We start from the raw sequence: 120710 nt of genomic DNA, 5'->3' as shown, positions 1-120710 counted from the left end.
AGTACACTACTTTAGACCAGAGACCATTCCCCCTATATAGTGAACTACTTTAGACCAGAGACCATTCACCCTATATAGTACACCACTTTAGACCAGAGACCATTCCCCCTATATTGTACACTACTTGACCATTCTTCTGGTCAAAGTGTGTGCACTATATGGGGAATAGGGTGCCATTTGGGACACTGGATTGGACAGTGGTATGTCTATTAGCTAACATAAGTAGCTAGGTCACTAATATTTAAATGACATGGCTAAATGTTGTTAGCCTGGGTGCAAGTCTGATTTAACTCCTTATGGAATTGTCATGCTGTTTGGCTTGACAATGGAGTAGGCAAAATAACAACAGATCTGGGACCAGGCTAATATTTATAGCAAAGGTACCAAAAACGAACTCAACGTGTCAGCTTTGTTGCTTTCGTCTGTGTTTCGACTTTTGAGAAATATGCAAGGTTGATGGTGAGTGTTTTACGAGCTGAAAGAGCTAATTGTTGCCCCCAAATGGGTATTGATGGTTACAAACGTCAATCAATAATGAAAGGTTGTTTCTGTAAGCACATTGGTCAACTTGACCATTCTTCAAACTCCGATTGGCTCTTCAAAAAGCGCCTACAGATGATTGGTCGAAGCTGAACTGTCAATCAAGAATCCCCCTGCCTTGGTCAATAGGACCTACGTTCGAGTCAGTAAACCAGTAAGATTTGTGTCTATATTCTTCACCGCCTCCTTCGCAATCACCGATTGGTTACTTTAGGAGGGAAGACTGCTAGAAGGTTTGATGCCCACCTTCTGCGCCCTCCCCGCATTTCGCCTTTCTCATCTTCCCGCTTCTGCGCAACTCTGCTCGGCCTAACTACCTGTCCAAACCCCCCGTGTGTGTCTGTGTATTTCCCCAAGAGAGCAAGCAGCATGTCGGACTACGGCTCACCCGGGGCCGGAGCGGGCGCTGGAGGCAAAAAAGATGCTTTCGCGGACGCCGTGCAGCGAGCCAGACAGGTAAGGTCGGAGTAAGGATCTAGCGAGACTGGGGCACTGAACCAAGCCAGTCTGTTGTGTGCGCTAGCTACGATGCTAGGCTAACTAGCTAGCTTGCAACGAGGCCGTCGATGGGTTACTCGAATCGATGGGACCGACCGGCTTGGTGTGTGGGTGAAATCAAAATGCGAAAAACCTAGAATTGAACATCATGTTGGTGTACGCATGTGTGGGTTTGTTTTTAATATTAGCTAACGTTAAACGTTCGCGTTCGGTACCACTACAAGGTTTACGCTAGCTAGAGTGCTACTGTTAGCTGGTTAGGCTAGCTAATAGTGTTCTCGGCGTGCGTGGCGATGCTTTCCTTGTTCTATCTAGCTACGCTAGCAGCTAGCCAACAAGCCTAAAACACCGATTTCTAGCGTAACGTAACTAGTTAGCAAACACTAACGTTACCGTTAGGTGCCTGGATAGCAAACTAACTAATGTTGGTGATCACAAAAAGCCCTCAATTTATATTCCGGTAGACCTACCATTTAGTGAGTAGTTAACTAGTTAGTTATCAATCATTTAACGTGGTTAGCGTTAGCCTTAAGTTTGGTAACTAGCTAGCGTCAGTAGACTATCACAAACTTAAGGTCGTAGCTAGCTAGTTCAATAACGTTAACTAATGATGTAGACGTTTCCACATGGAACCTGCGATGCAAACTTTTCCAAAACAGTCAAATTTTGTCGGCCAATGTTTCAGAATAGCTAACTTGCATAGCTAGTGGGACACAAACACGCTCTATCTAGTGTTAACGTTAACTACTGCCGACATGTCTGTGATACGAATTAGGCCAGTATCTCCAGACGAGATCCTCTTATCCCAGTCTGAACTAACCCCGGGCGTAGAAAATAACTACCTAGGGCTGCTTCTCAAATGGCACCACAGGGCTCTGGTCAAAAGGAGTCCATTATAGGGAGTATAGAGTGCTGTTTGGGATCCAACCCAGCTATTGTGTAATAAAGGGATGCGGGAGGGTACATGGTTTGTGTAGAGGTGATATACTTGGGCAGCTACAGATCTAGGATCAGGTTACCAGCTCCAGATTCAAACCCGGGGAAGATTATAAAAAACGTATCTTGGGCCAACTTCATTCTCCTTAGGAGCTCACACAATGCATTTGAATGGGATACTTGTTTTACCCAAGTCTTGGCCATATACCTCATGCTGTGTGTGTTCCCTAGATTGCAGCTAAGATCGGAGGAGATGCTGGACCTCCAAGTAACAATGGAGGAGGAGAGGGCTTCCCGTTCCAAACACTGAAACGCTCTCTGGAGGATGGAGGTAGGAGACCAGGGGAGGGCAACACATGGAGTAATACACACAGAGGAAACCCGAGACAGTGGGGAGCACATATACACTATGTACACACAGAGGATCATGTTTCTGGAGCCTTACTTCGGGTGGTATTGAGGTGGATGTTTTTCCTGTTTTATCAGACCAACCAGATGCCAAGAAGATGTCTTCCCAAGGGGACAGAGACTCAGCCACTGCTTTGTGTACGTATACCGAACAGACAATCTCTTGTCTCTGCCTATCCTCTCACATTCATCAGTTGCTTTCTATTGGTTGGTAATGCATTACTCTTCCCTGTAGCTATCGGAGCTCAGCTCGCTGCCCTGTCTCAGCAAAGGTATTAATAGAAGGCCATTTTTTTCCCTTTTTGTCTGTCTTGTATATTTTGCAGTGTTCGATTCCCAGGTGTTTTGGGCTTGTTATGAAGGTTAAGCATTCATTCCTCCTTTCTCTCCTTTCTCCCTCATTTCTCTTCAGTGTCAGACCCTCCACTATGACAGAGGAGTACAGAGTGCCAGACGGCATGGTCGGACTCAGTGAGTACACACATAGTATCGCTTGGGCTCACACAGAGAAGCTGTTCACACATACTCTGATGAGATGACCTCACGGCTTGTTTCTCCACAGTCATTGGTCGAGGGGGCGAGCAGATCAACAAGATCCAGCAGGACTCGGGCTGCAAGGTCCAGATCGCTCCAGGTGAGCAACTAGGTGCTCACATCTCTTTTTATATACTACCTCTACTATCTCAGCATGCAACCCAGATGGCACCCTATTCCCTATATAGTGCACTACTTTAGACCAGAGCCCTATTCCCTATATAGTGCACTACCTTTGACTGGAGCGACAGCCATTATTATGACAGATAAAATTGCACTGCGTTGGGTTTAGAGCTCAACAAAGGCATTTTGCTGTCCTTGTGCACGTGACATTAAAACGAGAAACTATACGGCACTGCTTTTGACCAGGACCTTGAGCAAATATAGTGCCCTACTTTGGACTAGAGCAATGACCTTTTAGGGATACTACTCTAGGCCAGTGCCCTGGTCAATAATAGAGCATTACATTTGACCGGAGCATATGCCTTTATAGTGCACTACTGTTAGTGCACTACTTTTGACCAGGGCCCATAGGGCTCTGTTAGTGCACTTTGTAACTAATAGGGTGCCAATTGGGATGCGTTTGTAGTGTGCCAGTGAGACAGATGTTTGTTGTTGATGTACTTGTTGATGTTTACTTGTTGTTTGTGTTTCAGACAGTGGTGGCATGCCAGAGAGGAGCGTCTCCCTCACAGGAAACCCTGACGCCATCGCGTAAGACATTTACACTAAGTCTGTGTCCCCATAGGGCTCTGGTCTAAAGTAGTGCACTACATAGGGAATAGGGCTCTGGTCTAATTTAGTGCACTATATAGGGAATAGAGCTCTGGTCTAAAGTTGTGCACTATATAGGGCCCTGGTCTAATTTAGTGCACTACATAGGGAATAGGGTGCCTTTTGGAAGTATCCCTTGTAGCTGTGTGGCACATTTAGGGTTCGATAGTTTTTCCTGGTCGTTTGATCTCAATTGGACAAACCTCTGGGCACTGGCATAGGGGCTATGTTAAGAAGTATATCTGATCATGACACATCTCTCTAACTACTTCCCTCCCCGTTGTTTCCTCCTCTTCAGGAAAGCCAAGATGTTTCTGGATGAGATTGTATCTCGGGGGCGGGGTGCTCCTTCCTCCTCTTTCCACGAGTCGACCAATGGGCAGAGTGGCTCCATGCAGGAGATGATGATCCCAGCTGGCAAGGCCGGCCTAATCATCGGCAAGGGAGGAGAGACCATCAAACAACTACAGGTTAGACCACACACAAGGGAATAGAGAGACCATCAAACAACTACAGCTACTAATATAATGGGAGGGAAGTACTAGGAAACCAACACTATACATAAGTCATGTCTGCTAGATGGAGATAGATGGATATATATATCTCTTCCCTGTAGGAGCGTGCTGGAGTAAAGATGATCCTCATCCAAGATGGTTCCCAGCCACCCAACATGGACAAACCCCTGCGCATCATCGGAGACCCCTACAAAGTACAGGTAAACTCCCCTGCTGCACGTACTGCGTACACCACACGCCCCTGCTGCACGTACTGCGTACACCACACACCCCTGCTGCACGTACTGCGTACACCACGCGCCCCTGCTGCACGTACTGCGTACACCACGCGCCCCTGCTGCACGTACTGCGTACACCACGCGCCCCTGCTGCACGTACTGCGTACACCACACGCCCCTGCTGCACGTACTGCGTACACCGCACGCCCCTGCTGCACGTACTGCGTACACTGCACGCCCCTGCTGCACGTACTGCGTACACCGCACGCCCCTGCTGCACGTACTGCGTACACCGCACGCCCCTGCTGCACGTACTGCGTACACCACACGCCCCTGCTGCACGTACTGCGTACACCACACGCCCCTGCTGCACGTACTGCGTACACCACTTGCCCCTGCTGCACGTACTGCGTACACCACTTGCCCCTGCTGCACGTACTGCGTACACCACTTGCCCCTGCTGCACGTACTGCGTACACCACACGCCCCTGCTGCACGTACTGCGTACACCACACGCCCCTGCTGCACGTACTGCGTACACCACACGCCCCTGCTGCACGTACTGCGTACCTGGATATGGGGCTGGTTTATGTCTGATATTGTCAGGTAGTCCTGGCTGACTTGATCAATATCTGTCTCTTTCCCTCTCTCTCTCTGCAGCAAGCCAAGGAGCTGGTGAATGAGATTCTGAGAGAGAGGGATCACGCTGGCTTTGGAGACAGAAACAATTTTGGCAACCAAATGGGGGGAGGAGGAGGAGGAGGAGGTGGCGGAGGAGGAGGCATGGATGTGAGTAGGATCTTTGTTTATGAGATGGATTGAACTTGATTCTAGTTGGAACTCTGGGTTTGACAGAGTTGTGGAGGTCAAACTCACCCAGGTGCTTCACTCTGTGTTCACTCCACCTGTTCCCTTCCCTAACACCATGGCACAGGGAAGGCAGCCCTGAGGGGTTCAACCCATAGAATTAGATGGACTAGAACGTTAAATAGAACGTCTGACAGTGGCGTCATTGACTTGATTTGAGAATGCTCGTTCTAAGTCTATGATTAAACGTTCTAGAGTTCCAGCCGGTAGAATGACTGTGGCGTTGCAGCTACGTTCAGTAACAACCCTCAAATAGAACTCTGTTGAAGGTCTTTGCATCATCAGTATCGTGTGTTTCAGTTTGGCCAGATGCCTTTTCCTCATTGTGGTGTCTCTTCATTGGCCAGGTGCCGGTGCCCCGCCACTCTGTGGGAGTTGTGATTGGTCGAAGTGGAGAGATGATCAAGAAGATCCAGGCAGACGCTGGAGTTAGGATACAGTTCAAACCAGGTGACGATCACTACTTCCTGCTACGGAAAACTACCATCTGTTCTTGTTCAGCTAGTCCCTGTATCTCCCCTTTAAACCCTGCTTCAGTTGTTATAATCACTATGGTAACTCTCTCCCTCTTTTTGTTCTCTCTCCCTCCCTCCCCCCCTCTCTCTGTCAGATGAAGGTACATGATGTATAAGACTCAAACCCACACCTACAACAGATTTAAAATATTTCTATCATAGGAAACATTGGTATTTTATCATGGAATGTTTTTACACGTGATCATAGGTCCAGGAAAAACACACTGAACTCAGACCTCCTGGCATGTGTTAGTACCACAACATTTAAATCAATCACTTGACTGTGGAGCGAACCTGGGGCATGTTCAGTATGGCCCCGCCGTAAGAAAACGGTTTGCAACTGGAAACTCCAGTCTGTTGTTATTGGACAAGTCCAGGTAGCGCCTTCCCGTTTTGACCCTGCTTCAGTTGAGTGTTATGATCCGTATGGTAACTCTCCCTCTTTGTCCCCTCCCCCCCTCTCTCTCTCCCTCGGTCAGATGAAGGTACAGGACTGTATATGAAACTCAGACACCACACACACACTTATACACAGCAGATTCAAGTGTTTCTATCGGGTCAGAAAGGGCATGTTAGTTAACCTCATCTTAGAGGTGCCAATCTGTTATGGGACAAGTCCAGGTAGCAACTTCCTGTCTTGACCCTGCTTCAGCTGAGTGTTGTGAACAGTATAGTAACGCTCTCCTTCTTTTTTTCCCCTCACTCCCTTCCCCCTCTCTCCCCCTCAATCCCTTCCCCCTCTGTCAGATGAAGGTACAGGACCGTATAAGAGAAACATTTTGACTGGAACCTTCTATTGGTTGAAACGATGATCATTATGATGACTCTCTTTCGCTCGATCTCTTTCTTTCGCGCGATCTGTGCTTCCCTCCATCTTTCTCTCGTTCTTTCGATCGCTCTCTCCCCTACCCCTGCTCTCCCTTCCCCCTCCTCCCCTCCTCTCTCTCTCTAGATGACGGTGCAGGTCCTGATAAGATAGCCCACATCATGGGCCCTCCGGACCGCTGTGAGCACGCTGCCTCCATCATCAACGAGCTGCTGCAGAGCATCAGAGTCAGGGAGGACGGAGGACAGGGGGTACGTACACTACCCACTGCAGGCTTACACATGGGAGGCTAGGGGTTCAAAGGGGTTACACATGGGAGGCTAGGGGTAGGGGTTCAGAGGGGTTACACATGGGAGGCTGCAAGGGGGTACATGTGGGGTGTGAAGGGAAGTGGTACTAGATGGCAGGGGGACACCGAGTTAAATATAAGATGGTGCAGGGGTATGGACAGGATATTTTCTGGTCTTGAGAAGGAGAGATGTCTTGAAGGACATAACTAAAATGTCTACAGTGCCTTGCAAAAGTATTCCCCCCCCCCCCCCCTGGCATTTTTCCTATTTTGTTGCATTACAACCTGGAATTTTATTTGTATTTCATGTAATGGACATACACAAAATAGTCCAAATTGTTGATTTGAAATTTAAAAAATAACTTATTAAAAACTGAAAAGTAGTGCGTGCATATGTATTCACCCCCTTTGCTATGAAGCCCCTAAATAAGATCTGGTGCAACTAATTACCTTCAGAAGTTACATAATTAAAGTTCACCGTTGTGCAATCTGAGTGTCGGATTCTTCCCATCCGAAGCCGCTCAGAACAGTTTGTGCAATATTCTGACATTTTGGGCGTTCGACATCACTTCCCTTCATTAGTCAACAGTAGAGATTCTTCACTTCCCTTCGTTAGTCAACAGTAGAGATTCTTCACTTCCCTTCGTTAGTCAACAGTAGAGATTCTTCACTTAAGTGTTGTCATTCAACGATAGACTACTCGTTTTCGTGCACATTTTTTTCACTTGCAAAATACACACCAAACATCTTAGTTGGATGCAACTCAGATCTGCTCTGCAAAAATGTCAATTTTAATGACACAATTTTTTGAGTTCTTAGATTTATAGCAGACTATTTTGAGGAAGTGTATAATAGCTACGGAGTTTCCAAATGGTCAAATAGTACTACTGGCCCTTTTTGTGGTTTTCAAGCGAAGGTCTTTAAAAGGTCCTATGCGAGCGCGGTCCTATGCGTGCGGATGTAACCAATGTGATATGGCTAGCTAGTTAGCGGTGGTGCGCGTTAATAGCAATTCCCCTTGCTCTGCCGCCGCGGCTTTTGTGGCGCGATGGCTAACGATGCTTCGAGGGTGGCTGTTGTCAATGTGTGCAGAGGGTCCCTGGTTCGAGCCCAGGTAGGGGCGAGGAGAGGGACGGAAGCTATACTGTTACACGGATGCCTTTAACTGTGTCTCCCTCTATCTTCTCCAGGGTCCTCCAGGTCCACCTGGCACGGGGGGGATGCCTCAGGGTGGCCATGGCAGGGGGCGAGGCCAGGGCAACTGGGGCGGTCCTCCGGGAGGTGAGGTTACCTTCTCTATCCCCGCCCACAAATGTGGCCTGGTGATTGGTCGCGGTGGCGAGAACGTCAAGGCCATCAACCAGCAGACGGGGGCTTTCGTGGAGATCTCGCGTCAGCCGCCGCCCAACGGTGACCCCAACTTCAAACTGTTCATCATCAGGGGGTCCCCTCAACAGATAGATCATGCCAAGCAGCTCATAGAGGACAAGATCGAGGTACGGGAGACACGTGTCAACACACCCAGTGTATAATTTAATAGTCCCACATAAAGTGTAAATGGAATGAATGGTTTCCCCTCTGCCCCTCTAGGCTCCTCTGTGTCCTCTAGGGGGTGGTCCTGGTGGACCTGGTCCTGCTGGTCCAATGGGCCCCTACAACCCCAACCCTTACAACCCAGGGCCTGGTGGCCCCGGAGGACCCCCGCAGTAAGTATGCACACCTACAACCCCCAACCTTGATAATGCAGGGTCCCCACACACACACACACACACACACAGTAGATAGAGCACCTACTGGACATGAAGGACCAGGTTCCCTGTCCCAGGCTAGTGCTACTGGACATGAAGGACCAGGTTCCCTGTCCCAGGCTAGTGCTACTGGACATGAAGGACCAGGTTCCCTGTCCCAGCCTAGTGCTATAGCACCTACTGGACATGAAGGACCAGGTTCCCTGTCCCAGGCTAGTGCTACTGGACATGAAGGACCAGGTTCCCTGTCCCAGGCTAGTGCTATAGCACCTACTGGACATGAAGGACCAGGTTCCCTGTCCCAGGCTAGTGCTACTGGACATGAAGGACCAGGTTCCCTGTCCCAGGCTAGTGCTACTGGACATGAAGGACCAGGTTCCCTGTCCCAGGCTAGTGCTACTGGACATGAAGGACCAGGTTCCCTGTCCCAGGCTAGTGCTACTGGACATGAAGCACCAGGTTCCCTGTCCCAGGCTAGTGCTATAGCACCTACTGGACATGAAGGACCAGTTTCCCTGTCCCAGGCTAGTGCTACTGGACATGAAGGACCAGGTTCCCTGTCCCAGGCTAGTGCTACTGAACATGAAGGACCAGGTTCCCTGTCCCAGGCTAGTGCTACTGAACATGAAGGACCAGTTTCCCTGTCCCAGGCTAGTGCTACTGGACATGAAGGACCAGGTTCCCTGTCCCAGGCTAGTGCTACTGAACATGAAGGACCAGGTTCCCTGTCCTAGGCTAGTTTGCATCGCTACAGTTTGTTATACATCTATGCACATAAAAGAAAGGGGTCTATTGTTAGTGCGGTGAGCAGCTCTGATCCCCCTTTGCTGTTGAGGGATTTTTATGGCTCAAAATGTTTGATTTGTAACACCGTTTGTCTCATGTGTACTTTGTATGTGATTCACATTTCTTCCTCTGAATAAAACAAGGCCACATGTTAGTTAAAGCCAATGGGTGTCCTGCGTTTTGGTGTGTTTGACTTAGATATGAAGTGTCTAATCGTTCTCCTCTCTCTCCAGTGGCGGCCCCCCAGGTGGTCATGGTTACGGGGCCCCTCAGGGCTGGGGCAACACCTTCCAGCAGTGGCAGGCCCCTGGAGGGCCACACGACCCCAGTGAGTAGACACGGCTTCATATACACTGGTCTGGAACTCCATCAGGCACTTTCCCTCCTCTGGTCAATCAATTTTTCCCTGTCAACACTCTTTCCTCTTTTTTACCTTCTCGTTTCCTCTTTTACCTTACCCTCTTCCTCCCTTTCAAACCTCTTTCTCTAATCTTTCCCCTCCCAGATAAGGCAGCGGCAGACCCCAATGCAGCGTGGGCAGCCTACTATGCGCAGTACTACCAGCAGCAGCCAGGGGGCGCCATGCCGGGACAGGCCCCCAACGCCCCAGCAGCCGCCCCAGTCCAGGCAGACCCCTCCCAGGCAGCCCAGACCCCTGGAGGCCAGCCAGACTACACCAAGGCCTGGGAGGAATATTACAAGAAGATGGGCATGGGTAAGATCATCGCCATGGTTATGATCATCGCCGTGGTTATATTGACTTTACAATGACATGTCCTATAGTGCAATAATCAATAACAATATATCACTAGAAACAAAACACACAAGAAATGATAGCGGATCCATTTAGTGAAAATAAACTACTGAATAATCACAGTTGGGTCGGCACTTGCAAAACGGCGGCCATCTTGATCCAGAAGACCTCCTGTAGTACTGTCCCGTCTCCAGACAGTTCAGGAGATCCTGTGTGTTACTAGAAAAGGACTGAAAGGCCTTCACACTGTATAGAGTCCTTATACATGCCACCTTTTTAATGGACACTTTTCATCCAGAAGATGTCAGATTTATTTCTATACAGCAGAATTGTGATAAACACTATTTTCTTGTCCAAGATGTTGATCTTAAAATCTGATCCACTTTCCCTCCGTCTCTCTCCTCAGCCCAGCCCGGTGGAGGTGCTGCAGCAGCGCCGGCTGCAGCTGTAGCCGGGGGAGGAGCCGGAGGACAGCAGGACTATAGTGCAGCCTGGGCTGAGTACTACAGGCAGCAGGCGGCCTTCTACGGCCCTGGAGGGGCTCCGGGACAGGCTGCCACCCCTCAGCAAGGACAACAGGTAAAACACACACCCACCCCTCAGCCAGGACAACAGGTAACACACACACACCCACCCCTCAGCCAGGACAACAGGTAACACACACACACCTACCCCTCAGCCAGGACAACAGGTAACACACACACACCTACCCCTCAGCCAGGACAACAGGTAACACACACACCCACCCCTCAGCCAGGACAACAGGTAACACACACACACCCACCCCTCAGCCAGGACAACACGTCACAGAAATCTGGGAACACTGGACAGTTACTTTAACTTCTCTCTACACTCTCATTCTCTCTATGCCAGGCCCAGTGAACCAAATCCAGCCAGTCTCCAGCCTGTCAGACGCATGGACCGGGAGGACTGTCTCTTCACTGCAGCAGCAGACACATCCCATCCAGCTCTCTGGACTTTTTAAATGTTTTCTTCTGGGTTTAAGTCGTAATTCAAAAAATGTCTAGTTTTGACGGAAGCAAAACCTTAATTCCCTCCCTCAAATACACTCCCAGTACCCCTCCCTCTTATCCCAGTACCCCTTCTTCCCTTCCCCTAAAATTCCCCTTGTTTTTCTTTTCTTTCTTTTTTACAAAAACTGAAAAATAACAAATTCTACGATTTTTGCTGATGAAATGATTGAACAACTTGGTAGGGTTGTTTTTCCTTTATGTTCCCCTGTCCTCACCCTGCACCCCTACAGTATCTGCCTGTCCTCACCCTGCACCCCAACCCCTACAGTGTCTGCCTGTCCTCACCCTGCATCCCAACCCCTAGTGTCTGAGGAGGTGAAGGGGAAGAAAGGAAGATAGTAAAGAGCTCCGGCTCATAGGCCTAGCTAATACCCATCTGTAAAATACATGGACTCGCACTTCTCTCATTTGTTTGTTTTCCTGAGGAATAAACTGTCGTCTAGCAGTACTTTGGAGTATAACTACTAATATTCAGCATCAGTTTGTAAAAACGAGTTGTTTTTTTGCAAGCAAAAGGATATTTTTTTGCTTTTTAGGCTTATTTTCATTTTTAATTAACGTCTAGTTCAGTTAAAACATTCCCTGTGTTGATGACGTAGCAGCATTTTTTCCCCCTCCCCCCCACCCACATAATTTTACTTAGTTCATATTTTTCAGTAACTAAAGGGTTGGCCTGGGTTTGTGTGTGACTGACTGTGTGTACAAGCGCCTGTTTCTAAGGATGCTTGCTACATTGTGTGCCTGCCTGTTATGTTGGTTATTTTGGCACAGTTTGTGTCCCCAAGGCCCCCGTCCCCTTGCTGACTTCAGATCAGATTGCTGCATCATCAGATGGGATGCCTTTTATTTTATTTTTCCTCATGTTCCAAGAAGTCGTGTTATATGTTGTATGCTGTTTTTTTTGTTTTTTTTTACTTTTTACTGCTTGTTTTTAAAAACTTCACAATAAAAATAAGTATTGAGATATTTGGTGGATTGTATGTTTTGTTGCACATAGTTTTAAATTGAAGTCAGAGGTATGACTAAAGTATTAGCTTCAGCAAGAACACTGCTATACTTATGTTCACTACAAACATAATTTGTGACAAAAACAATCATATTGTTCACCCTGTAACCAATCACATGCCGAGAGATTTGTTAAACGTTCATATATGCCAATCGGACTGCTCCCACGATGATCGAGAACCAATGGGAAAGCCATGGGTCGGAGATGGTAGGCAGGGCGTAGTGAACACTACGGCGGAAAATGGCGCCCAGCTCGAAAACCGAAAAGGACGGTAACAAACAAACGCAGAGAAAACACAAAGAACATGTCGTCAAGCTTCTAAACCGTGGAAAGGTATGCAACAAACTAGACAAGAGAATGGCACAAGCATGGCTTTTGCGAAGAATGTGAAGTCGCAGGTTCAATGTCTCGATAGTGCAAGACCCTGCGGATGCTAGCTAGTTAACGCGTTTCTAAGCACCAACTTGCTGTACGTTAGCTAGCAGGCTGACTCGTTAGCAAATCACCTTTGGCCAAAACCAAGCTACAATCCATGATAACTGAGTTAACAGGCTGGTTGCTGTATTGTGTGAGGGAATGTTGCTAGCTAGTTAACCGTCTATCCCAAGCCACTTGGCTAGCTAACGTTTGTTGAACCGAGCAGTAAGCCAGCTAGCGCACGTTAACTGTTTACTTCGCATTCACTAACGCAACAAGCCAATTGACTAGTTTTGCATTTGTAGTCGCCGCTGGCCATTTCAGATCACTATGCACGGCATGCCTCTGTTGCAATGTTTTTCAATTCTGGTCTTGGGGACTGCTGGCCTTTTGTTTCAGCTAACGTTAAAGGTGATGCTGATCAGCTAGTTAAATCAGGTGTTAATGTTGATTTAAAACAAAACCATGCAGTGTACACCCTAGAGACCTGGATGAAAGACCTGGTAGTAGAGTGGTCAAGACTGGTTTCCTGGACTCAGACCAAGCCTCGTCCGAGTGCTGTAGGTATCAAGCATCTCAGAGTAGGTGCTGATCTAGGATCTGAGGTACCTCCTGTCCAAGTAATCTTACTCGTAATCTGAAAGGCAAAACTGATCCTAAATCTGCTCAACTACTCTGAGATGGTTATACATACGACCCCCTGGACTAACAAGCTGTTTCAATGGAGGTTCTTTATTGGTTACTTTGACCACTTTTCACTAACCTTCCACGTCCTCTCTCCTATAGTTGTCTGGCCAGTATTCTCAGCGCTTGTTCAGGAAACTACCACCGCGTGTCTGTGTTCCCCTGAAGAACATAGTCAGCGAGGAGTTCCTCAGAGCAGGGTGAGTGTTTGTGAAAGAGTGAGTATGTCTTTCTACAATGTAGAAAATAGTGAACATGACAAAAACCCTTGAATGAGTAGGTGTGTCCTAACTTTTCACAGGTGCTGTGTATATACAGTTTTTATTTTTACTCTTTTCTACATTGAATAATAGTGAAGACATCAACACTATGACATAACATATGGAATCATGTAGTAACCAAAAATGTGAAAAACAAATATTTGAGATTATTCAAAGTAGCCAATGCTTTGCTTGGTGACAGCTTTGCACACTCTTGGCATTCTCTCAACCAGCTTCATGACGTAGTCGCCTGGAATGCTTTTCCAACAGTCTTGAAGGAGTTCCCACATATGTTTAGCACTTGTTGGATGCTTTTCCTTCGCTCTGCCATCCAACTCATCCCAAACCATCTCAATTGGGTTGAGGTTGGGTGATTGTGGAGGCCAGGTCATCTGATGCAGCACTCCATCATTTTCCTTCTTGGTCAAATAGCCCTTACACAGGCTGGAGGTGTGTTTTGGGTCATTGTCCTGTTGAAGAACAAATAATAGTCCCACTAAGTGCAAACCAGATGGGATAATGTATCTCTGCAGAATGCGGTGGTAGCCCTGCTAGTTAAGTGTGCCTTGAATTCTAAATAAATCACACCACCACCTCTATGTTTCACAGTGGGAACCACACATATGGAGAACATCCGTTCACCTCATCCGACACGGCGGTTGTAACCAAAAATCTCAAATTTAGACTCATCAGACCAAAGGACAGATTTCCACCAGTCTAATGTACATTACTCGTGTTTCTTGGCACAAGCAAGTCTCTTCTTCTTATTGGTGTCCTTTAGTAGTGTTTTCTTTGCAGCAATTCGACCATGAAGGCTTGATTCATGCAGTCTCCTCTGAACAGTTGATGTTGAGATGTGTCTGTTACTTGAACTCTGTGAAGCATTTATTTGGACTGCAATTTCTGAGGCTGGTAACTCTCTATTGAACTTATTCTCTGCATCAGAGGTAATTCTGGGTCTTCCATTCCTGTGGTGGTCCTCATGAGAGCCAGTTTCATCATAGAGCTTGATGGTTTTTGTGACTGCACTTGAAGAAATGTTCAAAGTTCTTATTTTTCTGGATTGACTGACCTTCATGTCTTAAAGTAATGAAGAACTGTTGTTTCTCTTTGCTTATTTGAGCTGTTCTTGCCATAATATGGACTTGTTATTTTACCAAATAGGGCTATCTTCTGTATACCTCCCATACCTTGTCACAACACAACTGATTGGCTCAAACGCATTAAGAAGGAAAGAAATTCCACAAAATAACTTTTAACAAGGTACATCTGTTAATTTTGGTTACTACATTATTCCATGTGTGTTATTTCATAGTTTTGATGTCTTCACTATTATTCTACAATGTAGAAAATAGTAAAAAATAAAGAAAAACCCTGGAATGAGTAGGTGTCCAAACTTTTGACTGTTACTGTGTGTGTATATGTATATACGCTACTGTTCAAAAGTTTGCGGTCACTTATGCATTTATGCCTATAAGGCCAGCATCCCGGAGTCGTCTCTTCACTGTTGACTTTGAGACTGGTGTTTTGCTGGTACTTTTAATGAAGCTGCCAGTTGAGGACTTGTGAGGCGTCTGTTTCTCAAACTAGACACTCTAATGTACTTGTCCTCTTGCTCAGTTGTGCACCGGGCCTCCCACTCCTCTTTCTATTCTGGTTAGAGCCAGTTTGCGCTGTTCTGTGAAGAGAGTAGTACACAGCATTGTACAAGATCTTCAGTTTCTTGGCAATTTCTCGCATCGAATAGCCTTAATTTCTCAGAATAAGAATAGACTGACGAGTTTCAGAAGAAAGTTCTTTGTTTCTAGCCATTTTGAGCCTGTAATCGAACCCACATTCTGATGCTCCAGATACTCAACTAGTCTAAAGAAGGCCAGTTTTATTGCTTCTTTAATCAGGACAACAGTTTTCAGCTGTGCTAACATAATTGCAAAAGGGTTTTCTAATGATCAATAAGCCTTTTAAAATTATAAACTTGGATTAGCTAACACAATGTGCCATTGGAACACAGGAGTGATGGTTGCTGATAATGGGTCTCTGTACGCCTATGTAGATATTCCATTAAAAAAATCTGCCGTTTCCAGCTACAACAGTCATTTACAACATTAACAATGTCTACACTGAATTTCTGATCAATATGATGTTATTTTAATGGACAAAACATTAGATTTTCTTTCAAAAAAGATGACCCCAAACTTTTGAATGGTAGTGTGTGTGTGTGTCATCAAAGTCAGAGCTAGTAAGGGGGGAAAACACACACTCCTCATCTCCACACACACACACCTCAGGTCCACACACACCAGGGATGCAAACTAGTCACCTTTCGGCGAAATTTGCCATTTTGAATCCAAAATAGGTGACCTATGTGATTCGTGTAGATCCGATGAGAAACATGAGGGGGGGGGGCTTTGGATCATTACTGGCTGTATGCAAGGCTCAGCCAATAGTTCACATAACAGAATGCAGCACGCGACTGAAGAGAGAAGAGACAACCAATTTGCTAGTTACAGCATCAGCGCGCGCTCTGGAAAGAGCGGAGAGTGGAATGGCAGTTTGCCAGTTAACTTACAGCAGCGCGTCCCTTGAACCATAACGAAGAGGTAACGTTAGGTGAGAAGCCTGGCCACAGAGACGGGGGTGAAGAGGTAACGTTAGGTGAGAGGCCTGGCCACAGAGACGGGGGTGAAGAGGTAACGTTAGGTGAGAAGCCTGGCCACAGATACGGGATGAAGTAACATTAGGTGAGAAGCCTGGCCACGGAGACGGGGGTGAAGAGGTAACGTTAGGTGAGAAGCCTGACCACAGAGACGGGGGTGAAGAGGTAACGTTAGGTGAGAAGCCTGGCCACAGAGACGGGGGTGAAGAGGTAACGTTAGGTGAGAGGCCTGACCACGGAGACGGGATGAAGTAACATTAGGTGAGAAGCCTGGCCACGGAGACGGGGGTGAAGAGGTAACGTTAGGTGAGAAGCCTGACCACAGAGACGGGGGTGAAGAGGTAACGTTAGGTGAGAAGCCTGGCCACAGAGACGGGGGTGAAGAGGTAACGTTAGGTGAGAGGCCTGACCACGGAGACGGGGGTGAAGAGGTAACGTTAGGTGAGAAGCCTGGCCACAGATACGGGATGAAGTAACATTAGGTGAGAAGCCTGGCCACGGAGACGGGGGTGAAGAGGTAACGTTAGGTGAGAAGCCTGACCACAGAGACGGGGGTGAAGAGGTAACGTTAGGTGAGAAGCCTGGCCACAGATACGGGATGAAGTAACATTAGGTGAGAAGCCTGGCCACGGAGACGGGGGTGAAGAGGTAACGTTAGGTGAGAAGCCTGACCACAGAGACGGGGGTGAAGAGGTAACGTTAGGTGAGAAGCCTGGCCACAGAGACGGGGGTGAAGAGGTAACGTTAGGTGAGAGGCCTGACCACGGAGACGGGGGTGAAGAGGTAACGTTAGGTGAGAAGCCTGGCCACAGATACGGGATGAAGTAACATTAGGTGAGAAGCCTGGCCACGGAGACGGGGGTGAAGAGGTAACGTTAGGTGAGAAGCCTGACCACAGAGACGGGGGTGAAGAGGTAACGTTAGGTGAGAAGCCTGGCCACAGATACGGGATGAAGTAACATTAGGTGAGAAGCCTGGCCACGGAGACGGGGGTGAAGAGGTAACGTTAGGTGAGAAGCCTGACCACAGAGACGGGGGTGAAGAGGTAACGTTAGGTGAGAAGCCTGGCCACAGAGACGGGGGTGAAGAGGTAACGTTAGGTGAGAAGCCTGGACCACAGGATGACGGGGATGAAGTAACATTAGGTGAGAAGCCTGGCCACGGAGACGGGGGTGAAGAGGTAACGTTAGGTGAGAAGCCTGACCACAGAGACGGGGGTGAAGAGGTAACGTTAGGTGAGAAGCCTGGCCACAGAGACGGGGGTGAAGAGGTAACGTTAGGTGAGAAGCCTGACCACGGAGACGGGGGTGAAGTAACGTTAGGTGAGAAGCCTGGCCACAGAGACGGGGGTGAAGTAACGTTAGGTGAGAAGCCTGGCCACAGAGACGGGGGTGAAGTAACGTTAGGTGAGAAGCCTGGCCACGGAGACGGGGGTGAAGAGGTAACGTTAGGTGAGAAGCCTGACCACAGAGACGGGGGTGAAGAGGTAACGTTAGGTGAGAAGCCTGGCCACAGAGACGGGGGTGAAGAGGTAACGTTAGGTGAGAGGCCTGACCACGGAGACGGGATGAAGTAACATTAGGTGAGAAGCCTGGCCACGGAGACGGGGGTGAAGAGGTAACGTTAGGTGAGAAGCCTGACCACAGAGACGGGGTTGAAGAGGTAACGTTAGGTGAGAAGCCTGGCCACAGAGACGGGGGTGAAGAGGTAACGTTAGGTGAGAGGCCTGACCACGGAGACGGGGGTGAAGAGGTAACGTTAGGTGAGAAGCCTGGCCACAGATACGGGATGAAGTAACATTAGGTGAGAAGCCTGGCCACGGAGACGGGGGTGAAGAGGTAACGTTAGGTGAGAAGCCTGACCACAGAGACGGGGGTGAAGAGGTAACGTTAGGTGAGAAGCCTGGCCACAGAGACGGGGGTGAAGAGGTAACGTTAGGTGAGAGGCCTGACCACGGAGACGGGATGAAGTAACATTAGGTGAGAAGCCTGGCCACGGAGACGGGGGTGAAGAGGTAACGTTAGGTGAGAAGCCTGACCACAGAGACGGGGGTGAAGAGGTAACGTTAGGTGAGAAGCCTGGCCACAGAGACGGGGGTGAAGAGGTAACGTTAGGTGAGAAGCCTGACCACGGAGACGGGGGTGAAGAGGTAACGTTAGGTGAGAAGCCTGGCCACAGATACGGGATGAAGTAACATTAGGTGAGAAGCCTGGCCACGGAGACGGGGGTGAAGAGGTAACGTTAGGTGAGAAGCCTGGCCACAGAGACTGGGGTGAAGAGGTAACGTTAGGTGAGAAGCCTGGCCACAGATACGGGATGAAGTAACATTAGGTGAGAAGCCTGGCCACGGAGACGGGGGTGAAGAGGTAACGTTAGGTGAGAAGCCTGACCACAGAGACGGGGGTGAAGAGGTAACGTTAGGTGAGAAGCCTGGCCACAGAGACAGGGGTGAAGAGGTAACGTTAGGTGAGAAGCCTGGCCACGGAGATGGGGGTGAAGTAACGTTAGGTGAGAAGACTGACCACAGAGACGGGGGTGAAGAGGTAACGTTAGGTGAGAAGCCTGGCCACGGAGATGGGGGTGAAGTAACGTTAGGTGAGAAGACTGACCACGGAGACGGGGGTGAAGAGGTAACGTTAGGTGAGAAGACTGACCACGGAGACGGGGGTGAAGATGTAACGTTATGTGAGAAGCCTGGCCACAGAGACAGGGGTGAAGAGGGAACGTTAGGTGAGAAGCCTGGCCACAGAGACGGGGGTGAAGAGGTAACATTAGGTGAGAAGCCTGACCACAGAGACGGGGGTGAAGTAACGTTAGGTGAGAAGCCTGGCCACAGAGACGGGGGTGAAGAGGTAACGTTAGGTGAGAAGCCTGGCCACAGAGACGGGGGTGAAGAGGTAACGTTAGGTGAGAAGCCTGGCCACGGAGACGGGGGTGAAGTAACGTTAGGTGAGAAGACTGACCACGGAGACGGGGGTGAGGAGGTAACGTTAGGTGAGAAGACTGACCACGGAGACGGGGGTGAAGAGGTAACGTTAGGTGAGAAGCCTGGCCCCAGAGACGGGGGTGAAGAGGTAACGTTAGGTGAGAAGCCTGGCCACAGAGACGGGGGTGAAGAGGTAACATTAGGTGAGAAGCCTGGCCACAGAGACGGGGGTGAAGAGGTAACGTTAGGTGAGAAGCCTGACCACAGAGACGGGGGTGAAGTAACGTTAAGTGAGAAGCCTGGCCACAGAGACGGGGGTGAAGAGGTAACGTTAGGTGAGAAGCCTGGCCACAGAGACGGGGGTGAAGAGGTAACGTTAGGTGAGAAGCCTGACCACGGAGACGGGAGTGAGAAGGTGATGAAGCGTACTTCATGAACTGTAACCAAAAAACAACTGGCATTTGGAAAGTTTGAGGTGAGGGAGAAAGTGTGGTGGAACAACTATTTTTAGAGTTAAGTATCTTGCCATCTGGATGGGATTCTCCATTAGCTAACCAGAGAAATGTTGAGCAACATTGAGCCAACTGAACTAGTCAATTAAATCCTCATCTCCACACACACCTTGTGTCCCCACTTTCACACCGCTCCCACTCTCACACCGCTCCCACTCTCACGCCCTCCCTCTCTCACACCCTCCCTCTCTCACACCCTCCCTCTCTCACACCGCTCCCTCTCTCACACCCCTACCTCTCTCTCACACACCTCCCTCTCTCTTGTTCCAGACACATCTTCCTGGGGTTCACTAAGTGTGGTCGTTACGTGCTGTCCTACACCAGTGACTGTGGAGAGGACGATGACTTCTCCTTCTACACCTATCACCTCTACTGGTGGGAGTTCAACCTACACAGCAGACTCAAACAGGTAGGTTGGACCGACTGGGAACCATCTCCAGTGCCGTCCGTATGGCCTAAAGAGATGTGGACCAGCAGAACAGACCTACTAGATACAGTACATGGACTCACCGTAGCCTAAACCAACCAGGAAGTGGTCTCCAGTGCCGTCCGTATGGCCTAAAGAGATGTGGACCAGCAGAACAGACCTACTAGATACAGTACATGGACTGACTGTATGTAGCCTAAACCAACCAGGAAGTGGTCTCCAGTGCTGTCCGTATAGCCTAAAGAGACGTGGACCAGCAGAACAGACCTACTACAGTACATGGACTGACTGTAGCCTAAACCAACCAGGAAGTGGTCTCCAGTGCCGTCCTTATAGCAGTAATGAGGTGGATGATGTGTTGCTGATTGGCCTGTCAACAGTTACACTAGCTACAATGGTGAGGAGATGGAGATGATTTCATCCCTCTCTTTCATCATTCTGTTGTCCCATTTTGCCTTTTTTTTTTTTTTTTTACTTATCATCTCTTCATCTCTCTTCTCTCTCTCCATCCCCCTCCTCTCTCCATCCTCCTCTCTACTCTCCATCCCCCTCTTCTCTCCTCGCCATTCTCCTCTCTCTCTCCTCTCCATCCCCCTCTCTCTCCATCTCCCTCAGGTGCACCATGTGCGTCTGTTTACAGGTGAGGACATCTACAGTGATCTCTACCTGACAGTGTGTGAGTGGCCCAACGACCACTCCAAGATCGTCATCTTTGGCTTCAAGTAAGACATCAAGCCAGCTTACATTTGGTCTTTGTAGAGATGTCTGTGATCAGATCAGTGACTGGACATTTCTTTATGTTCTCTCTTTCTCTCCCTCCCTCCTTTTTTCCCTCCCACACCCCTACACTCTACCCTCCCTTCCCCATACTCTCTCTCTTTCTCTCTGTCAGTACTCGTAGCTCCAGCTCAGTGTTGATGAATCTGATGATGAGTGATGAGAACAACAGAGATATCTACATCACCATCGCCTCCATGCCTCCTCCCAGACCCTGCTCTCAGTGCTGCCCTACAAACACCTCTACCATACGCACAGGTACACACACACACACACACACACACACACACACACACACACACACACACACACACACACACACACACACACACACACACACACACACACACTCAGACCCTGCTCACAGTGCTATCCTACAAACACCTCGACCATACGCACAGGTACACACACACACACACACACACACACACACACACACACACACACACACACACACACACACACACACACACACACACACACACACACACATACACACTCTCTCAGACCCTGCTCACAGTGCTGTCCCACACCTCTACCAAACCACAGGTACACACACACACACACTCTCAGACCCTGCTCACAGTGCTGTCCCACACCTCTACCATACCACAGGTACACACACACACTCTCAGACCCTGCTCACAGTGCTGTCCCACACCTCTACCAAACCATAGGTACACACACACACACTCTCAGACCCTGCTCACAGTGCTGACCCAACACCTCTACCATACCACAGGTACACACACGTTTCTCCTCTAGCTACCAAGCACACAGACAAACCTGATGGCGGAAACACTATTATACCGTTTTCTGTCCTCTTTAAAACATTTTCTCTCAAAACATTCGCAGTCTGGAACATGGTTATATGTTGAACAGTCTCTCTAGGTAGTGGAGAGTGTCTGGAACATGGCTATATGTTGAACAGTCTCTCTAGGTAGTGGAGAGTGTCTGGAACATGGTTATATGTTGAACAGTCTCTCTCTAGGTAGTGGAGAGTGTCTGGAACATGGTTATATGTTGAACAGTCTCTCTAGGTAGTGGAGAGTGTCTGGAACATGGCTATATGTTGAGCAGTCTCTCTCTAGGTAGTGGAGAGTGTCTGGAACATGGCTATATGTTGAACAGTCTCTCTCTAGGTAGTGGAGAGTGTGGAACATGGCTATATGTTGAACAGTCTCTCTCTTTCTCTCTCTAGATAGTGGAGAGTGTCTGGAACATGGCTATATGTTGAACAGTCTCTCTCTAGGTAGTGGAGAGTGTCTGGAACATGGCTATATGTTGAACAGTCTCTCTCTAGGTAGTGGAGAGTGTCTGGAACATGGCTATATGTTGAACAGTCTCTCTCTCTCTAGGTAGTGGAGAGTGTCTGGAACATGGCTATATGTTGAACAGTCTCTCTCTAGGTAGTGGAGAGTGTCTGGAACATGGCTATATGTTGAACAGTCTCTCTCTCTCTAGGTAGTGGAGAGTGTCTGGAACATGGCTATATGTTGAACAGTCTCTCTCTCTCTAGGTAGTGGAGAGTGTCTGGAACATGGCTATATGTTGAACAGTCTCTCTCTAGGTAGTGGAGAGTGTCTGGAACATGGCTATATGTTGAACAGTCTCTCTCTCTCTAGGTAGTGGAGAGTGTCTGGAACATGGCTATATGTTGAACAGTCTCTCTCTAGGTAGTGGAGAGTGTCTGGAACATGGTTATATGTTGAACAGTCTCTCTCTCTCTCTAGGTAGTGGAGAGTGTCTGGAACATGGTTATATGTTGAACAGTCTCTCTCTAGGTAGTGGAGAGTGTCTGGAACATGGCTATATGTTGAACAGTCTCTCTTTCTCTCTCTAGGTAGTGGAGAGTGTCTGGAACATGGTTATATGTTGAACAGTCTCTAGGTAGTGGAGAGTGTCTGGAACATGGTTATATGTTGAACAGTCTCTCTAGGTAGTGGAGAGTGTCTGGAACATGGCTATATGTTGAACAGTCTCTCTCTAGGTAGTGGAGAGTGTCTGGAACATGGCTATATGTTGAACAGTCTCTCTCTAGGTAGTGGAGAGTGTCTGGAACATGGCTATATGTTGAACAGTCTCTCTCTCTCTCTAGGTAGTGGAGAGTGTCTGGAACAGTCTCTCTCTAGGTAGTGGAGAGTATCTGGAACATGGTTATATGTTGAACAGTCTCTTTCTAGGTAGTGGAGAGTGTCTGGAACATGGTTATATGTTGAACAGTCTCTCTCTAGGTAGTGGAGAGTGTCTGGAACATGGTTATATGTTGAACAGTCTCTCTCTAGGTAGTGGAGAGTGTCTGGAACATGGTTATATGTTGAACAGTCTCTCTCTAGGTAGTGGAGAGTGCCTGGAACATGGTTATATGTTGAACAGTCTCTCTCTAGGTGGTGGAGAGTGTCTGGAACATGGTTATATGTTGAACAGTCTCTCTCTAGGTGATGGAGAGTGTCTGGAACATGGCTATATGTTGAACAGTCTCTCTCTCTCTAGGTAGTGGAGAGTGTCTGGAACATGGTTATATGTTGAACAGTCTCTCTCTAGGTAGTGGAGAGTGTCTGGAACATGGTTATATGTTGAACAGTCTCTCTCTAGGTAGAGAAGAGTGTCTGGAACATGGCTATATGTTGAACAGTCTCTCTCTAGGTAGTGGAGAGTGTCTGGAACATGGTTATATGTTGAACAGTCTCTCTCGTCTGGAACATGGTTATATGTTGAACAGTCTCTCTCTAGGTAGTGGAGAGTGTCTGGAACATGGTTATATGTTGAACAGTCTCTCTCTAGGTAGTGGAGAGTATCTGGAACATGGTTATATGTTGAACAGTCTCTCTCTAGGTAGTGGAGAGTGTCTGGAACATGGTTATATGTTGAACAGTCTCTCTCTCTAGGTAGTAGAGAGTGTCTGGAACATGGTTATATGTTGAACAGTCTCTCTCTCTCTAGGTAGTGGAGAGTGTCTGGAACATGGCTATATGTTGAACAGTCGGTACCAGGTGGTCTATCCCTTCCCTACCTTCCAGCCTGCCTTCCAGCTGAAGAAAGACCAGGTGATCTTCCTCAACACCTCCTATTCCCTGGTGGCCTGCTCTGTGTCCCTCTGTCCAGGTAGGAGACATCACAAACACACACTTCATCTTTCTGGTTCAGTTTAATTTCTCTCTACCCCTTCTCTCTTTCTTTCTCGTTCATTTACCCTCTCTTTCTTGTTTCTCCTTTGATGATATGACTATCTCCCGTCTCCTGTGGGATGTTACTAAGTCCCGTCTCCTGTGGGATGTTACTAAGTCCCGTCTCCTGTGGGATGTTACTAAGTCCCGTCCCCTGTGGGATGTTACTAAGTCCCGTCTCCTGTGGGATGTTACTAAGTCCCGTCCCCTGTGGGATGTTACTAAGTCCCGTCCCCTGTGGGATGTTACTAAGTCCCGTCCCCTGTGGGATGTTACTAAGTCCCGTCCCCTGTGGGATGTTACTAAGTCCCGTCCCCTGTGGGATGTTACTAAGTCCCGTCCCCTGTGGGATGTTACTAAGTCCCGTCCCCTGTGGGATGTTACTAAGTCCCGTCCCCTGTGGGATGTTACTAAGTCCCGTCCCCTGTGGGATGTTACTAAGTCCCGTCCCCTGTGGGATGTTACTAAGTCCCGTCCCCTGTGGGATGTTACTAAGTCCCGTCCCCTGTGGGATGTTACTAAGTCCCGTCCCCTGTGGGATGTTACTAAGTCCCGTCCCCTGTGGGATGTTACTAAGTCCCGTCCCCTGTGGGATGTTACTAAGTCCCGTCCCCTGTGGGATGTTACTAAGTCTCGTCTCCTGTGTTGTCAGCAGGTGAGCAGGGTCATTCCTCTCAGATCCTGTTCAGAAAGAGAGCCACAGCACCCACCTCAGAACATCAATCCACTCCATCGTCCTCTTCATCCTCTTCCTCTCACGGGTCTCCCGACAGCCGCCCGCTAACCGCCAAACCAAGCCCCGCCCCTCTTTCCCCTAGCCAATCACAAGCTGCCGCCCGGGCGCGAGAGTTCGCCGCCGACCTCTTCAGACGTGCCCAGGGAGGAGGGAGGGAAAACGAGGGAGGAGAGAGGAGAGGGAAAACGGAGGGAAGCGAAGTAGGAGAGGAGGTCGTCGTGACTGAGAGAGAAGGGGTGAGCGTGGAGAGGGATAGAGAACAGAGGGAAGACACACAAACGGATCAACTGACCAGCGCACCACAGACTTCCACTTCAGCTGGGAACCAAAGTTTGTTGCGACCTTTGCAGGAGGACTCTATTCAGTGTAGTGCGGTGATGTCTCCTGCCTCCTCCTCCTCCTCGTCCCCCCCCACTCCTCATTCTTCTCAGGAAGCAGGCTGCAGCGAGCCGGGATATGTCAATTACACCCGCTTGCAGTACCGCATGCCACAGCCGGGGGCGCCAGAGCAGGATGCAGGAGGTGAGACACAGACACACTGTAGAATAAATGTTTTCACATGTAACACACAATGTGCTTGGTCATGTAAATAGGAAGCTGAAACTCCTCCCTCTTTTTCTGTCTCGCCCTCTATTTCTGCTCACCCCTATCCCTCTCTCTATCCCTCCCTCCCTCTCTCTCTTCCCTCACCCCTCACTCTCTCTCCCTCTATCCCTCTCTCCCTCATCCCTCCCTCTATCCCTCTCTATCTCTCTTCCCTCACTCTATCCCTCCCTCTCTCGCTCCCCTCCCACTCTTTCTTCCCTCCATCTCTCTCTCTTCACCTCTATCCCTCCCTCCCTCTCTCTCTTCCCTCACCCCTCACTCTCTATCCCTCTCTCCCTCATCCCTCCCTCTATCCCTCTCTATCTCTCTTCCCTCACTCTATCCCTCCCTCTCTCGCTCCCCTCCCACTCTTTCTTCCCTCCATCTCTCTCTCTTCACCTCTATCCCTCCCTCCCTCTCTCTCTTCCCTCACCCCTCACTCTCTCTCCCTCTATCCCTCTCTCCCTCATCCCTCCCTCTATCCCTCTCTATCTCTCTTCCCTCACTCTATCCCTCCCTCTCTCTCTCGCTCCCCTCCCACTCTTTCTTCCCTCCATCTCTCTCTCTCTTCACCTCTATCCCTCCCTCTCTCGCTCCCCTCCCACTCTTTCTTCCCTCCATCTCTCTCTCTCTTCACCTCTATCCCTCCCTCCCTCTCTCTAGGTTATGAGGATGATAAGGTCCAGCTGCCCTTCACTGTGACTGACCTGAAGGGACGCAACCTACAGCTGGTCACTGGGCCCCACAACGGACAGGTGTGTGTGTGTGTGTGTGTGTGTGTGTGTGTGTGTGTGTGTGTGTGTGTGTGTGTGTGTGTGTGTGTGTGTGTGTGTGTGTGTGTGTGTGTGTGTGTGTGTGTGTGTGTGTGTGTGAGAATAAAATCCAGCCGTAGCAATGGAGATGACTAGATCAGCAGAAGGAGGGAAATAAGAGAGATTTGTCTGAGCCACAGGACCTGTGTGTTAGTGTTTAGGCCTGCAGTAAACCAGAACATGGACAAGTGTGTATCCTACAGAGTGTGTGTGTGTTAGTGTTTAGACCTGCAGTAAACCAGAACATGCTGAAGTGTGTGTGTTAGTGTTTAGACCTGCAGTAAACCAGAACATGCTAGTGGCTGTTCCACTGGATGTCATAAGGTGAATGCACCAATTTGTAAGTCGCTCTGGATAAGAGCGTCTGCTAAATGACTTAAATGTAAATGTAAATGCTGAAGTGTGTGTGTCCTACAGAGTGTGTGTGTGTGTGTGTGTGTGTGTGTGTTAGTGTTTAGACCTGCAGTAAACCAGAACATGCTGAAGTGTGTGTGTCCTACAGAGTGTGTGTGTGTGTGTGTGTGTTAGTGTTTAGACCTGCAGTAAACCAGAACATGCTAATGTGTGTGTGTCCTACAGAGTGTGTGTGTGTGTGTCCTACAGAGTGTGTGTGTGTGTTAGTGTTTAGACCTGCAGTAAACCAGAACATGCTGAAGTTTGTGTGTCCTACAGAGTGTGTGTGTGTGTGTGTTAGTGTTTAGACCTGCAGTAAACCAGAACATGCTAATGTGTGTGTGTCCTACAGAGTGTGTGTGTGTGTTAGTGTTTAGACCTGCAGTAAACCAGAACATGCTAATGTGTGTGTGTCCTACAGAGTGTGTGTGTGGAGCAGTTGACTCTGGACTTTGAGTACCTGATCAACGAGGTGATCCGGAGCGACGCCCGCTGGGCTCCTCAGTTCTGTTCCTTCAACGACTACGACGTTGTTATACTGGAGGTACTATACACTGTAGACCTGTATACACTATACACTGTAGACCTATATACACTATAGACCTATATACACTATACACTGTAGACCTATATACACTGTAGACCTATATACACTATACACTGTAGACCTATATACACTGTAGACCTATATACACTATACACTGTAGACCTCTATACACTGTAGACCTATATACACTATACACTGTAGACCTATATACACTATACACTGTAGACCTATATACACTGTAGACCTATATACACTATACACTGTAGACCTCTATACACTGTAGACCTATATACACTATACACTGTAGACCTATATACACTATACACTGTAGACCTATATACACTATACACTGTAGACCTATATACACTGTAGACCTGTATACACTGTAGACCTATATACACTGTAGACCTATATACACTATACACTGTAGACCTATATACACTATACACTGTAGACCTATATACACTGTAGACCTGTATACACTGTAGACCTATATACACTGTAGACCTATATACACTGTAGACCTATACACACTATACACTGTAGACCTATATACACTGTAGACCTATATACACTGTAGACCTATATACACTGTAGACCTATACACACTATACACTGTAGACCTATATACACTGTAGACCTATATACACTATACACTGTAGACCTATATACACTGTAGACCTATATACACTATAGACCTATATACACTATACACTGTAGACCTATATACACTGTAGACCTATATACACTGTAGACCTATATACACTGTAGACCTATACACACTATACACTGTAGACCTCTATACACTGTAGACCTATATACACTATACACTGTAGACCTATATACACTATACACTGTAGACCTATATACACTGTAGACCTATATACACTGTAGACCTGTATACACTGTAGACCTATATACACTGTAGACCTATATACACTGTAGACCTATACACACTATACACTGTAGACCTATATACACTGTAGACCTATATACACTGTAGACCTATATACACTGTAGACCTATACACACTATACACTGTAGACCTCTATACACTGTAGACCTATATACACTATACACTGTAGACCTATATACACTATACACTGTAGACCTCTATACACTATACACTGTAGACCTATATACACTATAGACCTATATACACTATACACTGTAGACCTATATACACTATACACTGTAGACCTATATACACTATACACTGTAGACCTATATACACTGTAGACCTATATACACTATACACTGTAGACCTATATACACTATACACTGTAGACCTATATACACTGTAGACCTATATACACTATACACTGTAGACCTATATACACTATACACTGTAGACCTATATACACTGTAGACCTGTATACACTGTAGACCTATATACACTATACACTGTAGACCTATATACACTGTAGACCTATATACACTATAGACCTATATACACTATACACTGTAGACCTATATACACTATACACTGTAGACCTATATACACTATACACTGTAGACCTATATACACTGTAGACCTATATACACTATACACTGTAGACCTATATACACTATAGACCTATATACACTATACACTGTAGACCTATATACACTGTAGACCTATATACACTATAGACCTATATACACTATACACTGTAGACCTATATACACTATACACTGTAGACCTATATACACTGTAGACCTATATACACTATACACTGTAGACCTATATACACTATACACTGTAGACCTATATACACTATACACTGTAGACCTATATACACTATACACTGTAGACCTATATACACTGTAGACCTATATACACTGTAGACCTATATACACTGTAGACCTATATACACTATACACTGTAGACCTATATACACTGTAGACCTATATACACTATACACTGTAGACCTATATACACTGTAGACCTATATACACTGTAGACCTATACACACTGTAGGCTGTAGACCTATATACACTATAGACCTATATACACTGTAGACCTATATACACTATACACTGTAGACCTATACACACTGTAGACCTATATACACTATACACTGTAGACCTATATACACTGTAGACCTATATACACTGTAGACCTCTATACACTGTAGACCTATACACACTGTAGGCTGTAGACCTATATACACTATAGACCTATATACACTGTAGACCTATATACACTATACACTGTAGACCTATATACACTGTAGACCTATATACACTATACACTGTAGACCTATATACACTATACACTGTAGACCTATATACACTGTAGACCTATATACACTATACACTGTAGACCTATATACACTATACACTGTAGACCTATATACACTATACACTGTAGACCTATATACACTGTAGACCTATATACACTGTAGACCTATATACACTGTAGACCTATACACTATACACTGTAGACCTATACACACTATACACTGTAGACCTATATACACTGTAGACCTATACACACACTATACACTGTGGACCTATATACACTGTAGACCTATATACACTTTAGACCTATATACACTGTAGACCTATACACACACTATACACTGTAGACCTATATACACTGTAGACCTATATACACTGTAGACCTATATACACTATACACTGTAGACCTGTATACACTGTAGACCTATATACACTGTAGACCTATATACACTATACACTGTAGACCTATATACACTATACACTGTATACCTATATACACTGTAGACCTATACACTGTAGACCTATATACACTATACACTGTAGACCTATATACACTGTAGACCTATACACTGTAGACCTATATACACTGTAGACCTATACACTGTAGACCTATATACACTATACACTGTAGACCTATATGCAAGTCGGTTAGGACATCTACTTCGTGCATGACACAAGTCCTTTTTCCAACAATTGTTTACAGACAGATTATTTCACTTATAATTCACTGTATCACAATTCCAGTGGGTCAGAAGTTTACATACACTAAGTTGACTGTGCCTTTAAACAGCTTGGAAAATTTCAGAAAATGATATCATGGCTTTAGAAGCTTCTGATAGGCTAATTGACATAATTTGAGTCAATTGGAGGTGTACCTGTGGATGTATTTCAAGGCCTACCTTCAAACTCAGTGCCTCTTTGCTTGACATCATGGGAAAATCTAAAGAAATCAGCCAAGAACTCAAACTAATTGTAGACCTCCACATGTCTGGTTCATCCTTGGGAGCAATTTCCAAATGCCTGAAGGTACCACGCTCATCTGTACAAACAATAGTATGCAAGTATAAACACCATGGGACCACGCAGCCGTCATACTGCTCAGGAAGGAGACGTGTTCTGTCTCCTAGAGATTAACGTACTTTGGTGCGAAAAGTGCAAATCAATCCCAGAACAACAGCAACGGACCTTGTGAAGATGCTGGATGAAGCAGGTACAAAAGTATCTATATCCACAGTAAAGCGAGTCCTATATCGACATACCCTGAAAGACCGCTCAGCAAGGAAGAAGCCACTGCTCCAAAACCGCCATAAAAAAAGCCAGACTATGGTTTGCAACTGCACATGGGGACAAAGATCGTACTTTTTGGAGAAATGTCCTCTGGTCTGATGAAACAAAAATATAACTGTTTGGCCATAATGACCATCGTTATGTTTGGAGGTAAAAGGGGGATGCTTGCAAGACGAAGAACACCATCCCAACCGTGAAGGACGGGGGTGGCAATATCATGTTGTGGGGGTGGTTTGCTGCAGGAGGGACTGGTGCACTTCACAAAATAGATGGCATCATGAGGATGGAAAATTATGTGGATGTATTGAAGCAACATCTCAAGACATCAGTCAGGAAGTGGGTCGTCCAAATGGACAATGACCCCAAGCATACTTCCAAAGTTGTGGAAAAATGGCTTAAGGACAACAAAGTCAAGGTATTGGAGTGGCCATCACAAAGACCTGACCTCAATCCTATGGAACATTTGTGGGAAAACTGAAAAAGCGTGCGCGAGCAAGGAGGCCTACAAACCTGACTCAGTTACACCAGCTCTGTCAGGAGGAATGGGCCAAAATTCACCCAACTTATTGTGGGACGCTTGTGGAAGGCTACCCGAAACGTTTGACCCAAGTTAAACAATTTAAAGGCAATGCTACCAAATACTAATTGAGTGTATGTAAACTTCTGACCCGCTAGGAATGTGATGAATGAAATAAAAGCTGAAATTAATTATTCTCTCTACTATTATTCTGACATTTCACATTCTTAAAATAAAGTGGTGATCCTAACTGACCTAAGACAGGGAATTTTTACTAGGATTAAATGTCAGGAATTGTGAAAAACTGAGTTTAAATGCATTTGGATAAGGTGTATGTAAACTTCCGACTTCAACTGTGTGTGTATGTATGTGTGTATATATATATATATACAGTGATCCCTCGCCACTTCGCGGTTCACTTATCGCGGATTCGCTATTTCGCGGATTTTCATAATGCATTTTTTTTTTTTTTTTGGTGCATTGTGCTCTGCATTCTGATTCGCTAAAAACTCACTCCCGCTTCTTGTATCAAAACATGCTACGAATTGTGCTATCATTTTGTCGTCTCGTGCAGTTATGTGTACGTACATAAAACAGCTTGGCAAATTTACATTAAGTTGGCCAGGAAGGAAGGAAGGACTAACGCTTGGTCGCTTAGCAACCATGGTGCGAATGGCCACTGAACTTAAGCGAGTAGCTGAGGAATGGGACCCTTTGATGAGCCGTTCATTACAGTTCTCCAACGTAATCGATGGTGGCATGTCGGTGTACAAGGATCTTTTTGCAAAGAAGAAAAAAGAGCGACAACAGCTGCCTATCACTATGTTCTTCTCCCGAACAAACACACCTGCACCGCGGGCTTCAGAAGAAGAGAACACTGCAGAGCGCAGTCAGGATGCAGCGGCCCAGTCTGAAGAGCAGTGAAACGGCCTACACGTGAGTCACTGTATTTGTATACATGTAATAGTTGCTAATTGTAAAAAAAAAAAAAGTTTTCTATTTCGCGGATTTCACTTATCGCGGGTCATTTTCGGAACGTAACCCCCGCGATAAACGAGGGATTACTGTATATGTGTGTGTGTATATAGGAGGGCTGTATATATATATATATATATATACACACACACGCACTATAGACATATACACATGACCCGTACGCATGTGTTCACATACACAGGAGCATCTACGGACACTTACACTCTACAAGCGTGCACACTTACACACTGTGTGTATGAATACACTCTACAAGCGTGCACACTTACACACTGTGTGTATGAATACATACTCTACAAGCGTGCACACTTACACACTGTGTGTATGAATACACACTACACGCACTCACACCGGGTCAGACAGTAATGGTGTGTATTGTGTGTGTGTGTTTTGTATTGTGTGTGTGTGTGTGTGTGTATCAGGTGTGTCCAGAGACTAACACAGTGGTGATCAACATTGGGCTGCTGCTGCTGGCATTCTCCAACCCTGAAGAGGAACACTGCAGGTAACTACACTACACTACACACACACACACACACATCTATTTTTTAGTAAAGGCATAGCCACGCTTCATCCCAGCTTGAACAAAAAATAAAATTGTGGCTCGTCACCTGGTGAGGTGTTCTGGGGTCTGGACGGCTGTTTTCCTGGCTCGTCACCTGGTGAGGTGTTCTGGGGTCTGGAGGGCTGTTTTCCTGGCTCGTCACCTGGTGAGGTGTTCTGGGGTCTGGAGGGCTGTTTTCCTGGCTAGTCACCTGGTGAGGTGTTCTGGAGGGCTGTTTTAATTGCCTCTATCTGTCACTCACACTAACCGATAGTTGTCTTCCAGGCCCAACACCTACCACTCCAGTCTGCAGGTGAGCTGGGACCTCAACACAGGAGTGTGTCACACCGTCGGGGTTGGTGACCTCACTGAGGTCAAGGGTCAGACCAGGTGAGATGATCTCTCTCTCTCTCTCTTCATAGCTATCGTTCTCCCTCTCTCTCATATCTATCGCTCTCCCTCTCTGTCTCTCATATCTATCGCTCTCCCTCTCATATCTATCGCTCTCCCTCTCTGTCTCTCATATCTATCGCTCTCCCTCTCTGTCTCTCATATCTATCGCTCTCCCTCTCTGTCTCTCATATCTATCGCTCTCCCTCTCTGTCTCTCATATCTATCGCTCTCTCTCTCTGTCTCTCATATCTATCGCTCTCCCTCTCTGTCTCATATCTATCGCTCTCCCTCTCTGTCTCTCATATCTATCGCTCTCCCTCTCTGTCTCTCATATCTATCGCTCTCCCTCTCTGTCTCTCATATCTATCGCTCTCCCTCTCTGTCTCTCATATCTATCGCTCTCCCTCTCTGTCTCTCATATCTATCGCTCTCCCTCTCTGTCTCTCATATCTATCGCTCTCCCTCTCTGTCTCTCATATCTATCGCTCTCTCTCTCTGTCTCTCATATCTATCGCTCTCCCTCTCTCTCTCATATCTATCGCTCTGTCTCTCATATCTATCGCTCTCCCTCTCTGTCTCTCATATCTATCGCTCTCTCTCTCTGTCTCTCATATCTATCGCTCTCCCTCTCTGTCTCTCATATCTATCGCTCTCCCTCTCTGTCTCTCATATCTATCGCTCTCCCTCTCTGTCTCTCATATCTATCGCTCTCCCTCTCTGTCTCTCATATCTATCGCTCTCCCTCTCTGTCTCTCATATCTATCGCTCTCCCTCTCTGTCTCTCATATCTATCGCTCTCTCTCTCTGTCTCTCATATCTATCGCTCTCCCTCTCTGTCTCTCATATCTATCGCTCTCCCTCTCTGTCTCTCATATCTATCGCTCTCCCTCTCTGTCTCACATATCTATCGCTCTCCCTCTCATATCTATCGCTCTCCCTCTCTGTCTCTCATATCTATCGCTCTCCCTCTCTGTCTCTCATATCTATCGCTCTCCCTCTCTGTCTCTCATATCTATCGCTCTCCCTCTCATATCTATCGCTCTCCCTCTCTGTCTCTCATATCTATCGCTCTCCCTCTCTGTCTCTCATATCTATCGCTCTCCCTCTCTGTCTCTCATATCTATCGCTCTCCCTCTCTGTCTCTCATATCTATCGCTCTCCCTCTCTGTCTCTCATATCTATCGCTCTCCCTCTCTGTCTCTCATATCTATCGCTCTCCCTCTCTGTCTCTCATATCTATCGCTCTCCCTCTCTGTCTCTCATATCTATCTCTCCCTCTCTGTCTCTCATATCTATCGCTCTCCCTCTCTGTCTCTCATATCTATCGCTCTCCCTCTCTGTCTCTCATATCTATCGCTCTCCCTCTCTGTCTCTCATATCTATCGCTCTCCCTCTCTGTCTCTCATATCTATCGCTCTCCCTCTCTCTCTGTCTCCCTCTCTGTCTCTCTCTCCCTCTCTCTCTCTCTTCATGTCTCCCGTCCTGTAGTGGCAGTGTATGGAGTTCCTACAGGAAGTCTTGTGTTAACACAGTAATGAAGTGGCTGGTTCCAGAGAGCAGCTCTCGTTACATCAACCGCATGACCAACGAGGCCCTGCACAAAGGTACACATGCACACATTATATATACACACTGAGTGGACAAAACATGAACACCTAATGTTCAGTTGCATCCCCTTTTGCCCTGAGAACAGCTTCAATTCGTGGGGGCATGGACTCTACAAGGTGTTGAAAGTGTTCCACAGGGATGCTGGCCCATGTTGACTCCAATGCTTCCCACAGTTGTCAAATCGGCAGGATGTCCTTTGGGTGGTGGACCATTCTTGATACACACGGGAAACTGTTAAGCGTGAAACCCAGCAGCGTTGCAATTCTTGACACAAACCGGTGCGCCCGGCACCTACTACCATACCTACTACCATACCCCATACCTACTACCAACTACCATACCCCAATACCCACTACCATACCCCAATACCCACTAACATACCCCAATATCCACTAACATACCCCAATATCCACTAACATGCCCCATACCTACTACCATAACCCATACCCACTACCATAACCCATACCTACTACCATACCCCATACCTACTTCCATACCCCATACCTACTGCCATACCTACTGCTATACCCCATACCCACTACCATACCTACTACCATACCCCATACCTACTTCCATACCCCATACCTACTGCCATACCTACTGCTATACCCCATACCCACTACCATACCCCATACCTACTTCCATACCCCATACCTACTGCCATACCTACTGCTATACCCCATACCCACTACCATACCTACTGCCATACCCCATACCTACTACCATACCCCATACCTACTGCCATACCTACTACCATACCCTTACCATACCCCATACCTACTGCCATACCCACTACCATACCCCATACCTACTGCCATACCTACTACCATACCCCATACCTACTACCATAACCCATACCCACTACCATACCTACTGCCATACCACATACCCACTACCATACCCCCTACATACCCCATACCCACTACCATACCTACTGCCATACCCCATACCTACTGCCATACCTACCATACCCCATACCCACTACCATACCCTTACCATACCTACTACCATACCCCATACCCACTACCATACCCCCTACATACCCCATACCTACTGCCATACCCCATACCTACTGCCATACCCTATACCACTACCATACCCTACTGCCATACCCTATACCACTACCATACCCCATACCCACTAACATACCCTACTACCATACCCCATAACCGTTACCATACCCACTACCATACCCCATAACCGTTACCATACCTACTACCCTACCCCAATACCCACTACCATACCCCAATACCCACTACCATACCCCAATATCCACTAACATACCCCCATAACCGTTACCATAACCCATACCACTACTATACCCCTTACCATACCTACTACCATACCCCAATACCCACTACCATACCCCAATACCCACTACCATACCCCAATATCCACTACCATACCCCCATAACCGTTACCATAACCCATACCACTACTATACCCCTTACCATACCTACTACCATACCCCATACCCACTACCATACCCCATACCCTTACCATAACCCATACCACTACTATACCCCTTACCATACCTACTACCATACCCCATACCCACTACCATACCCCATACCTACTGCCATGCCCCATACCTACTACCATACCCCAATACCCACTACCATACCCACTAACATACCCCATATCTACTACCATACCCCTTACCTACTGCCATACCCCTTACCATACCCGTTACCATACCCACTGCCATACCTACTGCCATACCCCTTACCGTACCCGTTACCATACCCACTGCCATACCTACTGCCATACCCCTTACCATACCCGTTACCATACCCCATACCTACTACCATACCCGCTACCATACCCCATACCCCCTACCATACCCCATAACCGTTACCCACTACCATACCCCATAACCCATACCCGTTACCATACCTACTACCCTACCCCAATACCCACTACCATACCCCAATACCCACTACCATACCCCAATACCCACTACCATACCCCAATATCCACTAACATACCCCAATATCCACTAACATACCCCCATACCCACTACCATGCCCCATACCTACTACCATACCCCATACCACTACTATACCCCATACCTACTGCCATATCCCATACCATACCCCATACCTACTACCATACCCCATACCACTACTATACCCCATACCTACTGCCATATCCCATACCATACCCCATACCTACTGCTATACACCATACCTACTACCATACCCCATACCTACTACCATACCCACTACCATACCCACTACCATACCCACTACCATACCTACTACCATACCCCATACCTACTACCATACCTACTACCATAACCCCATACCCACTACCATACCTACTACCATACCACATACCCACTACCATACCTACTACCATACCCCATACCTACTACCATACCCACTACCATACCTACTACCATACCCCATACCCACTACCATACCTACTACCATACCCCATACCTACTACCATACCCCATACCTACTGCCATACCCCATACCACTACCATACCCGTTACCATACCCCATACCCACTACCATACCCCATACCATACCCCATAACCGTTACCATACCCCATACCCATTACCATACCCCATACCTACTACCATACCTACTACCACACCCCATACCTACTACCATACCTACTACCATACCCCACTACCATACCCCATAACCGTTACCATACCCCATAACCCATACCCATTACCATACCCCATACCCACTGCCATACCCCATACCTACTACCATACCCCAATACCCACTACCATACCCCATACCCACTACCATACCCCATACCCCTTACCATACCCGTTACATACCCACTACCATACCCCATACCTACTGCCATACCCGTTACCATACCCACTACCATACCCCATACCTACTGCCATACCCGTTACCATACCCCATACCTACTACCCTACCCACTACCATACCCCATACCCCTACCATACCCCATAACCGTTACCCACTACCATACCCCATAACCCATACCCCGTTCAAAGGCATTTAAATCTTTAGTCTCACCCTCTGAATAGCACACATACACACTCCATGGCTCAAAGCTTAAAAATCCTTCTTTAACCTGTCTCCTCCCCTTCACCTACACTGATTAATGTGGATTTAACAAGTGACATCGATAAGGGATCATATCTTTCACCTGGTCAGTCTGTCATGGAATGAAGGTGTCCTTAATGTTTAGTCCACTCTAACACGGGTCAGCAGCATACCACCCTGCATCCCACTGCTGGCTTCTGGATGGGAGACCACATGCTGCTGGAGGACCAATAAGATCCTCTCTTTCCTCTGGTCTAAAAAACTATATCCAAATGCCCCGCCCTGTGTAGGGTGCCGTCTTTCTGATGGGACGTTAAACTGTGGTCACTAAAGATCCCATGGGACTTATCGTACGAGTAGGGGTGCCCTGGTTTCCTGGCTGAATTCCCAATCTGGCCCTCATACCATCATGGTCACCTAATCATCCCCAGCTTCCAATTGGCTAATTCATCCCCCCTCCTATTCCCTGTAACTATTCTCCGGGTTGTTGTGGTAAATGAGAATTTTTTCTCAGTCAACTGACCTGGTAAAATAAGGGTTAAATGAAACAGAGACACTCTATGTAAATGAATTCTTCAAATCTCATTTATTTTTCTGTTTGTCCCCCTCTCTTCTGTCTAGGTTCCTCTCTACAGGTGTTAGCTGACAGCGACCGGAGCACCTGGATCATTCTATGAGGGACAACAGAGGGGTGTCCTGACACCAGAGGCTCAGACTCACACACACACCGACACACACCCATCCACACACCCACACACACCCATCCACACACCGACACACACCCATCCACACACCCACACACACCCATCCACACACCGACACACACCCATCCACACACCCATCCACACACCGACACACACCCATCCACACACCCACACACACCCATCCACACACACCCATCCACACACCGACACACACCCATCCACACACCGACACACACCCATCCACACACCGACACACACCCATCCACACACCGACACACACCCATCCACACACCGACACACACCCATCCACGCACCCACACACACCCATCCACACACCGACACACACCCATCCACACACCGACACACACCCATCCACACACCGATACACACCCATCCACCCCCCGACACACACCCATCCACACACCGACACACACCCATCCACACACCGACACACACCTATCCACACACCGACACACACCCATCCACACACCGACACACACCCATCCACACACAGTAAGCCTGTTCAGCTGCTACAGTAACAGTCATAGGTTTCCTCCCAAATGGCACCCTATTCCACATGTGGTGCACTACATTAGACTGTTTCCCTTCATGACTCTGGTGAGAAGTAGTGCTCTATATAGGAACTTCAGACTCCATTCTGGACCTGGAAACCAGTTCCACTGTTCCCCTCTAATCAGGGCCTGATTTACACCTGGAAACCAGTTCCACTGTTCCCCTCTAATCAGGGCCTGATTTACACCTGGAAACCAGTTCCACTGTTCCCCTCTAATCAGGGCCTGATTTAGACCTGGAAACCAGTTCCACTGTTCCCCTCTAATCAGGGCCTGATTTAGACCTGGAAACCAGTTCCACTGTTCCCCTCTAATCAGGGCCTGATTTAGACCTGGAAACCAGTTCCACTGTTCCCCTCTAATCAGGGCCTGATTTACACCTGGAAACCAGTTCCACTGTTCCCCTCTAATCAGGGCCTGATTTACACCTGGGACACCAGGTGTGTGTGTGTGCAATTTAAAGATCAGGTAGAACAGAAAGCGAGCAGGCTCCAGATCTCGTAGGGTCAGAGTTGGATACCCCTGATTTAGACCTGGGACACCAGGAGTGTGTGAGGTAGAACAGAAAGCTCCGGACCTCGTAGGGCCTACGAGGTCAGAGTTGGATACCCCTGATTTAGACCTGGGACACCAGGTGTGTGTGAGGTAGAACAGAAAGCTCCGGACCTCGTAGGCCCTACGAGGTCAGAGTTGGATACCCCTGATTTAGGGAATAGGATGCCATATTGTCATGACTCAATGACGACATGTCGCCAATTTGAATCTGTGCACCTGCCTCTGTGTGTGATGTTGGAGGATGGAAGAAACGAGGCATTCTGTGTGTTTTCCACCTGTTCTGTTTTGGTTTGACTATATAATGTGACATAATTTGCACCCATGGATCCAGAGCTGGACTGAACAAAGATGATTTTACTGCGGGTTTTTAGTTTGTTTGGTGTAATTTTCCGTTTTATGACTGTGTGTGTGAGAGAGAGATGTATGTAGAGAGAAGTTGTGTGGTCCTCATGCCTCCGAGATTCTGCTGCTGTTCTCGGGAACCTAAAGGCCACTCCTCTAAACCAGCTCTGTCCAGTTTCATCTGGTTTTATCCAGGTCTGAATCTCCATGTCTGTCTGATTGCGACAGGGCCTACACATGAACTGGAACCAATCCTGTTATTTGTCGCTCTGGAGTGACTGACGTTCCCCCTAAGTACAGATCTAGGATCAGCTTCCCCTCCCCCAATCCTAACCTTAACCATTAGTGGGGGGGGAATGTAAAACTGACCGCAGATCACTGTCTAAGGGAAACTTCACCCTTATACACCCTTATTTTACCGTTGACAGATTTCTTCTTGGTTGCGTCCAAAATGGCTCCCTATGTAGTGCACTATGTTTTGTCCAGAGCCTCAAACTCTCATAGGGCTTTGGTCAAAAGTAGTGCACTACATAGGGTGTCAGTTCAGATTGTCCCCTTAATAAATGTATTTGTATGTGATGGAGTTAACCTGGGAATTTTGGGAAAGTTTTCTAGAAATCCTGGTTGAAGGATTCCAGATTAGTCCTTCATCCCAGGAATCTTTTTAGGAAAGTTACAACCCTAGATGGAGCAGAGGCTTATGGGATATGGAGTTAATAAGCAACTTGTTATTATCTGGCTGTATTTTAACAGACTGGACGGAGAGAGCATGGTTCACTTGACTATTTTTTGATACAAATAAATGATTCACCTTGTGTGTGGCTCTGTTTCCTGTGTGTGAAGGAAAAACACTTTGTTACATTTTAAGAGACTGAAGAGGGGAAACACTTGTATCTTTTCCTTTTAATGGCTAAAGGTTGGGCTGGTATCACGTCTTTATGGAGCAACTACTGAGTACAAGATGTTTGAAAAGACCTCTGTCTTGTGCTCACTGGGTAATGATATTAAAACTACAAACTCTAGGCACAGGGATTCAATACAAAGGTCTACAAAACATATACTAGAAATCTTATGTGATTATACAGTAGCTAAATACTCTGGATAGTACATCAAGATATGCTACACATACTGATGAAATAAGGCCATAATGGGTCAATAAATATGATAGTCACATCTATTTCTACAGATATATATTACAAATACACATTCACTGATCTGTACTAAATAGCAGTTAAGGTTGCCATGGATACAACATTGCATGTGCTCTTGCTCTGCCAACCTGATTGGTTGGTGTGAGTTCTGACCTTGTCCTTGTTGCCCAATCACAGATTAGTGAAGGTCTGTATCCTGCTGGTGGGATATCACTTTACTGTTGTGTGTGTGTGGATGAATGACAGATGAGGATGGAGGGACAAATGAATGGGACATAAGCAGGATGCATTATGGCTGCCCCCTCTATTCCTCTCTCTTATGACACTACATATGCCTGCTATAACTCATAACATTCTAATAACAATACATTACCAAAGAGTCAGGAACAAATGTCAGATTGTACAGGTTTAGAAACACTTTCATTTATTCATCAGAATCTAATTAAAAACACAGGTTGTCTTCCAAATGGCTCCTTGTATAGTGCACTACTTTTGACCATGGTCAATGGGGCTCCGGTCCAAAAAAGTGCACTATACAGGGAACAAGGGTGCCATTCGAGATGCAAACACAAGCGTTGTCTAGCTCTACAAGGCACAGGTCATCTCTTAGTTGGCCTAAAAACACACTAAAACCTATCTTTCTGAATGCTGCCCTGTATCGGCCGTTACACACCATCCTCTGAACTGCATCGGGACACTACTGTTAGAGTAGTCGGACTACATCGGGACACTACTGTTAGAGCGTCGGACTACATCAGGACACTACTGTTAGAGCGTCGGACTACATCAGGACACTACTGTTAGAGCGTCGGACTACATCAGGACACTACTGTTAGAGTAGTCGGACTACATCAGGACACTACTGTTAGAGCGTCGGACTACATCAGGACACTACTGTTAGAGCGTCGGACTACATCAGGACACTACTGTTAGAGTAGTCGGACTACATCAGGACACTACTGTTAGAGCGTCGGACTACATCAGGACACTACTGTTAGAGCGTCGGACTACATCAGGACACTACTGTTAGAGTAGTCGGACTACATCAGGACACTACTGTTAGAGTAGTCGGACTACATCAGGACACTACTGTTAGAGTAGTCGGACTACATCAGGACACTACTGTTAGAGCGTCGGACTACATCAGGACACTACTGTTAGAGCGTCGGACTACATCAGGACACTACTGTTAGAGCGTCGGACTACATCAGGACACTACTGTTAGAGTAGTCGGACTACATCAGGACACTACTGTTAGAGCGTCGGACTACATCAGGACACTACTGTTAGAGCGTCAGACTACATCAGGACACTACTGTTAGAGCGTCGGACTACATCAGGACACTACTGTTAGAGCGTCGGACTACATCAGGACACTACTGTTAGAGTAGTCGGACTACATCAGGACACTACTGTTAGAGTAGTCGGACTACATCAGGACACTACTGTTAGAGCGTCGGACTACATCAGGACACTACTGTTAGAGTAGTCGGACTACATCAGGACACTACTGTTAGAGTAGTCGGACTACATCAGGACACTACTGTTAGAGTAGTCGGACTACATCAGGACACTACTGTTAGAGTAGTCGGACTACATCAGGACACTACTGTTAGAGCGTCGGACTACATCAGGACACTACTGTTAGAGTAGTCGGACTACATCAGGACACTACTGTTAGAGCGTCGGACTACATCAGGACACTACTGTTAGAGCGTCGGACTACATCAGGACACTACTGTTAGAGCGTCGGACTACATCAGGACACTACTGTTAGAGCGTCGGACTACATCAGGACACTACTGTTAGAGTAGTCGGACTACATCAGGACACTACTGTTAGAGCGTCGGACTACATCAGGACACTACTGTTAGAGCGTCGGACTACATCAGGACACTACTGTTAGAGCGTCGGACTACATCGGGACACTACTGTTAGAGCGTCGGACTACATCAGGACACTACTGTTAGAGCGTCGGACTACATCGGGACACTACTGTTAGAGCGTCGGACTACATCAGGACACTACTGTTAGAGCGTCGGACTACATCAGGACACTACTGTTAGAGTAGTCGGACTACATCAGGACACTACTGTTAGAGCGTCGGACTACATCAGGACACTACTGTTAGAGCGTCGGACTACATCAGGACACTACTGTTAGAGCGTCGGACTACATCGGGACACTACTGTTAGAGTAGTCGGACTACATCAGGACACTACTGTTAGAGTAGTCGGACTACATCAGGACACTACTGTTAGAGTAGTCGGACTGATCACTTGATTTCAATACGTCAAGACCCCGTCAGGCTCGTTACACGGAGGGCTATTAACATATTCATACGTCCTACATGGTGCCCTTTTTAAGTACCGATAGGATGCCGTTTGGGACACACTGTAAGAAGTGGTCAGTGAACATCATCAGGACTGAAGACAGACTGCTGTAACAACTCTACACCTGGCTAGGACAAACGCAGTAAATCTCTCCCCTTCTCTCTCTTTCTATGGCCGTTAGGACAGTGGGTGGGTAAGGTGAGGACAGAGAAGGTGAAGACAGAGAAGTTAAAGCCATGCAGGTTGACTGACTCACACAGTACCAATCAAACGTTTTCTACATTGTAGAATAGTGAAAACAAAGCTGTCATCAAGACAAAGGGGGGCGACTTTGAAGAATCTCAAATATAACATATATTTTGATTGAACACTTTTTTGGTTACTACATGATTCCATATGTGTTATTTCATAGTTTTGATGTCTTCACTATTATTCTACAATGTAGAAAATAGTAAAAATAAAGAAAAACCCTTGAATGAGTAGGTGTGTCCAAACTTTTGATTGGTACTGTAGATCTGGATTCAATCGGAGGTACGTTGTAGACCTCTGTTGACAGTGACATATAGGCCGGGATTCAATCGGAGGTACGTTCTAGACCTCTGTTGACAGTGACATATAGGCCGGGATTCAATCAGGTACGTTCTAGACCTCTGTTGACAGTGACATATAGGTCGGGATTCAATCAGAGGTACGTTCTAGACCTCTGTTGACAGTGACATATAGGTCTGGATTCAATCAGAGGTACGTTCTAGACCTCTGTTGACAGTGACATATAGGCCGGGATTCAATCAGGTACGTTCTAGACCTCTGTTGACAGTGACATATAGGTCTGGATTCAATCAGAGGTACGTTGTAGACCTCTGTTGACAGTGACATATAGGTCTGGATTCAATCAGAGGTACGTTCTAGACCTCTGTTGACAGTGACATATAGGTCTGGATTCAATCAGAGGTACGTTCTAGACCTCTGTTGACAGTGACATATAGGCCGGGATTCAATCAGGTACGTTCTAGACCTCTGTTGACAGTGACATATAGGTCGGGATTCAATCAGAGGTATGTTCTAGACTTCTGTTGACAGTGCCCCTTTTAAAGGCAGTGTTCCTCAGCGTGTTCACGGAGACTGAATTCACGGTAAATGTTGCATACGTCAGCTCAATCAGACATTACCTTTAAATGGTCAGTGTGCTACAACACCTCAGACTGAATCTCAGCCACTGGATTGGTACAAGGCTGTTTCTGCATCCAGCAACAACAAGTTGCCACACTAGTGGTGATGTTAATTAGTGGGGTCAGATAAGTTGTTCAGATCTGGAACAGACTGTTACCCTGTCTAGTGAAGAGGTTACCGTCTCTTATGTCACAATGAAGGACCAGTGTGTCTAGTGAAGAGGTTACCGTCTCTTATGTCACAATGAAGGTGATGAGGAACCATGATAACTAAAAGAGATGAAAAGGCAAGCTGTGAAACCTCTCCTTCGCTCTCACACACACACACACACACACACACACACACACACACACACACACACACACACACACACACACACACACACACACACACACACACACACACACACACACACACACACACACACACACACACACACACACACACACACACACACACACACACGAGATCAAGGTGCAGACAAACAGGGTGTGTGAGGTTGCAGGAACAGATAAGGAACTTAATGGCATTGGGATCACAAATGGGCTCATAGCAAACTATCATTAAGGCAAAGGATGAGTGTGTGTATGTGTGTTATTGAGGGTGTGTGTGTGTGTTATGTTAGCCAACGGCGAGGTCGAGAGCGTGTCTTTAAGTTGTCAGTGCGCGTGCGTGTTGGGTGTGTGTGAGTCACTCTGTGTGTGTGGTATTGAACAGTCCCCGGGGGTCAGTCCTGGCTAGCTTGACGGGCGGCTCCAGTGACTCCTCCCCCTCTCCCAGACCAGCGGAGTTAGACGGCACGGTCATCTCTACCCCCTCTTCATCACTCTCCTCCTCATCCTCTTCCTCATCTGAGACACAGATATATTCACCGTTTACAGGTTTATGGTGGCCACATTATTTGAGATGTAGAACATGTGAAGGGTTGCAGTGTAGAGATGAGACATCTACCTTTATCAGGGTCCTGACCGTTCAGACTCCTGCCCACACTGGCAAACTGAGAGAGAGAGAGACAATAAGCAGTGCATCGTGTGTGTCGGTATGTGTGTTTCTGTGCCCTGGGCTCCGTGTGTGTGTACCTCTCCCATGACAGCGATCGGCGTCTCTCCTTTAGCCTGGGCCACTCTGTGTTCTATCAGGTAGTACATGTACTCATCATACAGCAGTCTGATCAGGTGGAAGGAGCCAAAGCTGGCAGCACTACGGAGAGTCAGGTCCCGGATCACCATGGAGCTGGGGGGTAGAGAGAGACAGGGAGGGGGGTAGAGAGAGACAGGGAGGGGGGGTAGAGAGAGACAGGGAGGGGGTAGAGAGACAGGGAGGGGGGTAGAGAGAGACAGGAAGGGGGGTAGAGAGAGACAGGAAGGGGGGTAGAGAGAGACAGGAAGGGGGTAGAGAGAGACAGGGAGGGGGTAGAGAGAGACAGGGAGGGGGGGTAGAGAGAGACAGGGAGGGGGTAGAGAGAGACAGGGAGGGGGTAGAGAGAGAGACAGAGAGACAGGGAGGGGTATAGAGAGAAATGAAGAGTGGAGAAGAAGAGGGGGAAATGTACATTCAAATCAAACAGCCTTTAATGCTTCACTTTCTCTTACTTCAAACATCCTCCCTCTCACCTGTAGAAGCTCCATCGCAGCAGGAAGAGCTTGGCAGCCTTAGGGAAGGCTGCAGGGCTGTGTTGGTAAGGCTTTAGGACCTGGGAGACCACGGCGTCCAGCCAGGCAGCCCACTGCTCCAGAGAATTATGTTGTTGTAACGTCTGCTTGAAGTCCTGCTCCAATCTCTGGATCACACCATCCTCACAACCACACACCCACGACGCCTGCTCCTACAGGGGGGGGGGGGGGGGGAGTCAAGGAGGGGAGACAGAGGTTCAGGATAATAGGTTGGAGAGAGAGCAAGGTAGAGAGGAACAGATCTGTGCCTTGACAGACATGTAGACAGAGAGGTAGAGAGCCAGACAGAGAGAGAGGTAGACAGCAAGACAGAGAGAGAGGTAGACAGCAAGACAGAGAGAGACAGACAGAGGTAGACAGCAAGACTGAGAGACAGACAGACAGAAGTAGTGGTTAAAAGGTATCCAGACAGAGAGAGGTAGTGGTTAAACGGGATCCAGACAGACGTACCTGCACGTTGGTGAAGTCAACTCTGTTGAGGTCACTCAGCATCTGATTGATCTGGGCTGTGTTCTGGAGGACGGCCCTGGCTGCCTGGGCCAGGTGGTTTAGACTGGTGTAGCGACGCAGCGTCTGGGCAAATGCTCCCGCACACACCACCTGGAGGAGAGGGGAAGGGAGAGAGGAGGGGAGGAGGGGTAAGGGAGAGGGAATGTAGTTTTGTGGGAGAGTGTTTGTATTGTGTGTGTGCGTGCGTGCGTGCGTGCGTGCGTGCGTGCGTGCGTGCGTGCGTGCGTGTGTGTGTGTGAGAGAGATCACACCTTGATGCGGACCATCTCCTCTGGTATGTTCATCATGGCGCTTGTCAGCCAGATCTCTAGACTCTTGGCAAAGTTACGGATGGCTTGAGTTAAGGCACCTGACAGAGAGAGGGGCAGATTAATATAAATGAGAGAGAAGTAGGTAGTCATATGTTTTAGAAGACATTACATGTACTGTCATTTAGTGTTATCTAGCTCTAATGTCATGTTGTGTAGCTCTAAGGTCATGTTATGTAGCTCTAATGGCATGTTGTGTAGCCCTATGTCATGTAGCTCTAATGGCATGTCATGTAGCTCTAATGTCATGTTGTGTAGCTCTAATGGCATGTTGTGTAGCTCTAATGGCATGTTGTGTAGCTCTAATGGCATGTTGTGTAGCTCTAATGGCATGTTGTGTAGCTCTAATGTCATGTTGTGTAGCTCTAATGTCATGTCATGTAGCTCTAATGGTATGTCATGTAGCGCTAAGGTCATGTTGTGTAGCCCTATGTCATGTCATGTAGTTCTAATGGCATGTCATGTAGCTCTAAGGTCATGTTGTGTAGCCCTATGTCATGTCATGTAGCTCTAATGGCATGTCATGTAGCTCTAATGTCATGTTATGTGGCTCTAATGTCAAGTTATGTAGCTCTAATGTCATGTTGTGTAGCCCTATGGCATGTCATGTAGCTCTAATGTCATGTTGTGTAGCTCTAATGGCATGTCGTGTAGCTCTAAGGTCATGTTGTGTACCCCTATGTCATGTCATGTAGTTCTAATGGCATGTCATGTAGCTCTAAGGTCATGTTGTGTAGCCCTATGTCATGTCATGTAGCTCTAATGTCATGTTATGTGGCTCTAATGTCAAGTTATGTAGCTCTAATGTCATGTTGTGTAGCCCTATGGCATGTCATGTAGCTCTAATGTCATGTTGTGTAGCTCTAATGGCATGTCGTGTAGCTCTAAGGTCATGTTGTGTACCCCTATGTCATGTCATGTAGTTCTAATGGCATGTCATGTAGCTCTAAGGTCATGTTGTGTAGCCCTATGTCATGTCATGTAGCTCTAATGGCATGTCATGTAGCTCTAATGTCAAATTATGTAGCTCTAATGTCATGTTATGTGGCTCTAATGTCATGCTATGTGGCTCTAATGTCATGTTATGTGGCTCTAATGTCATGCTATGTGGCTCTAATGTCATGCTATGTAGCTCTAATGTCAAGTTATGTGGCTCTAATGTCATGTTGTGCAGCTCTGTCATGTTATATAGCTTTAATGTAAAGTTATGTAGCTCTAATGTCATGTTATGTGGCTCTAATGTCAAGTTATGTGGCTCTAATGTCATGTTGTGCAGCTCTGTCATGTTATGTAGCTCTAATGTCATGTAGCCCTATGTCATGTTATGTTATATAGCTCTAACGGCATGTTGTGTAGCTCTAAGGTCATGTTATGTAGACCTAATGTCATGTGTCATAACTCACTGGGGATGGGTCGTAATACGTCAGGGATGAGGATCTCCACCAGGGCCTGGTACAGTGTGTTGTCACAGTCTCTGGTCCAGTGAACAACTGGCTGGTACTTACACAGCACCACCAGGTACCACTTAGGTAGACGCTCCTCTGACTCACCATGACTGGAGGCACACACACACACACACAATATTTGTTAGATTGTGTGTTATAATGTGTGACATGTAGAACGTGTGTGTTTCACTCACACGCCGAGTGTGTCTGCGTCGATGCTCTCGCTGAACCTCCAGAAGGTTTTCCACAGCGTCTCCACCAGAGTGAACTGCAGGTTCACCATCACATCCAGAATGGCCTGCACAGACATGACATAGCACTACGTGAGACTGACATAGCACTACGTAAGAATGATAAAACACTACGTTTGTCTGACATTACACTACATTAGACTGACATAACACACCTGTAGACTGACATAGTATTTTAACAGACATGAAAAACAGAAAGTCATAACACTACATTAGACTGACATAACACACCTGTAGACTGACATAGTATTTTAACAGACATGAAAGATAGAAAGTCATAACACTACATTAGACTGACATAACACACCTGTAGACTGACATAGTATTTTAACAGACATGAAAGATAGAAAGTCATAACACTACATTAGACTGACATAACATGACATTTGACCCACATAACAGGACATAGACCTACATTGGACAAAGCACTACATTATACAGAGATAGAAATACATTAGACAGACATAACAGTACATTAGACTGACAAAGCACTGCATAAGACAGACATAAACACTACATAAGATTGTCATACATTTTCATTACACCACGATAGACTAACACAGTGCTAACACACTGTTTGCCAATCCTGGCCCTGGAACTAACACACCTGATTCTACATCTCATCATCGTTATCGTTAGTGGAATCAAGACAGACATAGCCCTACATAATAGGCACAACACTTCATAAGACTGCCACAAGGCAGCAGTGCGTAGTAGACTGTATACCTCACAGTGTTCCCTGTAGAGCTGTTGGAAGGCTGTGATGTGTTCTGGAATGATCCCGTCAGGAAGAGGTCTGTCCTGCAGATCCAACTCTGGGAACTCAGGCAGCGCCCGCGACGCGTCTGGACAACAACAACAACAACAACAACCTTTACATTGTTGAGTTATTATGTGTGGAATTACACGTTGATGATTTACAACGTGTTTATCTGTGTGCTTCACATTGGTTTAGTATGTTTCCTAGCTATGTTTATGCCATTATTTACATATGGAGACATTCTTGTTTGTGTGTGTGTGTGTGTGTGTGTGTGTGTGTGTGTGTGTGTGTGTGTGTGTGTGTGTGTGTGTGTGTGTGTGTGTGTGTGTGTGTGTGTGTGTGCGATGCACATTTCGGTAAATTCTTCTGCCCAGCCAATGGTACCGGTTAAAGTATGCATGCATACTTTAACCGGTCAACTAACGGTTAAACAGTAAAATGAGGTGACCTACAGAAAATACTATGCATGCATACAAAGACATGTTTCATTAATGGCAACGTGCAACAACAGCAGGCCTGTCATCTTCCACTCAAAACTGTCAACACCCAACTGCACTTAGAATGGTTGTGTTGCACCTGGGCTTCCAACGGCAAGTTTCACTCCAGTACCATTGGCTGGGCTTCCAACGGCGCGTTTCACTCCAGTACCATTGGCTGGGCTTCCAACGGCGCGTTTCACTCCAGTACCATTGGCTGGGCTTCCAACGGCGCGTTTCACTCCAGTACCATTGGCTGGGCTTCCAACGGCGCGTTTCACTCCAGTACCATTGGCTGGGCTTCCAACGGCGCGTTTCACTCCAGTACCACTGGCTGGGCTTCCAACGGCACGTTTCACTCCAGTACCATTGGCTGGGCTTCCAACGGCACGTTTCACTCCAGTACCATTGGCTGGGCTTCCAACGGCGCGTTTCACTCCAGTACCACTGGCTGGGCTTCCAACGGCACGTTTCACTCCAGTACCATTGGCTGGGCTTCCAACGGCGCGTTTCACTCCAGTACCATTGGCTGGGCTTCCAACGGCGCGTTTCACTCCAGTACCATTGGCTGGGCTTCCAACGGCGCGTTTCACTCCAGTACCATTGGCTGGGCTTCCAACGGCGCGTTTCACTCCAGTACCATTGGCTGGGCTTCCAACGGCGCGTTTCACTCCAGTACCATTGGCTGGGCTTCCAACGGCGCGTTTCACTCCAGTACCATTGGCTGGGCTTCCAACGGCGCGTTTCACTCCAGTACCATTGGCTGGGCTTCCAACGGCGCGTTTCACTCCAGTACCATTGGCTGGGCTTCCAACGGCACGTTTCACTCCAGTACCATTGGCTGGGCTTCCAACGGCACGTTTCACTCCAGTACCATTGGCTGGGCTTCCAACGGCAAGTTTCACTCCAGTACCATTGGCTGGGCTTCCAACGGCAAGTTTCACTCCAGTACCATTGGCTGGGCTTCCAACGGCGCGTTTCACTCCAGTACCATTGGCTGGGCTTCCAACGGCACGTTTCACTCCAGTACCATTGACTGGGCTTCCAACGGCACGTTTCACTCCAGTACCATTGGCTGGGCTTCCAACGGCAAGTTTCACTCCAGTACCATTGGCTGGGCTTCCAACGGCGCGTTTCACTCCAGTACCATCTTTTTGAGGAGCTGCTCTCGAGCTGTCTGACAGATGACAGGCTATTCCGCTCCTGTGTGTGTGTGTCTGTGTGTGTGTCTGTGTGTGTGTCTGTGTGTGTGTACCTAGTCCCTGTCCACTCACCCAGGAACTGCTGGTATTGTTGCACCTGAGCTGAGATGTCACTGAGCCCTGCCCCCTGCTGCTGCCCCGCCCCCAGGGACATCCCATTGGACATGCCCTCCACCTTCAGAACCGGCTTTATCCTATTGGACAGAACAGCTGTCAAAAGAGAGAGAGAGACAAAAGAGAAAGAGACAAGAGAGAGAGAGACAAAAGAGAGAGAGAGACAAAAGATAGAGAAAGAGAGAGAGACAAAAGATAGAGAAAGAGAGAGAGAGACAAAAGAGAGAGAGACAGAGAGACTGGAAGACACAGACACCCCCCTACCTGTGTTTCTGAGAGAAGGGTTGCTGTCTCAAGGCCAGGTGCTGGTGGTCGTCTATCAGACGAAGCAGAGAGGAGGTGGCCTTGATACGAAGACCATAGTAGTGGTACTTAGAGTTCCCTCTGAGACAAACAGTCATCTGATTATTACATGACATTTACAGGAGCTGCTGCTGCCACTACGGAACAGGTGTGTTATATAGACGTGTGTGTTATATACAGTTGAAGTCGGAAGTTTACATACACTTATGTTGGAGTCATTAAAACTCGTTTTTCAACCACTCCACAAGTTTCTTGTTATTTAAAAAAATATATACAGTATATATATATTTCACCTTTATTTAATCAGGTAGGCTAGTTGAGAACAAGTTCTCATTTACAACTGCGACCTGGCCAAGATAAAGCAAAGCAGTGCGACACAAACAACAACACAGAGTTACACATGGAATAAACAAGCGTACAGTCAATAATACAATAGAGAAAGTCTATATACAGTGTGTGCAAATGGCGTGAGGAGGTAAGGCAATAAATAGGCCATAGTAGCGAAGTAATTACAATTTAGCAGATTAACACTGGAGTGATAGATGAGCAGATGATGATGTGTAAGTAGTGATACTGGTGTGCAAAAGAGCAGAGAAGTAAATAAAAACAATATGGGGATGAGGTAGGTAGATTGAGGTAGGTTGACTGTTAACAAACTATAGTTTTGGTAAGTCGGTTAGGACATCTACTTTGTGCATGACACAAGTCATTTTTCCAACAATTGTTTACAGAGATTATTTCACTGTATCACAATTTCAGTGGGTCAGAAGTTTACATACACTAAGTTGACTGTGCCTTTAAACAGCTTGGAAAATTCCAGAAAAATTATGTCATGGCTTTAGAAGCCTCTGATAGGCTAATTTACATAATTTGAGTCAATTGGAGGTGTACCTGTGGATGTATTTCAAGGCCTACCTTCAAACTCAGTGCCTCTTTGCTTGACATCATGGGAAAATCAAAAGAAATCATCCAAGACCTCCGAATAAAAATTGTAGACCTCCACAAGTCTGGTTCATCCTTGGGCGCAATTTCCAAACGTCTGAAGGTACCACGTTCATCTGTACAAACAATAGTACGCAAATATAAACACCATGGGACCACGCAGCCGTCATACGGCTCAGGAAGGAGACGCGTTCTGTCTCCTAGACATGAACGTACTTTGGTGCGAAAAGCAAAGGACGTTGTGAAGATGCTGGAGGAAACAGGTACAAAAGTATCAATATCCACAGAAAAAAAAGTCCTATATCGACATAACCTGAAATTAGGCTCAGCAAGGAAGAAGCCACTGCTCCAAAGCCGCCATAACAAAGCCAGACTACGGTTTGCAACTGCACATGGGGACAAAGATTGTACTTTTTGGAGAAATGTCCTCTGGTCTGATGAAACAAAAACAGAACTGTTTGGCCATAATGACCATCGTTATGTTTGGAGGAAAAAGGGGGAGGCTTGCAAGCCGAAGAACACCATCCCAACCGTGAAGCACGGGGGTGGCAGCATCATGTTGTGGGGGTGCTTTGCTGCAGGAGGGACTGGTGCACTTCACAAAATAGATGACATTATGAGGATGGAAAATGATGTGGATATTTTGAAGACATCAGTCAGGAAGTTAAAGCTTGGTCGCAAATGGGTCTTCCAAATGGACAATGACCCCAAGCATACTTCCAAAGTTGTGGCAAAATGGCTTAAGGACAACAAAGTCAAGGTATTGGAGTGGCCATCACAAAGACCTCACCTCAATCCTATAGAACATTTGTGGGCAGAACTGAAAAAGCGTGTGCGAGCAAGGAGGCCTACAAACCTGACTTAGTTACACCAGCTCTGTCAGGAGGAACTTATTGTGGGAAGCTTGTGGAAGGCTACCCGAAACGTTTGACCCAAGTTAAACAATTTAAAAGCAATGCTACCAAATACTAATTGAGTGTATGTAAACTTCTGACACACTAGGAATGTGATGAAAAAAATAAAAGCTGAAATAAATAATTCTCTCTACTATTATTCTGACATTTCACATTCTTAAAATAAAGTGGTGATCCTAACTGACCTAAAACAGTGCATTTTTACTAGGATTAAATGTCAGGAATTGGGAAAAACTGAGTTTAAATGTATTTGGCTAAGGTGTATGTAAACTTCAACTGTAGACGTGTGTGTTATATAGATGTGTGTGTATCTATAGCGTACATACCGTGTGCCCAGGCGTCTGGTCCTCAGCCCCATGAAGACAGATCTGATGAGCTTGCCGAAGGAGGCAGCGTTGACAGGGTCTAGCTTGTGTTCCTGACAGTGGAAGAGGTAGTGGCAGTAGAGGGTACAGCGAGGCAGACTGACCCCTTCTGCACCCTCATAGTTATCTAGCAGCCACTGTACCTGGAGGGGGAGGGAGGGAGGGAGGGAGGGAGGGAGGGAGAGGGAGGGAGGGAGAGGAGGGGCGGAGGGAGGGAGGGAGGGAGGGAGGAGAGGAGTGGCGGAGTGAGGGGAGAGAGAGGGAGGGAGGGAGGGAGGGAGGGAGGGAGGGAGGGAGGGAGGGAGGAGAGGAGGGGCGGAGTGAGGGGAGAGAGAGGGAGGGAGGGAGGGAGGGAGGGAGGGAGGGAGGGAGGGAGGGAGGGAGGGAGGGAGGGAGGGAGAAGATAGGTGAAGACTAGAGGGATTTGTCCAAATCAGCATGCACAAACAGTAGTGGTGTTACTATTTACACACACACACACACACACACCCTACTCACTGTGGCGGGGACTGCTCTGGTGTTGTGACTGGAGTAGTTTCCTCCTCCGCTGCCTCCACCTCCCAATACGTACCCGCCCTGGATGACGTAACCACTCCCACCTCCTCCTGTTGCCGCGGTGACGGAGACTGACTGTGAAGTCACGGAGTTAGTGACCTGTGACCCCGAGGTGGGCGTGGACTCGTAGTAGGAAGAGGAGGAAGAGGGAGGGGTCTGGGAGTAGAGGGGGGAGTCGGAGTACGGGTAGCTGCCAGAACGACTGGAGGGATAGACAGAGACAGAGGGGGAGACGGAGGGGGAGACAGAGGAAGAGACAGAGGGGGAGACAGAGGGGGAGACAGAGGGGGAGACAGAGGGGAAGAGATAGAGGGGGAGACAGAGGGGGAGACAGCGGGGGAGACAGCGGGGGAGACAGCGGGGGAGACAGCGGGGGAGAGATAGAGGAGAGACAGAGGGGGAGACAGAGGGAGAGACAGAGGGGGAGAAGAAGAGATGGGAAGGAGAGAGAAAATAATAAAAATCTGTAAAAAAACGATATATAGAACATGTCTCCATGGTATGAAGGGTGTGTGTGTGTGTGTGTGTGTGTGTGTGTGTGTGTGTGTGTGTGTGTGTGTGTGTGTGTGTGTGTGTGTGTGTGTGTACTACTCACATGGTAGAGGTGGTGTAAGAGTCCTCTCCCTCCACATACTGAACCTGACTGGGGTAAACATGCTGCTGTTGCAACTACAGAGAAACAAGGAACTCATTCATTTCATAGTCTCAGGGGAATTCATATTAACATCTCTCTTCTCTATCAGGCTCTCCCTCCCTCTCCTATCTCCCTCCTATCTCCCTCCCTCTCCTCTCTCCCTCCTTCTCCTATCTCCCTCCTTCTCCTACTCTGAGTGTTGCAGCTGACGCGTAGAGCGTCATGAGGTGGAACAAGACAGAGGGAAGAGAGGAGGGAAGGAGAGAGGGAAGAGAGGAGGGACGGAGAGAGGGAAGAGACGAGGGAAGGAGAGAGGGAAGAGAGGAGGGACGGAGAGAGGGAAGAGACGAGGGAAGGAGAGAGGGAAGAGAGGAGGGACGGAGAGAGGGAAGAGAGGAGGGACGGAGAGAGGGAAGAGAGGAGGGAAGGAGAGAGGGAAGAGGGGAGGGAAGGAGAGAGGGAAAAGGGGAGGGAAGGAGAGAGGGAAGAGAGGAGGGAAGGAGAGAGGGAAGAGGGGAGGGAAGGAGAGAGGGAAAAGGGGAGGGAAGGAGAGAGGGAAGAGAGGAGGGAAGGAGAGAGGGAAGAGAGGAGAGAAGGAGAGAGGGAAGAGGTGAGGGAAGGAGAGAGGGAAAAGGGGAGGGAAGGAGAGAGGGAAGGGCTGCTTTTGGAGATGGAATGAGAGATGTCCCTCTCGCTGTCTGTCTGTCTTCCACTGGTGCCTCTTCTCTCTCTCTCTCTATCCATCTCTCTGTTTCTCTCTCTCTCTATCCATCTCTCTGTTTCTCTATCCATCTCTCTGTTTCTCTCTCTCTCTATCCATCTCTCTGTTCTCTCTCTATCCATCTCTCTCTATCCATCTCTCTGTTTCTCTCTCTCTCTATCCATCTCTCTGTTTCTCTCTCTCTCTCTATCCATCTCTCTGTTTCTCTCTCTCTCTATCCATCTCTCTGTTTCTCTATCCATCTCTCTGTTTCTCTCTCTCTCTATCCATCTCTCTGTTTCTCTCTCTATCCATCTCTCTCTATCCATCTCTCTGTTTCTCTCTCTCTCTATCCATCTCTCTGTTTCTCTCTCTCTCTCTATCCATCTCTCTGTTTCTCTCTCTCTCTATCCATCTCTCTGTTTCTCTCTCTATCCATCTCTCTCTATCCATCTCTCTGTTTCTCTCTCTCTCTATCCATCTCTCTGTTTCTCTCTCTCTCTCTATCCATCTCTCTGTTTCTCTCTGTTTCTCTCTCTCTCTATCCATCTCTCTGTTTCTCTCTCTCTCGCTCTCTCTATCCATCTCTCTGTTTCTCTCTGTTTCTCTCTCTCTCTATCCATCTCTCTGTTTCTCTCTATCCATCTCTCTGTTTCTCTCTCTCTCTATCCATCTCTCTGTTTCTCTCTCTCTCTATCCATCTCTGTTTCTCTCTCTCTCTATCCATCTCTCTGTTTCTCTCTCTCTCTATCCATCTCTCTGTTTCTCTCTCTCTCTATCCATCTCTCTGTTTCTCTCTCTCTCTATCCATCTCTGTTTCTCTCTCTCTCTATCCATCTCTGTTTCTCTCTCTCTCTATCCATCTCTCTGTTTCTCTCTCTCTATCCATCTCTCTGTTTCTCTCTCTCTCTATCCATCTCTGTTTCTCTCTCTCTCTATCCATCTCTCTGTTTCTCTCTCTCTCTATCCATCTCTCTGTTTCTCTCTACCTTCTCTCCTCTCTCTATCCATCTCTCTGTTTCTCTCTACCTTCTCTCCTCTCTCTATCCATCTCTCTGTTTCTCTCTCTCTCTATCCATCTCTCTCTGACTGGCATGCAGGCTCTGGGCAACGGTACATCTGTTACTGATGTCTCAAATGCGACAGTGCTGTGTGTGTGTGTGTGGATTACCCCCTGTGTGATGTGTATAGACTATAGGTTGTTGACATTGTGCTGCCTTCCACTCTTGGCTGTTGGTGACAATGTCTGAACCACTCCCCCTCTGTGTGTCTGGTGTGTGTCTGGTGTGTGTACGTGCAGGTGTGTGTGTCTGTAGCGTACCTGTTGGGTGGTCTGCTGTACTACCTGGGTGGGGACCCCTGTCTGAACCAGTACTACTGGAGGACTGCAGTCTGATACACTGTCACTAGAATGGAGAGAGCCCTCTATGGAGAGAGAGAAGGAGAGAGGAAGAGATGGGGAGAGAGAGGAGGAGGAGAGAGGAAGAGATGGGGAGAGAGAGGAGGAGGAGAGAGGAAGAGATGGGGAGAGAGAGGAGGAGGAGAGAGGAAGAGATGGGGAGAGAGAGGAGGAGGAGAGAGGAAGAGATGGGGAGAGGGAGGAGGAGGAGAGAGGAAGAGATGGGGAGAGGGAGGAGGAGGAGAGAGGAAGAGATGGGGAGAGGGAGGAGGAGGAGAGAGGAAGAGATGGGGAGAGGGAGGAGGAGGAGAGATGAAGAGATGGGGAGAGGGAGGAGGAGGAGAGAGGAAGAGATGGGGAGAGGGAGGAGGAGGAGAGAGGAAGAGATGGGGAGAGGGAGGAGGAGGAGAGAGGAAGAGATGGGGAGAGGGAGGAGGAGGAGAGAGGAAGAGATGGGGAGAGGGAGGAGGAGGAGAGACAGACAGATGGAGAAAGAAAAGAGAGAAACAGAGACAGACACAGAGAGAGGGAGAGAGATGAGATGAGAGAGAGAGGATCGGTGGAACACAGTAAAGGTGAATAGAGAGAGAAAGATAAAGAAAAGCAGGAGAAATAGAGGACGGAGGAAGAGAGAGAGAAATAAAGAGAAGCAGGAGGAAGAGAGAGAAAGATAAAGAGAAGCAGGAGGAAGAGAGGACGGAGGAAGAGGGAGAAAGATAAAGAGAAGCAGGAGGAAGAGAGGACGGGGGAAGAGGGAGAAAGATAAAGAGAAGCAGGAGGAAGAGAGGACGGAGGAAGAGGGAGAAAGATAAAGAGAGGCAGGATGAAGAGAGGACGGAGGAAGAGGGAGAGAGATAAAGAGAAGCAGGAGGAAGAGAGGACGGAGGAAGAGAGAGAAAGATAAAGTGGCAGGAGGAAGAGAGGACGGAGGAAGAGAGAGAAAGATAAAGAGAAGCAGGAGGAAGAGAGAGAAACATAGAATAGCAGGAGGAAGAGAGAGAAAGATAAAGAGAAGCAGGTGGAAGAGAGGACGGGGGAAGAGAGAGAGATAAAGAGAAGCAGGAGGAAGAGAGGACGGAGGAAGAGAGAGAAAGATAAAGAGAAGCAGGAGGAAGAAAGAGAAAGAAAGAGTGGCAGGAGGAAGAGAGAGAAAGATAAAGAGAAGCAGGAGGAAGAGAGAGAAAGATAAAGAGAAGCAGGAGGAAGAGAGGACAGAGGAAGAGAGAGAAAGATAAAGAGAAGCAGGAGGAAGAGAGAGAAAGATAAAGACAAGCAGGAGGAAGAGAGAGAAAGATAAAGACAAGCAGGAGGAAGAGAGGATGGAGGAAGATAAACAACATGAGATTATGTCTACAACTTCATCAAATATCAAATCATCAACAACATCCACATAATAAAGCAGTACTCACGATACTCTGTCTCCAAACTATAACAGCAGTTACTGTAGAACATCCACATAATAAAGCAGTACTCACGATACTCTGTCTCCAAACTATAACAGCAGTTACTGTAGAACATCCACATAATAAAGCAGTACTCACGATACTCTGTCTCCAAACTATAACAGCAGTTACTGTAGAACATCCATATAATAAAGCAGTACTCACGATACTCTGTCTCCAAACTATAACAGCAGTTACTGTAGAACATCCACATAATAAAGCAGTACTCACGATACTCTGTCTCCAAACTATAACAGCAGTTACTGTAGAACATCCACATAATAAAGCAGTACTCACGATACTCTGTCTCCAAACTATAACAGCAGTTACTGTAGAACATCCATATAATAAAGCAGTACTCACGATACTCTGTCTCCAAACTATAACAGCAGTTACTGTAGAACATCCACATAATAAAGCAGTACTCACGATACTCTGTCTCCAAACTATAACAGCAGTTACTGTAGAACATCCACATAATAAAGCAGTACTCACGATACTCTGTCTCCAAACTATAACAGCAGTTACTGTAGAACATCCATATAATAAAGCAGTACTCACGATACTCTGTCTCCAAACTATAACAGCAGTTACTGTAGAACATCCATATAATAAAGCAGTACTCACGATACTCTGTCTCTAAACTATAACAGCAGTTACTGTAGAACATCCATATAATAAAGCAGTACTCACGATACTCTGTCTCCAAACTATAACAGCAGTTACTGTAGAACATCCATATAATAAAGCAGTACTCACGATACTCTGTCTCCAAACTATAACAGCAGTTACTGTAGAACATCCACATAATAAAGCAGTACTCACGATACTCTGTCTCCAAACTATAACAGCAGTTACTGTAGAACATCCACATAATAAAGCAGTACTCACGATACTCTGTCTCCAAACTATAACAGCAGTTACTGTAGAACATCCACATAATAAAGCAGTACTCACGATACTCTGTCTCCAAACTATAACAGCAGTTACTGTAGAACATCCACATAATAAAGCAGTACTCACGATACTCTGTCTCCAAACTATAACAGCAGTTACTGTAGAACATCCATATAATAAAGCAGTACTCACGATACTCTGTCTCCAAACTATAACAGCAGTTACTGTAGAACATCCATATAATAAAGCAGTACTCACGATACTCTGTCTCCAAACTATAACAGCAGGTACTGTAGAACATCCATATAATAAAGCAGTACTCACGATACTCTGTCTCCAAACTATAACAGCAGTTACTGTAGAACATCCATATAATAAAGCAGTACTCACGATACTCTGTCTCCAAACTATAACAGCAGTTACTGTAGAACATCCACATAATAAAGCAGTACTCACGATACTCTGTCTCCAAACTATAACAGCAGTTACTGTAGAACATCCACATAATAAAGCAGTACTCACGATACTCTGTCTCCAAACTATAACAGCAGTTACTGTAGAACATCCACATAATAAAGCAGTACTCACGATACTCTGTCTCCAAACTATAACAGCAGTTACTGTAGAACATCCACATAATAAAGCAGTACTCACGATACTCTGTCTCCAAACTATAACAGCAGTTACTGTAGAACATCCACATAATAAAGCAGTACTCACGATACTCTGTCTCCAAACTATAACAGCAGTTACTGTAGAACATCCATATAATAAAGCAGTACTCACGATACTCTGTCTCCAAACTATAACAGCAGTTACTGTAGAACATCCATATAATAAAGCAGTACTCACGATACTCTGTCTCCAAACTATAACAGCAGTTACTGTAGAACATCCATATAATAAAGCAGTACTCACGATACTCTGTCTCCAAACTATAACAGCAGTTACTGTAGAACATCCACATAATAAAGCAGTACTCACGATACTCTGTCTCCAAACTATAACAGCAGTTACTGTAGAACATCCACATAATAAAGCAGTACTCACGATACTCTGTCTCCAAACTATAACAGCAGTTACTGTAGAACATCCACATAATAAAGCAGTACTCACGATACTCTGTCTCCAAACTATAACAGCAGTTACTGTAGAACATCCACATAATAAAGCAGTACTCACGATACTCTGTCTCCAAACTATAACAGCAGTTACTGTAGAACATCCACATAATAAAGCAGTACTCACGATACTCTGTCTCCAAACTATAACAGCAGTTACTGTAGAACATCCACATAATAAAGCAGTACTCACGATACTCTGTCTCCAAACTATAACAGCAGTTACTGTAGAACATCCACATAATAAAGCAGTACTCACGATACTCTGTCTCCAAACTATAACAGCAGTTACTGTAGAACATCCATATAATAAAGCAGTACTCACGATACTCTGTCTCCAAACTATAACAGCAGTTACTGTAGAACATCCATATAATAAAGCAGTACTCACGATACTCTGTCTCCAAACTATAACAGCAGTTACTGTAGAACATCCACATAATAAAGCAGTACTCACGATACTCTGTCTCCAAACTATAACAGCAGTTACTGTAGAACATCCACATAATAAAGCAGTACTCACGATACTCTGTCTCCAAACTATAACAGCAGTTACTGTAGAACATCCACATAATAAAGCAGTACTCACGATACTCTGTCTCCAAACTATAACAGCAGTTACTGTAGAACATCCACATAATAAAGCAGTACTCACGATACTCTGTCTCCAAACTATAACAGCAGTTACTGTAGAACATCCACATAATAAAGCAGTACTCACGATACTCTGTCTCCAAACTATAACAGCAGTTACTGTAGAACATAGCTCTTAGGACAGACGGAGAGATGGAGAGAGGACAGAGGGCTGGCCATCTCTCCATCCTTATATATGAGGCAGGCAGAGGGAGGCCTTGGACAACTAATCTCCCCAGATGGAGGGAACAATCCCCCCATCGTATAAACACGGGTATCAGGTGAGGAGATAGAGGGGGGGGGGTGGAGGGAAGAGAGGGAGGGGTGGAGAGAAGAGAGGGAGGGGTGGAGGGAAGAGAGGAGGGAAGAGAGGGAGGGGTGGAGGGAAGAGAGGGGGGGTGGAGGGAAGAGGGGGAGGGGTGGAGGGAAGAGGGGTGGAGAGGGAGGGTGTAGGGTGGAGAGGGAGGGTGTAGGGAAGAGAGGGAGGGTGTAGGGAAGAGAGGGAGGGTGTAGGGAAGAGAGGGAGGGTGTAGGGAAGAGAGGGAGGGTGTAGGGAAGAGAGGGAGGGTGTAGGGTGTAGGGAAGAGAGGGAGGGTGTAGGGAAGAGAGGGAGGGTGTAGGGAAGAGAGGGTGTAGGGAAGAGAGGGAGGGTGTAGGGAAGAGAGGGAGGGTGTAGGGAAGAGAGGGAGGGTGGGTGTAGGGAAGAGAGGGTGTAGGGAAGAGAGGGAGGGTGTAGGGAAGAGAGGGAGGGTGTAGGGAAGAGAGGGAGGGTGTAGGGAAGAGAGGGAGGGTGGGTGGAGGGAAGAGAGGGAGGGTGTAGGGAAGAGAGGGAGGGTGGGTGGAGGGAAGAGAGGGAGGGTGTAGGGAAGAGAGGGAGGGTGGGTGTAGGGAAGAGAGGGAGGGTGTAGGGAAGAGAGGGTGTAGGGAAGAGAGGGAGGGTGTAGGGAAGAGAGGGAGGGTGGGTGGAGGGAAGAGAGGGAGGGTGTAGGGAAGAGAGGGTGTAGGGAAGAGAGGGAGGGTGTAGGGAAGAGAGGGAGGGTGTAGGGAAGAGAGGGAGGGTGTAGGGAAGAGAGGGAGGGTGGGTGGAGGGAAGAGAGGGAGGGTGTAGGGAAGAGAGGGGGGGTGGGTGGAGGGAAGAGAGGGAGGGTGTAGGGAAGAGAGGGAGGGTGGGTGGAGGGAAGAGAGGGAGGGTGTAGGGAAGAGAGGGAGGGTGGGTGTAGGGAAGAGAGGGAGGGTGTAGGGAAGAGAGGGAGGGTGTAGGGAAGAGAGGGAGGGTGTAGGGAAGAGAGGGAGGGTGGACAGAGCTAGATGTTGACTATTGTGATTTATTACTGTTCATATAGTATGGTGATCCATCCATTTTTATTGTTTATTTCATTTTTGTATATTATCTACTTCACCTGCTTTGGCAATGTTAACATATGTTTCCCATGCCAATAAAGCCCCTTGAATTGAATTTAATTGAGAGAAAGACAGACAGACAGACAGACAGACAGACAGACAGACAGACAGACAGACAGACAGACAGACAGACAGACAGACAGACAGACAGACAGACAGACAGACCGACAGACAGAGAGAGAGACAGACAGACAGACAGAGAGAGAGAGAGAGAGAGACAGAGAGAGAGACAGATAGAGACAGACAGACAGACAGACAGACAGACAGACAGACAGACAGACAGACAGACAGACAGACAGACAGACAGACAGACAGACAGACAGACAGAGAGAGACAGAGAGAGACAGAGAGAGAGACAGACAGAGATCGGTCTCTAGTTCCAGTGTGTCTCTGTGGTGTGAGTGGAGCAGGCCAGGCCACACTAGTGTTACCTGATACTAACACCCTGCCAGGCTGACAGGTTAGCTGCTGCTGCTAATCTACTAATAGACACCATGCAAATAAACCACACAAAACACACAGTATGTCTGGTTAACTAGTCTAGCAACTTTACAGTACACTTTGGGACTACAATGGAAATACATTGTTAAAACGTTAGAGAGTTGTCCTCAATGATTTTAAATGCCGTGTCTATCCACATGTGGCGGAATTGTGTTTTTAAATGATTCTTTTTTAATCGTATACAAACGTCCTGTGTATATCTGTACCAAAGACTGTTGGGTAGCGTACCGGCTTACTGATGGAAGGTCGTAGAATTATCTCTCGTGGACTGAACTTAATCGAGCATCTACATAATTAAGCAAGATTGTTGTTCTGCGTTTCTGAGATTAGTAGCAGAAAGGTTAGCCACATGCCGGTGTTTCCCTCCTACAGCCCAGGTGACGGTAGTCCTGCGTGGACCAGTTGGCAAGGGTTGTGGGTTCAAATCCCGCTGCGGACACTAAAATGTCTCTGTTGTCAGTTACTTTGAATAAAAGTGGCTGTTAAATGGCCTAATGCAGGTTAAATTACAATGGTGCTTTTAGGTTTCCACTGGGTTAGTAAACCAACCATTAACCAACCTGGACCTCAGAGAGCAGACCATTAACCAACCTGGACCTCAGAGAGCAGACCATTAACCAACCTGGACCTCAGAGAGCAGACCATTAACCAACCTGGACCTGAGAGAGCAGACCATTAACCAACCTGGACCTCAGAGAGCAGACCATTAACCAACCTGGACCTCAGAGAGCAGACCATTAACCAACCTGGACCTCAGAGAGCAGACCATTAACCAACCTGGACCTCAGAGAGCAGACCATTAACCAACCTGGACCTCAGAGAGCAGACCATTAACAAACCTGGACCTCAGAGAGCAGACCATTAACCAACCTGGACCTCAGAGAGCAGACCATTAACCAACCTGGACCTCAGAGAGCAGACCATTAACCAACCTGGACCTCAGAGAGCAGACCATTAACCAACCTGGACCTCAGAGAGCAGACCATTAACCAACCTGGACCTCAGAGAGCAGACCATTAACCAACCTGGACCTCAGAGAGCAGACCATTAACCAACCTGGACCTCAGAGAGCAGACCATTAACCAACCTGGACCTCAGAGAGCAGACCATTAACCAACCTGGACCTCAGAGAGCCTGTCCTACAGGTCTGGTAGATAACCATGGTAACAGTCGTCAGGAGAGGAAGGTGTGGGTATGGTAGAATAAACATGTTTCATCATGTCAGCTACTCTCACCTGAGAGAGAGAGTGAGAGAGTGAGTGATGCCTCACCTGTAACGGTCACTACGATGTACTGCGGTGTGGAACTCTGTCCGTTACTCTGCTGAACGGCAGAACTCTGGATCTCCGTGGTAACAAACTGAGTCTGAGAGGGCGTGGCCAGAACCACTGTCTTCTGGGCCTTGGTGAGCGTGGCTTGAGCAGGAAGTTTGTCCTGTCCGGTTGTGGAGACGATGGACACTGACTGGTTGAACTGGGTTGGCGTGGAGCGGGAGGGCGTGGCTGATTGCGTTGCTATGGTGACAGAGTTGGGCTGGGGGGCCGGCTGGAGCTCTTCTGTGTAGCCGGAGGTCGCCATGACTACCGCCACGGCTGGACCAAGACCACCACTCTGGGGGAAGGACAAGGGAAGGAGTTGGTTATGACACACACACACACACACACACAAACAAACAATATGTAGAATTGTGCCAACACACTTTCAAACCTTTTTCAACACACTTCATTTCAGCTCTTGTGAAAGCACACTGACAAAGGTGGACAGAAACAAGGTTACTTGAATCAGTTGTGTCGTTCTAAGGCAAAAACCAAAAGGTGCACCCGGGGGGCCCAGGACTGAGTTTGGGAAACCCTGATCCAAAGCACTGAGGTGTGGGTGGTGTGACCTCTGACAAATGATTATCATAGTTATATTCCATGAAATGATTGCATATAGACCCTTTAACTATGCCATACATTTGATAATGAGAAGTTTCCACTAGTAGAATATGCCACGTGAGGATTTCTGAACTGTGTAACACACACACACACACACACACACACACACACACACACACACACACACACACACACACACACACACACACACACACACACACACACACACACACACACACACACCCCAACGTTCTGATAGCAACAGCATACAGAAAACGCACCTTGCTCCTTCTCTACGAGCATATCATATCATATTTTCTCCAGTTGCCATTGGTGTATGCTTCTAAATATTGCTTCTCCATTGGCTTCAGGTAATGTCAATCCCACCCATAGGCTCAACCCACCTTCCCCTCCCTGCGTGACAGCAGATCTGGCACACATTGCACAGTACGGGCATGACGATCACTTTTACTAGAGAAAACTTTTTCACAACTGTAAAATAACGGCCAACATCATGACACATTCGTTTCTATGCTTCAGTTGACACACACTGACCCACATGTCTGTTTTGCAATTAGATCTTTTTTAAAGTTCGAAAATCTAAAGTGATTTCCTAATCAAAAGTATCCGTGAACATGTGACAAGTATGCCTCGTTCACTAAGTTGAACAATGATTTTTCATGTTAAAAGCTTTGTCGACAAACATTTCGAACAACTAAAAGTACAAGATTCTCATATTACAACACCCGCCATTTTGTATCCCTATAACAGATTTGACATCGTCATAACAACCGTCTGCGTTTGGAAAGCGGTTAGCAACTAGCTGGGACCAGTGCTATTCCATCTCTGCCACACTAGTGCCTTTTAACGTTAGATAAAAGCAATAAAATGTTACACAACTTCACGAAATTATTCAGACAGAAACATCAGACGACGGTTTAATAAAGGTGTTGCTTATTCACCTCAAATTCCCCCTGGAATATTCCTGTCTTTGGCGTTAAAGTTTGTTTCTTAATGATTCTGGTTGTTGTTGTTGATTCTCGTTGCTTGGTTCTTGTCGCCACGACTACCGTGACTATGGCGCCTCGTCCTCACCCGGGCAACTGTTGCTACACACCCGTCTTTATCCCGCCCTCTTCTTAACAATGATTGGATAATTTTGGGGCGATGTCACTCATTTGTCGTCATGTCATTGGAGCATCATTATGTCAATCATTTTTCTATCAACCGATTGGCTGTCAATCTCTGTCAATCACTTTCACTACCCATTAAAAGTAATAGGAAAACACCCTGGTTCTCCCTTTTCCTCGGGGTAATGGCTAGAATGGATCCAGCTTTTGTCACATTAACGTAAGATTTGACTTTTCGTAGCAGGTTAGGAGAATTTAAGCAGAAGGTTAGGAGAATTAACGTAGCAGGTTAGGATAATCAGGTTAAGGTTAGGAAAGGGATTAGGGTTAGCTAGAATGAAAATAAATAAATACTTTGGACGTTAATTTGACAAAAGATGGTTCCTTTCTAGCCATGATCCTGGTTCTCATAATGGTTGGATCGTTGTCAGTCAAATTATTCCAATCAATTGATTATTGCTCTACATTTACAATTTAGCAATTTATCATATGTATTAGGGGTCCGTGGAGGTACTGCAGGGGTTCCACGGACAGATCTCAAAATATGTTTAAAAAATATAGAATAATAATAAATAAAATGCACTGTAATTTATGCTTTCAAAATTAAAAGTTTTCTCTGCGTCATGGCAAAATGTGTAGAATAGCAGAACATTATCCCATGCCAAGAGGGGGCCTTTTAAATGTGTAGAATAGCAGAACATTATCCCATGCCAAGAGGAGGCCTTTTAAATGTGTAGAATAGCAGAACAGTATCCCATGCCAAGAGGAGGCCTTTTAAATGTGTAGAATAGCAGAACAGTATCCCATGCCAAGAGGAGGCCTTTTAAATGTGTAGAATAGCAGAACATTATCCCATGCCAAGAGGAGGCCTTTTAAATGTGTAGAATAGCAGAACATTATCCCATGCCAAGAGGAGGCCTTTTAAATGTGTAGAATAGCAGAACAGTATCACATGCCAAGAGGAGGCCTTTTAAATGTGTAGAATAGCAGAACAGTATCCCATGCCAAGAGGAGGCCTTTTAAATGTGTAGAATAGCAGAACATTATCCCATGCCAAGAGGAGACCTTTTAAATGTGTAGAATAGCAGAACAGTATCCCATGCCAAGAGGAGGCCTTTTAAATGTGTAGAATAGCAGAACAGTATCCCATGCCGAGAGGAGGCCTTTTAAATGTGTAGAATAGCAGAACATTATCCCATGCCGAGAGGAGGCCTTTTAAATGTGTAGAATAGCAGAACAGTATCCCATGCCGAGAGGAGGCCTTTTAAATGTGTAGAATAGCAGAACAGTATCCCATGCCGAGAGGAGGCCTTTTAAATGTGTAGAATAGCAGAACATTATCCCATGCCGAGAGGAGGCCTTTTAAATGTGTAGAATAGCAGAACAGTATCCCATGCCGAGAGGAGGCCTTTTAAATGTGTAGAATAGCAGAACAGTATCCCATGCCGAGAGGAGGCCTTTTAAATGTGTAGAATAGCAGAACAGTATCCCATGCCGAGAGGAGGCCTTTTAAATGTGTAGAATAGCAGAACATTATCCCATGCCGAGAGGAGGCCTTTTAAATGTGTAGAATAGCAGAACAGTATCCCATGCCGAGAGGAGGCCTTTTAAATGTGTAGAATAGCAGAACATTATCCCATGCCGAGAGGAGGCCTTTTAAATGTGTTTTTTTCTAGGGCCCAAGACTAGATTCATCCAGCCATGTAGCCTACTGCAGGAAGCAAACATCAGAGTACAACTCCTTGTGGGCTATTTTAATCGCACTCGAGTTGTGTTTTAATAATTTTTTTATTTTGTATTTTATTTAACCTTCATTTAACTAGGCAAGTCAGTTAAGAACAAATTCTTATTTACAATGACGGCCTACCCCGGCCAAAGAGGTGTCCCTGATGAATTTGCTATTACAAAAGGGATCCCTGGCCCCCCAAAAATTGAGAACCCCTGCAATAAATCAAATCAAATTTTATTGGTCACATACACGTGATTATCAGATGTTACCACGGGTGTAGCGAAATGCTTGTGCTTCCTGCTCCGACAGTGCAGTAATATCTAACAAGTAATGTCTAACAAATTACACAACATATACCCAATACACACAAATCTAAGTAAGGAATGAATTAAGACTATATACATATGGACGAGCGATGTCAGAGCGGAACGGACTGAGATACAGTAGAATAGTATAGAATACAGTGTATACATATGAGATGAGGAATGCCAGATATGTAAACATTATTAAGTGAATGAGATACAGTAGAATAGTATAGAATACAGTGTATACATATGAGATGAGTAATGCAAGACATGTAAACATTAAGTGACTAAGATACCATAGAATATAGAATACAGTATATACATATGAGATGAGTAATGCCAGATATGTAAACCTTATTAAGTGAATGAGATACAGTAGAATAGTATAGATAGAATACAGTATATACATATGAGATGATTAATGCCAGATATGTAAACATTATTAAAGTGACTAGTGTTCCCTTCCTTAAAGTGGCCAGTGATTTCTAGTCCATGCCTATAGGCAGCAGCCTCTAATGTGCTAGTGATGGCTGTTGAATAGTCTGATGGCCTTGAGATAGAAGCTGTTTTTCAGTCTCTCGGTCCCAGCTTTGATGCACCTTTACTGACCTCGCCCTCTGGATGATAGCGGGATGAACAGACAGTGGCTCGGGTGGTTGTTGTCCTTGATGATATTTTTGGCCTTCCTGTGACATCGGGTGCTGTAGGTGTCCTGGAGGGCAGGTAGTTTGCCCCCGGTGATGCGTTGTGCAGACCTCACCATCCTCTGGAGAGCCTTGCGGTTGCATTAGGTCAATAATGCATGTTGACAACAATAAATGATAACAGATCTCTTCATCTTTTCTCCCTTACACACACACACACACACACACACACACACACACACACACACACACACACACACACACACACACACACACACACACACACACACACACACACACACACACACACACACACACACACACACACACACACACACACACACACACATGTTGTACTATCCTTGTGGGGACCTAAAATTGATTACCATTCAAAATCAAATTTTCCCTAACCCCTAAACCTTACCCTAACCCCTAACCCTAACCCCTAAACCTTACCCTAACCCCTAACCCTAACCCTTAAACCTTACCCTAACCCCTAACCCTAACCCCAAACCCCTAAACCTTACCCTAACCCTAACCCTAACCCCTAAACCTTACCCTAACCCCTAACCCCTAAACCTTACCCTAACCCCTAACCCTAACCCCAAACCCCTAAACCTAAACCTTACCCTAACCCCTAACCCTAACCCCTAAACCTTACCCTAACCCCTAACCCTTAACCCCTAACCCCTAAACCTTACCCTAGGGTTGCGACTTGTGTAATGGAAAATGGCAGATGTACTGTAGGAGACATTTTTTAAAGATCGAATATATTTGTATCCGTTCGACAGAGGTGGATTTTTATTTTTTATCAAACTTTTTTTTTATCGCGACAAACGATGATGGAAACAGTGTTTTTTGAATAAATGATGATTTCCGAATACATTTTGAAGGTAAGCGGTGCACGTGATGTTATTAAGCATAAAGCTCTACTCCGCATGTCATTATAATGCCTAGAGGCCTACCGCTTGAAAAATTCATTTATTCAACAATAATGACGTTTTTTTTTTTGCAGGACAAGGATTTTCTTGACTTCAAGAATGCCTGAATTGCTTCCCATTCCAATTAGAAATGTCACCGTTAAATTGTTTCAGATCATCTAGGCCTGCTTGGGTGCATGTTACACCATGGCACGGACCATGGTGGCGATAAGTAGGCACATGACAATTATTAGAATATGGCAAATATTTGTCCATTCTTGCATTCTATCCATGCTGGCTTTTGCGGGCTACCTGAGACATAACATATAGGTGGGCAGGGCATACAGGCTGTCGTCACTTTATTAATGCGCAATGTGCCTAATAGGATTATGGAAACATTTTAAACCACATCATTTTTATTCGACATAGGTTTTTGCGAGAAAAAAAAATAGTTTTTTTTTTAAAGGTGTGACATCATTACATCCAGCTGTTTTTATCGCCACGTGACAGTTCAATAGAACCGCATCGTGGCAGGCGATTGGCCTGTCAACTTTCAAACATTTCAAATGTGGACAACAATTCACCAGGAAAGTTAATGGAAAACATAGCTACTGTCTCCTTCCATGTCACAAGACTCACAACTAATACTCTATACAGGAGAGACATGGGGAGTTGAGTATTATTGCCTGTGCTCCTGTGTGTCTGTTTATGTGTCAGTCTTAGTGCATGTGTGTGTAGGTCTAACTCCTTGTTCATTTAAAACCCAAAGCAATAGCGATCCTATCCCTAGCCAGACATGATAGATAGCAGGTTCCCGAAGTTGTGACACTGGAAGCAACCAGGAAACACTGAAAGGTCGCTGACGATTAGATTAAAGACTACACCTCTGACATGACCTTTTAACCAGGGACACCATTTTAATCGCAACCTCTCTTATTGGGACCATTGTTCTCCTAAAGGTCTCAGGTCTTAGTCATTTCTTATCTGGCTGTACTCTGAGGGGATGAGAGAGAGAGAGAGAGCGAGAGAGAGAGAGCGATAGAGAGACAGAGAGAGAGAGAGAGAGAGAGAGAGAGAGAGAGAGAGAGAGAGAGAGAGAGAGAGAGAGAGAGAGAGAGAGAGAGAGAGAGCAGAGAGAGAGAGAGAGAGAGAGAGAGAGAGAGAGAGAGAGAGAGAGAGAGAGAGAGAGAAAGAGAGAGAGAGAGAGAGAGAGAGAGAGAGAGAGAGAGAGAGAGAGAGAGAGAGAGAGAGAGAGAGAGAGAGAGAGAGAGAGAGAGAGAGAGAGGGGAGACTTGGTCATAGTCATGGGTCGCCCCAAGTGGAACCCTATTCCCTGTATAGTGCACTACTTTAGACCAGAGTCCATATGAAATCCAATTGGCAGTGTTCAGAAGTTGTACACTACGTAGAAAATGAGGGTTCCGTAGGACGCATGAAGCTTCAGTCAGCGGCGCTGGGCTGGGCTCGCTATATAAGGGGTTCCGGGTCCGCCAAGAGAGCCACACAGCACCACCGGGTGAGAGCGAAGGAGACACCGACAGAGACACACAGAGACTCACCAAACCAAGACTCACCCAACCTTCACCAGACCACTGATCCACACCTGCAGCCGGGCTATCACTTTCAAGGCTCTTTCTCTTGGACTCCTCTTTCCTCTCTCTCTCTCCATCTGTCGCTCCTGATCATGTGGAAGGCTGCAGTGTTGACGTTTGGCCTGTTGGTGGCGCTGGTGGGTATGGTGCAAGCTGCAGAGGGCCAGGCTAACTCTATCTACGGGGTGAAGCTGTGCGGGAGAGAGTTTATACGGGCCGTCATCTTCACCTGCGGAGGTTCGCGTTGGAGGAGAGGAGTGGGCGATGCAGGTGAGATGGGTGTGTGTCTGTGAGAGACGATGGGTATGTGTACCTGTGGCTGTGGTTGTGTATGTGTGGGATTGATTGTGCGTGTGCGTGTGTGTGTGTGTGTGTGTGTGTGTCAGTCTCTCTTGTTGTGCATGTCTAAATGTCTGTCTGCCTACGTGTCTGTTTGACTGACTGACTACTCATCTGTCTGCTCCTGTAGGACCAACCATACTGAGATGTTTCCTCTCGTTCAGCACCAGAGACTAATATCTAATATCAATCCTTGCAAGAGAACCAGTTGTTCCTGAAGCCATTTCTTTTCTATTAAGCATTCAAATCATTGTATCTTCCTCTTCCTTCCAGGTGACATCTCCATTGACGAGGAGACTGAGGCCTACAGCCCATGGAGCTCCAACGCCATCCCCGGCCTCGCCAGCAAGCAGCGTCCAGGATTGGAGGCCCAGGGCTGGGCAGGCGAGGTCAGGGAGGGGGGCTCTGCCGCTGCTGTGTTCAGTCGTTTGGCCCGCTCGCCCATCTCAGAGGAAGTGCTAGAGGCGCTGCGCAGCGCGGACAGGAAGGGGCGGGATGTCGTGGTGGGCCTCTCCAACGCCTGCTGCAAGTGGGGCTGCAGCAAGAGCGAGATCAGCTCCCTCTGTTGAGCACTACCAACACCTCTCATTTCCATCCCTCCATCCCCTCGTCCCTCTGTTGAGCACTACCAACACCTCTCATTTCCATCCCTCCATCCCCTCGTCCCTCTGTTGAGCACTACCAACACCTCTCATTTCCATCCCTCCATCCCCTCGTCCCTCTGCTCAGCTCTACTAGCTCTCCTCCTACATCACCCCATCTCTCGTGCCTCTCCTCCTACATCACCCCATCTCTCGTGCCTCTCCTCTATCCATTCTACTTTCATTATTCTGGCCATCTCCATCTCTCACTAAAAATCCCTTCATTCCTGCCTGTCTTCCTCCTCTGTCCCCAAAATGTATTGCCTTCTCTCCTTCCCTCTAGCCCTCCATCCCTCCACTTTTCTATCCCTCCATTCCCTCCTGCCTCTTCTCCTTCTCCTGGATCATTGTGTTGATAATTCAGGGTCTCCTGACTGTGAGGGTGTAAAAAGAAAAGGTTACAAAGCAGCGCGAGCGAAGCCATTCTTTGACCATGCATGTATTCTCCCATCTATGTCAGTATTATGAGCAGTTTTTGTGTGTTTAATTACTGATATGACATTCCAATAAAGTTGTGTTTTGAAAGTGGTAATGTGTTACTCTTCATTGCCATTTCTCAATGACTCATACTTGATGTATTACAGTATCTGTAAAAGTATATATATTTGACCACAGATGCTTTATTTCTCAACAACACTAGACTAGATCAGGGTTTCCCAAACTCGGTCCTGGCCCCCCCTGTGTGCACGTTTTGTTTTTTGCCACAGCAGTACACAGCTGATTCAAATAACCAACGCTTGATGATGAGTTGGTTATTTAAATCAGCTGTGTAGTCCTTAGGTAAAAAAAAAAAACGAGCACCCAGGAAGGGCCCCAGGACCGAGTTTGGGAAACCCTGGACTAGAGGACGGGTTTTGTTGTATCCACCTGTTGTAACTTCCTCCTCCCCATCTTTGGTGGTGGCTGTCACGCACACCTGTTTAATATATGATGATCCCCACAGACGATTCTACCCTGCTAGGCCCACATGGCATTAAAAAGTAGACGTTTATTCCATGCCATAAAATGTCATTTTACACTGTCTATTCACTCACTGGTAAATGTAAATAGAAATTAGACTTTGATGAAAGATTCTCGATTAAATTGACTTAACTGATTTTGCAGTGTAATCACGTGTGATGTGAACAGATGGGCGATTGGGCAAAACTAATCAAGCGTATGGAACATTGAGCTATGTACGGAAGCCGAATAAGGACCTGCTGGTGGATTTTTGAATCTGAAATGACAGCTATTTCTCACACATAGCCAGAGCTACTTATCGAAAGGGGTTTCGGGATTATCTCTTTGCTCTAAAAACAAAGTGAGAGATCAAAACCCTTTGCTACTAAATACATCTAGCTTGCATCTGCCATTCTGTAAATGCTCATTGCCACGGTACCGGTAGCTACTGCTAACAAAGCAATTACGGATCTGACAAATCGGTGCGACCAGGTAAAGGCTTTCTTTGGCGGCACTTTCAACATGAAGCTACTAGCTAGCTACCTAACTAACAAGCTAACTAGCCAAATAACCAACGTTAGCCATATAATATGTCATTGAGTTGTCTTTATCGTTTGCACTTGGCTAGCTAACAATGTCTACACTCGTTCATTTGTTAGATGTTTATGTAGCTAGCTAACGAGCTAATGTCACTTGCGGCGAAATGCGAGGCCGTATCGGCCTGCTTGCCCAAACCGGCCAGGGACTCCCTACTTTATTAGTTAGCAAAATTGCTATCATGCAATGCGGAATACTTGCGGGGGCAAAGCTAGATGAGGTAACGTTGGCTAGCTACGTATTGAGTTTATAATGGGGACTGATTACTACTAACTAACTAGTTAACGTTAAGTAGGTAACTAAATTACTTTGTCAACGTCAGTTGATGTGATATTTGTTGTGACTCCAGGTTGGTTATGTAGCTAGTCCTGATGCTAGGGATTTAGAATGCGTTCTTCGCATTCCGACCCTTGACTGACGCATTCTATTCTTTACTCTGCTTCTGATGTGATGTTGGGCTAGAGAGACAACTCTGCTTGTGACAGCGACACTAGTAGAAACAAAAAACTATGTAGCCGGTGGAGGCTGTAAGGAAAATGTAGAGAAACATTCGAGTCACTCTTTCTCTCTCTGTGTGTGTGTAGGATGGAGTGGCAGCCGGATGAACAGGGTTTGCAGCAGGTGCTTCAGCTGCTGAAGGACTCCCAGTCTCCAGACACAGCCACACAGAGAGCTGTGCAGGAAGTATCCTCTCAGACACACAGGAGTGTGTCAGCGTTCGAGAGAGAGAGGCGGTGTGTGTGTGTGATTGTTTTCCGTACTTCATAATGTGTCTCCTCGGGGTGTGAGTGAAAGATGAGAGTCGTGATTGTTGGTGATTTGCCATGTTGATTGTTTTGTCAGTGAAGGGGTGTTTCTTAACAGTGTGTAGAAACTGGAACAGCTCAACCAGTTCCCAGACTTCAACAACTATCTCATCTTCGTCCTTACAAGCCTCAAATCAGAGGGTAAGTGTGTGTGTGTAGGATGTATATAAAATGGTTGCGAGCATTAGTCAGTGGTTACCAATCGTTCCCTCTCTCTCCCTCTTTCCTTTCAACCCCCCCCTGTAGATGAGCCGACCCGTTCTCTAAGTGGTCTCATATTGAAGAACAATGTGAAGGCCCACTACCAGAACTTTCCTCCTCTGGTAGCTGACTTCATCAAGAGGGAATGTCTCAACAACATCGGAGATCCCTCGCCCCTCATCAGAGCAACCATCGGTAAGAGAGAGAGAGAGAGTGTGGTTGAGTGGGTGGTTGAGCCTTTGCAGGTACTGGTATCAGTCTGTGTGGGAGTATGCGTTAATCAGCAAGCTGAAGTGTGTGTGTGTGTGTGTGTGTGTGTGTGTGTGTGTGTGTGTGTGTGTGTATTCAAGTTTTAATGTCACATACAGTGAAGTCCTTCTGGCAGCTCTAAACCCAACAAAGCAGTAATGGATGTTAAATTACAAGGTAGAACAGAAACCCACAATAAATAATGTTGTGTATAAATGTGTATGTGCCTATTAGTTAGTGTGTGTGTGTAACCCTCTGCCTCCTGTCTCTCAGGCATCTTGATAACAACCATAGCATCTAAAGGAGAGCTGCAGACATGGCCTGAACTCCTCCCTCAACTCTGTAACCTGCTCAACTCTGAAGACTACAATACCTGCGAGGTCACACACACACACACACACACACACACACACACACACACACACACACGCACACGCGCTCCCATCTAATCTTTTGATTGTTTATGTAGGACTTATGTTTAACTTTCTGTGTGTGTGTGCAGGGTTCTTTCGGAGCTCTGCAGAAGATCTGTGAGGATTCTTCAGAGCTGTTGGACAGTGATGCTCTCAACAGACCCCTGAACATCATGATCCCCAAGTTCCTACAGTTTTTTAAACACTGCAGCCCAAAGATCAGGTCTCTCTTTCTCTGTCTCTGTCTGTCTGTTTCTGTTTGTCTGTCTGTCTGTTTCTGTTTGTCTGTCTGTTTCTGTTTGTCTGTCTTTCTGTTTCTGTTTGTCTGTCTGTCTCTCTGTTTCTGTCTCTCTGTTTCTGTCTGTCTGTCTGTCTGTCTGTCTGTCTGTCTGTCTGTCTGTCTGTCTCTCTGTTTCTGTTTGTCTGTCTGTTTCTCTGTCTGTCTCTCTGTCTGTCTGTCTGTCTTTCTGTTTCTGTTTGTCTGTCTCTCTGTTTCTGTCTGTCTGTTTCTGTCTGTCTGTCTCTCTGTTTCTGTCTGTCTGTCTCCCAGATCAGGTCTGTGCTCTTTCTTTCTTTCTCTCAGCCCTCGCTCCATGCTCCCTCCCTGACAAGTAGTTGATTTCTTCTTAAAGCAGCTATTGAATGCAACCAACTTAGTTTCCTCTCCCTCCCTCCTCCAGGTCTCATGCCATAGCGTGTGTGAATCAGTTCATCAGCAGTAGAGCCCAGGCTCTGATGGATCACATCGACACCTTCATCGAGGTGAGACAGGGGTTGTGACTAAAATGGCACCCTAGTCCCTATATAGTGCACTACTTTAGACCAGAGCCCTAGTCCCTAGTGCACTACTTTAGACCAGAGCCCTAGTCCCTATATAGTGCACTACTTTTGACCAGAGCCCTAGTCCCTATATAGTGCACTGCATTAGACCAGAGCCCTAGTCCCTATATAGTGCACTACTTTTGACTGGTCTGTCTGGGTTGAAACCATCGAACAGACTTGATATACTGTACTGTCACAGTTGAAAATGCTTATTATAAAGAACCCCACCCCCTCCTTTCTCCAGAGTCTAAATGTTTAATATAAAGACCCCCCCCCTCTCTCCAGAGTCTAAATGTTTATTATTAAAGAACCCCCTCCTTTCTCCAGAGTCTAAATGCTTATTATTAAAGAACCCCTCCTTTCTCCAGACTCTAAATGTTTATTATAAAGAACCCCCCCCCCTCTCTCCAGAGTCTAAATGTTTATTATAAAGAACCCCCCCCCCCTCTCTCCAGAGTCTAAATGGTTATTAGAAAGAACCCCCCCCCCCTCTCTCCAGAGTCGAAATGTTTATTATTAAAGAACCCCCCCTCTCTCCAGAGTCTAAATGTTTATTATTAAAGAACCCCCCCTCTCTCCAGAGTCTAAATGTTTATTATTAAAGAACCCCCCCTCTCTCCAGAGTCTAAATGTTTATTATAAAGAACCCCCCCCCCTCTCTCCAGAGTCTAAATGTTTATTATAAAGAACCCCCCCCCTCTCTCCAGAGTCTAAATGTTTATTATTAAAGAACCCCCCCTCTCTCCAGAGTCTAAATGCTTATTATAAAGAACCCCCCCCCCCCTTTTTCCAGAGTCTAAATGTTTATTATAACGAACCCCCCCCCCCTCTCTCCAGAGTCTAAATGTTTATTATTAAAGAACCCCCCCTCTCTCCAGAGTCTAAATGTTTATTATTAAAGAACCCCCCCTCTCTCCAGAGTCTAAATGTTTATTATTAAAGAACCCCCCCTCTCTCCAGAGTCTAAATGTTTATTATAAAGAACCCCCCCCCTCTCTCCAGAGTCTAAATGTTTATTATTAAAGAACCCCCCCCTCTCTCCAGAGTCTAAATGCTTATTATTAAAGAACCCCCCCCTCTCTCCAGAGTCTAAATGCTTATTATAAAGAACCCCCCCCCCCCCTTTTTCCAGAGTCTAAATGTTTATTATAACGAACCCCCCCCCTCTCTCCAGAGTCTAAATGTTTATTATTAAAGAACCCCCCCCTCTCTCCAGAGTCTAAATGCTTATTATAAAGAACCCCCCCCCCCCTTTTTCCAGAGTCTAAATGTTTATTATAACGAACCCCCCCCCCTCTCTCCAGAGTCTAAATGTTTATTATAAAGAACCCCCCCCCCTCTCTCCAGAGTCTAAATGTTTATTATTAAAGAACCCCCCCTCTCTCCAGAGTCTAAATGCTTATTATTAAAGAACCCCCCCCTCTCTCCAGAGTCTAAATGCTTATTATAAAGAAACCCCCCCCCCCCTTTTCCAGAGTCTAAATGTTTATTATAACGAACCCCCCCCCCCCTCTCTCCAGAGTCTAAATGTTTATTATTAAAGAACCCCCCCTCTCTCCAGAGTCTAAATGTTTATTATAAAGAACCCCCCCCCTCTCTCCAGAGTCTAAATGTTTATTATTAAAGAACCCCCCCTCTCTCCAGAGTCTAAATGCTTATTATTAAAGAACCCCCCCCTCTCTCCAGAGTCTAAATGCTTATTATAAAGAACCCCCCCCCCCCCCTTTTTCCAGAGTCTAAATGTTTATTATAACGAACCCCCCCCCCCTCTCTCCAGAGTCTAAATGTTTATTATTAAAGAACCCCCCCTCTCTCCAGAGTATAAATGTTTATTATAAAGAACCCCCCCCCTCTCTCCAGAGTCTAAATGTTTATTATTAAAGAACCCCCCCTCTCTCCAGAGTCTAAATGCTTATTATTAAAGAACCCCCCCCTCTCTCCAGAGTCTAAATGCTTATTATAAAGAACCCCCCCCCCCCCCCCCTTTTTCCAGAGTCTAAATGTTTATTATAACGAACCCCCCCCCCCTCTCTCCAGAGTCTAAATGTTTATTATAACGAACCCCCTCTCTCTCTCTCTCTCTCTCTCTCTCCAGAGTCTAAATGTTTATTATAACGAACCCCCCCCCCCTCTCTCTCTCCAGAGTCTGTTTGCTCTAGCGGGGGATGAGGACTGTGAGGTGAGGAAGAACGTGTGTAGAGCTCTGGTCATGCTGCTGGAGGTCCGGATAGACCGACTCATACCACACATGCACAGCATCATACAGGTACCACCTACGACCCCTGACCCCATGACCCTGTGACCTCATACCACACATGCACAGCATCATACAGGTACCACCTACGACCCATGACCCTGTGACCTCATACCACACATGCACAGCATCATACAGGTACCACCTACGACCCCATGACCCTGTGACCTCAATCCACACATGCACAGCATCATACAGGTACCACCTACGACCCCTGACCCCATGACCCTGTGACCTCATACCACACATGCACAGCATCATACAGGTACCACCTACGACCCCTGACCCTGTGAACTCATACCACACATGCACAGCATCATACAGGTACGACCCATGACCCCATGACCCTGTGACCTCATACCACACATGCACAGCATCATACAGGTACCACCTACGACCCCTGACCCCATGACCCTGGACCTCATACCACACATGCACAGCATCATACAGGTACCACCTACCACCCCTGACCCCATGACCCTGTGACCTCATACCACACATGCACAGCATCATACAGGTACCACCTACGACCCCTGACCCCATGACCCTGTGACCTCATACCACACATGCACAGCATCATACAGGTACCACCTACGACCCCTGACCCCATGACCCTGTGACCTCATACCACACATGCACAGCATCATACAGGTACCACCTACGACCCCTGACCCCATGACCCTGTGACCTCAATCCACACATGCACAGCATCATACAGGTACCACCTACGACCCCTGACCCCATGACCCTGTGACCTCATACCACACATGCACAGCATCATACAGGTACCACCTACGAACTCTAACCTCTAACCCAATGACCTCATACCACACATGCACAGCATCATACAGGTACCACCTACGAACTCTAACCTCTAACCCAATGACCTCATACCACACATGCACAGCATCATACAGGTACCACCTACGAACTCTAACCTCTAACCCTGTGACCTCATTCCACACATGCACAGCATCATACAGGTACCACCTACGACCCCATGACCCTATGACCTCATACCACACATGCACAGCATCATACAGGTACCACCTACGACCCCTGACCCCATGACCCTGTGCACTTTTGACCTTTCACATACACTCATTCATCACTCAAATTCCATGTGTTTTTGTAAACCTCCTACACTCAATCTGTTCTGCTATTTCTCTTTCTCTCTTTTATCCTTTTCTTATGGCCCCATACCTCTTTTCCATATTGCCTTCTGTTTCTATAAGAAATCTCTCTCTCCCCAGTACATGCTCCAGCGTACCCAGGACCCAGATGAGAATGTTAGTCTGGAGGCCTGTGAGTTCTGGCTCACCCTGGCTGAACAGCCCGTCTGCAAGGAGGCCCTGTCTGGGCACCTGGTCCAGTAAGTACACACCCGCCCACACACACACGGAGGTAGTGACACACTCGGAGGTAGTGACACACTCACACTCAAATACACACACACGCGCGGACGGATACACATCAGACACACCGATGAAGTGATGGCCAGGGAAGTTTTTAGTCGGGGTGTAGCTGGATAAAGAGGACTAGTGTGGTTTGGTTGTCACCATCTCCCCTGTCTCTCTCCAGACTCATCCCCATCCTGGTGAATGGGATGAAGTACTCTGAGATAGACATCATCCTCCTAAAGGTGAGTTTACAGACACAGTCAGACTGTCCCACTCCCAATGCACAACTAGAAAGAACCATGACTTAACGTTCCCTCCCTCCTCCCCCATCTTCCCTCCTCTCTCACTCTTTCCCCCCATCTTCCCTCCTCTCTCACTCTTTCCCCCCATCTTTCCTCCTCTCTCACTCTTTCCCCCCATCTTCCCTCCTCTCTCACTCTTTCCCCCCCATCTTTCCTCCTCTCTCACTCTTTCCCCCCATCTTTCCTCCTCTCTCACTCTTTCCCCCCATCTTCCCTCCTCTCTCACTCTTTCCCCCCCATCTTCCCTCCTCTCTCACTCTTTCCCCCCATCTTCCCTCCTCTCTCACTCTTTCCCCCCCATCTTTCCTCCTCTCTCACTCTTTCCCCCCATCTTTCCTCCTCTCTCACTCTTTCCCCCCCATCTTTCCTCCTCTCTCACTCTTTCCCCCCCATCTTTCCTCCTCTCTCACTCTTTCCCCCCCATCTTTCCTCCTCTCTCACTCTTTCCCCCCCATCTTTCCTCCTCTCTCACTCTTTCCCCCCCATCTTTCCTCCTCTCTCACTCTTTCCCCCCCATCTTTCCTCCTCTCTCACTCTTTCCCCCCCATCTTTCCTCCTCTCTCACTCTTTCCCCCCCATCTTTCCTCCTCTCTCACTCTTTCCCCCCCATCTTTCCTCCTCTCTCACTCTTTCCCCCCCATCTTTCCTCCTCTCTCACTCTTTCCCCCCCATCTTTCCTCCTCTCTCACTCTTTCCCCCCCATCTTTCCTCCTCTCTCACTCTTTCCCCCCCATCTTTCCTCCTCTCTCACTCTTTCCCCCCCATCTTTCCTCCTCTCTCACTCTTTCCCCCCCATCTTTCCTCCTCCAGGGAGATGTAGAGGAGGAGGATGACACCGTACCAGACAGTGAGCAGGACATCAAGCCTCGCTTCCACAAGTCACGCACCGTCACCCTGCAACACGAGGGAGGAGAGGGGGAGGAGGGGGAGGATCACGACGATGACGATGACGACGATGACACGCTCTCCGACTGGAACCTGCGTGAGTGGTTGAGGGATTGTGTGACAGCTCAGCTGACCAATCAGAGCCAGGGAAATGGGACTGGCAGCCAATCCCGCCAAGAGAGAAGATTTAGGGCCAGTGTTCTCAGTTGATGTTACTGATTACCCATGAAGACACACTCACACACCTGGTCTAAATCAGTCACTGTTTAACTAGCAGTGTAGGAATTGTTTTAACCTCTGTTTCTCTCTCTCTCTATTTCTCTCTCTATTTCTCTCTCTCTCTATTTCTCTCTCTCTGTTTTTCTCTCTCGTCTCTCTCTCTGTTTTTCTCTCTAACAGGGAAGTGTTCGGCGGCAGCGTTAGACGTGTTAGCTAACGTGTTTCGTGATGAGCTCCTCCCCCACCTGCTGCCCCTGCTGAAGGGCCTGTTGTTCCACCCAGACTGGGTCGTCAAGGAGTCGGGAATACTGGTGCTGGGGGCTATCGCTGAGGGTAACCCCTGACCTCCGACCCCTGACCTCCGACCCCTGACCTCCATCCTTTTTTATTTACTTAATGGAAGTAAAAGCATGTTAGTCACCCCCCCCCCCTCCTCTCTCCTCAGGTTGTATGCAGGGCATGGTTCCCTACCTACCAGAGTTGATGCCTCACCTCATCCAGTGTCTCTGTGATAAGAAGGCCCTGGTGCGTTCCATCGCCTGCTGGACTCTGTCCCGCTACGCCCACTGGGTGGTCAGCCAGCCCCCTGACTCCCACCTCAAACCCCTCATGACTGAACTCCTCAAGAGGATCCTGGACGGGAACAAGAGGGTTCAGGAGGCCGCCTGCAGGTGTGGGGGAGGGAGCGGCTGGTGGGGAGGGAGGGAGAGGTGGGGGTGTGTGTGGGAGGGAGCGGCTGGTGGGGAGGGAGGGAGAGGTGGGGAGAGAGTGGTGGGGGAGGGTTTTTGAATGAATAAAGATGTTGAACTGAAATTTAAGGTCTTGATGAGATACGGCAATGAATGAATGTTTCCTGCTCTCTCTCCCTCTGCCCCCTCCCCTTTCTCCCTCCCTCCTCTCTCCTCCCTCCCTCTCCACCCTCCCTCTCAGTGCGTTTGCTACCTTAGAGGAGGAGGCCTGTACAGAGCTGGTTCCCTATCTGAGCTTCATTCTGGATACTCTGGTCTTCGCCTTTGGAAAATACCAACACAAGAACCTGCTCATACTGTACGACGCTATAGGAACGCTGGCCGACTCTGTAGGACACCACCTCAACCAACCGGTTAGTACGTAGTTAGGCTAGATAAACACCCCTTCTAGTTACCCTCAGTTTCCCTTTCGGAGGACGGTAGTTAGTGTTCGGAGGACGGTAGTTAGGCTAGATATACACCCCTTCTAGTTACCCTCAGTTTCCCTTTCGGAGGACGGTAGGTAGGTAGTGTTTGGAGGACGGTAGGTAGGTAGTGTTTGGAGGACGGTAGGTAGGTAGTGTTTGGAGGACGGTAGGTAGGTAGTGTTCGGAGGACGGTAGGTAGGTAGTGTTCGGAGGACGGTAGGTAGGTAGTGTTCGGAGGACGGTAGGTAGGTAGTGTTCGGAGGACGGTAGGTAGGTAGTGTTCGGAGGACGGTAGGTAGGTAGTGTTCGGAGGACGGTAGGTAGGTAGTGTTCGGAGGACGGTAGGTAGGTAGTGTTCGGAGGACGGTAGGTAGGTAGTGTTCGGAGGACGGTAGGTAGGTAGTGTTCGGAGGACGGTAGGTAGGTAGTGTTCGGAGGACGGTAGGTAGGTAGTGTTCGGAGGACGGTAGGTAGGTAGTGTTCGGAGGACGGTAGGTAGGTAGTGTTCGGAGGACGGTAGGTAGGTAGTGTTCGGAGGACGGTAGGTAGGTAGTGTTCGGAGGACGGTAGGTAGGTAGTGTTCGGAGGACGGTAGGTAGGTAGTGTTCGGAGGACGGTAGGTAGGTAGTGTTCGGAGGACGGTAGGTAGGTAGTGTTCGGAGGACGGTAGGTAGGTAGTGTTCGGAGGACGGTAGGTAGGTAGTGTTCGGAGGACGGTAGGTAGGTAGTGTTCGGAGGACGGTAGGTAGGTAGTGTTCGGAGGACGGTAGGTAGGTAGTGTTCGGAGGACGGTAGGTAGGTAGTGTTCGGAGGACGGTAGGTAGGTAGTGTTCGGAGGACGGTAGGTAGGTAGTGTTCGGAGGACGGTAGGTAGGTAGTGTTCGGAGGACGGTAGGTAGGTAGTGTTCGGAGGACGGTAGGTAGGTAGTGTTCGGAGGACGGTAGGTAGGTAGTGTTCGGAGGACGGTAGGTAGGTAGTGTTCGGAGGACGGTAGGTAGGTAGTGTTCGGAGGACGGTAGGTAGGTAGTGTTCGGAGGACGGTAGGTAGGTAGTGTTCGGAGGACGGTAGGTAGGTAGTGTTCGGAGGACGGTAGGTAGGTAGTGTTCGGAGGACGGTAGGTAGGTAGTGTTCGGAGGACGGTAGGTAGGTAGTGTTCGGAGGACGGTAGGTAGGTAGTGTTCGGAGGACGGTAGGTAGGTAGTGTTCGGAGGACGGTAGGTAGGTAGTGTTCGGAGGACGGTAGGTAGGTAGTGTTCGGAGGACGGTAGGTAGGTAGTGATCGGAGGACGGTAGGTAGGTAGTGTTCGGCTCATTTGTTTATATTTTTTCTATGACTCTGTTCCTGTTTTTGTTTTTTAAAAGTTTTAACCATCTCTCCTCTCTTTTCCTCCCCGTCTCTCTCTCTCTCTCCTCTAGGAGTACATAGAGAAGCTGATGCCTCCTCTCATAGCCAAGTGGAATGAGCTGAAGGATGAAGATAAGGACCTGTTTCCTCTGTTAGAGTGTCTGTCCTCTGTCGCTACAGCCCTCCAGAGTGGCTTCCTGCCCTACTGTGAGCCAGTCTACCAGCGCTGTGTTACACTGGTGCAGAAAACACTGGCTCAGGCTATGGTGAGACACACACACACACACACACACACACACACACACACACACACACACACACACACATATGACAAAAAGTATGTGGACACCTACTCGTCGAACATCTCATTCCACAATCATGGGTATTAATATGGAGTTGGTCCCCCCTTTGCTGCTATAACAGACTCCACTCTTCTGGGAAGGCTTTCCACTAGATGTTGGAACATTGCTGCAGGGACTTGCTTCCATTCACCCACAAGCATATTAGTGAGATCAGGCTCTGATATTGGACGATTAGGCCTGGCTCACAGTCGGCGTTCCAACTCATCCTAAAGGTGTTCGATGGGGTTGAGGTCAGGGCTCTGTGCAGACCAGTCAAGTTCTTCTACGCTGATCTTGACAAACCATTTCTGTATGGACCTCGCTTTGTGCACGGAGACATTGTCATACTGAAACAAGAAAGGGTCTTCCCCAAACGTGTTGCCACATAATTAGAAGCACAGAATTGTCTAGAATGTCATTGTATGCTGTAGCATTGAGATTTCCCTCCACTGGAACTAAGGGGCCCGAACCATGAAAACAGCCCCAGACCATTATTCTTCCTCCACCAAACTTTACAGTTATCACTATGCAGCATCCTATGATGGTGCCATTTTGAAAGTCTCTGAGCTCCTCAGTAAGGTCTGCACCTGTCAGCAACGGGTGTGACTGAAATGTCCAAAATCCACTCATGTGAAGGGGTGTCCACATACTTTTGTATTTACAGTGTCAAAGACGCACAGTTATCATCAGTGATTTAAAGATTGAGTGGTTTTTGATCTTAACTCTCTCCCCCTCTCCTCCCCCCATATGTATTAACTCTCTCTCTCCCCCTCTCCTCCCCCCCAGATGTATTAACTCTCTCTCTCCCCCTCTCCTCCCCCCCAGATGTATTAACTCTCTCTCCCCCCCTCAGATGTATTAACTCTCTCTCCCCCCCTCAGATGTATTAACTCTCTCTCCCCCCCTCAGATGTATTAACTCTCTCTCTCCCCCTCTCCTCCCCCCAGATGTATTAAACCCCCCCCCCCCCAGATGTATTAACCTTCTTCTCCCCTCCAGATGTATTAACTCTCTCTCTCCCCCTCTCCTCCCCCCCAGATGTATTAACTCTCTCTCTCCCCCCCTCAGATGTATTAACTCTCTCTCCCCCCCTCAGATGTATTAACTCTCTCTCTCCCCCTCTCCTCCCCCCAGATGTATTAACCCCCCCCCCCCCCCCAGATGTATTAACCTTCTCCTCCCCTCCAGATGTATTAACTCTCTCTCCCCCTCTCCTTCCCCCAGATGTACAGCCAACAGCCGGACCAGTACGAGGCTCCTGATAAGGACTTTATGATCGTGGCCCTGGACCTCCTCAGTGGTCTGGCTGAGGGCCTGGGGGTCCACGTTGATCAGCTGGTGGCCCGGAGCAACATCATGACACTACTGTTTCAGTGCATGCAGGTACGGGGGGTGTGTTTTCAGTGTTAACTCTACCTTTGTGTGAATGTCTAGGTCAGTGGTCACCAAGCGGTCAATCTCCATTTTGGGTCAGTCTTAGTGGAGGGGGCGGAGCTGTCTCCCTTTTTGGTGGAGGGGGCGGAGCTGTCAGTCTTAGTGGAGGGGGCAGGCTGAGGGAGGGTCAGTCTTAGTGGAGGGGGCAGGCTGAGGGAGGGTCAGTCTTAGTGGAGGGGGCAGGCTGAGGGAGGGTCAGTCTTAGTGGAGGGGGCAGGCTGAGGGAGGGTCAGTCTTAGTGGAGGGGGCAGGCTGAGGGAGGGTCAGTCTTAGTGGAGGGGGCAGGCTGAGGGAGGGTCAGTCTTAGTGGAGGGGGCAGGCTGAGGGAGGGTCAGTCTTAGTGGAGGGGGCAGGCTGAGGGAGGGTCAGTCTTAGTGGAGGGGGCAGGCTGAGGGAGGGTCAGTTTTTGTGGAGGGGGCAGGCTGAGGGAAGGTCAGTTTTAGTGGAGGGGGCAGGCTGAGGGATGGTCAGTTTTAGTGGAGGGGGCAGGCTGAGGGATGGTCAGTTTTAGTGGAGGGGGCAGGCTGAGGGATGGTCAGTTTTAGTGGAGGGGGCAGGCTGAGGGATGGTCAGTGACCAAATACAGGCCAGTCAGTCCAATAGAATAAAGAACATCATTTCAGTTTAAGGTCACTCAGCTGTGCCTCACAAGTAATACAATGTTTATTATGATGTGGATGATGGTGTTTATTACCAGTGGATCATATCCTTCTGAAATGGTCTGAGTAGAACTACAGGGTGACTCAACCACAGCCAGTATGCAGTGATAATGTACTGGGCCTGTAGACTACTGCCCTCATTACTACACAGCTGGTTTTAATTGGTTCTGGGCCTGTAGCCTACTGCTCTCATTACTACACAGCTGGTTTTAATTGGTTCTGGGCCTCTAGCCTACTGCCCTCATTACTACACAGCTGGTTTTAATTGGTTCTGGGCCTGTAGCCTACTGCCCTCATTACTACACAGCTGGTTTTAATTGGTTCTGGGCCTGTAGCCTACTGCCCCCATTACTACACAGCTGGTTTTAATTGGTTCTGGGCCTGTAGCCTACTGCCCTCATTACTACACAGCTGGTTTTAATTGGGTCTGGGCCTGTAGCCTACTGCCCTCATTACTACACAGCTGGTTTTAATTGGGTCTGGGCCTGTAGCCTACTGCCCTCATTACTACACAGCTGGTTTTAATTGGGTCTGGGCCTGTAGCCTACTGCCCTCATTACTACACAGCTGGTTTTAATTGGGTCTGGGCCTGTAGCCTACTGCCCTCATTACTACACAGCTGGTTTTAATTGGTTCTGGGCCTGTAGCCTACTGCCCTCATTACTACACAGCTGGTTTTAATTGGTTCTGGGCCTGTAGCCTACTGCCCTCATTACTACACAGCTGGTTTTAATTGGTTCTGGGCCTGTAGCCTACTGCCCTCATTACTACACAGCTGGTTTTAATTGGTTCTGGGCCTGTAGCCTACTGCCCTCATTACTACACAGCTGGTTTTAATTGGTTCTGGGCCTGTAGCCTACTGCCCTCATTACTACACAGCTGGTTTTAATTGGTTCTGGGCCTGTAGCCTACTGCCCTCATTACTACACAGCTGGTTTTAATTGGTTCTGGGCCTGTAGCCTACTGCCCTCATTACTACACAGCTGGTTTTAATTGGTTCTGGGCCTGTAGCCTACTGCCCTCATTACTACACAGCTGGTTTTAATTGGTTCTGGGCCTGTAGCCTACTGCCCTCATTACTACACAGCTGGTTTTAATTGGTTCTGGGCCTGTAGCCTACTGCCCTCATTACTACACAGCTGGTTTTAATTGGTTCTGGGCCTGTAGCCTACTGCCCTCATTACTACACAGCTGGTTTTAATTGGTTCTGGGCCTGTAGCCTACTGCCCTCATTACTACACAGCTGGTTTTAATTGGTTCTGGGCCTGTAGCCTACTGCCCTCATTACTACACAGCTGGTTTTAATTGGTTCTGGGCCTGTAGCCTACTGCCCTCATTACTACACAGCTGGTTTTAATTGGTTCTGGGCCTGTAGCCTACTGCCCTCATTACTACACAGCTGGTTTTAATTGGTTCTGGGCCTGTAGCCTACTGCCCTCATTACTACACAGCTGGTTTTAATTGGTTCTGGGCCTGTAGCCTACTGCCCTCATTACTACACAGCTGGTTTTAATTGGTTCTGGGCCTGTAGCCTACTGCCCTCATTACTACACAGCTGGTTTTAATTGGTTCTGGGCCTGTAGCCTACTGCCCTCATTACTACACAGCTGGTTTTAATTGGTTCTGGGCCTGTAGCCTACTGCCCTCATTACTACACAGCTGGTTTTAATTGGTTCTGGGCCTGTAGCCTACTGCCCTCATTACTACACAGCTGGTTTTAATTGGTTCTGGGCCTGTAGCCTACTGCCCTCATTACTACACAGCTGGTTTTAATTGGTTCTGGGCCTGTAGCCTACTGCCCTCATTACTACACAGCTGGTTTTAATTGGTTCTGGGCCTGTAGCCTACTGCCCTCATTACTACACAGCTGGTTTTAATTGGTTCTGGGCCTGTAGCCTACTGCCCTCATTACTACACAGCTGGTTTTAATTGGTTCTGGGCCTGTAGCCTACTGCCCTCATTACTACACAGCTGGTTTTAATTGGTTCTGGGCCTGTAGCCTACTGCCCTCATTACTACACAGCTGGTTTTAATTGGTTCTGGGCCTGTAGCCTACTGCCCTCATTACTACACAGCTGGTTTTAATTGGTTCTGGGCCTGTAGCCTACTGCCCTCATTACTACACAGCTGGTTTTAATTGGTTCTGGGCCTGTAGCCTACTACCCTCATTACTACACAGCTGGTTTTAATTGGTTCTGGGCCTGTAGCCTACTGCCCTCATTACTACACAGCTGGTTTTAATTGGTTCTGGGCCTGTAGCCTACTGCCCTCATTACTACACAGCTGGTTTTAATTGGTTCTGGGCCTGTAGCCTACTGCCCTCATTACTACACAGCTGGTTTTAATTGGTTCTGGGCCTGTAGCCTACTGCCCTCATTACTACACAGCTGGTTTTAATTGGTTCTGGGCCTCTAGCCTACTGGACAACCCTCAATACTACACAGCTGGTTTTAATTGGTTCTGGGCCTCTAGCCTACTGGACAACCCTCATTACTACACAGCTGGTTTTAATTGGTTCTGGGCCTGTAGCCTACTGCCCTCATTACTACACAGCTGGTTTTAATTGGTTCTGGGCCTGTAGCCTACTGCCCTCATTACTACACAGCTGGTTTTAATTGGTTCTGGGCCTGTAGCCTACTGCCCTCATTACTACACAGCTGGTTTTAATTGGTTCTGGGCCTCTAGCCTACTGGACAACCCTCAATACTACACAGCTGGTTTTAATTGGTTCTGGGCCGCTAGCCTACTGCCCTCATTACTACACAGCTGGTTTTAATTGGTTCTGGGCCTGTAGCCTACTGCCCTCATTACTACACAGCTGGTTTTAATTGGTTCTGGGCCTGTAGCCTACTACCCTCATTACTACACAGCTGGTTTTAATTGGTTCTGGGCCTGTAGCCTACTGCCCTCATTACTACACAGCTGGTTTTAATTGGTTCTGGGCCTGTAGCCTACTGCCCTCATTACTACACAGCTGGTTTTAATTGGTTCTGGGCCTGTAGCCTACTGCCCTCATTACTACACAGCTGGTTTTAATTGGTTCTGGGCCTGTAGCCTACTGCCCTCATTACTACACAGCTGGTTTTAATTGGTTCTGGGCCTGTAGCCTACTGCCCTCATTACTACACAGCTGGTTTTAATTGGTTCTGGGCCTGTAGCCTACTACCCTCATTACTACACAGCTGGTTTTAATTGGTTCTGGGCCTGTAGCCTACTGCCCTCATTACTACACAGCTGGTTTTAATTGGTTCTGGGCCTATAGCCTACTGCCCTCATTACTACACAGCTGGTTTTAATTGGTTCTGGGCCTGTAGCCTACTGCCCTCATTACTACACAGCTGGTTTTAATTGGTTCTGGGCCTCTAGCCTACTGCCCTCATTACTACACAGCTGGTTTTAATTGGTTCTGGGCCTCTAGCCTACTGGACAACCCTCAATACTACACAGCTGGTTTTAATTGGTTCTGGGCCTCTAGCCTACTGGACAACCCTCATTACTACACAGCTGGTTTTAATTGGTTCTGGGCCTGTAGCCTACTGCCCTCATTACTACACAGCTGGTTTTAATTGGTTCTGGGCCTGTAGCCTACTGCCCTCATTACTACACAGCTGGTTTTAATTGGTTCTGGGCCTGTAGCCTACTGCCCTCATTACTACACAGCTGGTTTTAATTGGTTCTGGGCCTGTAGCCTACTGCCCTCATTACTACACAGCTGGTTTTAATTGGTTCTGGGCCTGTAGCCTACTGCCCTCATTACTACACAGCTGGTTTTAATTGGTTCTGGGCCTCTAGCCTACTGGACAACCCTCAATACTACACAGCTGGTTTTAATTGGTTCTGGGCCTCTAGCCTACTGGACAACCCTCATTACTACACAGCTGGTTTTAATTGGTTCTGGGCCTGTAGCCTACTGCCCTCATTACTACACAGCTGGTTTTAATTGGTTCTGGGCCTGTAGCCTACTGCCCTCATTACTACACAGCTGGTTTTAATTGGTTCTGGGCCTGTAGCCTACTGCCCTCATTACTACACAGCTGGTTTTAATTGGTTCTGGGCCTGTAGCCTACTGCCCTCATTACTACACAGCTGGTTTTAATTGGTTCTGGGCCTGTAGCCTACTGCCCTCATTACTACACAGCTGGTTTTAATTGGTTCTGGGCCTGTAGCCTACTGCCCTCATTACTACACAGCTGGTTTTAATTGGTTCTGGGCCTGTAGCCTACTGCCCTCATTACTACACAGCTGGTTTTAATTGGTTCTGGGCCTGTAGCCTACTGCCCTCATTACTACACAGCTGGTTTTAATTGGTTCTGGGCCTGTAGCCTACTGCCCTCATTACTACACAGCTGGTTTTAATTGGTTCTGGGCCTGTAGCCTACTGCCCTCATTACTACACAGCTGGTTTTAATTGGTTCTGGGCCTGTAGCCTACTGCCCTCATTACTACACAGCTGGTTTTAATTGGTTCTGGGCCTGTAGCCTACTGCCCTCATTACTACACAGCTGGTTTTAATTGGTTCTGGGCCTGTAGCCTACTGCCCTCATTACTACACAGCTGGTTTTAATTGGTTCTGGGCCTGTAGCCTACTGCCCTCATTACTACACAGCTGGTTTTAATTGGTTCTGGGCCTGTAGCCTACTGCCCTCATTACTACACAGCTGGTTTTAATTGGTTCTGGGCCTGTAGCCTACTGCCCTCATTACTACACAGCTGGTTTTAATTGGTTCTGGGCCTGTAGCCTACTGCCCTCATTACTACACAGCTGGTTTTAATTGGTTCTGGGCCTGTAGCCTACTGCCCTCATTACTACACAGCTGGTTTTAATTGGTTCTGGGCCTGTAGCCTACTGCCCTCATTACTACACAGCTGGTTTTAATTGGTTCTGGGCCTGTAGCCTACTGCCCTCATTACTACACAGCTGGTTTTAATTGGTTCTGGGCCTGTAGCCTACTGCCCTCATTACTACACAGCTGGTTTTAATTGGTTCTGGGCCTGTAGCCTACTGCCCTCATTACTACACAGCTGGTTTTAATTGGTTCTGGGCCTGTAGCCTACTACCCTCATTACTACACAGCTGGTTTTAATTGGTTCTGGGCCTGTAGCCTACTGCCCTCATTACTACACAGCTGGTTTTAATTGGTTCTGGGCCTGTAGCCTACTGCCCTCATTACTACACAGCTGGTTTTAATTGGTTCTGGGCCTGTAGCCTACTGCCCTCATTACTACACAGCTGGTTTTAATTGGTTCTGGGCCTGTAGCCTACTGCCCTCATTACTACACAGCTGGTTTTAATTGGTTCTGGGCCTCTAGCCTACTGGACAACCCTCAATACTACACAGCTGGTTTTAATTGGTTCTGGGCCTCTAGCCTACTGGACAACCCTCATTACTACACAGCTGGTTTTAATTGGTTCTGGGCCTGTAGCCTACTGCCCTCATTACTACACAGCTGGTTTTAATTGGTTCTGGGCCTGTAGCCTACTGCCCTCATTACTACACAGCTGGTTTTAATTGGTTCTGGGCCTGTAGCCTACTGCCCTCATTACTACACAGCTGGTTTTAATTGGTTCTGGGCCTCTAGCCTACTGGACAACCCTCAATACTACACAGCTGGTTTTAATTGGTTCTGGGCCGCTAGCCTACTGCCCTCATTACTACACAGCTGGTTTTAATTGGTTCTGGGCCTGTAGCCTACTGCCCTCATTACTACACAGCTGGTTTTAATTGGTTCTGGGCCTGTAGCCTACTACCCTCATTACTACACAGCTGGTTTTAATTGGTTCTGGGCCTGTAGCCTACTACCCTCATTACTACACAGCTGGTTTTAATTGGTTCTGGGCCTGTAGCCTACTGCCCTCATTACTACACAGCTGGTTTTAATTGGTTCTGGGCCTGTAGCCTACTGCCCTCATTACTACACAGCTGGTTTTAATTGGTTCTGGGCCTGTAGCCTACTGCCCTCATTACTACACAGCTGGTTTTAATTGGTTCTGGGCCTCTAGCCTACTGGACAACCCTCATTACTACACAGCTGGTTTTAATTGGTTCTGGGCCTGTAGCCTACTGCCCTCATTACTACACAGCTGGTTTTAATTGGTTCTGGGCCTGTAGCCTACTGCCCTCATTACTACACAGCTGGTTTTAATTGGTTCTGGGCCTCTAGCCTACTGGACAACCCTCAATACTACACAGCTGGTTTTAATTGGTTCTGGGCCGCTAGCCTACTGGACAACCCTCATTACTACACAGCTGGTTTTAATTGGTTCTGGGCCTGTAGCCTACTGCCCTCATTACTACACAGCTGGTTTTAATTGGTTCTGGGCCTGTAGCCTACTGCCCTCATTACTACACAGCTGGTTTTAATTGGTTCTGGGCCTGTAGCCTACTGCCCTCATTACTACACAGCTGGTTTTAATTGGTTCTGGGCCTGTAGCCTACTGCCCTCATTACTACACAGTTGGTTTTAATTGGTTCTGGGCCTGTAGCCTACTGCCCTCATTACTACACAGCTGGTTTTAATTGGTTCTGGGCCTGTAGCCTACTGCCCTCATTACTACACAGCTGGTTTTAATTGGTTCTGGGCCTGTAGCCTACTGCCCTCATTACTACACAGCTGGTTTTAATTGGTTCTGGGCCTGTAGCCTACTGCCCTCATTACTACACAGCTGGTTTTAATTGGTTCTGGGCCTGTAGCCTACTGCCCTCATTACTACACAGCTGGTTTTAATTGGTTCTGGGCCTGTAGCCTACTGCCCTCATTACTACACAGCTGGTTTTAATTGGTTCTGGGCCTGTAGCCTACTGCCCTCATTACTACACAGCTGGTTTTAATTGGTTCTGGGCCTGTAGCCTACTGCCCTCATTACTACACAGCTGGTTTTAATTGGTTCTGGGCCTGTAGCCTACTGCCCTCATTACTACACAGCTGGTTTTAATTGGTTCTGGGCCTCTAGCCTACTGGACAACCCTCAATACTACACAGCTGGTTAGCTGGTTTTAATTGGTTCTGGGCCTGCTAGCCTACTGGACAACCCTCATTACTACACAGCTGGTTTTAATTGGTTCTGGGCCTGTAGCCTACTGCCCTCATTACTACACAGCTGGTTTTAATTGGTTCTGGGCCTGTAGCCTACTGCCCTACACTACTACACAGCTGGTTTTAATTGGTTCTGGGCCTGTAGCCTACTGCCCTCATTACTACACAGCTGGTTTTAATTGGTTCTGGGCCTGTAGCCTACTGCCCTCATTACTACACAGCTGGTTTTAATTGGTTCTGGGCCTGTAGCCTACTGCCCTCATTACTACACAGCTGGTTTTAATTGGTTCTGGGCCTGTAGCCTACTGCCCTCATTACTACACAGCTGGTTTTAATTGGTTCTGGGCCTGTAGCCTACTGCCCTCATTACTACACAGCTGGTTTTAATTGGTTCTGGGCCTGTAGCCTACTGCCCTCATTACTACACAGCTGGTTTTAATTGGTTCTGGGCCTGTAGCCTACTGCCCTCATTACTACACAGCTGGTTTTAATTGGTTCTGGGCCTGTAGCCTACTGCCCTCATTACTACACAGCTGGTTTTAATTGGTTCTGGGCCTGTAGCCTACTGCCCTCATTACTACACAGCTGGTTTTAATTGGTTCTGGGCCTCTAGCCTACTGGACAACCCTCAATACTACACAGCTGGTTTTAATTGGTTCTGGGCCTCTAGCCTACTGGACAACCCTCATTACTACACAGCTGGTTTTAATTGGTTCTGGGCCTGTAGCCTACTGCCCTCATTACTACACAGCTGGTTTTAATTGGTTCTGGGCCTGTAGCCTACTGCCCTCATTACTACACAGCTGGTTTTAATATGTTCTGGGCCTCTAGCCTACTGCCCTCATTACTACACAGCTGGTTTTAATTGGTTCTGGGCCTCTAGCCTACTGGACAACCCTCAATACTACACAGCTGGTTTTAATTGGTTCTGGGCCGCTAGCCTACTGCCCTCATTACTACACAGCTGGTTTTAATTGGTTCTGGGCCTGTAGCCTACTGCCCTCATTACTACACAGCTGGTTTTAATTGGTTCTGGGCCTGTAGCCTACTACCCTCATTACTACACAGCTGGTTTTAATTGGTTCTGGGCCTGTAGCCTACTGCCCTCATTACTACACAGCTGGTTTTAATTGGTTCTGGGCCTGTAGCCTACTGCCCTCATTACTACACAGCTGGTTTTAATTGGTTCATGTTGCGTAGGCTTATGTTTCAGTCATGTTTATAATGATACAATAATCTGACTGGTAGATCTCCTGATCTTGACTCAGAGGTTTGGGATCCACTGGTCCATCTAGTGTGTGTGTGTGTGGTAACAGACGCTGGCTGTATTTGATTGTATATAACCATTTTGTGTCATATATATCTATGTAGACCATGTAGTTAACACACACATGTTATATCTCTATATAGACCATGTAGTTAACACGTTGTATCTCTATATAGACCATGTAGTTAACATGTTGTATCTCTATATAGACCATGTAGTTAACATGTTGTATCTCTATATAGACCATGTAGTTAACATGTTATATCTCTATATAGACCATGTAGTTAACACGTTGTATCTCTATATAGACCATGTAGTTAACACGTTGTATCTCTATATAGACCATGTAGTTAACATGTTGTATCTCTATATAGACCATGTAGTTAACATGTTGTATCTCTATATAGACCATGTAGTTAACATGTTGTATCTCTATATAGACCATGTAGTTAACATGTTGTATCTCTATATAGACCATGTAGTTAACATGTTGTATCTCTATATAGACCATGTAGTTAACATGTTATATCTCTATATAGACCATGTAGTTAACATGTTGTATCTCTATATAGACCATGTAGTTAACATGTTGTATCTCTATATAGACCATGTAGTTAACATGTTGTATCTCTATATAGACCATGTAGTTAACATGTTGTATCTCTATATAGACCATGTAGTTAACATGTTATATCTCTATATAGACCATGTAGTTAACATGTTATATCTCTATATAGACCATGTAGTTAACATGTTGTATCTCTTTATAGACCATGTAGTTAACATGTTGTATCTCTATATAGACCATGTAGTTAACATGTTGTATCTCTATATAGACCATGTAGTTAACATGTTGTATCTCTATATAGACCATGTAGTTAACATGTTGTATCTCTATATAGACCATGTAGTTAACATGTTGTATCTCTATATAGACCATGTAGTTAACATGTTGTATCTCTATATAGACCATGTAGTTAACATGTTGTATCTCTATATAGACCATGTAGTTAACATGTTGTATCTCTATATAGACCATGTAGTTAACATGTTGTATCTCTTTATAGACCATGTAGTTAACACGTTGTATCTCTATATAGACCATGTAGTTAACATGTTGTATCTCTATATAGACCATGTAGTTAACATGTTGTATCTCTATATAGACCATGTAGTTAACATGTTGTATCTCTATATAGACCATGTAGTTAACATGTTGTATCTCTATATAGACCATGTAGTTAACATGTTGTATCTCTATATAGACCATGTAGTTAACATGTTGTATCTCTTTATAGACCATGTAGTTAACACGTTGTATCTCTATATAGACCATGTAGTTAACATGTTGTATCTCTATATAGACCATGTAGTTAACATGTTGTATCTCTATATAGACCATGTAGTTAACATGTTGTATCTCTATATAGACCATGTAGTTAACATGTTGTATCTCTATATAGACCATGTAGTTAACATGTTGTATCTCTATATAGACCATGTAGTTAACACGTTGTATCTCTATATAGACCATGTAGTTAACATGTTGTATCTCTATATAGACCATGTAGTTAACATGTTGTATCTCTATATAGACCATGTAGTTAACATGTTGTATCTCTATATAGACCATGTAGTTAACATGTTGTATCTCTATATAGACCATGTAGTTAACATGTTGTATCTCTATATAGACCATGTAGTTAACATGTTGTATCTCTATATAGACCATGTAGTTAACATGTTGTATCTCTATATAGACCATGTAGTTAACATGTTATATCTCTATATAGACCATGTAGTTAACACGTTGTATCTCTATATAGACCATGTAGTTAACATGTTATATCTCTTTATAGACCATGTAGTTAACACACACATGTTATATCTCTTTATAGACCATGTTGTTAACACACACATGTTATATCTCTTTATAGACCATGTTGTTAACACACACATGTTGTATCTCCAGGACACCATGCCAGAGGTGAGGCAGAGCTCCTTCGCCCTGCTGGGTGATCTGACCAAGGCCTGCTTCCCTCATGTTAAACCCTGCATCGGTAACCACCTATACGATCTCTCTCTTCATCTCTCTCTTCTCCTACTAACTGTGTAACTACCAGTCTATCATACTCCTTATGTTATGTACCGTCCTCCCTCTCTCTTCCCCTTGGCTTTCTCTCAATGTGTGTGTGTGTGTGTGTGTGTCCCCAGCTGAGTTCATGCCTATCCTAGGGACCAACCTGAACCCAGAGTTCATCTCTGTGTGTAACAACGCTACCTGGGCCATTGGAGAGATATGCATGCAGATGGGTGAGTCTTTCTGCGTGTAGGTTTGTACACGCAGATAATATGTACATGTGAGAGATGATTTATAATTACTTAGAATAATCATCCGTAAAAAAAAAAAATGTTGTTCTTTAATAAACAAAGCAATTGTCAGTTTCGATGCTGCTAGCATGAGTTATCTTAATGATATATTTCTCTGCTTTGGTTCTCTCTGTCTCCCCCCATCTGTCTCCATCTCTGTCTCCCCCCCATCTGTCTCCATCTATGTCTCCATCTCTGTCTATGTCTCCATCTGTCTGTAGGTGTAGAGATGCAGCCCTATGTGTCTCTGGTCCTGAACCAGCTGGTAGAGATCATCAACAGACCCAACACACCCAAGACCCTGCTGGAGAACACCGGTACACACACATACTGAACACCGGTACACGCACATACTGAACACCGGTACACGCACATACTGAACACCGGTACGCGCACATACTGAACACCGGTACGCGCACATACTGAACACCGGTACGCGCACATACTGAACACCGGTACGCGCACATACTGAACACCGGTACGCGCACATACTGAACACCGGTACGCGCACATACTGAACACCGGTACGCGCACATACTGAACACCGGTACGCGCACATACTGAACACCGGTACGCGCACATACTGAACACCGGTACGCGCACATACTGAACACCGGTACGCGCACATACTGAACACCGGTACGCGCACATACTGAACACCGGTACGCGCACATACTGAACACCGGTACGCGCACATACTGAACACATGCGCAATCATTGGGTTTGTTTGACATTGTAGCTGATGCATTTTGGGTAAACTGTGACTGACTCATCTACAAATAATAATGAGCAGTTATTTATGATACAAAGTGATTTGTACATCAGCGTACAGGCCCAACTAGGCCCAACTGTACCTGCTGGGTGTTTGTACACATGAGTGAGGCTCCTCCCATTTTCTTCCAGCCATTACGATTGGTCGCCTGGGCTACGTGTGTCCTCAGGAGGTGGCTCCGATGCTCCAGCAGTTCATCAGACCGTGGTGAGTCTGTCACACATTTGACGAGACGTCTAGTCCTTCACGTCACTGATAATTATCAACATGTTTAGATTGCCTGGTATGTGACGCGGTGGTGTGTGTGTGTGACAGGTGTACGTCCTTACGGAACATCCGTGACAACGAGGAGAAAGACTCCGCCTTCAGAGGGATCTGCATGATGATTGGTGTAAACCCTGGGGGAGTGGTCCAGGTAAGAGGGAGGGACCTGCATGATGATTGGTGTAAACCCTGGAGGGAGTGGTCCAGGTAAAAGGGAGGGACCTGTATGATGATTGGTGTAAACCCTGGGGGGAGTGGTCCAGGTAAGAGGGAGGGACCTGCATGATGATTGGTGTAAACCCTGGGGGAGTGGTACAGGTAAGAGGAAGGGAGATGTATGATGATTGGTGTAAACCCTGGGGGAGTGGTCTATATTCTACAGGACTATGCAGAACTAGGCTATATCCTACAGGACTATGCAGAACTAGGTTATATCCTACAGGACTAGGCTATATCCTACAGGACTATGCAGAACTAGGCTATATCCTACAGAACCAGGCTATATCCTACAGGACTAGGCTGTATCCTACAGGACTATGCAGAACTAGGTTATATCCTACAGGACTACGCAGAACTAGGCTATATCCTATAGGACTATGCAGAACTAGGCTATATCCTACAGGACTAGGTTATATCCTACAGGACTAGGTTATATCCTACAGGACTAGGCTATATCCTACAGGACTAGGCTATATCCTACAGGACTAGGTTATATCCTACAGGACTAGGCTATATCCTACAGGACTAGGCTATATCCTACAGGACTATGCAGAACTAGGTTATATCCTACAGGACTACGCAGAACTAGGTTATATCCTACAGGACTACGCAGAACTAGGTTATATCCTACTGGACTATGCAGAACTAGGTTATATCCTACAGGACTACGCAGAACTAGGTTATATCCTACAGGACTATGCAGAACTAGGCTATATCCTATAGGACTATGCAGAACTAGGCTATATCCTACAGGACTAGGTTATATCCTACAGGACTAGGCTATATCCTACAGGACTAGGCTATATCCTACAGGACTAGGCTATATCCTACAGGACTAGGTTATATCCTACAGGACTAGGCTATATCCTACAGGACTAGGCTATATCCTACAGGACTAGGCTATATCCTACAGGACTAGGCTATATCCTACAGGACTACGCACGTTATTTTGGTGTGTTTGATATTGCCTGTCGGGTGCTGAATTGCTGCGACCATGTCTGGCAAGTGAGCTGCGTCACACACCTAAAATCACATTGTAGCACTGCGGTTGGGTTTGGGACCAGGTGTTGGGAGTCAGACAGGAAGTCAGCAGCAGGGGTTGTGGTATGAAGAGAGCAGACCTCTACAAGGAGACACAGTCCTTCTGTAGGGTGAAGTAACATCACAGAATGTCTCTCTGCAGGACTTTATCTTCTTCTGTGATGCCGTGGCGTCCTGGGTCAGCCCTAAGGAGGACCTGAGAGACATGTTCTACAAGGTGTGTGGAGGACCCAGCTCTCTCTGTCCCAAGTGGCACCTTGTTCCCTTCATCTGCACTGCTGTCGTGTACTATGGAAGGGGAGAGGCTGCCAATTAGGACGTGTCCTGGGAAAAGCTTTGCTTGGCCCAGATCCTTACTAATATCTGTGTGTGTGTGTGGGGACTGTATGATAGTGGGATGTTAACTTCTAGTTCCTCCCAATCCCGGATCCGGGAGCACCCCCCACAGTAAAAAAGCTGACTAGCATAGCCTAGCATAGCGTCACAAGTAAATACTAGCATCTAAATATCATTAAATCACAAGTCCAAGACACCAGATGAAAGATGCAGATCTTGTGAATCCAGCCATCATTTCTGATTTTTAAAATGTTTTACAGGGAAGACATAATATGTAAATCTATTAGCTAACCACGTTAGCAAAAGACACCACTTTTTTTACTCCACCAGTTTTTTACTCCATCAGTAGCTATCACTAATTCGACTAAATAAAGATATATATATAGCCACTAACCAAGAAACAACTTCATAAGATGACAGTCTGATAACATATTTATGGTATAGCATATGTTTTTTTAGAGAAATTTGCATTTTTCAGGTATAAATCATAGTTTACCATTGCAGCCACTATCACAAAACTCACCAAAGCGACTAGAATAACTACAGAGAGCAACGTGTATTACCTAATTACTCATCATAAAACATTTCTTAAAAATACACAGCGTACAGCAATTGAAAGACACAGATCTTGTGAATCCAGACAATATTTCAGATTTTCTAAGTGTTTTACAGCGAAAACACAATATATCGTTATATTAGCATACCACATGAGCTAACATCACCCCAGCATTGATTCAAGGCAAAAAGAGCGACAACGTTATCACCACCAAAATATATTAATTTTTTCACTAACCTTCTCAGAATTCTTCAGATGACAGTCCTGTAACATCATATTACACAATGCATATAGAGTTTGTTCGAAAATGTGCATATTTAGCATCACAAATCGTGGTTATGCAATGTAATCTGTCAAAACATGGCATGCATTCTGGCCGGCGCCATCTTGGAAAGGCACCTAAGTTTACGATTATTTATCGATTAGATTGACTAAAAAAAATACAGGTTGGACAGCTAATGAAAGATGCATTGGTTATTAATGCAACCGCTGATTTAGATTAACGTTACTAGACATACAGTGTGCGTTACAGCCAGACTAGTGCCGCAATAATGGCCGACAAATGCGTTTACATTTTTCCACAAATACGGAATAAAATCATAAATAGCTCTTACTTTTGGACGAGCTTCCATCAGAATCTTGGGCAAGGTGTCCTTTCTCCAAAAGAATCGTTGCTTTGTTGTAAAATGTCCTCTTCAACTTCGGAACTAGCAGCTAACAATAGCTACGTGGCACACACATGTCCAAATCCTCAAAGCGCAATACTACGAGAATTCCGAAAATAGCAATATACTCGCATAAACTGATATAAATCGGTTTAAAATAACTTCGTTATGATGTTTCTAACACCTATATCGAATTAAATCACAGACGGGTATATCTTAGGCCGATAACAGGAGCTTTTGAGCATGCCATTCTGATGTCCTCTCTTGCGCCTTGACGAGGGTCCAAAAGAACGGACATGTCACTCCATGGCCTTTTATGAACTCTGTGAAATACGTAGAGACTCCATTCCACTTCTCATTGGTTACTGACATCCAGGGGAAGGCGGGTGCAGTTCATTTCGATCCATAGGGCACACACAGAGCTTTAAACTGATCTGAGAACAGAGACTATTTTTCTTACCTTCACATTTCCTGTCATGATTTTCGCTGTAGAAAGAGTTCTGGTTCACCCACAGACATAATTCAAACGGTTTTAGAAACTAGAGATTGTTTTCTATCCAATAGTAATAATAATATGCATTTTGTACGAGCAAGAATTGAGTACGAGGCAGTTTAATTTGGAAATGTAAAAAAAGAAATAGTGCTAACAGCTCCCCCTATTGACAAACATAATAGCAGATAATTATTTCAGACATATTGTTTCTGTTGTCATTTCTTTGTTGAGTAATCAAGGTATTTTCTCCTCTGTCTTCCCCTTTCTCTCTCTCCTCTTTCTCCCCCCCCCCCCAGATCCTCCATGGTTTTAAGGACCAGGTAGGAGAGGAGAACTGGCAGCAGTTCTCAGAACAGTTTCCCCCCCAGCTGAAGGAGAGACTGTCTGCCTGCTACGGCGTGTAGAACCCCACCCCTAACCTAACGGCAGGTACACACTCACTTTAAATATGACCATTCCAATGTTATTTATGGCACTCCCTGGTTGTGATCCTCATCCAGAAATCTCTCTCGCTCTCCCCCTCCTTCCCTCTCCCCCTCCTTCCCTCTCTCTCTCCCCCTCTTCCCCTCCTTCCCTCTCTCCCTCCCTCTCCAGGTGAGCCAGTAGTAGAGGAGGAAGGTGAAAAGGAATCTCATCCATCTGTGTTAATGCCCTGAACTGATCTGGGGGGAGGGGGAGAGGGACCCATCACGCCATTGGCCGCTCCCCCTGACGGACGGCCCCCACGCCCTATGTATTTCTCCATAGCGGGAGGGTGGGCGGGACTTGGGGAGGGACAGGGGGACACCTCTAGATGAAAGATTAAGGGGACCCAACCAACACAGAGAAACCAACTAAGGTAGGGACAGATAGAGGGGGGTACCTACATTCAGAAGGAAAAGGTTCCAATACAGAAACAGGTAGGGACAGATAGAGAATGGAGAGTGAGGGAAAGAGAGAGGTAGGTAGGGGCCAGCTAGACTGCAGTAGAGAGAGGTAGGTAGGGGCCAGCTAGACTGCAGTAGAGAGAGGTAGGTAGGGGCCAGCTAGACTGCAGTAGAGAGAGGTAGGTAGGGGCCAGCTAGACTGCAGTAGAGAGAGGTAGGTAGGGGGCAGCTAGACTGCAGTAGAGGGGTGGGTAGGGGCCAGCTAGACTACAGTAGAGGGAAAGAGAGACTTAACAGATTTTTTAAAAATCAGATTGTAGAAAAAATACACCACACAGAGAGCCATAGACAGAGAGACATAGACAGAGAGACAGGCACTCCCACAGTAAGACACACACACTTGCAATACCTAGAGCTTTGTGTAGATGGCGCTGTTAAACTAGTCAGACATACTCAGACACTACCAGTAAGGGATTAACAGTCAGTGAGGGACAGACAGCGTGTTGGGGACAGACAGCGTGTTGGGGACAGACAGGTAGGTGTCTAGCCTCTGTTGATTTCTGGGAGATGTCTCTTTTTTCCGGGGTAAAGGATATTCTATATGAATGAAAATTCATCCTGTTATTACTAGATCACTGGTTCCCTGCTGATCTCCTCCAACAAGCATGCTTTGTTTCTGTCCTTTTCCCTAAGGAATGCTTTCTTCATATTACTATCGTGAGAGAATTCTCATGTTCTCTTCTAGATAGACAGGGGATAACTAACCTCTTGGTTCATACGAGTCACCATTATAAGAGGGAGAGAAATAGGGTTTAAATAATACCTGTTATTCTTACGTAAGGTTAGGAAACTACAGATTACAGCCTCAAGATCACGTCTCTAGTTGTACCTGTTTGTGTGTCGTGTCTGAGTTTGTTTACCTATTGTTTACCGTACATGACACTGTTGATTGTTTTAATAAGGTAACGATTTAACACTTGACTCCTCCCACCCCATTGTCCTCCACCTGTAAACTGTGACCAACTGTGTGTGTTGCCATAGTGATATCTTGAGGAAAGAGATTAAACCCATAATTGTTTATCCTGATAACGTGTTACAAGAGGTCCATCTTTTGTTGCTTTTTGTTTATTTTTTTTATTTGCTGCTACTATTTTTTTGTTTCCATGGTGAGCTTAAATGAACACAAACAAAACATTGTTTATTTTTAGTTTTGTGGTTTTGCACTTTTTATTTTTTATTTTTGTATTAAGGATGTTTTTAACCTTCCCTCATAAAGGACATCTGAATTCTAACGTCCGTGTTCTATTGTTGTTCAATGTAAAGTGTCTCTTGTTGTTCAGTGTAAAGTGTCTCTTTCTTACTGGCAAATAAAAAGTAGGAAAACTAATGGCAAATAAAAAGTAGGAAAACTAATGGCAAATAAAAAGTAGGAAAACTAATGGCAAATAAAACGTTTGTGAAACTGCGAGTAATCCGCACTTTTACAACGACTGACTGTGTGCTGACTGTGTGTGGGCACATGTTTGTATTTCCTAGGGAAAGGAGGTTGTAGCTGGAACTAGCCTACTGTGTGTGTGTGTCTGTGTGAGAATAGTGATGTTATCCTTTTACTATTCTTCACTTTGTTCCAAGATAAGAGCACAATATCCCTCCAGCAGGACAGCGGAGCCAGGACTCATACAGACAGATGGCAAACACAGAATTCCAACAGCCTACGTCCCAAATGCCACTCTGTCCCCTATATACAGTGGGGAGAACAAGTATTTGATACACTGACAATTTTGCAGGTTTTCCTACTTACAAAGCATGTAGAGGTCTGTAATTTTTATCATAGGTACACTTCAACTGTGGGAGACGGAATCTAAAACAAAAATCCAGAAAATCACATTGTATGATTTTTAAGTAATTAATTTGCATTTTATTGCATGACATAAGTATTTGATACATCAGAAAAGCAGAACTTAATATTTGGTACAGAAACCTTTGTTTGCAATTACAGAGATCATACGTTTCCTGTAGTTCTTGACCAGGTTTGCACACACTGCAGCAGGGATTTTGGCCCACTCCTCCATACAGACCTTCTCCAGATCCTTCAGGTTTCGGGGCTGTCGCTGGGCAATACGGACTTTCAGCTCCCTCCAAAGATTTTCTATTGGGTTCAGGTCTGGAGACTGGCTAGGCCACTCCAGGACCTTGAGATGCTTCTTACGGAGCCACTCCTTAGTTGCCCTGGCTGTGTGTTTCGGGTCGTTGTCATGCTGGAAGACCCAGCCACGACCCATCTTCAATGCTCTTACTGAGGGAAGGAGGTTGTTGGCCAAGATCTCGCGATACATGGCCCCATACATCCTCCCCTCAATACGGTGCAGTCGTCCTGTCCCCTTTGCAGAAAAGCATCCCCAAAGAATGATGTTTCCACCTCCATGCTTCACGGTTGGGATGGTGTTCTTGGGGTTGTACTCATCCTTCTTCTTCCTCCAAACACGGCGAGTGGAGTTTAGACCAAAAAGCTCAATTTTTGTCTCATCAGACCACATGACCTTCTCCCACTCCTCCTCTGGATCATCCAGAGGGTCATTGGCAAACTTCAGACGGGCCTGGACATGCGCTGGCTTGAGCAAGGGGACCTTGCGTGCACTGCAGGATTTTAATCCATGACGGCGTAGTGTGTTACTAATGGTTTTCTTTGAGACTGTGATCCCAGCTCTCTTCAGGTCATTGACCAGGTCCTGCCGTGTAGTTCTGGGCTGATCCCTCACCTTCCTCATGATCATTGATGCCCCACGAGGTGAGATCTTGCATGGAGCCCCAGACCGAGGGTGATTGACCGTCATCTTGAACTTCTTCCATTTTCGAATAATTGCGCCAACAGTTGTTGCCTTCTCACCAAGCTGCTTGCCTATTGTCCTGTAGCCCATCCCAGCCTTGTGCAGGTCTACAATTTACCCCTGATGTCCTTACACATCTCTCTGGTCTTGGCTATTGTGGAGAGGTTGGAGTCTGTTTGATTGAGTGTGTGGACAGGTGTCTTTTATACAGGTAACGAGCTCAAACAGGTGCAGTTAATACAGGTAATGAGTGGAGAACAGGTGGGCTTCTTAAAGAAAAACTAACAGGTCTGTGAGAGCCGGAATTCTTACTGGTCGGTAGGTGATCAAATACTTATGTCATGCAATAAAATGCAAATTAATTACTTAAAAATCCTACAATGTGATTTTCTGGATTTTTGTTTTAGATTCCGTCTCTCACAGTTGAAGTGTACCTATGATAAAAATTACAGACCTCTACATGCTTTGTAAGTAGGAAAACCTGCAAAATCGGCAGTGTATCAAATACTTGTTCTCCCCACTGTATATATTCCTCATAGGGCTCTGGTCAAAAGTAGTGACTTTTAAAGGGAATAGTGCCATTTTGGACACCGGCATAGAGTTGGATAGAGGGTGCACTTGAACAGAAACTGTTATTGAGAATGTGCCCGCGAGCCAACTTTATGTACAGTATAGACAGCTGTGAGGTTGTCAGCAGTTTGAGGCCAGGATTCAATCCGATCGCCCCTTTTTCGGCTAAGCACCTTTTTAAAGGCAATGTTCCCACGTTCGCGGAGACCGCATTCACGGTAAACGCTGCTTATGTCAGCTCATTTGGAAATGACCTTTTAAATGTCATGAGGCAGATCTATAAAGGATTTGAATGAATCCCAGCCTTAGTGTCATTAAAGGGGACGTTCAGTATTTTGGCTTTTAAAGTTAGCTGAAGTTTTTAGTGGCTGTTTGAAAGAAAATTTAACCAGGGATTTCAGTTTCTCCTGAACCAGTGTTCCTCGCCCTGAAAGTATTCAATCTAACATTAAGTTGTAAAATCCTGAACTTCCCCTTTTAATATCCTTATCTCAACTTTAGTGAATTTGGACACATTTTGCACAGATAGATGTATAGATGACTGACTGACCAGGACTGTGATCATAGAAGCGATAAACTAATCAATGTATCATTCAACAAAGACAATCTACATCTCCCCCATTCTGCTATCTCTATTTCTATCATTTTAGATTTTAGATTTTCATGTTTTTGTATCCATTTAAATTTATTTAAAGATGTTTTTTTTGTCAGGTTTCAATGTTCTGCAGTAGATCGTTTGGACTCGTTATGATATTGTGATGACTTAATTGGTTAATTAATAAATGCAATCATCAAGTGTCTTTAGTAAATGAGGGCTCTAACTTAGGAACTTATAGAACTTAAGGCTTATTGAGGGAGGGAAGGCAGAGGGAGGAAGGGAAGGCAGAGGGAGGAAGGGAAGGCAGGGGGAAGAAGGGAAGACAGGGAGGGAAGGCAGAGGGAAGGCAGAGGGAGGAAGGGAAGGCTGTAGAAACAAGCATGTTCTTCATGTTCTGCAGAATGACTCTGATGTGCTCCAGTATTTCAATGGACTGCTGCTCTATGTCAATCTCTACAAACATTCAACTCATTTCTTTGTGGAAATAAATACATCAAGTTTCTTCTTCTTCCAATCTTTCCAACTGTCGCCTCCTTGTTATGTTAATGTCATAACCTTTGAACTGCGGCTGCATAAAACCTGTCGTGCGTCCCAGTCTGCACCCTATTCCCTATACAGTGCCCTACTGTTGACCAGGGTCCATAGGGCTCTGAAAGTAGTGCAGCAAAAAGGTAATAAGGTGCATTTAGGACGCTACCCTGTCTATTTTTCCACGCCGGGTGAATGTGAGCCATGACAGATGTCTGTTGTGTGTCACTGTTTTACAGGAAAGGAGAGAGGGGAAAAATGAGTGTGTCAGAGACGGAGAAAGACACTTTAGTCATGTTCCAGACCTCATTAATTTGGTAATGATGTCATATCCTGTCTGGGAACACAGACAGCAGTTTCCTGTACACAGAGAACTACGACATACCTGTGTGTTTGTGTGTGAGAGAGAAACTCTGTAGCTCAGTTAGAGAGCATGGTGGTAGAGCATGACGCTTACAACAGAAGGATAGTGGGTTCGATACATAAAATGTATGCATGACTGTAGGTGGCTTTGGATAAAAGCGTCTGCTAAATGGCATCTATTATTGAGGGACAGTAATGGACCTCCAGCACATAGAACACCCCCGGGCAATGTCATTTAGCCACTGTGAACATGAGAGACACACCCACACTGTTCACATGTGGGCTATGTCCCATTGCTACAGGGGACAGGGTTACACCTCACACCACACCAGCATCAATGAGAGGGGAAAGGAAACGTAATGGTTGATTATATGATACAGCATCAGGTGTTTCCAGGTATAGGTTAATATGAGGTGTCCAGGTATAGGTTAATATGAGGTTGCTAGGTCCAGGTATAGGTTAATATGAGGTGTCCAGGTATAGGTTAATATGAGGTTGCTAGGTCCAGGTATAGGTTAATATGAGGTGTCCAGGTATAGGTTAATATGAGGTTGCCAGGTCCAGGTATAGGTTAATATTAGGGTGCAAGGTATAGGTTAATATGAGGTTGCCAGGTATTGGTTAATATGAGGTTGCCAGGTTCAGGAATAGGTTAATATGAGGTTGTCAGTTCCAGATATAGGCTGATATGAGGTTGCCAGGTCCAGGTATAGGTTAATATGAGGTTGCCAGGTCCAGGTATAGGTTAATATGAGGTTGCTAGGTCCAGGTATAGGTTAATATGAGGTTGCCAGGTCCAGGTATAGGTTAATATGAGGTTGCCAGGTCCAGGTATAGGTTAATATGAGGTTGCTAGGTCCAGGTATAGGTTAAAATGAGGTTGTCAGGTCCAGATATAGGCTGATATGAGGTTGCCAGGTCCAGGTATAGGTTAATATGAGGTTGCCAGGTCCAGGTATAGGTTAATATGAGGTTGCTAGGTCCAGGTATAGGTTAAAATGAGGTTGTCAGGTCCAGATATAGGCTGATATGAGGTTGCCAGGTCCAGGTATAGGTTAATATGAGGTTGCTAGGTCCAGGTATAGGTTAATATGAGGTTGCTAGGTCCAGGTATAGGTTAATATGAGGTTGCTAGGTCCAGGTATAGGTTAATATGAGGTTGCTAGGTCCAGGTATAGGTTAATATGAGGTTGCCAGGTCCAGGTATAGGTTAATATGAGGTTGCTAGGTCCAGGTATAGGTTAATATGAGGTTGCTAGGTCCAGGTATAGGTTAAAATGAGGTTGTCAGGTCCAGATATAGGCTGATATGAGGTTGCCAGGTCCAGGTATAGGTTAATATGAGGTTTCCAGGTAAAGTTTAATATGAGGTGTCCAGGTATAGGTTAATATGAGGTGTCCAGGTATAGGTTAATACGAGGTTGCCTGGTCCAAGTATAGGTTAATATAAGGTTGCCAGGTATAGGTTAATATGAGTTTACCAGGTATAGGTTAATATGAGTTTGCCAGGTCCAGGTATAGGTTAATATGAGGTGTCCAGGTATAGGTTAATATGAGGTGTCCAGGTATAGGTTAATACGAGGTTGCCTGGTCCAAGTATAGGTTAATATAAGGTTGCCAGGTATAGGTTAATATGAGGTGTCCAGGTATAGGTTAATATGAGGTTGCTAGGTCCAGATATAGGTTAAAATGAGGTTGTCAGGTCCAGATATAGGCTGATATGAGGTTGCCAGGTCCAGGTATAGGTTAATATGAGGTTGCCAGGTCCAGGTATAGGTTAATATGAGGTTGCCAGGTCCAGGTAGTGTCCCCCTCAGATTGTATGCTATGCTTGCTGTATCAGGTGTTGCCAGGTTCAGGTAGCCTACAGGCTAATATGAGGTTGCCAGGTTTCAGGTATTCTCCCCCCCAGCCACTGAAAATCCCTGACAGACTGTGTGATACAGTATCAGGTTTCCAGGTCTGGGTAGCTGAATGGGTATGAATGAATGAGTTGCCAGATATTCCTACTGTATCAGGTTTACAGGTTTACAGGTTCTGTGTAGAGTTTCCCCCCCAGCCATTGGAAATCCCTGGCAATGTGATTGAGTTCATAATGTCCCAGAATCACTTCACCAGGAACCCCCCTGGCTACAGGTAACAGTCTCACTGTGTGTATATGTGTGTGTCAGATGAGGCTGGTAGGAGGAGCTATTGGAGGACGTGCTCATTGTAATGGCTGGAATGGAGTAAATGGAACGATATACAACACGTCAAACGTATGGAAACCACATGATGGACTCCGTTCCATTTACGTTCCTATAGCTCCTCCCACCAGCCTCCACTAGTGTGTGTGTGTGTGTGTGTGTGTGTGTGTGTGTGTGTGTGTGTGTGTGTGTGTGTGTGTGTGTGTGTGTGTGTGTGTGTGTGTGTGTGTGTGTGTGTGTGTGTGTGTGTGTGTGTGTGTGTGTGTGTGTGTGTGTGTGTGTGTGTGTGTGTGTGTGTGTGTGTGTGTGTGTGTGTGTGTGTGTGTGTGTGTGTGTGTGTGTGTGTGTGTGTGTGTGTGTCAATCGCCTAACCACAGACTATCGCTGCAGCGCAGCACCAGGATACCCTGCAGTAACCCTATCGTCTAAGCACAGCCTGGACGTGCCAAAATATGCCCTTTCTCCCTCCTTCCACTAAATGTACTCCTGCAGATGAAGAATGTTTCGGGCTATTCGTCACAATACGAAGCAATTCCGAGGGCGCTATGCGTCGTGGTCCGTTCACCGGTAAGGGCGCGTAGCCGCTTGGCATTCCAGCACTGAGAAGAAAGGGCTAAAGTTACTGGCGAGTAAATTGCTACTACATTGAACAATATCATTCACATCCCAATATATTCAACTAGATTTAAGGTGCTCTACAAAGTGTGGTATTTAGACCTAGTAATGTTAAAAAGCTACCACATCTCTGGTTATAGGACACTTACCGCGGTGAAGGGTTTTGTAAATGGGAAAAAAAATCCTGAACACTATTTACAATTTTTTAATTTTGACCTTGTTTTACTCCGTTTTTCTCGCGCTCTTTGGTGGCTCTGATGAAGGTTTTCGGTTAACCCGTCTATGACTGCAAGCGGGGCTGGAGCTGCTAATGTGTGTGCGAACAAAGGCAACGACAGCGCGCTCTGACAGGAAAGGGAATTCATTTTTATTGACGTCAGAGGCATAGGTCCTCCTTTCTCCGGAGAGATAGAGAGCGAGAGAAAGAGTATGTGTGTGTGTGTGTGTGTGTGTGTGTGTGTCCACAGCCAAACCAAATAAGAGATAAGTCAAGGAAACACCATAGTGAGGCTAAAGTCACTGTACAACTCCCCCCCCCCCCTCTGTACAACTTTACCCCGTCCCACTCTCTCTATTCAATTTCAATTCAAGGGTCTTTATTGGCATGGAAAACATATGTTAACGTTGCCAAAGCAAATATAGGTTGCCCTTTTCTTGTGGCAACAGGTCACAAATCTTGCTGCTGTGATGGCACACTGTGGTATTTCACCCAGTAGATATGGGAGTTTATAAAAAATACAATCCTAAACTTATTTTCACAGCCCAAGCTCGTTTTTTTTCAGTTCCCAGTTGTCTTGAACGCACTAAAATCAGAGATTTCCCAGTTCCAAGTTTCTAGTTGTTTTGAATGCGGCAGAAGTCGAGCTGGATTGACAGCATGGCCAATGTATTCAACCTTCTCTGGCCCATGGTGTTGGGTGTGAATGTTTATCCCTTTAAACTTGGAAAAGAGACCCTTTCAGACAGATGTTTAAACCCTTAAACCCAGACTTGGACCACACAGCCTCTCCACCGAACAGCAGGCAGGGGAAACAAAATAGTGATTGCTTTGCAACGCTTGCAGGTAGCCATTGATTCCTTCCAAACCACTCATTGTTGAATTCAGACTTGTTGTATAATGTTTATGTCCAATGGCCGATGAGCACCGATACGTTTTATCGATAATTTCTCTTCATATGACAAGGATTGAAAAGGATTTGCCAGTAGGTTGTCGATGTGATTCATGATGATGACTGCTTGTCTAGCTCGCCAGCTAAGACTGTGAATGTATGATGTTGTCATGATCAGCCCAATCAAAGCTACAGTAGATATAATGTGAGTTGACATCATTTTATCTGTGACCAATGACCTTGAGCCTTCTTGGAAGGGCACTTCTAATGTAAATCTATGGCAGCACCCAAGGGAGCTTGAATTGCCTAGCTCTCCCTGCCAAATTAGTGTCCCCATGAACTTAGTGTCCCCATGAGTGACAGAACACTGAGCCAATCAAGGTGCAACTATAGAGACGATAACTAACCCCTACGCTCTGTATATTCCGCTGCTGCCCCTCCACCACAGACAGCACTGAGCCAATCACGGTGCAACTATAGAGACGATAACTAACCCCTACGCTCTGTATATTCCGCTGCTGCCCCTCCACCACAGACAGCACTGAGCCAATCACGGTGCAACTACAGAGACGATAACTAACCCCTACGCTCTGTATATTCCGCTGGCTGCCCCTCCACCACAGACAGCACTGAGCCAATCACGGTGCAACTATAGAGACGATAACTAACCCCTACGCTCTGTATATTCCGCTGCTGCCCCTCCACCACAGACAGCACTGAGCCAATCACGGTGCAACTATAGAGACGATAACTAACCCCTACGCTCTGTATATTCCGCTGCTGCCCCTCCACCACAGACAGCACTGAGCCAATCACGGTGCAACTATAGAGACGATAACTAACCCCTACGCTCTGTATATTCCGCTGGCTGCCCCTCCACCACAGACAGCACTGAGCCAATCACGGTGCAACTATAGAGACGATAACTAACCCCTACGCTCTGTATATTCCGCTGGCTGCCCCTCCACCACAGACAGCACTGAGCCAATCACGGTGCAACTATAGAGACGATAACTAACCCCTATGCTCTGTATATTCCGCTGGCTGCCCCTCCACCACAGACAGCACTGAGCCAATCACGGTGCAACTATAGAGACGATAACTAACCCCTACGCTCTGTATATTCCGCTGCTGCCCCTCCACCACAGACAGCACTGAGCCAATCACGGTGCAACTATAGAGACGATAACTAACCCCTACGCTCTGTATATTCCGCTGGCTGCCCCTCCACCACAGACAGCACTGAGCCAATCACGGTGCAACTATAGAGACGATAACTAACCCCTACGCTCTGTATATTCCGCTGCTGCCCCTCCACCACAGACAGCACTGAGCCAATCACGGTGCAACTATAGAGACGATAACTAACCCCTACGCTCTGTATATTCCGCTGCTGCCCCTCCACCACAGACAGCACTGAGCCAATCACGGTGCAACTATAGAGACGATAACTAACCCCTACGCTCTGTATATTCCGCTGCTGCCCCTCCACCACAGACAGCACTGAGCCAATCACGGTGCAACTACAGAGACGATAACTAACCCCTACGCTCTGTATATTCCGCTGGCTGCCCCTCCACCACAGACAGCACTGAGCCAATCACGGTGCAACTATAGAGACGATAACTAACCCCTATGCTCTGTATATTCCGCTGCTGCCCCTCCACCACAGACAGCACTGAGCCAATCACGGTGCAACTATAGAGACGATAACTAACCCCTACGCTCTGTATATTCCGCTGCTGCCCCTCCACCACAGACAGCACTGAGCCAATCACGGTGCAACTATAGAGACGATAACTAACCCCTACGCTCTGTATATTCCGCTGCTGCCCCTCCACCACAGACAGCACTGAGCCAATCACGGTGCAACTATAGAGACGATAACTAACCCCTACGCTCTGTATATTCCGCTGGCTGCCCCTCCACCACAGACAGCACTGAGCCAATCACGGTGCAACTATAGAGACGATAACTAACCCCTACGCTCTGTATATTCCGCTGGCTGCCCCTCCACCACAGACAGCACTGAGCCAATCACGGTGCAACTATAGAGACGATAACTAACCCCTACGCTCTGTATATTCCGCTGCTGCCCCTCCACCACAGACAGCACTGAGCCAATCACGGTGCAACTACAGAGACGATAACTAACCCCTACGCTCTGTATATTCCGCTGCTGCCCCTCCACCACAGACAGCACTGAGCCAATCACGGTGCAACTATAGAGACGATAACTAACCCCTACGCTCTGTATATTCCGCTGCTGCCCCTCCACCACAGACAGCACTGAGCCAATCACGGTGCAACTATAGAGACGATAACTAACCCCTACGCTCTGTATATTCCGCTGCTGCCCCTCCACCACAGACAGCACTGAGCCAATCACGGTGCAACTATAGAGACGATAACTAACCCCTACGCTCTGTATATTCCGCTGCTGCCCCTCCACCACAGACAGCACTGAGCCAATCACGGTGCAACTATAGAGACGATAACTAACCCCTACGCTCTGTAAATTCCGCTGCTGCCCCTCCACCACAGACAGCACTGAGCCAATCACGGTGCAACTACAGAGACGATAACTAACCCCTACGCTCTGTATATTCCGCTGCTGCCCCTCCACCACAGACAGCACTGAGCCAATCACGGTGCAACTATAGAGACGATAACTAACCCCTACGCTCTGTATATTCCGCTGCTGCCCCTCCACCACAGACAGCACTGAGCCAATCACGGTGCAACTATAGAGACGATAACTAACCCCTACGCTCTGTATATTCCGCTGCTGCCCCTCCACCACAGACAGCACTGAGCCAATCACGGTGCAACTATAGAGACGATAACTAACCCCTACGCTCTGTATATTCCGCTGCTGCCCCTCCACCACAGACAGCACTGAGCCAATCACGGTGCAACTATAGAGACGATAACTAACCCCTACGCTCTGTATATTCCGCTGCTGCCCCTCCACCACAGACAGCACTGAGCCAATCACGGTGCAACTATAGAGACGATAACTAACCCCTACGCTCTGTATATTCCGCTGCTGCCCCTCCACCACAGACAGCACTGAGCCAGTCTGGAACACCTGCATGTTGGAGCTGCATGACTCAACAAAGAGACCATGTTTGTATGCGGCTTTATTAACTCAAGGATTTTTTTGTTTCGTGTTTACATTGTTTGCAAACTGATATGTGACACCAATTAATGCCAAAATAACATGCAAAACAGGCAAAACAAATATAATTATAATATATATATTTGGCTAAACAGGTGGGGCTCAAAACTAACTAGCAGAGGATATGAACAGATGTGGCTACATGCAGCTCTTGCTTTGATCTCAAAACAGCTCATCTAGTCACGACCGCTGGTTCTGTAAAGACAGGCACGTTCAACGTGAATGGCACATATTGTATGTGTGTGTGTGTGTGTGTGTGTGTGTCCTCCGTCTCCTCGTCTCCTCGTCCTCGTAAAGAGAGAGAGAAAGAGACAGGTGGTCTCCATGTGTTCCTGTCTGACTTGTACAGTTTACATTACTGCTCATTAACACTCACTGATGAAAGACAACACACACTATGCTGTTGAAAGACTGTCTGCCAGTCTATATACATTGCCATGTGTTAACATGATCCCTCTAGTCTAGAGGCTACAGATATATGGTAAATATGTGATAGTGTGTGTGTGAGTGGAGTGTGTGTGTGTGAGTGTGTGTGTGAGTGGAGTGTGTGTGTGTGAGTGTGTGAGTGTGAGTGTGTGTGAGTGTGTGTGTGTGTGTGTGTGTGTGTGTGTGAAGAGCTGCTCTGTACCATCAAGCTAAATAAACCAGCACGAATGAAAGTCATGGGGGGAAATGAGGCTGAACGCTACACTATGCACACGCACGCGATAACACACACCAGCGCCCCCACACACACACACACCCACGCGATAACACACACCAGCGCCCCCACACACACACACACACACACCCGCGTAAACACACCAGCGCACACATACACACCCGCGTAAACACACACCAGCGCACACACCTACAGGGAGAGAGAGAGAAAGAGTGTCTGTGTGTTTGTGTGTTTACACGTGCACTTCTTTTATGTGTGTGCCTTTTCATGTGTGTACATGTTAGACTTCCTGTTTGTCTGTACAGTGTTTGTCCTGTTCAATGCTGTTGTTTCCCCTTCTAGCAGATATTGTGTGTCTGTGTGTGTGTGTGTGTGTGTGTGTCATTAAGCAGCTGTTGTTCAGGCTGCTCTATCACTTCCTGCAACATCGCCCCCCAGGTCTAGGATCAGGTACAACCACTCACAACCAATGTGCGCAGCTCCCCAGGGACTGCTGCTGCGCAGAAGAAAAATCAGCCCGCGCAGAGAAGCACGAGATTGAACCTCCCTCAACTTTCTAGTTTCCCCCGTTAGTTAACACTATCAACGTTTCCCTCTACTGTGGGAATTGGGATCGAATCAACCCAATATTAGCTACTTTCAATGCAACATACCGAAACAAAACCATCGATTCAAGAGACTTGTCATAGGCAGAACGCATCAGAGTAGGATTCTATTGCATTGCAAGTCACGACTCAGGCCGGTGCGCCATAACCAATCAGAGCTGCAGTAGGCCTATATGCAAATAAACCACTGCCATATATGTGCCATTCACGTTGAACGTGCCTGTCTTTACAGAATCTGCGGTCGTGAGTAGATGAGCTGTTTTGAGATCAAAGCGAGAGCTGCATGTAGCCACATCTGTTCATATCCTCTGCTAGTTAGTGAGTTATTAGCCCAGTTATAGATACGTTTGAGTCAGCAATGAGGGAGCGGTTGCTTCCGACAAGACACAACACGTGTGCATTTCTAGACATCTTTGAAAAGTGACTCAGTTTAATAAGAGCTTTTTTGTCTACAAGGGGCAGTGTTGTATTTTGAGACAGGCTTGAATAAGCTAAGTAGCCAATAGGCAGAGGGTAGCATAATTTGTCTGATTCTCTGTAATAACGGTATGAGAATAATAATGCATTTTATTTCATAAAATGGTTTCTTGCATCAAACGACTCATCAACATTTTCAGTCGCCTCCTTGTCTGAAGGACAAGTGGATAAACAGGTTCATGTTAAGCCCTGAATGTTTTTATCACAAGTCTCATAGAATGTACGCCTACATTGAACACCACACACTGGCTGCTACTGTAGGCTGAATGACAGAACAGGTTAAAATGTTATGGGATGCATTTTCTCCATTGTTTTTGATGGTAGGCCCCTCTGGTAGGTCTACAGATAGACACAGTGGGCTACTTGGTCACTGTTAAAACAGTCCATTAAAGCAGGCACAGCCTCAGTGTTCACAGTAAACGCGCACTGGAATTTGCTCAGCGCCGGAAAGAACATTAGAGGGAACAACTCTGCTGTTAAGGCTCCTCTATCACTTCCTGCAGCACGGCCCCCCTTAGACACAGGTCTAGGATCAGGTTACACCACTCAGTACTCAAGCATTAATCATTAGGGGAGTCTAATACACAGCTGGTCTTACATCAGTGTCTATGGGCAACTTCATCCTACTTCTGGGGTGTAATTCAGAGACGTGAAACACTTTGAACGTTGCATATAGAAATGGATTGAATAGAGTTCACACCATTCTCTGTTCTATCGGACAGGCAATAATTTCTGTTCTGCATGATACATTTCTATCTGAATGTTCTGTCGGTTACATCCTCCTGAGAAGACCCCTGTTTAGCATGTCTCTGTTTAATCAATGAATCAAACGGTATTTTTACAGTACATTATTTACACCGCGGTTGGTTCAATGTGCTTTAACGTTATAATAAAGGATGCTCCTGTAATTCATTGGCTGGGGAGTTGTCTCCATCTGGTGACCACAGCGTGTAACTGCACATCTCTGAGCTAGTGAGACCATACACTTGTTCCTGCTTTCACTTTTCACATGTCTACATGTTTGGCATCACTGCCTTTGACAAGTGGGATCTATCTACCATATATCACTATAAAATATGTGAGAAAATGTCCCCTCAAAACACATTTAAGAACTATTCTAGATCATATTGATTGTAAAGAGATGGTGCAACAAAAGAGAAACCATACCATTGCTCATCTACAACGATACATTAAAACAATACATAACCACAGTGTTATACATTTATTTTGTCATTTTATTTCATATTAATGTCCAGTCCGCGTTGTGCTCATATAATAGCCTTAGTTACAGTAGATACAAATTTATAACTGGAGATATGATCAAATTAAATGTAACTTAGTTACATTAGATACAAATCTACAACTGGAGCGATGATCAAATGAAAAGTAGCTTAGTTACAGTAGATTCATATCTACAACTGGAGAGATAATCAAATTAAAAGTAACTTAGTTACATTAGATACAAATTAACAACTGGAGAGATTATCAAATTAAAAGTAAGGCCGGGATTCAATCCGATCACTCTTTGTCAGCTATTCACCTTTTAAAGGCAATGTTCCCGCGATCGCAAAAGACCGCATTCACGGCAAATTCTGCATATGTCGGCTCAATTGTTAATGACCTTTAAATGTCAAGCGTGCTACAACGCAGTTCTAGCGCTGATCTGATTGAATCCCGGCACTGCGACATCGTTCTGCACTGAAACTAGCTTAGCCTCGTATCCAACTTGTCAAATCAACTAAAATGGATTCATTTATTCATTCCTCTCAAAAGAGATGAATGTTTGAGGACAATGAAAGTGTGATGCAACCACAAACAATAATATGATTAAACAAATATAAACAAATCTAGAGCTTAACCTGGCTCCTCACATTTCTTCCTTCAACTCAGAGTTCTGTTCTGGACAGCAGAGACAGACAACGCTAACTGAGTGTGTCTTACTTTATAACCGGGAATTGTAACAGAATAAAAACCAAATATTTAAATACTAGAAGAACACAGTTTGTAAACAAATTGCTAATAATATCATAGAATAATATAACTCAGTCATAATCACATAAATAGTGTTTTTATCTTAATGGCCAACCGTTCAGGCATTTGTTGGCCTACACATTCACACACGTCTCTCTCTGCAGTTTAGGCAACATTTATGCAGTAGAGTTCAATCAACCCAATGCAACCCACTTCCCTATGTTCCTCCTCTTCACTCATTTACAAATGACTTTAGTAACTCGTATCTCTTCATCTGAAAATCCATTGAGATACTGGATTCTCTCTCTCTCTCTGTCTCTCTCTCTCTCTCTCTCTCTCTCTGTCTCTCTCTCTCTCTGTCTCTCTGTCTCTCTCTCCCCCTCTGTCTCTCTCTCTCTCTCTCTCTCTGTCTCTCTCTCTCTCCCCCTCTGTCTCTCTCCCCCTCTCTCTCTCTCTCTGTAATAGAGTTGGATTTGTAACCTCCCTGGCAGCCTGAACTGTCTCTACACGCGTGACGCCCATCACACTCATTGGAGCGTTTGTCTCTGTTTCTCAGCGTCAGACTCTCTTCATCTCACGGTCAGATGACTAATTCATCCCTCAGTCTGTCCATCATTCAGACGTCCGTGTATATGACGTCATTCAGACGTCCGTGTATATGACGTCATTCAGTCGTCCGTGTATATGACGTCATTCAGACGTCCGTGTATATGACGTCATTCAGACGTCCGTGTATATGACGTCATTCAGACGTCCGTGTATATGACGTTATTCAGACGTCCGTGGATATGACGTGATGTGGTTCCTACCTACCTAATTTATACATCTGAGAAGCTCGCTTCTATACTCTCAAAAGTGCTCTGTAGAACCATTTGTCCCTGTAGAACCCTCTGGAAAAGGTTCCAGGTAGAACCAGGTCAGGTCAGACGAAACCCCTTTAGGTTCCAAATAGCAACCTTTCAAGAGTTCTATTTGGAACCAGAGGTTCTATTTGGAACCAGAGGTTCTATTTGGAACAAGAGGTTCTATGTGGAACCAAAAAGGGTTCAATATGATCTGAAAAGAGTTCAGTCTGGAACTCTGGATAATAGTGGTCGGCAGCGCAGTCTGGTGAGACCGTAGAGTTATTGTGCCTTGGAGTTAGGTGTTAGCGCAGCATCTGCTGTGTCCGTGAGAGGAAGACTCGGCCACAGGGGTCACATCTGTAGGCCGGCCCGGATGCTGTGGTGTCCTGACCTTCTTACCTCAGTCAGATCTAATACAACTAGGATCAGATCCTTCCCTCTACATTTCATTGTATTCATTATGACATAAAAAAACTGAAAACTGATCCTAGATCAGAACTCCTACTTTGAGATACTTTGTGGATACAGGCCCACATCTCAGTCTTTTGGGAAACAATCAACCCTGTTTTTCTGTGGAGGGTAAAGAGGTGGGGTGGGGTTCGGTGTGTGGCGGTTGGGCCAGTGAATGTCTCTTACTAGTTGCTGTAGAAGGACAAAAAACTTTCAGTAAAGTCACAGCTCCGAGAAATGTTTAGTAGCCATGGAAACAAAGTGCCAAATGTAACCGAGTCAATTATCCTGGCTAAATAAACAACATGGTTTATCCTCATCCTAAGGTACTGTAATAATCCATAGTAGTGGCATATGGAGGTATAGCAGACATGAGACGATCATGGCTGCTCATGGTCACGTGATGAGGTAGCCCCGCTTGTGACTTCACAATTAGTGTTGGCCCTCAGACCATAGGAAATTTCCTCTTTGTCTAATGGTTCAGATGTTGGTTTGTCCCGTGGGAGACCAGGGTTCAAATCCTGCTGGGGACAGAGGCTTTCTGTGGTTTTCACAGAATTGTTTAGGAGCCTTTTTTCTTGATTGGCTGGTGAAGCTCTGTCACATGACACACCATAACGAACGTCAGCCGTGCGCAGCGGTGTTAGTTCTATCGCCTCTCACCTAAGAACATTGGCTGCCATTTTCTATTAATTTCCCACGATTAAATTGTCTCCGGGCTGATGATCTACTGCGCACGGCCAACAGTAGTTATGGTGTGTCCTTGTGACAGATCTTCACCAACCTTGAAGGACTTAAGAACATTGTCGTGAAGGTTCTGTGTGGTTCTCAGAAGTTGCTGAAGATCTCCTGTTTCTTGCTCCAGTCCATAGGGGGCGCTCTCTTCTTGCCGTGTTGGGCCCTCTCTTTGGCCTCTGCTGCCGTGGGGCTCAGATGCAGTCCGCTGTCCAGGAACGGGTCCGAAACACGCCGCTCATAATCCTCAGGGACCTAGAGAGAGACACGTACGCAGGCATGCACACACACATGTATTCAGAGACACGTACGCAGGCATGCACACACACATGTATTCAGAGACACGTATTATTTGAGTATCTGATATTTAAACTTTTTTTTGTGTATTTTAGTATTTTTAAAATACACAGCCCAAAACAAGTACTTTTATTTGAGTATTCTAATGGTTATTTGTAAAAACCAAATTGTATTTGAGAGTAATTTCAAATACTTATTTCAAATACTATTTTCAAATACCTGAGTTAAATGTATGGGAGTGTGTTTGAGTCAGTGTATTTGAGTATTTTCAAAATACATAAAAAATATTAAACTACTTTTCTTTTCAAATAAAATATATCTGAATACTTACTTTGAATGTATGTGAAAGTAACTGAGATATCTGAAATAGTATTTGAACCCAGTTCTGCACATATTACATACATGTTACATATTACATACAACAAACCATAAACTAGCTACAGGACACACACACACACACACACACACACACACACACACACA

The 120710-nt window shown here is 46.5% G+C and overlaps 6 protein-coding genes and 1 long non-coding RNA gene across 10 annotated transcripts in view; 5 read left to right on the top strand and 2 right to left on the bottom strand.

Moving 5' to 3' along the window:
• The first annotated feature begins 789 nt into the window (after positions 1–789).
• On the top strand, positions 790–12202 carry khsrp (KH-type splicing regulatory protein). The gene is made up of 18 exons (XM_071389927.1): positions 790–996; positions 2206–2305; positions 2461–2520; positions 2618–2654; positions 2795–2853; positions 2945–3016; positions 3573–3630; positions 3989–4160; positions 4307–4405; positions 5084–5212; positions 5638–5740; positions 6758–6882; positions 8111–8416; positions 8511–8626; positions 9688–9782; positions 9960–10169; positions 10615–10787; positions 11082–12202. The coding sequence occupies exons 1-18, from the start codon at positions 910–912 to the stop codon at positions 11088–11090; spliced, it is 2010 nt and encodes a 669-aa protein (XP_071246028.1). The 5' UTR covers positions 790–909; the 3' UTR covers positions 11091–12202.
• Positions 12203–12418: 216 nt separating this feature from the next.
• On the top strand, positions 12419–40739 carry dcaf15 (DDB1 and CUL4 associated factor 15). 3 transcript variants are annotated; one of them, XR_011673535.1, is made up of 14 exons: positions 12419–12581; positions 13452–13549; positions 19974–20112; positions 20746–20852; positions 21023–21165; positions 23851–24012; positions 24727–25332; positions 26059–26150; positions 27022–27144; positions 32590–32672; positions 32997–33101; positions 34593–34708; positions 38373–39532; positions 39711–40739. XR_011673535.1 is itself a non-coding variant. In XM_071389926.1 (13 exons), exons 1-13 carry the CDS (start codon positions 12489–12491, stop codon positions 38426–38428), a joined length of 1920 nt encoding a protein of 639 aa, XP_071246027.1. In that variant the 5' UTR covers positions 12419–12488; the 3' UTR covers positions 38429–40739. The 3 variants fall into 3 exon arrangements, 2 of the variants coding, with proteins under 2 accessions (XP_071246027.1, XP_071246026.1); XM_071389926.1 differs by having other exon boundaries at positions 24730–25332; positions 38373–40739; XM_071389925.1 differs by having other exon boundaries at positions 38373–40739.
• Positions 17400–18493, top strand: LOC139568190 (uncharacterized). The gene is made up of 3 exons (XR_011673536.1): positions 17400–17761; positions 18028–18334; positions 18425–18493. It is a non-coding gene; the product is annotated as an uncharacterized lncRNA (long non-coding RNA).
• A 68-nt stretch (positions 40740–40807) lies between the features above and the next one.
• On the bottom strand, positions 40808–66115 carry LOC139568187 (MHC class II regulatory factor RFX1-like). The gene is made up of 17 exons (XM_071389924.1): positions 65964–66115; positions 64396–64735; positions 57052–57155; positions 54992–55065; positions 54340–54598; positions 53803–53984; positions 51582–51701; positions 51276–51397; positions 49492–49610; positions 48709–48812; positions 48473–48624; positions 47013–47110; positions 46702–46851; positions 46192–46403; positions 45658–45811; positions 45530–45575; positions 40808–45429 (listed from the first exon to the last, which is right to left on the bottom strand). Exons 2-17 carry the CDS (start codon positions 64700–64702, stop codon positions 45269–45271), a joined length of 2364 nt encoding a protein of 787 aa, XP_071246025.1. The 5' UTR covers positions 64703–64735; positions 65964–66115; the 3' UTR covers positions 40808–45268.
• A 5102-nt stretch (positions 66116–71217) lies between these two features.
• rln3b (relaxin 3b) lies at positions 71218–72829 on the top strand. Its single transcript, XM_071389923.1, has 2 exons — positions 71218–71591; positions 71934–72829. Exons 1-2 carry the CDS (start codon positions 71414–71416, stop codon positions 72227–72229), a joined length of 474 nt encoding a protein of 157 aa, XP_071246024.1. The 5' UTR covers positions 71218–71413; the 3' UTR covers positions 72230–72829.
• A 641-nt stretch (positions 72830–73470) lies between these two features.
• On the top strand, positions 73471–103708 carry tnpo2b (transportin 2b). 2 transcript variants are annotated; one of them, XM_071389922.1, is made up of 24 exons: positions 73471–73732; positions 74422–74521; positions 74709–74784; positions 74890–75039; positions 75367–75473; positions 75596–75729; positions 76187–76268; positions 78472–78594; positions 79836–79954; positions 80164–80224; positions 81095–81266; positions 81569–81721; positions 81834–82059; positions 82319–82490; positions 83963–84157; positions 85457–85615; positions 96600–96687; positions 96842–96940; positions 97219–97314; positions 97901–97976; positions 98085–98184; positions 99436–99510; positions 101640–101768; positions 101938–103708. In XM_071389922.1, the coding sequence occupies exons 2-23, from the start codon at positions 74423–74425 to the stop codon at positions 101745–101747; spliced, it is 2670 nt and encodes an 889-aa protein (XP_071246023.1). In that variant the 5' UTR covers positions 73471–73732; position 74422; the 3' UTR covers positions 101748–101768; positions 101938–103708. The 2 variants fall into 2 exon arrangements, with proteins under 2 accessions (XP_071246023.1, XP_071246022.1); XM_071389921.1 differs by having other exon boundaries at positions 101640–101772.
• Positions 103709–116786: 13078 nt separating this feature from the next.
• LOC139568184 (Na(+)/H(+) exchange regulatory cofactor NHE-RF2-like) overlaps positions 116787–120710 on the bottom strand; it is a 24745-nt gene continuing 20821 nt past the window's right edge. The window contains exon 6 of the mRNA XM_071389920.1: positions 116787–120185. Within this exon, the coding sequence (XP_071246021.1) occupies positions 120024–120185 (162 nt within the window). The 3' untranslated portion in view covers positions 116787–120023. The remainder of the gene's footprint in view (positions 120186–120710) is intronic.

Source organism: Salvelinus alpinus, chromosome 2, assembly GCF_045679555.1.
Source record: "Salvelinus alpinus chromosome 2, SLU_Salpinus.1, whole genome shotgun sequence".
Lineage (NCBI taxonomy): Eukaryota > Metazoa > Chordata > Actinopteri > Salmoniformes > Salmonidae > Salvelinus > Salvelinus alpinus.
The sequence above is the reverse complement of the archived record's forward strand: the minus strand, read 5'-3'. Positions and strand labels throughout refer to the sequence as shown.

What these genes read in the sequence shown, in the direction of transcription:
- khsrp (XM_071389927.1), top strand. Translation starts at nt 910, where the DNA reads ATGTCGGACTACGGCTCACCCGGGGCCGGAGCGGGCGCTGGAGGCAAA. An exon ending in GGGAGGACGGAGGACAGGGG is followed by an intron (nt 6,883 to 8,110) that starts GTACGTACACTA and finishes TATCTTCTCCAG; the next exon opens with GGTCCTCCAGGTCCACCTGG. An exon ending in TTACAAGAAGATGGGCATGG is followed by an intron (nt 10,170 to 10,614) that starts GTAAGATCATCG and finishes CTCTCTCCTCAG; the next exon opens with CCCAGCCCGGTGGAGGTGCT.
- dcaf15 (XM_071389925.1), top strand. Translation starts at nt 12,489, where the DNA reads ATGGCGCCCAGCTCGAAAACCGAAAAGGACGGTAACAAACAAACGCAG. An exon ending in TACACAGCAGACTCAAACAG is followed by an intron (nt 20,113 to 20,745) that starts GTAGGTTGGACC and finishes CATCTCCCTCAG; the next exon opens with GTGCACCATGTGCGTCTGTT. An exon ending in CAACGAGGCCCTGCACAAAG is followed by an intron (nt 34,709 to 38,372) that starts GTACACATGCAC and finishes TCTTCTGTCTAG; the next exon opens with GTTCCTCTCTACAGGTGTTA.
- LOC139568187 (XM_071389924.1), bottom strand. Translation starts at nt 64,702, where the DNA reads ATGGCGACCTCCGGCTACACAGAAGAGCTCCAGCCGGCCCCCCAGCCC. An exon ending in ACCAGACGCCTGGGCACACG is followed by an intron (nt 51,702 to 53,802) that starts GTATGTACGCTA and finishes TGTTTGTCTCAG; the next exon opens with AGGGAACTCTAAGTACCACT. An exon ending in CTGCGATGGAGCTTCTACAG is followed by an intron (nt 45,812 to 46,191) that starts GTGAGAGGGAGG and finishes TCTACCCCCCAG; the next exon opens with CTCCATGGTGATCCGGGACC.
- rln3b (XM_071389923.1), top strand. Translation starts at nt 71,414, where the DNA reads ATGTGGAAGGCTGCAGTGTTGACGTTTGGCCTGTTGGTGGCGCTGGTG. An exon ending in GAGAGGAGTGGGCGATGCAG is followed by an intron (nt 71,592 to 71,933) that starts GTGAGATGGGTG and finishes TCTTCCTTCCAG; the next exon opens with GTGACATCTCCATTGACGAG.
- tnpo2b (XM_071389922.1), top strand. Translation starts at nt 74,423, where the DNA reads ATGGAGTGGCAGCCGGATGAACAGGGTTTGCAGCAGGTGCTTCAGCTG. An exon ending in CACTGCAGCCCAAAGATCAG is followed by an intron (nt 75,730 to 76,186) that starts GTCTCTCTTTCT and finishes TCCCTCCTCCAG; the next exon opens with GTCTCATGCCATAGCGTGTG. An exon ending in TCATGTTAAACCCTGCATCG is followed by an intron (nt 96,688 to 96,841) that starts GTAACCACCTAT and finishes GTGTGTCCCCAG; the next exon opens with CTGAGTTCATGCCTATCCTA.